Source organism: Hyperoodon ampullatus (genome assembly GCF_949752795.1).
Source record: "Hyperoodon ampullatus genome assembly, chromosome: 19".
Taxonomy (NCBI): domain Eukaryota; kingdom Metazoa; phylum Chordata; class Mammalia; order Artiodactyla; family Ziphiidae; genus Hyperoodon; species Hyperoodon ampullatus.
Window position 1 is genome coordinate 58,508,070 of NC_136932.1, and position 144,179 is coordinate 58,652,248.

General features: G+C 39.3%; 2 protein-coding genes across 2 annotated transcripts; one reads left to right on the forward strand and one right to left on the reverse strand.

Annotated features, from left to right (window-relative positions):
* Window positions 1-210: 210 nt before the first annotated feature.
* COX11 (cytochrome c oxidase copper chaperone COX11) lies at window positions 211-8,463 on the forward strand (the record flags this gene model as incomplete). Its single annotated transcript, XM_079725407.1, has 4 exons — window positions 211-561; window positions 3,990-4,145; window positions 7,248-7,373; window positions 7,763-8,463. 4 exons carry the CDS (start codon window positions 211-213, stop codon window positions 7,943-7,945), a joined length of 816 nt encoding a protein of 271 aa, XP_079581533.1. The 3' UTR covers window positions 7,946-8,463.
* A 16,676-nt stretch (window positions 8,464-25,139) lies between these two features.
* On the reverse strand, window positions 25,140-64,070 carry TOM1L1 (target of myb1 like 1 membrane trafficking protein; the record flags this gene model as incomplete). Its single annotated transcript, XM_079725406.1, has 10 exons — window positions 63,817-64,070; window positions 61,290-61,374; window positions 59,333-59,411; window positions 52,440-52,589; window positions 50,846-50,971; window positions 49,850-49,951; window positions 48,767-48,883; window positions 30,276-30,409; window positions 25,870-25,930; window positions 25,140-25,265 (listed from the first exon to the last, which is right to left on the reverse strand). Exons 1-10 carry the CDS (start codon window positions 63,872-63,874, stop codon window positions 25,140-25,142), a joined length of 1,038 nt encoding a protein of 345 aa, XP_079581532.1. The 5' UTR covers window positions 63,875-64,070.
* Between the last annotated feature and the right edge of the window lie 80,109 nt (window positions 64,071-144,179).

Below are 144,179 nucleotides of genomic sequence, written 5' to 3' on the forward strand. Positions count from 1 at the left end.
CTGGAGGGAAGCAAAGTGGGAGAAACAGTCTAGAAGCAAAACGCGAACTTACCCGGCAACCCGGCCTCCGTAGCCCCGCTACAGACGCCGCCACCTGAGGAGCCCCGTAGCCAAGGCAGCGGCAGGCTCAACCCAGAGATCGCGAGACAGAGCAGGCATCGCGAGAACTCGCCTCTGGCCTCTCACAGGCGGGCGTTCTTTCCGGGTGCCATGGGAGGGCTCTGGGGTACGGGATGGGCGCGTGTGGCTTTCTGCGGGTGGCCCTGGAACCACCCTGGAAACTCGACCAGGGCTGCGGAGAGGGTAGAGTCTTGTCTCAGGTCGGGGAGGAGCGGGACAGGGGGTGCTGAGAGGGAGCTGAGAAGGCTCGGCACATGGAGGCGCCCGAGCTTGGCGGTGCAGCCGCCGCGGCGGCCGAAGAGCACGAACCCCTTCACGCGCGCACAGCAGGAGGATTGGCGGCGGCGGAACAAGACCGTCCTCACGTATGTGGCCGCGGCGGCCGTGGGCATGCTGGGGGCGTCCTACGCCGCCGTGCCCCTTTACCGGCTCTACTGCCAGGTAGGGCTGGCGCTGCCCTTTGGGCGGCCCGTCTGGAGGGGCGGGGGTGCGGGCAGTTCCCTAGACAGCGATGCTCCACGGTGCCGTGTCGGAGGGATGTCCGAGATTATCTACCAAAGAAAATCACTTTCTAAGGAAACAGGCCCTAGAAAGTGACTTACTTGCCCAAGGTCACCAAGAAAGTGACAAGGCTACCGGTAGAACCCGAGTTCTTACAGTGATTGTGCCTATACTCCACTGCCTAGTGAAATTCCCCTATCTCAGCTACACCACAGGAAAGGTCTGCAACCTGTACTACGGTATCCAGCGATCTGCCTTACCCTCCTGCTGTTCACACACGAGCCCGCTTTTAAAATGTAATTTATGTTCATACATTAATTCTGTGAACCACAGAAACCATGGTTTCTGTGCAAAGGTTAACCCTGGAAATGGGAGTGTGCTTGCTACTTGTAGTTAAACTGGGAGTAGCTTTTTATGTATACAAACTAGCATGAATTAGGACTTCGAGGCTTTTCCCCCTTGTTAATATGTAACTGTAATGTCCTTACCCAGGGCTCCCTTTTAGATCAGAAACTCTAGTGCAATGGTTCGCAAAGTGCAGACCCCAGGACTAGCAGCAGCATCATTACCTGGGAGGGGAACTTGAGCACAGATTGTTGAGTCCGACTGCAGAACTGATGAATCAGAAACTCTGGGGGCAGGACCCAGCAGTCTGTATTTAATACGTTCCCTAGCAGATTTTGATGCAGGCTGACGTTTGAGAACAGCGGGCAAAGGCAGAGTTCACCTGTTTCATATATATTCTCCTAAGTTCTTAGGCAGTAGTTTGCTGCTTTGTCTGGGCATTAGGATCACCCATGGGGCTTCTTAAACAAACATGTCAGGGCTCCTGTACCCCAGAGATCCTGATTAGGAGACGTGGGTAGGGGTCAGGAATTTATGTTTTAAAAACATGCCATAAATGAGAGCTATACATTGGGTTCATTCAGTGAGTGAGTGATAGTGGTTCCCAAACTTTGTTGTACATCGGAATCACCTGGAGAGCTTTTCAAAATCCTGACACCCAGGTCACATCCCTAACCAATTAAATCAGCAGGTCTTGGAGTGGGAGTCAGGAAGTAGTAATTTTTTAAAGATTCCAATGCTCAGAAGAGTTTGGGAATCACTGGTTAACTGCTCTTTCCTGCCACTATTGTTAATGCCTGGCTTACTTCTCCTGTCCTTATGAAGATTCACTTCTGCCTTTATTTTCGATAATGACTGAAACAGCAGAAATCTGAAGGACTTTTCAGTCTCTTAATAGCAGCATCTATGTAGGAAAGTGCAGTAGCTTGATTTCTGGAGGATGAGTGTAGAATGTGAATTAATTTTTATCAGAGGCCAGCCTGGACCAAGCATGAATCCCAGAACTACCAGTTGATTAAGTCGTAAGCAGACCTGAATCTAAAACAGCAAGTGTAAATCACCCCAAACCACCGGTGAGTAGGCAGGGGAAGGTGGGTGGTTGATTTTATTCTTCAGGCAATATTTAACAATGTCTGAAGACATTTTAGGTTTTCACAAGCTGGGAAGTGAGGGGGGAGGGTGCTACTGGTATCTAGTGGGTAGAGGCTAAGGGATGCTGCTAAACATCCAACACTGCAGAGGGCAGATCCATTCCCCCACCCCCACCAAAAAAACGGAAAAAAAAATCAAAGAATTCTCCTCTCCAAAATGTCCTTAGTTCCAAGATTGAGAAACCCTGCTCCAAACTGAAGTGAATGACAATATTTCATGCACCTGGGTGAAAGTGCAGGGCAGGAAAGTAAAAACAATTGTAATTTGTAATCCTAAACTTAAATCACAGTTGGATGTTTACTAGTGACGTTTCCAAAAGAGCATCTCTTTTATTTTTGGAATCACGGAACTTTAGAGCCAAAAAATTAGGGATCGGGCTTCCCTGGTGGCGCAGTGGTTGAGAGTTCGCCGGCCGATGCAGGGGACACGGGTTCGTGCCCCGGTCCGGGAAGATCCCACATGCCACGGAGCAGCTGGGTCCGTGAGCCATGGCCGCTGAGCCCGCGCGTCGGGAGCCTGTGCTCCGCAACGGGAGAGGCCACAACAGTGCGAGGCCCAAGTACTGCAAAAAAAAAAAAAAAAAATTAGGGATCATATAAACCACTTCATACACTGAGCTCATTTTATGAGTATGGAAAGTGTAGCCCAAAGAAGTAAGACTTAGTGAGTTTTTAGAGCTAGTGACAGAAGTAAACTGGAGCACAGGACATTTTCTTTTCAGTGCCTTTTTCTATTATTTAATTTCTCAAAGCATCACATTTACTAATTTGAAGAATCTGTATTCAAAGACTGCCTGTCAGAAAGAAGACGTTCAGGAATCTTTATTTAAGTGACTCAAGTTCTTCAGGAAAACATCTTAAAACTTAGCCCTCTTGAGCAGAAGTATATATTAAGCAAGAGTAAATAAAGGCTTGCCCTCTGATGTATCTTGTAGGGTTATAATGTAACTTCATATTGCATGGCAGCTGAGTGAAGCTGGTTGACTTGTGTAACAAGCTAAGATGGTAATACTATATTTTGCTGGGAGTCTTCTCTAGCCTCAAATTTGGTATTTTTTCCCTAGTATAGTAACAGATTAATTATCCGGAGACCAGAATTCTGGCAACCTCAAGCATCGGAAGAATGATTTTTTTTAAGCTTCTCTGATAAGGAAATAATTAATGGCAATGAAGATAGACAAGAAGTATCACAGATTATCCTGATGCCTTATGATTAGTTGATTCAGTGGCCAAAGAGATCAGGTTCTCTGATTAACTGGTAATATATATATATAAAAGCTGTACTATACAAAAAAATACAGAAAAAAATTTACAAAAATATTTACCAACATGGAAAAATACTTATGATGCTTGAGGAAAGCAGACTACAGAAGTGAAGCTGCAAACTAATCTGTGCTCTATAAGTTATGATATGAAAAAGGACCAGACAGGGATGTGGAAAATGGAATTATTTAAATAGTTTATTGAAATGACAGCATTGTAGGTAAATTTTATTTCTAATAATAATAGTTGATAGAAATATTAACAATAAGGGGATATATGTAAAATGAAAAGTTCAGCTAAAAATTCTGAGCTCTATTATCAGTGGAGAGTCTGCTCTTTCAAATGATTCATTTTTGACCATGCCATATAACCAAGTGATTACTGAATAATATGACTTTAACCAATATAGGCCCTTGACATCCAAAAAGTGGTAAAACCATTGGCACATTCATAGGAAACGGCCATTGATAGTATATAAACCTTGCTGCTACTGGATTATTAAAGTTAAATAGTTTTTAAAATTTTGTTTCATCTAGTAACTAGGTCATCAGCACCTAAAACTACTGTATTATTGTTTAGCATATTATATTGTACCTTGTCTTTTCCTAGGCTACTGGACTTGGAGGATCGGCAGTAGCAGGTCATGCATCAGACCAGATTGAAAACATGGTACCTGTTAAGGATCGCATCATTAAAGTTACCTTTAATGCAGATGTGCATGCAAGTCTCCAGTGGAACTTTAGACCTCAGCAAACAGAAATATATGTAAGTGATTAAAGCAGTTTTTAAAAGATTGCTTTTTTCAATGTAAAAATCCTTTCTTTCATCACTTACTGTTTCACAGTTTAGGAAACATTCATCTAAACTTAATTTCAAAATACTGACAGATTCCATTACTGTAATCCTTTTATTCCTGCAGACTACTTTTTGACAGTGCCCTATATTCTGACCTAATGTACAGGATATACTTTTAACTTTTAAGTTACATGGCATTATAATAAAAGTCAGTTTGGAACTATGGAAAATGTCATGGTTTTATTAGAATCATATTAAGAATTCACTAAGAAGTTCTCTGGTCACTAATCTTGAGAGTAGGAGCAGCTGTCATGCTTTATAGTTGACTTTACCTTAGGTATAGATGATACAAGAAAAATGTTGAAAATCATTGGTTACAATGGAAAGTAGTTTACTGATTTACATCAGAAGTATCCCTGTCCCTTAAAAAAAAAATTTAAGGATCTTTGAAGTAATCATGCTAAATAGTCCTGTTCTATTTCAGAAAGATTATACACCTTAAAAGTTTCCTAAAATTGTGATTAGAGGATTTAACTGAAATTATCTCATGAACTGAATAGCCAGAAAAGCTTAATTGTAACTCTTATTGGAAAACCCTATTACTATTAGTGCTTCCCCAGGTTAGTAAGCTTCATTGAATCTCTTAAGTGATTTGAGGGTGTTATAGGTTATGGTTCTTTCTGTTTTGTTTTGTTTTTTTAATTTATTTATTTATTTTTGGCTGCGTTGGGTCTTCATTGCTGCATGCGGGCTTTCTCTAGTTGTGGCGAGCGGGGGCTACTCTTCACTGCAGTGCGCGGGCTTCTCATCGTGGTGGCTTCTCTCGTTGCGGAGCACGGGCTCTAGGCACGCGGGCTTCAGTAGTTGTGGCATGCTGGCTTAGTTGCTCCGCAGCATGTGGGATCTTCCCGAACCAGAGCTTGAACCCGTGTCCCCTGCATCGGCAGGCGGATTCTTAACCACTGCGCCACCAGGGAAGCCCTAGATTATGGTTCTGAATATTAGTTGCAATCACACAGTAGTATACGGTGGTGTTAGTTGCTAAATTGGTACATGCGACAGAGCGTCCTTTGGACGTTGACTTTTTTTAAAATTATGTCTCATTTTACGTTGACTTCTTTAAAGCCTTGCAATTTATTTTATCCGTTATTTTCTCTCAAAAAAAAAAAAGTATTAGTGCTTTTTGGTTAAATAAAAGTTCTACTCAGTTAGTTTTACTCTGGTTTACGTTTAATTTACTCTGGTTGTAAACTAAGTTTAAGGTTGGTAACCTTTTTTAAAAAGAATCTTTAGTCAATTGTATAATATTCAGGGATAAGTGTTAAGAAGTTAGGCTTGGCTTGTTCTTGGACACATTTTATTTTCTTACATCTTTATTGAAGTATAATTGCTTTACAATGTTCTGTTAGTTTCTGCTGTACAACAAAGTGAATCAGCTATATGTATATACATATCCCCTCCGTTTTGAGCCTCCCTCCCACCCTCCGTATCCCACCCCTCTAGGTCATCACAAAGCATGGAGCTGATCTCCCTGTGCTATGCAGCAGCTTCCCACTAGCTATCTGTTTTACATTTGGTAGTGTATATATGTCAGTGCTGCTCTCTCATTTCATCCCAGCTTACCCTTCCCCCTCCCCGTGTCCCTAAGTCCATTCTCTATGTCTGCGTCTTTATTCCTGTCCTGCCCCTAGGTTCTTCAGAACCTTTTTTTTTTCTACATTCTATATATGTTAGCATACGGTATTTGTTTTTCTCTTTCTGACTTACTTCACTCTGTATGACAGACTCTAGGTCCATCCACCTCACTACAAATAACTCAATTTTGTTTCTTTTTATGGCGGAGCAATATTCCATTGTATATATGTGCCACATCTTCTTTATCCATTCATCTGATGATGGACACTTAGGTTGCTTCCATGTCCTGGCTATTGTAAATAGTGTTGCAGTGAACATTGTGGTTCATGACTCTTTTTGAATTATGGTTTTCTCAGGGTATATGCCCAGTAGTGGGATTGCTGGGTCATATGATAGTTCTATTTTTAGTTTTTTAAGGAACCTCCATACTGTTCTCCATAGTGGCTGTATCAATTTACATTCCCACCAACAGTGCAGGAGGGTTCCCTTTTCTCCACATCCTCTCCAGCATTTATTGTTTCTATATTTTTTGATGATGGCCATTCTGACTGGTGTGATGTGATACCTCACTGTGGTTTTGATTTGCATTTCTCTAATGATTAGTGATATTGAGCGTTCTTTCATGTGTTTGTTGGCAACCTGTATGTCTTCTTTGGAGCAATGTCTATTTAGGTCTTCCACCCATTTTTGGATTGGGTTGTTTGTTTTTTTTCATATTGAGCTGCATGAGCTGCTTGTGTATTTTTGGAGCTTAATCCTTTGTCAGTTGCTTCATTTGCAAATATTTTCTCCCATTCTGAGGGTTGTCTTTTCATCTTGTTTATGTTTTCCTTTGCTGTGCAAAAGCTTTTAAGTTTCATTACGTCCCATTTGTTTATTTTTGTTTTTATTTCCATTTCTCTAGGAGGTGGGTCAAAAAGGATCTTGCTGTGATTTACATCATAGAGTGTTCTCCCTATGTTTCCCTTTAAGAGTTTTCTAGTGTCTGGCCTTACATTTAGGTCTTTAATCCATTTTGAGTTTATTTTTGTGTATGGTGTTAGGGAGTGTTCTAATTTCATTCTTTTACATGTAGCTGTCCTGTTTTCCCAGAACCACTTATTGAAGAGGCTGTCCTTTCTCCATTGCATTTTCTTGCCTCCTTTGTTGGATACATTTTAAATAACTTCATCTGCAGATTATTGCTTGAAGACTTCAGACATACAAGAGGACAATCCATAACTAAGTATGCATAAGAGAACATTGGTTCTCCACTGACATATGCAAGTAACATTTGAAAATCAAATGTTCTTGGGTAGTATTCACAATTTATTTTGCTGACCCTTAACATTAGTTTAAATGAGGTATTATGGTCTGAAATGATAATAATGACTAATTTAGGAGGGAAAGAAGGAGCCATGTGAGATTTAAGGATAATGTATATTTTCCTTAAAACAGGTAGTGCCAGGGGAGACTGCACTGGCGTTTTATAAAGCTAAGAATCCTACTGACAAACCAGTAATTGGAATTTCTACATACAATGTTGTACCATTTGAAGCTGGACAGTATTTCAATAAAATACAGGTATAACTAAATGCAGACATTACAGAATGTGATAAGGTACATGAAATTGTTTGATACTAAATCTATTTCAGTGTTTTTTTAGTAGGTACTAATTTTTTAAAGTTCATTTCTTCTAAACTTCAAACTTTTTTTCATTGCTTATAACAGCTATGCAGAGGTTGAGAGTCAAACCATATAGATATCTGCTTTTTTAAGATTAGAAGAATTTGCTGATTCTCAATCCTTAAAGCAAGACTCAATCTGAGATAAAAGATGCTGTTATTCTGTCACAGAATTTAAAGATTATAATTAACAGTATGCTTATTAAAGCCAATAAATGAAGCATTAGTTTCTATTATAGGTAATAGAATAGAAATATTAATTAATGAATACCTTTCTATAACTTCTAGTGCTTCTGTTTTGAAGAACAAAGGCTTAATCCACAAGAGGAAGTAGATATGCCGGTATTTTTCTACATTGATCCTGAATTTGCTGAAGATCCAAGAATGGGGAATGTTGATCTCATCACTCTTTCTTATACTTTTTTTGAAGCAAAGGAGGGGCATAAGTTGCCAGTCCCAGGCTATAATTGAAGTCAGAACTAAGTCCTCCTTCAAATTTGTGATTTTTGAAAAATCATGTATCTTCTCAGAGGAGAAATATTTACAATAATGTGAAGCCTTCTATTTTAAATTTTATATACTTATGGTTCTTTTTTCCCAACTAATTTACCCTACTTAGAATGTGTAACTGTTCAAAACCATACTTAGAGTTTAAGTAGTATTAGAAGAAACTGCTTTGTTTCTTAAATATGTTGGCATGGACTTGATGGTTCAGCTTAATTCACTGGTCCCCTTTCAAATTATGAGCACTTCATACTTGTAGCAATGAATTTTTATTATTATTTCTAGAATAGTTGGTTACTGCTTTCATTATGAACAGTCACTATTTTAAAAGCTCAAAATGGAAGAGGAATCACTAAGCCCTAACAGCTTGCCTAAAGATTACATTCTGATTTCAAATTTGACTATTTTTCCTTTAAGATCTAGGGCTATTTTACATTCAGAGTACTAAACAAGTACTTTGAAATTTCAGTACCATGAAATTTAAATAAAATGCATAAGTATATCTAGTAGGTTTCTAGCATTTCTTGTGATAGTTCCAAGTCTCCAAATTTTAAAATGTAAGTGGGATTGTGAAGATTTACTGACAGCAGAGTTCTTCTGAAAAAAGATGTATTGAACTGTTTTAATAGTAATTTATTTGTCATTGAAATTTATGACAAACCAATGTACAATTTATTCTGAATGTTTTCCAGTAGTCTTTTTTTCCAAAAAGAAAAAAAAAGAGCATTTAGTTTTATAAAGAATTATATTTAAAGGCAAACAGTGTAGAATCCAGTAACCTCTTGAGGGTACCTGAAATATTAAACTACAATCATCAAGGCTTTTACAATTCATAATCCTAAACAAGAGTATTATTTATAAAGAAGTGCAAATTGACTTTTACATTCAACTTTAGTTAAATGAAGGCACTCAGTATTCTTCCAGAATAATAATAGTTCTTCACATTTCATGGTTTCATCTGTTAACAATTATTTTGTAATGAAACAGTCTTCATCTACTCTTATCCCAGCTCTTGTGATGATTTCTAAATGTAGGAAGGTCTGAAACATAAGGTGCTACACTTAATCTGGTTGGCCTTAGTACCATGAATTTTTCTTCTGCTGAAGTTTTAAGTGAATATATGTTACAACCAAGTTCTTTTGAGATAAAGCTTGAGCTGCTGTCAGGAACCATAAATGTTACTCTGGAACTCTTACTCTTCTGTTTAAACCTCATTACTGCAGAGGAGAAATGTTCCACTGTGGCTTTGATGTTCTGGAAGGTCTTAACTTCTGGGTCTCAAAGCTGGACAGGGTCTACCTTGAGGAGAATTGGCACCCATATGCTGCTAGTGAGCTGGTTATCCACTTCCACCTGGAATAAAAAGAAGAGTCAACCATCTCCATCTTTTCCTCTTTCCCCATTCCTTGTAACTAGAGAGGCACAGTCTAGTAGAGGAAAGGTGGGAATGTACTACTTCCATGGGGGAGGGTGTGGAGGGAATAAATAAGGTTAACAGGTTACTGGGGGCTGTGTGCATTTATTAGTAAATAAATGGAATGATTAGTAAAGCAATAGAATCCAGACCAATCTAGACTAACAATGAATGGCTTCTACCAGTCCCAGCTAACAGGTATTAACTGCACATAAAAGACACATCTGATTCTAGTGCTAAGAAGTTTTTATTGATCATCTGTTTTTGTTAGCATTAACATTTCTATACCATAAGCCTACTTCTGCATTCCCAAGATTTATAATTTTTAGCTAACATGGTCACAAAGAATGTATTTCATTAGTGAACAATAGTTCATTACAATTTGAGTGACTCAGAGCAACTTGTGTAATAATATCTCACTCATCAGAATGTCAGACTGTGATGGCCCTTACAAAATGTAAATAATAAATGTAGAAAGTGACAGTTACACTGAAATCATGTGGAATGTAAGTTGTGGAAGTTGAAGCCTTTACCTCAAGAGTCACTGTGACTTTGAGCTCCTTTGTGGTGGTGAACATCAATGTCTTCATAAATAGCTCTGAAACAAACAAGCCATAATGGCAAAAGGGTTATATATCAATTTCAATGTACTATTTTGGCTTTTAGCTGCCAACAACTTAACTAAAAATCTGGTGCTATTTTAGGTGTTCAGGAAGTCAGGCTATATCAGTAAATAAAAACATAGGTCTCTGTCCTGAAGCTTACATTATAACTTTCTTAGATCCTAATGCTGCTATCCCTGTATATCTTATAAATATGTATCTTATGTAACCATTTTACTTGTAATTTAATGAGAAATATGGCTCAAAATTTGGACAGTTTGCTTCCTGATTTAAAAAAAAGCAAAAATTGTTCAGCTTTCCCTGGCTTTATAAAAAAACATTAAAAATTAATATTCTAGCTTATTTAACATATGTTATTACAGTCCAAACTCCTGAGCTACCTTTAGCATATAACTGTCACCTTTGTGCTTTGTATATAGTCATTTTTCTATGACAGCCTTTGTTCAATTCTTTATATTTGTCTTACATATGTCTGTAGATAGAATATATCTATACCTAGAAATATGACATTAATATATACAGTATAACAACACATGGCTAAGGAAAAAAAATCTCATAAAAATCACAGCACATTGAAGGCATGATCCCTAACCTCAAGAAGCCCCAGGGTGGTCCAGAAATTTTAATGTTTTTCTAATAGGTTTTGTCTCTTGTTTTCCACAAAAGTATTTCAACCTCCTTCACTCTGTTCAAATCTCTGATGCCCCTCCTCTCAGTCAGAAACCTCACATTTTAGTCAATTAAATGTCTGGATATGGAAACGACCTCATGCTTCCATCACCAAATCTTCAAGTCTGTTTTTATCTGCACCATCATCTACTTCTATGACCCTATCTGTCTACCCCTAGCTTCTCAAACACCTCACTCATTTAGGTATCTCCCTTCCTAGATCTTCAGCCTCTCATTCTCTACTAAATCCTAACCCTTAGGATTCACAGATATTCCAGCATCTCCCATTTTATAAAATAATACAGTCCTTTATCCCATGTCTACATAATCACCTCAGTAATCCTCTAGCTCCCGGGCCACTTTCCACAATCCCTTCATGTTTAAGTTTCTATGTAAGTTACCTGGGCACTCTTGTCTACTTCATCTCTTACTTTTTTTTTGTTTGTTTGTTATTTTTATTTTTTTATTAGTTTCTGCTTTATAACAAAGTGAATCAGTCATACATATACATCTGTTCCCACATCCCTTCCCTCATGCATCTCCCTCCCTCCCACCCTCCCTATCCCACCCCTCCAGGAGGTCACAAAGCATCTCTTACTTTTTAATGCACTGAAATTTGGTTCTGTCCCCATCAGTTTACCAAAATGCTTCTACTAAAATCACCAATGATTTCCTGTTACTTAGTCCATTATTGAGTGTTTGTCTTCAGCAATGTTTACCACAGTTGTGTACTCCCTCCTTTTTGTTTCCAAACTGCAATTTCCACATCTGCTAATAGGTTGTTCCCCGTTGCTCTCTGCTCTTGGCTTTTCCATTTTCTTGAATGTGCCCAAGCTCTCTCCCCACAGGGTCTTTGTATAAGTTGTTACCTGGGCCTGCAACACTGATTCCCAAACTTGTCACACTAAAAACTGCAGGTCTTAACCTTAACGTCACTTCTCAGGCTTTCTCTACCCTCATTTAAATCAGTTCTTTCTGTTATACACTGTCAAGTCGATATCTTTCATACCATTAACACAAACTGTAAATACATGTTTGCCTGCTGATTTAATTTCTGCATCCATACTAGATTTACCCTCCGTGAGTTTTAACATGAAAAATTAGGCAGCAATCAGTTTCCCTTGCACATAGACAGTGCTCAGTCGTTTGTCAAATGAATGAATCATGTGTATGTGTATGTATATGTATATTCATAAGTACTATACTCTATGTTCTGCTGGAGTAGAAATTCTTAACCTGGGGTTCATGGACAACTAGTGATGTGAATATCCCAGAATTTTTCTGGAAGATTTTGTGCTTTTCCTTAGGCAGAAGTTTCCTGGATTTCATGGAATGTTCAAAGAAATTGAGACACCCTACCCTCCTGAAAGTAAGAACTGTAGTGGTAGGGAATTCCAGCGTCTTACTATCTCTGTTACCTTTAATATCTATTGCACCAGCACGTCTACTTACAACAATCTCATAATTAACTAAAATATAATAATATACTTTTCTGCTTCCTATTTGTCTGGAGAAACTGATAAAAACATCCGGTTTCCAGACAGCATACCTAGTTTAACCAGTTTCTAATTCCTTAAACCACTAATATATTCAGTGATACTTTATCAAGCAGAATGACCTAGGAAAGTTTCACAATCTTGTTAGGAAAAAATATTTAATTAATTCCTAAGCCTATTAAAATTCATTCATAAATCATTCCAAAATAGATCACTACATTGAGGGTTTAAACCAGGGTCAAAACCTCAAATGCCTACACATGCCAGGCAGGTCAGATGAAGGTATGCAGTGGGCCAGGTGGGGCCTGGTGGACTGCAGAAGCTGTCTCATCTTAAAGAGGCAGCTACTATGCAGCCCCAAGCTATAGCTAATGCGTAAAAATGCTGTTGTACTGAAAAGAATCCGGAGGTCCAGATATTTTTGGAAATATCCTACTTTTTAACTGTTGGCAGTTAGTGTTGAAATGCATATTTAAAATTCACACAGGTCAAACAAAACACAGCTGCAGGCAAGATAACAGCCTGCAGGCTGCTAGTTTCTAAACAGTGATTTCCATAAACCTGCTTTAATCATTTTAAACAATTTTGGGGATAACCTTTAGTCAAAGTATATTAAAGCTCTAATGAGCCTACCATTCCATAAATATTTTTATATACTGACCAATATGAAATACAAAATAATGCTGCTTTAAGGATTCCAAGTTAAAAATTAATTTTTACACTAATAATCCATTTTAAGCACACTGTTGTCATAGGTAGTGAAGATTAAAAACAAGTTCTTATATAAGTCTTTTTTGGCATTAGTCAAAGAACAACTAAAATATCCCATCCATGTGGTATTTATGTCACCAATCAGTGAATAGTGCCCTTCTCAAGCTGGAGAGAACCTGACTTTCCTCCAAGGCATCTACAAGGAATATACTAATGCACACGATGGTTCTGGTCATTTCTTAATGTGCAACCCCAGCATTTTTATTTTTTAGTCACAAGGCTGAGAATAACAAGACCATTAAGAGCAACAACCTCCAAGAAAATCTCATAAGTCATTTTTAAATAAGGTCATTGATTTCTGCTAAGGCCTAAACAAAGTTAAATGTATGACCAAGCCCTGTTAGCTCTGCTACCAAAGGAAACCAAGACAAAAAAGAATCATTTTGTAAATGACTTACTCTGTGGTGACAGCAGGAGCTAAGGGATCAAACTCCATTACCTCGTAGTAATTGGGTGGCTGGAAATCATTCTTTGTCATCGCTGTAAGCAACAAAAAGAAATACATTGTGCTCTTCGAGGAGATACACACAATTAATACTCTCTTTATGACTTAGACTTCTGACAGAAGATCCTAACAAACACTGACAACCAGAAACAAGCACACTGGTGTTCCAATGCTACTCCCAAGTACAACAAATTATATATAACAAAAAGATTTCCAAACTTCGATTACAGGATCATTTACCTCAGCACTCAAAATACAATATTCAGTGCAACACAAGCATTTTTACAATCTCCTAATAATGTCAGTCATAATGGTATCTGCCCTGAATTTATCTCATGTAGCTTAAAAATGCAAATGAACTCTAATCTTTCCTCTCTGTATATCTTTTCAGTTACCAATAAATCTCTAGCAGATTCATATATTCTCACAAGTTTCCTTACTGGATGCAAATAATAAGGTGTCAAGTACCTGGATGATTGCTGGGCAGGGATGGCGGTCTCTGGTTTGATGGTGTTGCTGGAATGGTCTTTAGAGTAACTGGCTGTAGTAATACTGAATTTGAATATTCCGGAAGCTGAAGAGAGCAGGGTGCATGTTCAAATAAACATTCTACATTAAGCTTTACTTTATAATTTAGATTCCTAGGCTTCCAAGGGGCAGTATTCCAAGAACCATATATTCTGAACTGGATAAGAATTAGTAATTATTAACTTATTTTAGTTTTTAAGGTAATAACCCCTTACAGAATTTACTGCTTTTCTGTCTGGTTTCATGCCCTTTGCACCTCATTTCCCATATAAAATGTAAACTTTAAAAAAATGTTGCTTTTTAAAAAAAGAAGCAGGAATGTATGGCTCAGACCACAGTCTGTTGTTCCACACTGAATAAAAACTCGGCCTCAAAGGACAAAAAAAATATTAACCACAAAAAAAGCATAAGGTGAAGATATTAAATCGGGACTTAAAGACAAAGATTTAAGTTTTAATTAGAAATACCTCTTTCTTCTTGTAATTTTCTTCATTCATTTCACAAATATGTCCTGGGCACCTACTGTATGCCAGGCTCTATAAATAAAGCAGGCCAAATCCCTGCCCTCAAGAAGCAGACAATCAACAAATGTAAACAGGTGTCAGACAGCAAGTGCTCTCAGGAAAAAGTAGGGTAATGGGAGAAGAGAGGCTGGGGTGGGATATTGCTCTGACAGTCATAGTCAAAGGAATGCCTCACCACTGGGGACACTGAACAGAGCCCTTATTCTGGTGCGGGTCCTGCGATTAGCTAAGGTCATAGGCTCATATGGTCCTATGCTCTGAAGCAGGGGGGTGGCCAGTGCAGTTGGAGAGGCAAGAGGTGCAGCTAGAGAGGTAGTGGGAGGGGTCAGAGCAGCATTTCAGGCTTCTACTGAGTAAAACGGAGTCAGGAAGAAAATCACAGGTGGTTTCAGAGCAGATGGGTAACATAATACAAACTTTACTTTTAAAAAAGATTGCCATGGGGACTTCCCTGGTGGTCCAGTGGTTAAGAATTGGTCTTGCAATCCAGGGGACACTGGTTTGAACACTGGTCAGGGAACATGCCGCAGGGCAACTAAGCCCGTGTGCCACAGCTGCTGAACCCACGTGCCACAACTAGAGAACCCGCACACCGCAACTAATGAGCCCACGAGCTCTGGAGCCTGTGTGCCACAACTAGAGAGCAGCCCACACACTGCAACGAAAGATCCTGTGTGCTGCAACTAAGACCTGACAGCCAAAAAAAAAAAAAGAAAAAAGAAAAAAATAAAAAAGATTGCTCTGGTTTCTGTTTTAAGAATAGATTGTGTGATGGGGATGGGGGTGGAGAGGAAGGTGAAGGCTGAATCAAGGCAACACTCAGGGAGGCCACTGCAATATCCATCTGATGGTAGCTTGAACTGGGATGTGGTAGTGGAGGTGGTGAGAAGTGGCTGGATAATGGATCTATTTTGAAGGTAGAGGTAAAATGGTAGAGGTCAAGCATGATTTCTCAAGGTTTTTGACCTCAGCAACTGAAATAGTGGTCATTTACTGAGTGGGGAAGACAGCAGGAAGAGCAAATCGGGAGACAGGGCTAAAAGCAAGAGGAGATGTGAAGTAGAAGGTGGAAATGTGAGCTCTGAGTGTAGGGAAGGCATAAGGTCTGGAGACAGCAACTTGTAAGTCGTCGGTCTGAATGGAATTTCAAGATACGAGACCAAAAGACCATGGAGGAATGAATGCCAGACTCCTGGGGTCTCCAATACTGAAAGGCCAGTAGAGGTGGAGGGACCAGCAAAGGGGATGGAGAAGAACTGAGGCAAGAGAAGAACCCACAGTGAGTGGTGTCTGAAAGCCACATGTGCAGAAAGTAGGATGTGACTGACTGTCAGTTGCTGTTGATGAGGTAAGATGAAGACAGAATTGCAGGACTACATTTAGTAAATCTGGAGGTCTCTGGTGACCTTGACAAGAGCTCTGCCAGTAAAGTGGCTGGAATGAGAACTTGTCTGAAGTCTGTCAGAGGATGGGAGGAAAGAAAGTGGAGACAGCAAATATAAACAGCTCTAAGGGAATTCTGATCCTCAACCATCTTTCTAACGGAAGTGAGACTACACCTGTCTATCTTAAATGGTTAAAAAGACAGCAAGGAGAAGTCCTAACAAGGGCTGCATCAACACATTATAAAGAAACTTTGAGCAGAACATGAGAATTAAGGACCAGGAGTTCTTTTTTAGCATGATAATTGCTCATCAGGTGCACTGCCAGGGAAGGCCTTCATTACTTACACTCTCATATGTAGGACTTGAGGCGAGGTTTTGGCTGGTCCTTTGGACAAACCTAGGATAGTGTGATAACACAGCATAATTACCCTACAGTGAGATCAAAGATGCAAAAAGATGACTTTACTGGTCTAAAAACAAAACCCAAAATGTACCTTCAGTCTACAGAAACGTATTAATTTTATATATCAATAAAAATTACCATTGGTTTTAGTGCCCAGCAGATCATGATGCCCAAATACCAAAGACAGTAAAGATAAAACCCTGTCCCCAGGCAGTGGCAGCCTTGAGACCCTGGAGTGTGCACACTATACCAGTGACAGCAGAGCCTTCAGTCTTTGCATGAGCGTAGCTACCACCCCATCGTTTCCTAAAGGATATGGGGCAATGCAGAGTAGAGGTCAGGAAGGGAGGACAGTTTGGAGTAAAGTTGGAATAAACACACTTCACCCTGTCTCTCCCACCAAATGCAACTATAAAACCTGGACAGAATGCGTGGGGCAAGTATTTGAGAACTGAAAAGTAAACACTGGTTACAGGGTGATTGGGAAAGAAGACTAGAATTTGAGTATCAGTGAAATGTTGGTGAACTTACCATGTTCTGCCCCTCTGGTATTCCCTAACTGAATGCAGTGCAGCCTAAAACCCAAGTGGGCAGTGAAGACAGAGCTCCAGGAGAAGCCTCTCATTCTCACTCAAGGAGCAGGAAAGGGAAATCCTAATGCTCAGAGAGAGTGTGGAAATCCCCCATCCCCTTTTTCCTCTTTGTTCTTTTACACCCTAAACCCTAGGCAATCCCAAGGTGGCTGCGGTGACAGCAGACGCAACAGCGACCTACAGGGGCTTAAAACTCTGAGTGAGGGGAACCTTCCTCTCTAAGAGATAGAACTGTAATCCCAAGAGGATATGGCAAACCTCTATTGTTTCTTTTATCCCTTCTGTCCTGCCATTTGGTGCCCAACACAAGCAAGCATAGTCAAGGAAATGCATGGCATAGTAAACCTTCAGCTTTTTGACTGGAGAGCCAAAAGGAGTCCCAGGAAAGCAAAGAACCAGAGAAATCACAAAGAGGGAGGAATTCAGGGAAACAACCTCAAAGTTGTTTATGAAATCCTGGGCTCACACCCTGATCTATGCATCCATGGCTGATCCCAATAAATGCCAAAGATGTTGAGAACTGAACACACAGCCTGCTATCCAGACCTTACATGAATACTGGGTGGCACACATGTGGGACAGATCTTAATAGCACTGCTAAGGCTTTGAAAATTTAACTGACATCAAACCGAAGCACACAGAAGGCAGGCTGAAACTGTGGCGTAAACCTCATGAGGTTGTCTGCCTACTAATCAAAACATCAACATTCTCAACAGGATTTAGATAAGATGAAGTGTCTGATATCATTAAAAATGTCCAAGATACAATCCAAAATTACTATGCATATGAAGAACTGAGAAAATTTAAACTTGCAAGAGAAAAGACAATCAACAGTGGTTGATATCTAGAGGACACAGATGCTGAAATTATCTTACAATTTTAAAGCAGCTATTTATACAAATGCTTCAGCAAGGAACTGTGAACACTCTTGAAAAAAAACAGAAAAATAGAGTCTCAGCAAAGAAACACAAGATTATAAAGAAGAGCCAAATGGGAATTTTAGAATTGAAAATTTCAGTAACAAATTTTTTAAAAATTACAGAATGAGCTAAACAGCAAAGTGGGGATGACAGAGGAAATAGAGTGAGAAAAGCAATGAACAGAACCCTATGGATCTATGAAACAATGAAACAGATCTAATGTGTGTCATCAAAAGTCCCAGAAGGACGGCAGAAAGTGTGTAGTGCTGAAAAAAAATTTGAAGAAATAAAGGCTTAAAACTTCACAAATTTGGTCAAAGACAAACCCACAGATTCAAGAAGTTCAGTGTAATAGGTTGAGTGGTGGCTCCCAAAGAGTTATGTCCTTGTCCTAATTCCTGGAACCTATGAGTGTCACCTTATTTGGAAAAAGGGTCTTTGTAGATATAATTAAGGACACTGAGATGATGTTCGAGTGGGCACTAAATTCAATGAAAAGTGACCTTAAAACAGAAAAACGGGAGTGGGGGGAAGGAGGGGCTGAGACACACAGGGGAGAAGGTAATATGAAGGTGGAGAAAGAAAGTGAAGTGATGTGGCCACAAGCCAAAATAACAAAGGAGTGCCAACACTCACCAGAATCTGGAAGAGGCAAAGAATGGCTTCTCCTCTGAGAGTCCTGGAGGGAGACTGCCTTGCTTTCTCTCAGACTTCTAGCCTCCAGAACTCTATGAAGATAAGTTCCTGTGGTTTTAAACCCACCAGTTTGTGGTAATATTTTTATGGTAGCCACAGGAAATGAATACACTCAGTAAAACCAAAAGACAGCCATGCTCAGACACATCATAATCAAACTGTTCAAAATTAGAAGAAAAGAAAAGTTCTTAAAGCACAGACAGAAAAAAACAACATAGAATCAACAGGGGAAAAAGAAAATTTGAATGAATGTTATCTTTCTCATTAGAAGCCATTTAGGCCAGAGAAGACTGGAGCAATGTTTAAAAACTGCTAGAAGAAAAGAACCATCTACCCAGAATCCAATGAGAATATCCTTCAGGAACAAAAATGAAAAAGACATACTCACATGGAATAATCTAAGAGACTTTCACTGCCAACAGACCTTCTCTAAAATAATGCTAAAAGAAATTCTTCAGAGAGAAGAAAAATTGTACCAGAATAGAAGGAAAGCAACAGAAATGGTAAATATTGGGTAAACATAATAGACTATTCTTCTCTTCCTGAGTCTTTAAAATTTATTTGAGGGTTGGAAGCAAAAACTATATTATGGAAAAATAATTGTAATAATGTGGAAAAATAATTGTGTAATAATTATACATTGGTCATGGTTTTTTAACATACATAATACATACAATAACTATATTATTAAAGGGGAGCACTGTATGATAAGGTTTCTACATTTCACTTCAAGTGGAAAATACTGGTTTTAAGTACACTAAAACAACTAATTCCTAGAGCAACCATTCCTCCCCTCCCCATATATACACTACACAAAGATACAAAATCACAATAAAATGGAATATTGAAAACATTTAAATAACCTAAAGTATGAAGGAAAGAGCAAACAGAAAAAAAACCCACATACACCAAAGGGGACGAATAGAAAGCAAATTACACAATGCTAGACCTAAATCCAAACATATTAAATGTAAATGGTCTAAACATACCAATTAAAGACAGAAATTATTAAAATACATAAAAATGTACGACCCAACCATATGTTATCAATTAGAAACTCACTTCAAATAATTAAAAGTAAAAAGGCAGGGCTTCCCTGGTGGCGCAGTGGATAAGAATCTGCCTGCCGATGCAGGAGACACAGGTTCGATCCCTGGTCCAGGAAGATCCCACATGCCGCAGAGCAACTAAGCCCATGCACCACAACTACTAAGCCTGCACTCTAGAGCCCGCGAGCCACAACTACTGAAGCACACGTGCCTAGAGCCCATGGTCCACGATGAAGAATAGCCCCCGCTCGCCACAACTAGAGAAAAGCCCACGCTCAGCAACGAAGACCCAACGCAGCCAAAACAACAACAACAAAAAAGTAAAAAGGCAGAAGATATACCATGTGAACACTAATCAAAAGAAAGCTAGAGTGGCTATATTAATATCAAAGTAAACATGAGGGCAAAGACAATTACAAGGTATAAAGAGGGGACGTTACATAATGATAAAAGGGTCAATTCACCAAGAAGACAACAATCCTGAATGCAAATGCACTTAAAGACAGAGCTTCAAATACATGAAGCAAATAATTTTACATAAACTTTTCTAGAAATATCACATACTGTATGACTCTATTCAGATGCTATTGTCACAAACTATAATGATAGAGAACAGACTGGTGGCTGCTGGGGGTTGGGGATGGGGGTGTGTGACTATAAAGGAATAATAGCATAAGGGAGCTTTTTGGGATAATGAACTATTCTACATTCGGACTGTGGGGGTGGTTACATGAATCTATGTATATATGTTAAAATACATAAAACTGTACACAAAACAAAAAAAGGGTCAATTATACCATACGGAATTTTTTTAAATAAAATTAAAGTGCAGAAAGAAAAAAAGAGAGCAGGTATGGAAATCAGATCCACTTGAATTTGAATACTCTTTCTGCACTAGTTGGCAGCCTTGGTTTCTTCACTTGTACAGTGAATATTGGGGGTACCTATCTCATAGACCTATAGGGAGCACCTGTAAGTAATTAGTAAGCATTTCTTATTCTTCTTGGCCTATTGATTGATACTAAGTGGGCTATAAATATGACCTGTGGCTTTATCCCATCATCATCGCTTTTCAGGGATCCTTTCTGTTATGAATAATTCCATCACTCATTTGTTCTGTGATGATAAATTAAACTGCAAACACAGAGAGGTGGAAAAATCTCAAGACCGTAAGATATTTTGATGGCTGATTTTGCCACTCATATGTAATCTCTGGCATATGATTTAACCCAGATTCAGGCCTTAGGTAACATTAGTGCTTCAATTTCCATCACTAAAAAACTGACTAGTGATACTTTCACTCATGTATCAATATAAGCTTTTTTTGAAAATCAGAAAAAAATAGATACAAAAGGCATAGTCTAGAAAACAAAATATAGATAGTCTAGAAAACAAAATATAGATGTCACACATTATCTTTCATTCCAGTGAATTCTAAGAACCATTATAATTATTTTGATATCTGGAACTTGGGCAGACAATCATAACAGGGTTCCTAATGATCAGCCGATCACTGCCTTATGGTTCCCCAGAGACATTTTTTAAAACTAAAGATTCTTGCTACTGAATCAGAGTTTCTGGGAGCCAGCAATTTTACTGTTTAATAATCACTCAAGTGATTTTTATGCACCTTAGAGTATGAGATCCACAAAACTAAGCAGCTATTAGCTAGGATTTGATCTTTGTGTGAGTTTTATACAGACATTTTTTGTAATGGGATTTCATCTTTATGGTCAATCTTTCCCAACAAGATATGCAGAATAAAGGAAAACAGAATCAGCTACTTCAGACCACATTATTTACTAAGCAACTTCACTGGAGTTCTGCCTACAACATTTCAACATTTAATTGCATCACAGCAGTCAAGACCAGAGGGAGTCAAGCTAAGGTAATGACCCAACCTGGTGGTTCAAGGGATAGCCATGTTCCAGCACATGAATCTTTCCTTTCTCTCTTCTTCCATTACACCTTTTTTTTTTTTATTTTTTGCTTTTTTCCCCAGTTTGATTCTCCTTTCTCTTCTCCCCAGTCTGCCCCTCTCCTTTTTAATATAGAAAAGTAACTAAAGAATATCTAAGTCCATTGACATAAAAACACAGCCAAGACATGCTGTTGAGTGAAAAACAAAAGCAAGGTTCAAAACAGTATGCACAGTATGCTGCCCTTTATTTAATAAAGGAGAAAAAATAATTCATATTCCTATTTACCTAAAGACACTTTGGAAGGATAAATAAGAAACTAACAAAGAGGTTCCCCGGATGGGAGCAGGTATGACCCAAGGGAGGGCAAGAGGCAGGATGGGGGTGGGATGAGATCAAGTATTGTCCTTGTACATCTTTTTATATTGATTTGATATCTGCATCATGGAAATGTACTGCCTATTACCTAAAATACATATATTTAAAAGGAAAAAAAAGAATATAATAGGCTTTGATGGAAGGCGAATCTATCTTCTGTTTATTTTTTTGCTGTTTATCTGCTCCATCCTGCCTCTTCTTGACTTAGGTAACCATGCTTTTTTTAGGTTCTTCTGCATCTTTCTTATGTTTCTCTATGCAAAGAGTGGCAAATATTAGCATATATTATTTCTCACTTTCTTGCACAAATTTGAGATAGTATACACACACTACTTTGCACCTTTTCTCTTTAATAATAAATACATTGGTGATTGTCCCTCACATAGAGGGCCTACTTTTTTCTCCAGAAATATAATAATATATTGTGTAGATGTTTATTTAACCATTCCCCAAACTGAAGGGTACTTGAGTTGTTTCTAATTATTAGCTATTGCACAAGTGCTGTCAAGAATACTCTTGTAGGGCTTCCCTGGTGGTGCAGTGGTTGAGAATCTGCCTGCCAATGCAGGGGACATGGGTTCGAGCCCTGGTCTGGGAAGATCCCACATGTGGCGGAGCAGCTAGCCCCGTGAGCCACAATTACTGAGCCTGCGCGTCTGGAGCCTGTGCTCCGCAACAAGAGAGGCCACGATAATGAGAGGCCCGCGCACTGCGATGAGGAGTGGCCCCCACTTGCCGCAACTAGAGAAAGCCCTCGCACAGAAATGAAGACCCAACACAGCCATAAATAAATAAATAAAATTTAAAAAAAAAAAGCAAAAGAAATCTGAATGAAGTATGGTCTTAAAAAAAAAAAAATAAATAGCCTTTAAAAAAAAAAAAGAATACTCTTGTAAAGAACTTATTTTGCATAAATGAGCATAAATTCCTAGACTGCAAGTTCAAAGGTAAATGCATTTATAATTTTAATAGATATTGCCACTTGCCCCTCATAAAAACTGCACAGTTTTGTGATAGTATCTGTCTCTCCACAGTTAACAAAGCATGTTAACAAACATGTAGACTATTGCCAATCTGTGAGGTTAAAAATAAGTCTTATTGCAGTTTAATTTATATTTCTGTAACTGTACGTAAGGCTGAGCATCACTGAGAAAAAGTATGTTTCTAAGTCATTTGTATTTCTTTTTTGGTGAACTATCAGTTCAGCAGACCTGCTACTTAATCGCTACATGAACTTCTATTCCCTAGGTCTCAGCCTTCTTTCCTATAAAATTGGAATAATGATAATAGCACTGATCCAAGAACGTCTGCAAAGCTTAAATGCAGTAAATGAAAACAGGTCAGCAAAGTGCCTGCCACGTAGCAGGTGCTCTGCAAGCTGTGCGGCCAGTTCTGTTCCCCCACTTTGTTATTGTAGTTTTCCTACCGCCTGTTACCACGAAAAAAACAAGAGAAACAGAGAATTTATGGAAGGCTTGCTACGTACTGAGTGCTATACTAGGAGGTACATACAGCATTGCACAGAATCTTCTTGTATTCTTAGAAGAGAAATGAAGGCTCACACTGGTTAAGTTTCTCATCCAAGGTCACACAGCTAATCGGAAGCAGTATTGAAATTCTAAATCAGTTATGTATGATTCCTAAGTCTCTACCTTTTCTATTATGTCATGTTTTCTTAAATATGAGGAATCAGAATGAGATGTAATTAGTTCGGGAGTATTACTGACATACTTACAGGGGTGTTTCGGTGTTTTCCGAGGCTAGCAAATCCACCTGTGGATGAAGACTGGGTTTCAAGTTGTTTGTTACAACAGGACTTGGAGAGCTGAAATCTAGAACACAAAACGTACTTATTGCTTGGCTCTAAAACATTTTGTCCATCAGTTCTGTTGAATTTTCCACTGTTTAAAAAATAAATAAAAACACCAAATTAAGGAGATTGAGATAGTTCTGTCACCGTAAAATCGTGGGATTTCCTCAAACAGAAATTCAAAAACATCATTTATGGCAATTGGAAAGAGAGAAATTCCCTGCCGTAAAAAGAGGATGTTGTAGGGCTTCCCTGGTGGTGCAGTGGTTGAGAGTCCGCCTGCCGATGAGGGGGACGCGGGTTCGTGCCCCTGTCCAGGAGGATTCCACATGCCGCGGAGCGGCTGGGCCCGTGAGCTGTGGACGCTCTGCGCATCCGGAGCCTGTGCTCCGCAGCGGGAGAGGCCACAGCAATGAGAGGCCTGCGTACCGCAAAAAAAAAAAAAAAAAAAAAAAGAGGATGTTATAAAGGTAGCAAATGTTATTGTGTTGGGTTTTCTAAAATCCCAAGCTGACTCAGAATGGAAGGGATTTTATGTCTTATCCTGTCAAGCACAAAAGTAAAAAGCTATGGCGTATATAGAGCTCTACCCTCACCTCTCCAAACTCTCAAGTTCCCATAATCATGAGACACCCCAAAGAGAATAATTATTTCCCCCCGGCTCTGAAAATGCCTGATAAAAACTCAAGAAAACTCTTCAATATAATGGACTCCAAACATCCCACTGGTCTAAGCAAGCAGCCAACATTTTAGAAATGGGGTAAGTAATAAGAAAACCACAAATTGAGTGATACTGACTATTCTGATTCTAGAAAATCCTGCTAACATAAAAGGAAAACAAACCGATTTTAATTTGGCAGAAAATTCTGGATTTCAGCATTTTTCATCATCTTTACTTTGTAATTTACCAAAACTCTTTGGGAAGGGTAATAGGAGACAACAAATAAGATAAGTTAGGTAACCCTAAGCCTACAGTGCAACATCATTCATTTACCTTCACAGAAAACCATTAAAGCAACAATTGCTCCCACTTTATAAAGTAGGAAAGTCTCTAAGGTGGGTGGCTAAGAGGTGGCAGAACTGGGATTTCAACTTGGACTTCTCTGACTCAAAAGCTTGTGATTTGCCCTCCGCATTTCGCCATCATGAGGCCTCATAATTCCTGATCTTCTCTATATGCATCAAATATTCCCTTTCCTGATGCTGTAGTATGGCAGAGAAAAACCACAGACAATAGCGAGTAGGTTCAGAGTAGGTTTAAGTATTGGCCATGGAGCTGAACAAGCTCTATAAGCAGGCCAGGCAAATTCCTCGAGATACTAAGCCAGTGGGATGAGTTTCAAGGACCTCCTCCCCCAGATACATCCCATTCCTGTACTGGGTGTGACCTAACCATTTGTCAAGAAGTACTTAAATCTCCTGATAGAGTTCTCTGATATTCAAACTGACTTCAGTTCTTCTCAGGTTCCATTTAATCAAGAAACCAAGAGAACTGTTTCACATCAAGCTCTTCTGCTGGTCTGAAAAGGCCCATGTGCTTATTTACTTAAGTCTGAAAGCTGAGCATTCAGGGTGTTGAGTTCTCCCAAGGTGGCCCTATGCATCAGAGGGCTGCGACTCAGGTCAAGGAGATCAGAGGATGGGGCAGAAGGTTCCCTGGTGGTCTGAAAACAAAGCAAACAAAACACAAGTTAGAAAAGACGATGTCAGGCGGTTTGTCACAGCTTTCTCCCCAGACTTTCCTTTGGAGAAAGGAAGATCCTATTTGGAAGTATCCCGAGAGAGAACTCTCCATTCAATACACAATGCTAGCACTAATCACATCTCACCACTGACATGGGTCCCTGCTTAATTAGAGAATCTTCTTATGACCTCTTATCAATAACTCAATGAGTTATTAAGGCAGATACTCTACAGTACTAAAACCACTCCAAATCATTAATGCATGTCTCCTCTTTTTTTTTTTTTTTTTTTTTTGTGGTACGCGGGCCTCTCACTGTTGTGGCCTCTCCCCGTTGCGGAGCACAGGCTCCGGACGCACAGGCTCAGCGGCCATGGCTCATGGGCCCAGCCGCTCCGCAGCATGTGGGATCTTCCCGGACCGGGGCACGAACCCGTGTCCCCTGCATCGGCAGGCGGACTCTCAACCACTGCGCCACCAGGGAAGCCCTCCTCTCTTTTAAGACTTGTTTTATATAAGCTTTGCTCCTTGCTGTAGAATTCATAAAATTTTCAATTGTTTTTTTTATAACAGTTCTATTTACTTACATTGGCATCTTCCCTCTGGTTCTTATTTTGCTCCAAAATCCTTCGTTGGTTTCGAATGAACCTGTTTGAATTAACAAAATGCAAGTATTTAAAAGAAAACAGATATGAAAATGCTATAATATTTAACAGAATTATTAATGTGAAAATATTTAGGAATAATCAGCCTCATCCCCAATTCCCAATAAAGTACTTTAATAACTTTTCCCCAGTTTATAAAAGTAATAATGCCTTTAAAGAAAACTATGAGAAAATGGACAAATATTACAAATATGAATAATTCCATCATCAAGATATGGTTCCTATTAATATTATGATGTACTCCCTTCTAGTATTTTTTTCTGTAAGTTAATCTATTTTAAACTTAGTTGAAATTATACTTTACATAATTCTGTATTCTAATTCCATGATGTTCAGATCATTTTTCTAGTTATTCAGAAATACAACTTTTAGTGGTTGCATACTTAACCTAATGAATCACATATATAAATATTCTCCTCATTCTCAAATATTTGAGTTGTTTCTAATTTTGCCAAAATTATCAAAAATGATCATTTTCCATAAAATTCACATACAATTAACATATTTTCACTGTTTAATCTTCATTTTTATAAGACACTTGACACCTAACAATATTACCTTTTACAACTTTGTTTTAATTTTACATTGTTCGTACACTGAGGGTAAAGGAGGAGCAGTTAAATAAATAAATAAGAGAATAGGTTTCAAAGAATAGTGAAGCTGAAGGCAGAAATCCAAGGCACAAGTGTCAGTATTATTACTGAGTAGTTATAAGACCATACATATGATCCTCAGTTCTCCATCTACTCAAAGAGAATAGCAATGTTTGAACCATTTCCTCAAAGTTATTCTCAAGGGCAAGATACGGACAGATAATACAGGTGGATGAATGTGGAAATGCTTTGTAAACTATAAGTTGCTTTAGAAATACATACTATTATGACACATCAATTCCATGAACCTAAACACTTTCAAGTCTAAAAGCTTACACTGAATTAAAACATGGCTTAGGTTTAAGGATTTTCCCCTTTCTAACACACGTGCTTCTTCTTCCATCTACTCATGGTATTGGCTTCCTGCATGTTAGCTAGTTATGTGCAAGGTATGAACAACCTTCACAAATCAAGCCTTGAGTAACAATTTCTGTTTCCTTATTTGCACAGCTATTCCCTGGATGTAATGAGTGGAGACTTCTGGGGATTTTGGAATAGGGTGAATGTATTTTGCCTGTGGGACGGATGTGAATCTTTAGGGAACAGAGGGAAGACTGTGGTGAGCATGGTAAGCAGGATGATTCCCCTGCCAAGATATTCACATCCTAATCAATGGAACAGTGAATATGTTAGGTTAGATGGCATATGGAGTGAAGATTGCTAATGAGTGGACTTTAATAGGGAGATTATCCTGGACCACACAGATGAGCCCAGGGTTATCACAAAGGTCATTAAATGTGGACGAGGGAGGCAGAAGAAGGAAGCAAGAGGGATACAATGTGAGAAGGACCCGACCAGACAACGTTGGCTTTGAAGATGGAGGAAAGGGGTCAGGAGCCTAGGAAAGTGGCATAAGGTGCACAAGTTAAGGAAAAGATTTTCCTCCAAAAAGCAACGCAGCCCTGGTTAAAAGCGGAATCAGAAAATAGCTGTTCACAGAAATAATCCAGTCTCCTGATATCGAGACCAGATAAACACACATTCCCCCTTGGAGGAAGCTTTTAGTAAGTGGTCTTATGGTTTGTAATAGAATTCTCCAAAATGAAAACCATGAGTCAGTACTCTACTGAAAACCATATGGTTTTCCTTAGATATCTTCCCATTTACAAAGATTTATACCAACCCCCCCCCCCAAAAAAAACAAACAACAACCAAAAAAAATGAAGGGTAAGGTTTGCTCAATGGTAAGGGAACCTGATCACAGGGCTCACATCTCTCCCTTGGTGCCCCGTCGCCTCTTCACAGAACGGCCGCTCTCCCTGAGGGAAAGAACTTATTTCTCAGCTGTGGGTTTTTACTTCCCTGATTCTCTTGGTTCATTCACGATGAGTGGGGAAAAAAGTCTAGACAATAAATTAAAAGGCTCACTGGGACAAGAAGTGGAGGAGGACAAGAAATTAATACTTAATGTGCTAGCACCCAGCTAGGTGCTTTAATATACATTATCGCATTTAATTCTTAGAAGCAAACAAATAAAATAAGCCAACCCTCTCCAAATAGGTAGTATTATCCTCTTTAATAAATAGGGAAAAACCCAAATCTTAAAAAAAGTTAAGCAATTTGTCCAAAATCATCAGCAAGATTTGAATCCGGACCTGTTCACCTCCTTCCCTTATGTCACACTGGTCCCATTCTTCATCTGTTGGTGGGAAATATGGCCACTAATTCCAGGGAATTCTCGACAGAAATCGTTCCCCTAAGGGTGTCTTGAAATGTCACTGTAACTAGGAGGAAAACCTCTGATATTTAGCAGGTAGGGGCCACATAAGGAAAAACTGCCCTACCCAAAATGCCAATACAACTCTTATTTGAAACAAGGATCTTTGACTTGAAAGTCAAAGTTGAAAAAGTTTGGGGATCTCAGAGACTCCAGAATTTCTATGCTAGGAAGGCCTAGGTATAGGTTTGGAAAGAGACCAGGAGACTTGCCTGAAGCTATGTTTGTATATGACACTTCTCATTAAGACTGAGGAGAAAGCCACCTGTCAATCGAAGCATGCTGCCGCTCTTTGGGGCCGGGTTCTAGGTGCCGGCTCTCTCCCCAGGCCTGTTGTACCTTCCCATAGCTTCACAACCATATGTGCTCTTACCTGCTCCTGGTTTAGTCAACTCCTCCTCATCCCATAGTTTTCAGCTTAAATGGTACTTCCTCATAGAAGCCTTCCTGTCCTTTTTCTGACCTGGATTAGGTCTGGCTGTTATTCTTCCCAAATAGACCTCCTATTCACTGCATTTATTTCACTTTCCAAGTGTGTATATTTATATATATGATTGAAGGTGTTTTCCTGACTATAGGCTTGACTATAGATTACAATAGGTTATAAGACTATTACTTTGATGAATGAATAAATGACTTGGAAACAACTTAAATGCCTATTAAGTGAACTGTGAGAGAAACATGGACCATTATGCAGCTATTAAAAATAATGGTTTAGGGCTTCCCTGGTGGCGCAGTGGTTGAGAGTCCGCCTGCCGATGCAGGGGACACGGGTTCGTGCCCCGGTCCGGGAGGATCCCACATGCCGCAGAGCAGCTGGGCCTGTGAGCCATGGCCGCTGAGCCTGCACGTCCGGAGCCTGTGCTCCGCAACGGGAGAGGCCACAGCAGTGGGAGGCCCGCGTACCGCAAAAAAAAAAAAAAAAAATGTTTAGCCAAAGCATTTAAGAACATAGGATACACAAATACTGGTTTTACAGCAAAGAAAATCAAGGGAGAAACAAAAGTGTATGTTCTTTATATGATCACGACTATAAAAAAGTTTAGAAAAAAACTAAAATGTTAGAAACAAAATTATGAGTACAGTTGACCCCTGTATCCACAGGTTCTGTATCTGTGGGTTCTGCATCTGAGGATTCAACCAACCTCAGATTGAAACTATCCGAAAAAGAAAAATTCCAGAAAGTTCTAAAAAGGAAACTTGAATTTGCCATGAGCCAGCATCTATTTACATAGCATTTACATTTACTAGGTATTATAAGTAATCTAGAGATGATTTAAAGTGTACAGGAGGATGTGCATAGCTTATATGCAAATACTACACTATTTTACATAAAGGGCTTGAACATCTGTGGATCTTGGTATCCTTGGTGGGGTTCCTGGAAACAATCCCCTACAGATATCAAGGGATGACTGTGTTTAAAATTTCTGCCTTCATACTTTTCTGAACGGAATTTAGAAAAAAATCTGTGTTCGTATACAGACTATCCTCACTGGCTACTCTGGTTTTGTGTAGACTGTTTTCTCCATATAAATATCCTCCTCTCTTCTCTTTACCATTTCCATGTTGTTCTCCACCTCAAACTCAGGGTAAACCTCACTTTCACTACGACACTTTGTTTATAGCATTGGTCTGTTTGAGAGCTTACGATGTGCTCAGTGCAGACAACATTCCGTGATTAAGGTCCAGGCCCTGCTCACAGGGCAGTATGTGAGCATTGCTTACACTGCCCATGAATGCCCCTCACACTGCTCAGGCACGCGCTCATTCCTGCAAGCCATATCACACACTCCCAGAAGAGCAGGACCAGGATTCCCTATCTTGGGAGGAAGGCAGCCATGTCCAGAACTTGTTCCTGATCTTTCTGAGTGCTCACCTGCAGGCACTCTAAGAACACTGAGTACCTGGAGGTTAAACTGGCACTGGAGGAGGGAGGGAGAGGGCGTGCCACTGCTCACCTCTCATATCCAAGGATGGCGCTATTCAAATCCTCATTCACCTGAATTAGCTCAACAGTGACATCTTCATTCTCCACCACCACGAGCAGGTCCATGATCCTCTCCTGCATCTCCCGACCTGTCTTATAAAGTTTCTGTCAAAGAAGGAGAGAGAGTTCTTCTTCAATGCTAAAAAAACAACTGATTTGCCAATCTGTATACTACTGTGACCACCTCCACACTGAGTCACCTATGGGAGATTACCAAAGTATTTAACTATGGGTAGCTCATCCTTTCTCTATGAGGGATATCAGAACAATATTTTCCTCTAAAAATCAAAATGGGCATCATAAGGATAATAATGTACATTGCATGTAATGCTGGACTAGAAATCAGAAGTGGTGTACAGGAATTCTAGGTTTACTACTTATTAGCTGTGCTATGTTAGGGGGAAAAAAATCACTTGTTTTCTAAATCTGTTTACTCACTTGACAAGTGAAAAATATACTACTTGCCACATCTACCTCAAGGGGTGACAGAAAATCAAATGAGATGTATATAATGAGGAACTATATAACTATAAAGAATTACATAAAACATAAAATGCTATTGTTGTTATTTGTGGTAATAGAAGAAAGAAGTAGTTAAAATACAGTTATAGCAGTATAATTTTCTTGTTATGTTTTACTTAAACATGTAACGTTTATAGTTACAATATCACATTCCAAGGTAAACTGAAGCAGGATTAAAAAACTAGTCATCTGGGCTTCCCTGGTGGCGCAGTGGTTGAGAGTCCACCTGTCGATGCAGGGGACACGGGTTCGTGCCCCAGTCCGGGAGGATCCCACATGCCGCAGAGAGGCTGGGCCCGTGAGCCATGGCTACTGGGCCTGTGCGTCTGGAGCCTGTGCTCCGCAACGGGAGAGGCCACAGCAGTGAGAGGCCCGCGTACCTCAAAAAAAACCAACAACAACAACAACTAGTCATCAATGCCATTTTTATTTGGACTGCCTGGAATCACTGTATTACACAAGACTCCACTCCCCGAACCAGCTTTTTCTCATAAGCATCAGAGGCACCTACAGCAGACTTACTGACTCAGAATTGCCTAGGCTGAGAGTCTGGGAATTTACATTTTTTAACAAGCATCTCAAAGTGTTTCTTATGTACACTGATACTTGAGAACTGCTATTTTAACAACTTACTTTCTCTTAGGCAAACCTCCAGTAAGCCTGAGGAGCATAAAACTGGTATTAATATTCCTTCAAACCCACCCTGGCTAGAATTTGTCCATATAATAATACATTAACATCAGGCAAGAACACAGGGAAGCTCCCCTTTCAAAATGAAAGCAGCAGAACTTGCTAAATCATAGCACTATTACATTATCTGATCTTTTCCCTCAAGAAAGACAGACTTTAAAAAAAAAAGACAGACCTGCTGAAAAACTTACACTTCATAAAACTGTTTAGAATCTCAAACAATCTATCACAAGATTTCCAACAGGAAATCTCTAAATAAATAAACTAAACCACTACTAGCTGGCATTTAGACTCAGAGGTAAAGGCTACCATACCTCCACAAAATCTTAACAGAAATATTTAGAAGACAGAAGAAAAGGGTAAGGAAAAAAAAAAGTGAGACAGATGACAGACTCTAGGTTTTCATACTCGCATTGTGCAACCAGAAAAACTGTCCCCGTTGCTAATGATGTGGTCACTGTCTGCAGCAGTTGACAAACTTTTTCTTAAAGGTCCAGATATGAAATATTTTCTGCTTTGTAGGCCACAAAGCCTGTGTTGCAACTACCCAACTCTGCCAAGGTGAGAGTAACCACAGACAATATGTAAACAAATGGGTGTGGCCATATCCTAGTAAAATGAAGTCAGGTGGTTGCTAAATTTGAGTTATTTATGGTCCCCTGGTAGAGCACAAAGAGAGACTTTAGACTCAGTGGACCAAAGGTCTCTCCCATCTACATACCTGATACAGGATATGGTTAAAACTCAGCCTCAGTTTACTTTTTTATCTAAAAAACAAGGATAACAACCATCTTATAGGGTTGTTAGAATAGAAAATGATGCAGTTGAAACCCACGTATGGCAAACAGGGTAGTCAATGAAAGTATTATGGTTGCCTAAGGAGGTGTCACTAGCAGCTTAACTAGCAAACTAATATTATACATTCCTGGGACTTCCCTGGTGGTCCAAGTGGATAAGACCCTGCGCTCCCAATGCAGGGGGCCTGGGTTCAATCCCTGGTCAGGGAACTAGATCCGGCATGCATGCCACAACTAAGAAGTCTGCATGCCACAACTAAGACCTGGTGCAGCCAAAATAAATAAATATTTTTTTTTAAAAAAAGGAAAAAAACTAAGAAGCATTTGGTTATAACCCCATGATGAATGAGAACTTTACCTCTGTTCTGCGTTAGTGTACAGAACAGTTCTCCTTCTTGCTCACTGGCAGCCTTGCTAGAACAATGTCAAGATCAAGGAAATACAATGGCTGTTAGATGCCTGTGACAAAAGTAGAAAGTAATTTGAAATGAATTTGCAGCCAACATCAACAGCCCCCGGTCACATGAAGACTGTCCCTTTGCCCTCTCAAGAGACAGATGGAATAGAAACATGAAAGGAGCACCACATTTCTCACAGGTTTGCAAAGCAGAATTTGAAAAACCTCTTCAAAAGCCAGCCCACTCTGATCTTTGCAATTGATGTCTGTCTCAGAGGAGGGCCAAGCCACCTGGAAACAGCACAGACCAAGTACCATGGACCAAAAGGATGGGTCAGAAGTTCCCCACAGCAGGCACCTGCAGGGCTGTGGATGTGGGGAGCAAGGGGGCACGAGTTAAAATACGGAGGAACAGCTGCTGGTGCATATGCCCATCACAGAGGCCCCGGAATCGCCTCCCTTTACACCATATCAAAGCCCAGGCAGGCTTCTGAGCTAAAGGGATTCTAACAATCAATTCAAACGTCTTTGGAGCAAAACAAAAGGGAGCTCATTAAGAGCTTCCTCTTCTGACATCCAGATGGCTCCCACTCTTTCGCAGAGCATTCAGGAATTAAGGAAGAAGATTCTTCCACACTTTCAACTTCAACTGCAATTGTCCCACATTCACCAACACAGGGCAACTCAATAAAAAGAAAAACAAAAGTATCTGAACATATCCCTTGAAAAAGTAATAAAAGGAAGAAATGTGTTTGCTTAACAGCCTTCTCTGGAAATAATAACGTCTGGAACTACTGCTATTACACATCCCTCTCCCAGGACCTCCTATCAAGACAGCAAGAGACCCCGAGAACGTCCCTATATACTCAACACCAAAACTGCCCCCGCTCACCATGAAACCAAACATTCCTCAGCATAACTTGCTCGTACAGTTTCTTCTTTCTTTTACAGGCCTCTGTTGAATGAATAGCAAGTTAACTGTTAACATAATCCTCCAGAAAATCATTAACTTCCAACTCTTTTTCCCAACTAAATATTGTAAAACATCTTCAGTAACTCCTGAGCCCTTCTTTTGCCCTAAATCATTAATTCTTCAACAGAGAATCAATCTATTCAACTTAACAGACATTTGATAAGCTCACTCAGTACACAAAACATACATTCTAAATGTGCATAGCTGTATGGATTTATAGGTAGAGGTCTTGGTTACTGCCTTCAAGTTGCTTCCACTCTAGCTCAGGAGCTAATATATACCCACATGAACAGACAATAGGTTAGCCACCTATGCTAGAAAGTCAGTCCTGGGTTCAAAATGAGAAACAAGTGCTATACTGGAACACAGCCTCAGGAGGACAAGGTTCCCACTCCAGCTCCATCACTCGCTTGCCACGGTGTGGACAAATCATTCCCTTTCTGAATATGTAGCCTCATCTGTAAAGGGAGATGGTCTTAATGGCATTGAAAGTCCCTTCCGCTCTTAACACCTTACAGGTCTCTGAATGGGAAAGATAGTAAGAGCAGTCAGGGCAGATGACTTTTTATTTTACTCTCAGGTTTTTTTTCTCAACTCATTACCAATTATTCTCACAGGACCAAATTTTAGATTCACAAGATTTGAAACTTCTCTAATAAGTTAGAGTAAGGCTTTTTTCTAGGCTTTCAAAATTGGAGCTCACTTTCTTCTACAGAAGCCCAAAACATTCTCTTCTTTCATTGTCCTACTGCGTCTAGGTAAAAACAAGACTAAAATGGGAGGTGAGCCACTCAAGGTTAAGAGTAAGGTGATTCAGAGACAAGTACACAACGCCTAGAAAACAAATGCAAGAACGTGCAGCAACATTTCATTACTGTGACCAGAACAGATACTTTTAACTCATCGCAATACTCATAGACTAGATGTGGCCTCAGAATCTTCGCACACCACTCTGGCAAGCTCAAAGAAATCCTGTCTCTGCCCCTAATGAAGTTCAAAGTCCAGGAGCAACATAGTGGTTGGGAAAGGTGTCTTTCACCAAAATAGTTGTATTGCCTAAGAATCTAACAAAGAGAAAGGAGCTCTGAGAATAAGCAGGGCTTCGGGATCTAACCGCTCGGAGGACCAGATAGGGGATTCCAAATAAGTATGCCAGATTTCAGACAGAAGGAAACAGACAACGCATTTCAAATAAACAGAACAGCTGCCAGAAGGTATGCGCCAACAGACAAAACAGGAAATGCCTTTAATGTTAACAAACTGCATATAAGACTGTGATCACTGGTAAAGTATATGTACAAGAAGAGCCGAGAAATTTTTGAGCGGAGACTTTTCCTACCGGCTGCACACCTTTCTTTTGCCTTCCAGATCCACCATCCATACTCTGCCCTGCTGTGTGCCCTGGGGGTTGGCCTGTAGCGGGCATACCACCAGGTCCCCTGCCCTCTAGCTTTTGACTGGGTTCATCCCACAGGATGCACAGGGAGGAAATGGGAGGGCGAAGGAGAGTGAGGTCTGGATATTTATTATCTTCATTCCTTCCACCAAAGGCACCACTACTCTCAAGGCTGCCTTCCTCATATTCTGCCCACTGGGTTCTGGCAAAAGCTTCTTCTTGCCTATCAATGCCTAGGGGTATTAGCTAATAGCCCAGGGTAACAAACTTGCTCCTGTGGTTTCTCTGAGCCCTGTGGTATCTCACTAAATAAACAATACCTTGGTTAAATTCTTTTCAAATTACCCAAATGGAGCATGCCATCTGTTTCACTGATAAGCCCTAAAAGGCATGAAAACAGAGCAATTTAAATAGTATGATACCAACACAGGGATAGACAAAACAGATCAAACCAAGAGAACAGCCTCTGGAAAGACATCCTTGCATTAGAATACAGAATATGATAAAGAGGTATTTGAAATCAGTGGAGAAGGTATAAATTGTTACTAAATGTTATTTGGACAAGCAGCCATACAACTGAAAAAGATAAATGAAGGGAAAATCTCTAACTGATACCAAGGGTAAAGATTTTAATTTTATTTTTTAAATTAATTAATTAATTAATTTTGGCTGCGTTGGGTCTTCGTTGCTGTGCACAGGCTTTCTCTAGTTGCAGAGAGTGGGGGCTACTCTTCGTTGCGGTGTGCAGGCTTCTCATTGAAGTGGCTTCTCTTGTTGCAGAGCATGGGCTCTAGGCGCCCAGGCTTCAGTAGCTGTGGCACGTGGGCTCAGTAGTTGTAGCTTGCATGCTCTAGAGCACAGGATCAGTAGTTGTGGCACACAGGCTTAGTTGCTCCGCAGCATGTGGGAACTTCCCGGACCAGGGATCAAACCCGTGTCCCCTGCATTGGCAAGCAGGTTCTCAACTGCTGTGCCATCAGGGAAGTCCTAAGATTTTAATTTTAAACCACATAAAATCAAGGGAAAATCCATTAATTTATTAAAGATATTTTTGTTGAATGATTACATTGTGCAGCACTGCTCTGGGAGTGGAACCTGAGCAGTAAACAGGACAAGCCTGTGAAGCATCCATTCTAGAAGGCAAAGACAGCTGCACAAACATGCAGGAAAAGCATCAGTGTGCTGGGGAGAGAATGAAAAGGGGGTGAAAAAGAAAGTGCTGACTTTAGACCGGGGAGCCAGTGAAGACCCCTCCGAGGAGGTAACATACTAAGTTGGAATGATGAGAAAAAGCTGGTCATTAGAAGACAGGGGAAGCATGAGAGTCAAGGGTGAAACAGCTCCCCGGCAAGAACGAACTCAGTGTGTCCAGGGAATAGGAAGGTGGTCGCTGTGGCTGGACCGAGGACACATGAGCTATGGAAGGAAAGGTGGGCAGGAGCAGACTGGGAGAGGTTTTGTGGCCAGAGTAAGAAAGGTGGGTTTTATTCCAAGTGTAACGGGAAGTCACTGAAGGGTTTCCAGCAAGGAACAACATGATCTGGTCTACCTTTTAGAAAGCTATAGAGATGCTCAGTATCATTAGTTATTAGGGAAACGCAAATCAAAACTATGGTGAGATACCACTTCACACCTACTACGTAGCTAAAAAACTCCAGAAAACCACAAGTGTTGGCAAGGAAGTGGAGAAACTGAAACCCTGTGTGTTGCTGGTGGGAATGTAAAATGGTGCGGACACTGTGGAAAAAAGTTTGGCAGTTCCTCAAAAAGTTAAACATAGAGTTTTTATATGACCTAGTGATGCTACTCTGAGGTATATACTCAAAAGAACATAGGTATTCAAACAAAAACGTATACATGAATGTTCACAGCAGCTATTCACAATAGCCAAAAGGTAGAAACAACTCAAATGTCCATCAACTAATAAATAAATAAATAAATAAATAAATAAATAAAATATAGTGTACCCATACAATGGAGTATTGGGCCATAAAATGTGCTACAGCATGGTTGAACCTTGAAAACATTACAGTAAGTGAAAGAATCATATTTTATGATTCCATTTATATGAAATATTCAGAATAGGTAAATAAATACACAGAAAGAGAAAGCAGATAACTGGTTGCCTGGGACTGGGCAAAGACAGGAAGGGAGAGAGATTGCTTAATGGGTATAGGGTTTCCTTTGGGGATGATGAAAATGTTTTGGAACTAAATAGAGGAAATGGTTACACTGTGAACATGAATTCCACTAAATTGTACACTTTAAACTGTAAACTTTAAAATGATTAATTTTATGTTTTAACATAAAATTTAATGTTTATGTTTTAAAATGTTTTAACATTTTTATTAATGTTATGTGAATTTTACCTCAATTAAAGAAAAAAAAAGCTATATAGTTCTTGATTTTCAACACAGTACTGTACTCAATATCCTGAAAATATTTTTGACAACAAAATACCTAAAAATATTAGATACAATATTAAAATGTTTTAATGTGCATGCCTAAACTTTCAAGAAAGCATGAGAAGTCATCAAAGGCTAAATCCAAATAGGATCCGAAGATATGAGAGGCAATAAAGGCACAAGAGCCCGAAAGGCACCCATCTGTCAATCTCTAATAACCCTGAGAGGCAGGAGACAAAGCCTGGGGCCCGAACAAGGTACTGAGATGCAGCTGGGACATCTGAATGGCTACGACCTATATACGAAATAAGAAATATACATATTGATCTTTAGCGCCCAGTGCTGACAGAGTTCCTAAATCCCTTGGAACTTCCCGGGTGATAGGAGCATCTTTTGTTCTGATGAGGCAACTCTTGATGGGCTCCTGGTTGGGGGCTGGTCAACAGAAAGACTAAAACATGATTAGAAGCTTGGAACTTTTAGCACTATCCTCCATCCTCTGGGTATGGAAGGGAGGCTAGAGATGAGAGTTAACTGATCATGCCTACTTGATGAAGCCTCCATAAAAATCCATAAACTTTGGGGTTCGGAGGGCTTCCAGTTGGTGAACCTACCCATGTGCTGGGACAGGGGTGCACCTCAACTCCATAGGGACAGAAGCTTCAGTGTTTGGGACCCTTCTAGACCTCACCCTTTGTACCTCTTCACCTGGCTTTTCATCTGCATCCTTTGTAACAGCCTTTATAATAAACCAGTAAATATAAGTAATTGTCTCCTTGAGTTCTGTGAGCCATTCACGCAAATTATCAAACCTGAGGAGAGGGGTGTGGGAACCCCCGGTTTATAGCCTGTTGGTCAGAAGTATGGGAGACTTAAACTTGCAAAGGGCATCTGAAGTGGGGCAGCCTTGTGGGACCGAGCCCTTAACCTGTGGGATCTGATGCTAACTCTGAGTACTTAATGTCGGAAGTGAATTTAATTTTAAGACACCCAGCTGGCATCAGAAAATCAGTCAGTGTGGGCAAAACACCCATACATTTGGTGTCAGAAGTGCTGGTTGTGAGTAGTACTGAAAACAAAGCTTTCCTTTTGTTATATAAGTTAAAAAGTTAGAAAAAGCAGCTCAGCCCCACAAAGGAAAATGGGAAGGAGAAGGAGAAGGTTACCTTTGGAGGGAGAGAAGGAAACTACGTATTCTTCCTGAGAATTCTGACAGCCTTTCTGCATTATCATCTCTAGGGATGAGACTCCCTGCCTTCAAAGTTTAAAAACCCTAGTGAGTGTTTTTCTTTTTTCTTCTGACTGCTGAGGTCCCATGTTCTCTTGGAAACCACAAGTTATTTGAAGTCCTTTTTCTCTGGTCTTATTAGTGACACTGGAAGTTCCCTGCTCCTGGAGTTATAGTGTTGGGACAGCAGAAGACAGACTCATGTCCATGTGAGTGCCTCAGGCCCATCCAATCTTACTCTGATTCTGAGGTTACTATAGGCTTCTTCTGAGGAAAGTCACACAGTAAGGGTCTTTTTCTCCTGGGGCTGTGTGTGCCTCAGTTGGCTGATCCCACCTACATTACTGGACTCTGAATATTCTCACTCTTCTGGTCCCCTGATGGTCTGTCTAGGCTCTCCTGTAATCCTTGGAATTTATTCTTATTTTCATATTTTGTCTGTCATTTCAAAGGGGTTTGGGGAAGAGGAGGTAAATTATTCTAACAAGCTAAAAGAAAAGAAGCGGTTATTAGCTAGTTCGGGGAAAAAACAGTGTCTGTTTCACAACTATCACAGTGGATTTCAGATACTTTTAGTACTTCTTTACAGATAAACTCTGTATGCCCTGTAATGCTCCTGGGCCCTCAATGCCTCCCACCTTGCCCACTACCCCAACTCTGATGACCCCCCACCAGGCTCATGCTGAAGCCTCCAAAAGCCCCTCCGGTTACATGGGGAAGCTAGGCAGGAAGCCAGTGTTATCTGGGGGCCCTAGCTCCACTCATCTGTAGATTTTACACCAGGGGTCCCCAACCCCCAGGCCACAGACTGGAACCGGTCTGTGGCCTGTTAGGAACCGGGCCGCAGAGCCGAGGTGAGCAGCGGGCGAATGAGCGAAGCTTCATCTGTATTTACAGCCGCTCCCCATCACTCGCAACCCGTCGCTCGTGTTACTGCCTGAGCTCCGCCTCCTGTCAGATCAGTGGCGGCATTAGATTCTCATAGGAGGACGAACCCTACTGTGAACTGCGTACGCGAGGGATCTAGGTTGCCTGCTCTGTATGAGAATCTAATGCCTGATGATCTGAGGCGGAGCTGAGGCAGTGATGCTAGCGCAGGTGAGTGGCTGCAAATACAGATTATCATTAGCAGAGAGGTTTGACTGCACAGAGACCATAATAAATCAACTGCTTGCAGAATCATATCAAAACCCTATCAGTGGGCTTCCCTGGTGGCGCAATGGTTGAGAGTCCGCCTGCTGATGCAGGGCACACGGGTTCGTGCCCCGGTCCGGGAAGATCCCACATGCCGCAGAGCGGCTGGGCCCGTGAGCCATGGCCGCTGAGCCTGTGCGGCCGGAGCCTGTGCTCCGCAACGGGAGAGGCCACAACAGTAAGAGGCCCGCGTACCGCAAAAAAAAAAAAAAAAAAAAAAAAAAGCCCTATCAGTGAGTGGCAAGTGAAAACAAGCTCAGGGCTCCCACTGATGCTGCATTATGGTGAGTTGTATAATTATTTCATTATATATTACAATGTAATAATAATAGAAATAAAGTGCACAATAAGTGTAATGTGCTTGAATCATCCCCAAACCATCCCCCCACCAGCCCCAGTCCCTGGAAAAATTGCCTTCCACGAAACCGGTCCCTGGTGCCAAAAACGTTGGGGACCGCTGGTTTACACAGTTGTGAGAAAACCTCTGAAAAAGTACAAACTAAAGAATTACTTTATTTCTCCATAGTCTATCTTTGCTGGTTTCATTTTTAGATTCCATCACATTATTTTAGATTGACCATAGTGGGACAGGATATTGTGATAGAAGAAGTATATATTTGGTCTTCATCCCCAGTTCCTAGCCCAGAGCTTCTAAAACCCTGGGAATTTCCAGAGCAGTAGGATGAGAGAAGCATCTTTCGTTATTGATAAGAAGCCCCTTTCAACCAAGCCTGAGTTTATGCTAATGAGGTGATTCTTGGAGGATGGGGGCTGGCTGCCAGAGGAACCAACCCTGTGATTAGAAGGTTGAAACTTGCAACCTCCAGGAAGGGGAGAGGGACTGGGGGTTGAGTTAATCACCAGTGGCCAATGATTAAATAAATCATGCCTCTGTAATGGAATCTCTATAAAACCCTAAACTACTGGGTCCAGAGAGCTTCTAGGTGGTGAACACATTCAGATGCTGGGAAGGTGGTGAACTCCAACTCCACAGGGACAGAAGCTCCTGTGCTCGGGACCCTTCCACACCTTGCTGTATGTATTCTTTGTCAACAACGGGAAAATGTCACCTGCCATATCAGTAAACAAAGGATGTTGCAGCCATCAAGCCATCACATTACAGCCTCCCCGATGGTGAGCCCTGAAGGAACTCAAGATAGAAACAGGATGCCCACCATCTAGCAGTCAGCCTCTGCAGCCACCCCCCAAGAGTGTACCCTGAGGAAAGTGAGGATGAGAAAGCATAGGATGCTGGCCCCAGATAGCTGAGGTGTATATCAAAGGAATGACTTCAGTGGGCCCAGACTCCTGTATCTGTGCAAACATAGAAAAGCACTAAATTCTTTAACTTGAGATATCTGGTTTTCTTTCATTAACAGTAATCTTTTGATGTTCCAACTACCTGGTCTTTGTTAAAAAAAACTCCTATATATCCTGGCTCCTCCCTTGCTTCTTCAGAGTAGTACCTTAGAGCTATCTGAGAGGCTGTGTCTTGGGCTTAAGTCTTCAGTTTTGTCCACCAAATAAAACATAATTCAAAACTTTTAGGGACTTCCCTGGTAGTCCAGTGGTTAAGAATCTACCTTCCAATGCAGGGGACGCGGGTTCGATCTCTGATCGGGGAACTCAGATCCCACATGCTGTGGGGCAATTAAATGCACACACCACAACTAAAGAGCCCACACACCACAACTACTGAGCCCACGCACTCTGGAGCATGCATGCCACAACTAGAGAAGCCCAAATATGAAAACCCAGCCCAGCAAAAAAAAAAAAACAAAAACTTTCAGGTTGTACATTTTTTCACTTGACATCTTCATCTGGCTATCATCTGTATCAATGGTAAGTAAAGTGTTTCCCTGGATTCTGTGAGCCATCCTAGCAAATTACTGAACCTGAGGAGGGAATCACAGGGACCCCTGATTTGACTTGTAGCCAAAATGGGACAGAAATGTGGGTAACCTGGGGACCCACTACTTGTGATTGGTGTCTGAAGTGGGGGCAGTCTTGTGGGACTAAGCCTCTTACCATATGGGGTCTGTGCTATCTCTGGGTAGCTAGTGCCTGAATGATTTAATGTGAGGGAAGAAACTTCAGACCTGGTGTCTGAAGTGTTGTGAGTAGAGAAATAGTTTTCTTTTATGAGTTTATTTAGATTACAAGAAAAAGTTCAAATACCTGTCAAAAGAATTTAAAAACAGTGCTCCCCACACCAGCTCTCTATCAGTTACTAACAAAAAGCGTTAAGAGAGAAAATTAAAGTTACACATTCAATAGGCTCCATAAACAAACTGACATGGGGCCAGAACCATTCAACTTGAATTGGCCATGAGTAGCATTCTAATGTTGATTTACAGCCCAAGTCTCTTTACTATTCAAGGCAACACACAACCCTAAGCTCTGGCATCAAAACAGCAACCAGCAAATCAGCATTATCCTTGCAAAATTCAACCAAACATCTGTACCCAAAGACTTGGACACAAAAAGGCATTTCAGTGCACTCCAGGATGGCATCAAATAAAACTGGATGCACATATTTGAATGGGATGTTTCAGTGTACATTTTACTGAAGGATTGATTGTTTGCCACAGATGGATAAAAACATGAGAGAAAAATCCTGTCACTTCATTTGAGAGCTCTGAAAGGCCGGGAAGACTGTGTGGAACTAGGAATATTGCCATGTCCATTTTTGAAAAATATTATCTGCCACATACCCTTTTACTTTGATATTTACTTTTTAAATTTTAGTTTAACATGCTTGTTAACATCATGAGTCACAAAATTTATATCTGTGAATGCCTTCGATTGTGGATTTTTAAAAAGGGATTACTACATAGGAACTCTATGATTAATTTTCTTTTTAATCTCCTCATAACCTGGATGTATAAATGAAGAGCTAAGCTCTTATCTTAGCTCTTCATTTTATATATATAGAAACTAAGTCCAATGATAGTAAATGACTTGCCCAAGGCCAGGAACCATAAGAATCATTAGCAAAATGATATAACGTTCCTAAGTAAAATATCTTAAAAATAATACACTTAAAACCACTGATCCAAAATACTGATTTATTTCTCAATGCATATTACTCGGATGTTCTATAGGATATTAACAGATACTTAGCAAATAGAGATTCTTTAGTCAAAAAGTCTGTAAATTTTGGGTTAAAGACTCTTTGTACAGATGTAAAAAATCCTCAACAAAATATTAGCAAACCAAATCCAACAACACATGAATAGGATTATATACCATGATCAATTTGGATTCATCCCAGGCTCACAAGGATGGTTCAACATATGCAAATCAGTCAATGTGATACACCACATCAACAAAAGACAAGACAAAAACCACATGATCATCTCAACAGATGCAGAAAAAGCACTTGATAAAATTCAACATCCATTCATGATAAAAACTCTTGCCAAAGCGTGTAGAGAGGGAACATATCTCAACATTATAAAAGCCATTTTATGACAAACCCACAGCCAACATAATACTAAATGGTGAAAAGCTGAAAGCCTTCCCAATAAATTCTGGAACAAGACTAGGATGCCCACTCTCACCACTTCTATTCAACACAGTATTAGAAGTCACAGCCAGAGCAATCAGACAAAAAAAAGAAATAAAATGTATCCAAATTGCAAGAGAAAAGGTAAAACTGTCATTATATGTGGACAAGAGGATATCTATATAGAAAACCCTAAAGACTCCACACGAAAACTATTAAAACTGATAAATGAATTCAGCAAGGTAGCAGTAAACAAGATTAATACACAGAAATCTGTTGCATTTCTTTCACTAACAATGAAATGTCAGAAAGGGAAAGTAAAAAAAAATACTGTTTAAAATTGCAGCAAAAAAAAATACCTAGGAATAAGCCTAACCAAGGAGATGAAAGACTTATATGCTGAGAACTATAAAACACTGATAAAAGAAATCGAAGATGATTCAAGGAAATGGAAAGATATCACATGTTCTTGGATTGGAAGAATTAATATAGTTAAAATGGCCATACTACGCAAAGCAATCCACAGATTTAATGTGATCCCTATCAAGTTACCCATAACATTTTTCACAAAATTAGAATAACCCTAAAATTTATACAGAACCACAAGAGACACAGAATTGCCAAAGTTATCCTGAGGAAAAAGAACAAAGCTGGAGGCATAACCATTGGAGACTTCAGACAATACTGCAGAGTGACAGTAACTGAAACAGTGTGGTATCGGCACAAAAACAGACATATAGATAAATGGAACTGAAAAGAGAGCCCAGAAATAAACCCACGGTCACACCTACATAGGTCACACCACACCTACAGTCACGTAATCTTTGACAAAGGAGGCAAGAATATACAATGGAGAAAAGACAGTCCCTTCAGCAAGCGGTGCTGGGAAAGTTGGACAGTCACATGTAAATCAATGAAGTTAGAACAATCCCTCACACCATAAACAAAAATAAGCTCAAAACGGCTTAAAGACTTAAACATAAGACATGACACCATAAAACTCCTAGAAGAGAACATAAGCAAAACAGTCTCTGATGTAAATTGTAGCAATGTTTTCTTAGGTCAGTCTCCCAAGGCAATAGAAATAAACAAATGAGACCTAATCGAACTTACAAGCTTTTGCACAGAAAAGTAAACCATAAACAAAACAAAAAGACAACCTACAGACAGGGAGAAAATCTTTGCAAACAATGTGACCGACAAGGGCTTAATTTCCAAAATATACAAAACAGCTCATGCAACTCAATAACAAAAAAACAAACAACCCAATCAAAAGACATACATTTGGCCAATAGGCACATGAAAAGATACTCAACATTGATAATTATTAGAGAAATGCAAATCAAAGCTACAATGAAGTATCATCTCACACTGGTCAGAATTGCCACCACCAAAAAATCTACAAATAATAAATACTGGAAAGGGTATGGAGAAAATAGAACCCTCCTACACTGTTGGTGGGAATATAAACTGATACAGCTACTATGGAAAAACAGTATGGAGGTTCCTTCCAAAACTAAAAATAGAGTAACCATGTGACCCAGCAATCCCACTCCTGGGCATATATCCAGAAAAGACGAAAGCTCTAATTCAAAAAGATACACACCCCAATGTTCATAGCGGCACTATTCATAACACCCATGACATGGAAGCAACCTAAGTGTCCATCAACAAGTGAATGGATAAAGAAGATGTGGTATATACATATATACACAATGGAATACTAATCAGCCAAAAAAAAAGAATGAAACAATGCCATTTGCAGTAACCTAGAGGTGATCATACCAAGTGAAGTAAGTCAGACAGAGAAAGACAAATATTATATGATATCACTCATATGTGGAATCTAAAAAATAGTCCAAATGAACTTATTTACAAAACAGAAACAGACTCACAGATGTAGAAAACAAACTTATGGTTACCAAAGGGGAAGGGGTTGGGAGAGGGAAAAATTAGGATGATATATAAAATATATCTACCATATATAAAATAGATAATAAGGATTTACTGTATAGCACAGGGAACTATATTCAATATCTTGTAATAACCTATAATGGAAAAGAATCAAATAAAAGAATATAGATACATACATATATATGTATTGATATAACCGAATCACTTTGGTCTACACCTGAAACTAACACAACATTGTAAATCAACTATACTTCAATAAAAAAAGACTCTTAGAGCCTTTACTATACTAATGAACTTTTTGACCCTCCAAGAGGAGAAATACAGTAAACAGTTGGTTTTGAACTTATTTGACCACAGATGTCATATTCCCCACAGAGTATACAACATAAGACCAGTGGGAAATGCTGTCTTAAATTGTTTCCAAGAGTTGTGTCTTGCTTCCCCAAGAATCTGTCATCTCAGTGTTCACCAGAGGAATCTTTCTGAAGTTTTATCTGGTTATGCAGTCCTTCAGCTTATATCCCTTTAATGGCTTCCTTCTGCCACCTGGGTTAAGCCCACTCAGGCATGGCATATCAAGCCCGCAATAACCTGTGCAGACCAGATCTTGCCACCCTTCTCCTGGAACCTGATGCTCCCAAGCTGTGGTTTAAAACCCTCTGTGCACCTGAGGGATACCACAAACTCAAATCCATTGATAGTGAGTGGGGGGTGGCAAGGGGTTCCTTGAGGGGTGTGTCTGACCCCCTCGTGGTCTCTGGAGGTAGGCTTGCATAGATATAGCTTGAGAAATGACCTGTTTTTCCTTTTTTTTTTTTAAATCGTTTAAAAATGTAAAACCCATTCTGAGTTCACAGACAACCGAAGCCTGCATATAACCCACTGGCCACAGCATGCTGACCCCTGGATTAGAGGAAAGCACAATCCAGGACACTCAAGACTGCCCACAACGAGCACTGCCACAGGACATGGAAGGAAATGAAGGATGCTCCAGGACCAGAGACTGTGGAAGCCAGAAGAAGACAGTATGAGGGGCAGCTAGCAAACAGCTGAGGTGCAGTAGTGAGACAACTGGACAAGACAACCTGTGCTCACGCCTCTCTCCCCACGTGAGACCAGACAGCTGAGGCAGAAGCATCTGTGCCTAGGTGGGAGCAATGCTTGGGACAGAGACATAGGGCACTGTTTCCAGTCGTTGGTAGCAACCAGGAAAAATAGGAAGCATATAACTCAGAAGACCAGCTACCAACATAACCCACCCAGCATCATCCCGTGCCAATGCTACATACTCTGAAAACAGCAGCAAACACAGAAATACTCAGAAATAGTACTAAGAACAAGCTGCAGTAACAGTGTTTTCCACTTGGCATGGGCAAGCTGGGTCACAGAAATGCAGACCAGCTGTCAGGGATCTCACACAAAAATGAGCTCACTATCACCAGTCTATCCAGATACTTGAGAAATGAAATGAAAGAGGTGATGAACAAAAGAACTTGTACCCAAGGAAAGAGAATCCACAGAGCAAATGGAAAAGCACCTTTAAAAATAATTACTATCCTTAGAAAGACAAAAGGGGAAAGCATATCCATGAAAGAACTATTATAAAAATTGAAATAAATTTTTAAAATAAAAAATTGTTGAAATAAAACATTCATTAGGAGGGCCGAATAGACAATCTGATGTTCATATCTTAGAGAAATAATACATAAAATGGAGAAGCTTTGCTAGAACTACAGCATAAAAGAAGAAACAAAATGTGTATAAAAGTTGAGATAAGAAAACTGTAACTGAAAGTTTCATCATCTAAATAATGTCCCATACAAAGATAGAAAGAATACTAGAAAAGAAATATCTGAAATAAGAGCTGAGAATTTCCCAGAACTAAAATACACTTAAGCTGCCAGGGCAAAAGGCCTATCAAGTATTGATACTAAGCAGGTTAAGTAAGGTAAATACACATATGCACATACATGCACACATATCCCTAGACACAGTATAGTGAAATTTCAGAAGCATTAAAGTAAAGAGAAATCGCAAATACAACCAGAAAAACAGATTATAAAACAAAGGTGCAAGAATACATAATATGATACTTCTCAATAGCACTACTGGGTGCAAGAGCAATGGAGCAGTATCTCTGAAGGACTTAAGGAAAATAATTCTGTACCTAGAGGCCAAACTGCGAGCCTTTAACACGGCGGCCAAAAGACATCTTTGGACACGTAAACACTCAAAGTTTACCACTAGTAACAATTTAAGGAGATAGCAGTTAAATACAGGTGGTAATGTTGAAAAAGGGCATTTTTACACCATTTATTGTTTCCCAAACAAGCAATAATCAAGAAAAATGTTATTTACTAACAGTCGAAGGACTTAAAGGAAAGATAACAACAACATGAGAAGTGGGGAGTGGGAATCAGAGAAAAGTAAAAATAGAAGTTTCTTAACTTTGGGGGGAAGAAAAAGATTTAGAAACTGATTTTTTTCCTCTAACTGCTTCTAAAATTATGTGTTAAAAGTGTGTGTTAAAACGTAAAATTGATGGGCTTCCCTGGTGGCACAGTGGTTGAGAGACCGCCTGCCGATGCAGGGGACACGGGTTCGTGCTCTGGTCCGGGAAGATCCCACATGCCGCGGAGTGGCTGGGACCGTGAGCCATGGCCGCTGAGCCTGCGCATCCGGAGCCTGTGCTCCGCAACAGGAGAGGCCACAACAGTGAGAGGCCCACGTACCAGAAAAAATAAAGAGAAAGCTTAAAATTGAAAATTAGAACAAACCATTAGAGGGAACAAGTGCCCTGGATGTAGAGACTCAGAAGAGGGTCTGGGAGGCCCCCACTCCGGTCATACTGAGATGCTCGTGCCCTTCACATGCCCACACACGTCCAGATGAACCGTCCACTTGCTCCTCCACAGCGTCGGCACGGCCTCCACCTAAACCTTTCCAAAAACCCTCACCTTTCTCCTTGCCCCCACCCCTGAACCCACAGTATGATAAATACATTTCTATTATAGCATCAATACTTTATTAAACTTGTTGTTTACAACACACTCTTGCTCACTAGACCTAAGTTCCTCAAGAACTAGTAGAGCCTCCTCATTTCTATATCCTTTACCACATTATAGTTACTCATATGTTTGCTGAATAGATAGGTAACTTTTACACATTTAAAACAGTTGGAGATTAGTAGAGGTTGTATATGGCTAGGCTATGAATGACTAAATGATGTTAACTTATTTATTGCAAGAGGGTAAGTACCACGTCTGAGTTACCACTGCATTTCTGATAAAGTCATCCTTGCAGTTTCACGTTAAGTTTAACAATCAAGTAAACATGCTGGAGCATGGACTAGTCAATGTTATGGTGCCTTCCATCTCCAAGGCTCTAAGTTTAGAGAATAACTTTCAGGGACTGCTTGTCCCTGAAATTATACTACACCTGCAGAAGGTCTATGTCTTCACGATTTTCAGACCCAGGAATATTCTCCATCAGTATGACAGACATCACTCTCACATTCATTTTCACCATATCCAATTCACTGTGCAGTTTTCCAATCTGTTGAGAGCAACACAATCAATCACCAGTAAGTGTGACACAAAGAATGGCTACCTTGTTTCTTGCTTGTAGAGAAAACACTTTTGTAAAATGTATTATTTTCAAATTTATACAAATGTACATGTAATTATTTTACAAATATACAATCTTCCACCTTCTAAAAGGTCTTGAGAGCTCTTGTAATAAATTTAAAAATATGCTCTAGGAAAGTTAATGAAGGGAAAAAGTCAGATTGGAACCAATATGGAGAAGGGAGAAGGTAACCATATCAGCAACCTGAAGAAAATGGCAAATGTTAGTCTGGGTTTCTTAGAAACCAATGGGAGAGAAAAAAATGAATGTTTTATAGTCCCACGGTATTAGAGAAGGAAGAATCAAGAGAGAAACACTTTTTTTTCTTCCTGGATTAAATTCTAAGAGGAATTAATCACATGGATTGTTATATAATACCAAATAATAATAATGTAAAGTCTTAAATGATAGTTCCCTTATAGCAGGACAGAAATGAGCTTCATTTAATAATTGCTTGTCTAAACAGTAGATAAACAGATATAGACAAACAAGTAAATGTAATTCAATGGGCACAGTTAATAATAGTAATAAGATGACCACTTACTGAGCTCTCTGGAATGGCATACAGACAGTCCTATCAGGAGCAACAGGAATCAACTTACACGAGATCCATCCCACAGCCAAGCCTCCACAAAGCCACAAAAGCCACTAGACGAGCATAACTGTTAAAAGCTCAGGCTTTTAGAATCAGGCAGAATCCATGGGATTAATTCCACGTAGAGTTGAACCATCATAACTTATACAGTATCACTAAGCTTCAGTCCCCTCCTCTGTAAAATGAGGTTAAAATGTACCTCTACCTTATGATAATATTGTTAAGAATAAACAAACTATATATAAAGTACTTAGAACTTAGAAAAAGTCATAAATAAATACAGTCATGGCTGTTGTTACCTGTTCTGGGACCAATATAATAGTGGAGCTCTTGGGAACTACAGAAGAAAGAGCTGGTGCAGTAGGAACAGATGGCGGTGGATTCGGTGAGATCTGAGCAGTCTATCAACATGAAATATAGAAATATTATCATTTAAATTAACTCAGCCACCCCAAGTCCAGTTTTTCCATTCAGGTGACTCAATCACTAGGGAGAGTTAGCCCTCAGGACAAAGCCTTCGCAAAGATCAGACTTTTGGTATACACCTGAATTGCTTTTTCTACCAAGGCAGGACTCACCAATATGCAGGAGGGAAGAATTACTGTTTTTACATTATGGAAATTATAGGAAGTTAGGAGCTGAATTATAATCAGTCACTACAAGTGTTCTAAGTTCAAAACCTTGAAAGTTGCTTGCATACTTGAGAATGAATACATGTGAACATTGAGAAACTCTTCTATGGGCACAGTATTAATAAACAAATCTATTATATGACTACCTATAATAGAGACCCCTGCCTGTCTAGCACCAATCTTTTCTTTTGAAAACTTCCCCTCTTCTGCTCTACCTAAATAATTTCTATATGGAGCAACCCCGTTCTTATATGACCTTAGTTAATTTGTGCAGAAATGGAAAAGTGACCTAGGTTGGTTCAATGAGGCCCTTCTCTGAAATTTTGGACTTGGAATGTGAAAAAGCTAAGGCTATAATATGAAAATTTGGGAGCTATGTTGTTTACCATGTGGAAAAAGCTAGTCTGCAATGAGAGAAGAACGAAGCTGATGATCAAAGGTAAGTAGACAAGTAACAAGGCATTTGAATGCTTGGTTCTCTGTTCAAAGATCCAGCTAACACCACCCTTCTTGCGGCTTGTATTCTATGAGGTATTACAGTATCCTTCTAACAGACTAATCTTTTAGGTGAAGCTAGGTGGAGCTAGGGTGGTCCCTTTCATTGAGAAAATACCCATGCACTACACTGTCTTACTCTACACAGGTCAAAGAACGGCCTCCTACCTTTTGTCTGGCTGTTTCAGCCACTGCATCTGATGGAGGAAACTGAACACCTTTCTTAAGAAGGTCCAGGTACACTTCTTTCACTTCACTTACATCCACAGCTCCTGGGAAACCCTGTGACCATGTCTGAATTCAAGAGATGGAAAGTTCCAGAGATGAATAAGCAGCAAAACAAAACACAACTCCTAAGCTGGTGACAGAAAATGAGAGACTGACAATTATGTACCTTACTCAGAAAAAGAAAGCTACTTTTGGATGTACATTTTTAGAGACTAGAATAATTAATTATATATATATATATATTATATATATATATATATAAAACATCTTTATTGGAGTATAATTACTTTACAATGGTGTGTTAGTTTCTGCTGTATAACAAAGTGAATCAGCTATACATGTACATATATCCCCATATCTCCTCCCTCTTGCATCTCCCTCCCACCCTCCCTATCCCACCCCTCTAGGTGGTCACAAAGCACTGAGCTGATCTCCCTGTGCTATGCAGCTGCTTCCCACTAGCTATTTTACATTTGGTAGTATATATTAGTCCATGCCACTCTCTCACTTTGTCCCAGTTTAACCTTCCCCCTCCCCATGTGCTCAAGTCCATTCTCTACGTCTGCGTCCTTATTTCTGTCCTGCCCCTAGGTTCTTCATAACCACTTTTTTTAAAATTTAGATCCCATATATATGTGTTAGCATACAGTATTTGTTTTTCTCTTTTTGACATACTTCACTCTGTATGACAGACTCTAGGTCCATCCACCTCACTACAAATAACTCAATTTTGTTTCTTTTTATGGCTGAGTAATATTCTATTGTATACATGTGCCACATCTTCTTTATCCAGTCATCTGTCGATGGACACTTAGGTTCCTTCCATGTCCTGGCTATTGTAAATAGAGCTGCAGTGAACATTGTGGTACATGACTCTTTTTGAATTATGGTTTTCTCAGGGTATACGCCCAGTAGTGGGATTGCTGGGTCATATGGCAGTTCTATTTTTAGTTTTTTAAGGAACCTCCATACTGTTCTCCATAGCGGCTGTATGAATTTACATTCCCACCAACAGTGCAGGAGGGTTCCCTTTTCTCCACACCCTTTCCAGCATTTATTGTTTGTATATTTTTTGATGATGGCCATTACAATAATATATTTTTAATCATCAAACTGCCATGCCTCAACAATGAAGCTCTGGAATAGATACTATTGTTTGTTTTTTGCTATACTAAATCTAGAATTAACAGATTCTAAAACAGCATCAGTAGCTCTTTTGCCAAATAACTCTGAAAGCAGAGAACCCCAGAACATAGTTTCCACACCTGCAAAATGAATGTACACGTCACTCTCTCTCCTATCTGACGTAGATAAGACAGAAACTGAGAGACACGTATGGAAAAGATTACAAATTCTTCGGGAAAAGGCCACTATCCAATGCCAAGAAATTATTATTACATGGAAAACCGAATAGTAAAAACTCTTTTGGGCTCAATCCCAGGCTTGTAAAGGGTCACTGAACCAACTGGGAGTTAGGTAATTAAATCTCTAATCTTAGACATTCACCATCCCATAAGATATATAATAGACTTACCTTAATGAAATTCAAAATTCTATTCTGAATGTCTGTTGGCAAGGTGTATCTGGGACTCAGCAGCTTAACTAGACTATCTTTAACAAATTCCTTCTTCACAATCAGAGACTGGAAACTCGGACCACAGTTCTGCATACACATGTCAATAAGCTAAAGAGAAAAATTAAACGTTTTATCTCTTTGGCAAAACCACCTCCTAAATATAAGGTAAAAATTGCTAAGTAATGATTTCCACCAGCATTCCAATTAATAAACATAATTTAGTGTCTACTAAAATACACGGCAAAATGTTAGGTTCTGGGAATGTGAGGAAATATAAGGCATAATGTAACTGCTTAGCGGATGGTCCTTTTGGGGAGCCAGGACACAATTATAAGAGAACTAATAACTATGCAAGGTAGTAAATGCCAAGGGCCAATGGGAGGTGCAAACGAAGCATGTGGGCTATAGACAAGGTGACATTTGTCCTAGTTTTGCCAGGAAAGTCCTGGTGAACTCCTGTTGTCCTGGTTTTATTAACGATGATACCTCCTTTCACTCTCAAAAATGTCCTTGCCTAGATGAAAAATTACATGGTTACCCCAGCTACAGACCTTTATAGGCAGATGTGACAATTTAGGGCCAGGTGGTCTTAAGACTTTTGGAAAAGGGTGGTTCTATGCTGGGCTTTGAAAAATGGTCCAGAAAAGTACAAGTGAGTATAAAGCAATAGTCTAGACAGGTAAATGGTATTAAAAAATATAAGTACAGGTGACAAAGCATATGAGCTGTGAGGAGGAAAATAAGTACTCCAGTTTGTAGAGGCTTCTTGACATCAGCAAACTGGGGACATTGGGGAGGTGGGTGGATTAAGTCTGGAGGGGCTTCAACCAGACTGTAGAGAAATTTTGTGTGGCAATGTAAAGAATTGGAACATTATCTTGAAGGCAGTAAGAAGCCACTGAAGGGTTCTTATTAGTTTTGTCACCATCACACCACTATCCTGAACTTGAGAGAAAGGTAGTGCATGCAAAGTACTCTGACAAGGTTTTTAAGCAGCACCCTACAGAGGGAATTGGAGGGCAAAGACCCTGGAATGATAGAGAGATCCAGCAGTTACCCACTAGGTACAGCCTGATGCAGAAAGGCCTAAACTAGGATGATGTGGGTACAAGGAAGGGAAAGCCATGAGTATTATGAAGCAAGAACTTTCAGCAACCAGGGTTTGTCAACAAGGAAAGGCTGAAAGTTAAGTGACTGTTACTCTGCATGAGATTGGTGGAAAATCTGGAAGGGGATGGGATACTACGACTAGTCGAAGGTCAAAATGATGGGTTGGGGCTTCCCTGGTGGCGCAGTGGTTGAGAGTCCGCCTGCCAATGCAGGGGACACGGGTTCGTGCCCCGGTCCAGGAAGATCCCACATGCTGCGGAGCGGCTGGGGCTGTGAGCCATGGCTGCTGAGCCTGCGCGTCCAGAGCCTGTGCTCCGCAACGGGAGAGGCCACAACAGTGAGAGGCCCGCATACCGGAAAAAAAAAAAGATGGGTTGAAATTTAGATATTTTGAGTTTATAAGTGCTGTGGACTGAATGTTTGTGTCCCTCCCAAATTCCCATGTTGAACCTCCTAATCCCTAAAGTGATGGTATTTGGAGGTGGGACTTTTGGGAGGGAGTTAGGTTATGAGGGTGGGGTCCTCATGAATGAGATTAGTGCTCTTATCAGAAAGGGATAAGAGAGATCATCTCTCTCTTGGCCATGTGAGGATACAGCAAGAAGATGGCCATCTACAAGCCAGAGGGTGGGCCCTCATCATACAATAGATCTGCCGGCACCTTGATCTTGGACTTCACAGCCTCCAGGACTGTGAGAAATAGATGTCTGTTGTTTAAGCCATGCAATCTATGGTATTTTGTTAGAGCAGCTCAAGATGACTAAGACAAAAAGGACAATGAGACATTCAAGTAGAGATTTTTTGTTGAGAGCTGTACATGCACAGCTATAGTTTAGGGGAGAGTGAAGCCAAAAGTGAGTAATCAAGGCTGCCTCGGATGAGCAGAGGGGACGGGACAAAGGGGTTCCCCCGTGAGGCCAAATGTGAGTAATCAAGGCTGCCTCGGATGAGCAGAGAGGACGGGACAAAGGGGTTCCCGCGTGAGGCCAGAAGGACGCTCAGGAAAGGCAATCAAAGAGCAACCAACAGAAACTGATGCATAAGATAAACAGAACATAATGTTGGTAAAATCAAAAGAGGGCAGAGTTTCTAGGAGGATGGAGTGTCAAACGGTTAAGAATATGGACTGAAAAACTCAGCTAGGTTTGTTGATTAGTGGGGTCATCAGTCACCTTGAAGAAAAGATTTTCAGTAAAGCAACATAAGCAGAAGTCAGGCTAAGAAAGAATGAGCTGGTATTGAAGAACTGCATGCAGAAAGTGGATTTCTAAAAGTGATCTAAAAACAAAATTAAATCTCTAGTTCCCATGCTACCACCTTCTCGGAGGTCACAAAAACCATAACGTGACCAGGATACGTATAATCATCTTTGCAGAAAAGAAGCCCTGAAAACTGACTTTACACCATGCTCTGTATTTGTGTCACTTTAATGGCAATACAAAAAGAAGAAGGTATGAAAGGTGCAGTTTTAAGGGCAATGTGGCTAAACATGCAACCGTAAAATACAGAAGCTGAGCACGTGCAGCTTTGTGAAATATACAGGGAGAACCTTTAAGGCAAAGGAAAGTAAAATCAGAATCCAAAACATATTAAGATGAATCTATTGTATTTCAATGCAAGTTGTTTAGAAAAAGACAAGCTGAAAAGTTGAATAACAAATGACTTTTTGCTTGATATACTATTATGATGAGTTTTTATCTGATGAAATGCTGAGAGGAAAAGTACCTCTAGTTCAATGGGAATTTATAAAAATACTTCATGTAACCAGATATGCAGTCTTAGGCAAGATACTTTGCCTCCAAGTCTCATTTTCCCTAACAGTAAAATGAATGCTAAATATTCCACAAACACTTTTTATGTTTTAGAGCACCAAGATTTTATGATAATGGGTAACATTCCTAAAAGGTTACCTGTACAAAATCAAAGAGTCAACATGAAATGCTGAGAATGTTAACATCTGGAGATCACAAAATCATGCCCTTTGTTTTCCCATTGGAATCTAGAATGTCAGGACCAATTCCTTCATGCTCTTACAATATGTCACCAGTACCTCTTTCACACCCCAGCCCACTTAGCTAAGCAATCAAACTTATAGTGGTGAACAAGAAAAATTAAATACCTTGCTTCTACACATTTTGGAATTGGGCTTTGGTGCAATTTATGTGTTCACATAACCTATTTTTGCAAACAGGACAACCAAGAAACCATAATCTGAGGTGGAATAGAGAACCTAGGAGCCAAGGAGCTGAGAGACTGGAGAGGATGCTGACTTGAGGCTTCACAGATCTCCTTTTGCACTTGGGTGGGCAAATCACTTACCCTGACTAAGCCTCAGGATTCTCATCTGCAAAATGAGCATGCCTTCCTCCAGAAACCTGCTGTAAGGCTTAAGTGAAATATAATGTATATGAAGAGCCTGACACCTAGCAGGACCTTAATAAATGGTAAGTACTGTGATCGTCTGCTTCCATGGATAATTTCCCATCAAGAGAGAATATGCTGATGAGCTGATATAAGTATTCTTTTCAGAAATGCTGGAAAATAAAAAAGAGTGCCATGGTAGTTTTATTTCTAATAGCAAATTTCTAAACCAAGCACAGTAAACAAGGCTTTGGGGCCATCCAGAACTGAAAACCACGCCAAGGTATGGCCACCTTAGGGGATGAGCTTACTTTCTAAGTTTCTGAAGGGATAAACATATTTTACACTTATTCTGAAGCCCTCATAGCTCACCACCTAGGGGGTGCTCCAATTAATAAACTGATTCCTAGGAACTGTTCAATCACTTTCCTCTTGACAATAACAGCATCTTACTGAGACTTATCATAATTGACTCATTCAAGAAAACACTAGCCTCTGGCTACGAGTTATAAAGCCTGGTAACAAAATGCTTTTAAAAATAAGACAAAACTACTGGCTTCTTGACAAAACTGCCCCACCAACTGATGGTAGGAAATCAAAGGCTAGTCAGATCCCGTCAAAGATCTAATCAAGGCTAACAAGTCCATGGAGAACCCAAATGACAGATAATATAAAGGACATTTATAACTGACTTTGACAGGCTCTCATCACTTCACAGTAATAAAATGAAAATGTAATATATGAGGATTCATTTTTAAATAGTTTATTGGTAAACATATAATTGCCTTTGACAGACACTGGATAATTCTTTTTTTTTTTTTTTTTTACAGAAGATGTTGGGGGTAGGAGTTTATTAATTAATTAATTTATTTTTGCTGTGTTGGGTCTTCGTTTCTGTGCGAGGGCTTTCTCTAGTTGTGGCAAGCGGGGGCCACTCTTCATCACGGTGCGCGGGCCTCTCACTATCGCGGCCTCTCTTGTTGCGGAGCACAGGCTCCAGACGCGCAGGCTCAGTAGTTGTGACTCACGGGCCTAGTTGCTCCGCAGCATGTGGGATCCTCCCAGACCAGGGCTCGAACGCGTGTCCCCTGCATTAGCAGGCAGATTCTCAACCACTGCCCCACCAGGGAAGCCCCTGGATGATTCTTTCTGTGACTAATCTGTCTCATAATTAAGTCTGGCTTAAGTTAATATTAAAGTCTGTTCTGAAGCCTTAAAGATACCACTATAATGCAGTGAGTAGTGTGCGGTGAGGTGACTGGGCCACTGACTATACAACTTGGGGAAATCTGCATGAAGCTATCAAGAGTCAAAGACCACTTCAAAGAAAATCCAAGAAGTAGGTACCTTAATGAACTCTGCCCCTAACAATGACCCCCAGCCTGACTCTCACCCTTACTCTGGCACAGGTTTTAGATTCGCTTGTTCTCACGTACTGGTGTGGAAATTAGGAGGTGGAGGATGTACAGTTACCTGAGGTGGAACAGGGAACAGGCAGCTAGCTGGGAGTAAGGCCTGAGAGATCAGACTACTGGAAGGACAGAAAGAGTGGGAACTCAGAGATGGAGGGCTAAAAGAGACAACACTCTGGAGTAAGTCAAATTCCCCAGGGAAGAGTCCTGGTTCATCCCCAGAAGGAAGGAACCACGATGGAGGAGAATATGGAGCTAAGGATAAGAAGCAACCATGGAAATGTCACGTAGGCTGGCTACAACACAGAAAGAGACAAACGCATTATATAGAATAAACAACTGTAAGAAGGTGAAATACCGCATGCTGAAATACAAAAGTGGCATAAATTCATCTTCTGCCCTTAGGTTACTCAGTCAATTCTCCTAACGTTCAGCAGCCCTGAGATATCCTAGATCCACTTCATTTTAGGGCACAGCTACGTATCTTTCTACCCCAATTCTACAGTACATTCCTTGAGTCCTTCCTGGATGCTAGGAGAGTGGGATGGAGGCTGAAGGACACTCAGTCATTAACCACTCAACACCTGGTACATTGATGCACTAGGTCTTCTACCACGTAGAAAGGAGTTGAAAACACAAATGAAACACAGCAGCCTCTTCTTTCAAGGGGCTTGACTTGTTCTGAGAAGCCAGGTGGTATGGGGCAAGGACATGGAATTTAGAATCTGAGAACCGGACTGAAATCTTGCCTATGCTACTTAAATCTTGGAGGGGAAGAAAAAAAAAATCACTTAACCTCACTAAGTCCCAGTTTCTTCATTTCTGAAGTGGAGTCAATAATACAACTTCTTCAAAGGGTTGTTGAGAGCATCAACCAGGTACCAGGCAAAGGTTTATTTCCACCACCAACCCATTGTTCTGACATTTCTACTGAAGTGCCTTACTCCTCTCTCTCCAGTTGCCTGCATTCCGTGACCTCCCTGAGGAGGCTGCTATGGTAAAGGACAGGGGAGAGGTCAAAAAAGGGGAAAGAGGAAAATCCCTCTAAAACTATATTCAGATCCCAACTTGAAGGGTTTCTTCAGTGATAGTATCATTAAGACTTCATTTTTTTCTCATTCAGTTACTCTCCAAGTAAGTAAGATGTGATAAATTCTTTTCCCCCTGAAGCTAGAAAAGGGGGGCTGTGCTCACCTCTATTCCACAGCCCTCTAGATAAACACATCCAAGTCCCCTAAGAGCAGTGTGATGCTGGCAGAGTAGTGCCATAACCACATGTGGCTTGGGGCTGGGCTGAGGTCAGCAAAGGCACACAGAAGAAACTAGAAAGCCACACAGCTCACTCTCAGGCAGCAGGCAGGGTTTGCAAAACATACTGAAGTAAAATGAGCAACTCACCAAGCAACTGAAGAGGTCACACGGCCAAGGTTGGGGGAAAATGGGAACATGTCAAATAAATGTCCACACCCAAATCAAGCGATAAGGTGCACAGGAGAATTGTTTAAATCAACAAAGAACACTCTCCAAATTATACCAAACAGCAGAACTTGGCTGAACCCTAAAGAGCCTCCAGCATCTCAGAATTCCACAGAGGTGTTCAAATGAGGTAGAAAGATGCCGGGGAGGCATTTCTCAAGCTTCTATTCTCCTCATGTGTAACACATACACAAACTTCTTGAGCAACTCAGTACCTACAGGTTTTTCATCACCAGTTCCCATCTCCTAACCAGGAAAATACGCTTTTCCAGAATCACTCACTTTCCACCAAATTAAATGCTATTACAATCAACAAAACTCCCTTGATTCTGCAATTCTCAATAAATGAATAGTTTTAATTCATACTGTAAATAACTTTTTGCTAACCTATTAATTATCTCAGAATATTTGTATCATTTATACCCAAAATTAGAAATGTGACTATTGCTTGGAAAATCCTAGTCTTAATTTATCATTAAAGTAAATACTTACTGACAATGTAAGTTGTATTTCTTTATGATTGTAGTTTTTGGAAATCCTTTTCTTCAAAGCTTTTACTGCATCTTTTGGCCTGTGGCAATAAACACAGTAAAATCATCAACGTAGCCATTGCTGAAAGCAAGTAGTCTCTGAAAAGCAGCATGCAGTGTGGAAAGACGAACGGCTAAGGAGATAACCAAGGTATTGGTTCTGCTGTGTGACTCTGGGCAGATGACTTAACTTTTTTACACCCGTTTCCTCTTACATCTAGGCAGACAATACTACCTACCTCCTTGTCAGAATCAAATAAAATATGCAGATGATGATCATTACCTAGAAAGCACTACATGTGAAATGTACTCACACCCACAGCCCATATCAACGCACAGAACCAGTTTACAGGAAATGTAATTTCCAAAAATGTTACCTATTTTTATTAGTATTTCCTAAGCATCCTATAGGCAATGGGATGTAGGAGGAATTAGGACTAACCAGGTCAGGTTCTGATATGCTACAATTTTATGTTACAAAAGGAGGAACTATGTGTAAGTAGATAGTCCAAATTTACTTTGAGATGGTCAGTTATAGATAAGTAATGGGGATGTAACGTACAACATGATGACTGTAGTTAATACTGCTGTATGGTATATTTGACAGTTGTTAAGAGAGTAGATCTTGAAAGTTCTCATCACAAGGAAAAAACATTTTTTTTAACTGTATGAGGTGATGGATGTTAAGGAAACTTATTGTGGAAATTGTTTTGCAGTATATGTAACTCAAGTCATTATGCTGTACACTTTAAACTTATACAGTGCTATATGCCAATTATACCTCAAAACTTAAAAGATACAATCTTTTTTGCATATTACCTTCCAATTTTGTTTGTTATGCTTGCATGGGTAGAATTTCTATTATATGATAATATAATTACATAATATTACATATACTTAGAATTGTAACTATTATAAAATATAATATTATATATATTTCTAAAAAATCATATATAAAATCTAAGATGAAACCCTTACAAAAGTTGAAAAGAATAAAGACACTGTTTTAAAAGAAAAAAAATTTACACTGCATTTCCCTTTTTGCATTATCAGTGAAGAAATTAGTATTATCAGTGAAGAAAACGTTTAGAGGAAACAAATATGGTAAACAAGATTACAGGGAAAACACCATAAATATTTTAAAGTACTAACCATAAGCACTTTCCATTGATATAGTCAATAATTAAGGGTAATGTTTTCTTCATCAACAAAAACTAAGACAGTCTCCTTTGCCGTTCATTATTAGTTTAAATGCACAGGAAAATCAAGAGAATTGTATCCCTTATAACAACTTGTTGTTCAGACTAAATCACAAAATAGTTGGCCTTCTTAATTATTTTATTTTTTAAACTTCAATTCTCTAAAGTTTAAGAAGTGTAACAAAAGATACCACATTGTTTAAGAACTCAGCATAAACATGGGTGAGTTGGCATTCGGAAGAAAAAAAGAATTGTCTTGTGACAGGCAGAGGAAAACAACTGCTAGATTATTTCCTGGTTGATAATGACAACTGCCCAGAGACAGCTCACCATCAGGAGTCCACTAGCTTCTTGATAATATTTTTCAGTTACAGTAACATAAAATATTGCCAATCAGAGCAAGAAGAATTCCTAACAAAGGAAACAATATCTCCCTCTCTCCTTAAAGAACAAGGAATTTGGGCCACACCAAGACAAAATTTGAAACTATTAAGGAAAAGGCAAAGAGGAGAAAAATTATAATGGATTCTCAGATATTCCACATGCTGAAACAAGCAGCTGTCCTAATATTTCAACCTGACATGTCTTCAAAAGGCAGTGGGTGCTTAAAAGGTGATGGAAACACTATTTCAACAAGAAAACCAGTTTGCAAGAGAAAATGTGCTGTAGTTCTGATACTTCTTATGAGAGGCAAAGACATGAACCACACACTGAACTCACCCATCGTGGGCAGTGTTAATTACGTCACAGATGTGCATGAACTGGCCCCAGTCTTCAGTCTGAACTCCAGCAAATGTAGCCTTTTCTGCAAAAAAAAAGCTGTTGTGTTGAATCTGAGCTACAACAGAATAAAACATGTCTGGTCCTCCTGAAACAATCTGCCTGGAGTTCACCAGCAAGTACCATTAAGTTTATATCACCAAAGAGCAGAGAGATTTTTTTTTCTGAGCAATTCCCCGTTATTCAAGAATCAGTCAAAACCCAGGTGCTTCTGTTGCAACAGTAATGAGTGACCTATTAATAAAGGCTGCAGGGCCAGGACAACCCAGCTAAATCTCCATCTGCCTGCCTGTCTTTCAGAGAGGGACAGTCGCCTACAAGATGAAGTGCACAGTGCTAAACGAAGTATCTTATCGTACACAATTTCATTTAACCCACTGTTTGAGGTGATGAAACAGAAGTTCAAGGTTAAGGAAGTTACCCAAGGCTACACAGTCAGTACACGGTAGAACTACCATTCAAATCTAGGTTGTTTGATGTTTGATGCCAGTTTTTGTTTGCTTTTTAAAAGTCACTCCTTTGGGCGGGAGGGGGTTGAGAAAAAGAGAGATCTACTGAAACTGTCTATGTACTTCCTAGCACCTGTACTAACCAGAGCTGCACCAGGCAGACTTGAAGGCTCCTGTACCCGTAACCCCATCATTAAACAGTCAGATAGCTTTTCCCTCTTCTGACATCCTCCTTAAGAATACAAAATGTCACCTGGGAAGGATAATAGAACACTCAACCTAAATGAGCTTAACATCTCCACTACAAGAAAGGAGAATATCCCTCAGCATGAAAACATGAGGCTCTAGGGGAATACAGCAAAAATTAGCAAAAATTAAAAGGATAATGAAGAAGATAAAGGTTTGGTTAGGGGAACCCCCAAGCTTAGACTGCTCCTCATCTAGGAGAAGCACTACTTGAATTTGGCATTCAAATGGACAAGGCTTACCGAACTTGTGCTCAGTTACAGGGTTCTTTCTGCCAGATTTCTTGCTCCCCATTCTGTCCTCCTTCTTCCCACCTTCCCATCTTCCTAGAAAACTCCTATTCACCCGTCAAAAGCCATGGCAGAGTTAAGTTCCCCCTTTTCATAAGTTTTGGGTGTTTTACACTTCTCTTCTATTGCAAAGGTACTGCACTATTGTCAGTACGAAATTGTGTGCACCTTCCCTACAAGATTATGCGTTCCGTGATGGCTGAGACCACGTCTTACCTTTGCCTGGTCCAGGTCCAGGGATATAGCTGGCAGTCAGTAAATGTTCACAGCATTAAAGAATAAATCAGCATATGAAGATGCAGCCTGAATCCACTTCTGTTCAGGGTTCATTTTAATACCCAACAGAGATACGGCCATGTGTTGTTTAGAAAGTTTAGAAAGCACCTCGTCCTCAATGATAGTTACACTCACCATCTTATAAAGGTATGGGAACTAAGCTTCACGTTGAGTAGTGTTTTGGTTTTTGTTCTTTAATTTATTCATTTTTTATTTATTTTTGGCCGCGCAGCATGTGGGGTCTTAGTTCCCCGACCAGGGATAGAACCAGTGCCCCCTGCATTGGAAGGGCGACGTCTTAACCGCTGGACCACCAGGGAAGTCCCGGGGTAATGTGTTCTTGTCATACAGCAGTTAACTGAGCTGCAGGCAAAACTGTTCAAATCTGAGCCTCCTTATTATAACTACCAGGTTTTCATGATTTCCTCATCCCGCTAAGCTCCCCGAAGTGATCACGCTTTGCTTGAAATCTATATGCACCGGTGCCACACCCGGTTCCCAAGGGAGGTATCAGAGACCAGGGAGAAGGGAGCCGCTGTTGTTAAACAGTCCAGGCACTGGCTCCGGCTTCCGCGTACGTGGATCAGAGCACGGCCACGGGAGAGGGAAGGAGTCAGGCAAGACACCTGTGTAGCCCCGAGTGGCCTGGAGAGGCCTCTCGTGTCCCCAGAGCGCGCCTGGCTCCTCCTTCCTTCGCTCCAGTGCTAGGCATGTTTGTTCTCTTTGTTCACCCCGAAAAAGTACCTCACGTTTTAAGGGCCTGGAGTCAGAACTAGTTTGGAGACCTGCCTGTCACATCGAGGTCACTGCACTTAACCTCCTGGAACCTTTTTCTCTTTGCAAAACGGGCAGGACAACACTTGGCCCTCGGGTGGACTCACTTTCTGAAGAGCTCCCCCTGGCCCAGAAGTTGACACGCCCCCGTAGAGGCCCAGCCACGCCACACCTGGATCCCCTCGGTCCACCTGTCCGCTTCCAACCCACCCCCACCCCGGAAGGCACTGGAAGACGGGAGGTGAGGAGGTGGGGTTCGAGAGAGGTCGGCGGGGACAGGTGCCGCTCGGGACCAGCGGAGCGCGGGGCCTGGGAAAGTTGCGGGGGAGGGGGGAGGAGTTCCTCGAACTCGGACCCACGCGATCCTCTGCGGCCGGGAACACAGTCAACGCGTAGCGTCCCGGCCCCAAGCCGGAGGGGTCCCCCTTTTACCTATGAGCTGGCCCACGGAGGTCGCGTATGGGTCCCGGTGACTCTTCCCGAACGCCATGGTAGCGCAGGGAGCCGGCCCGAGCCTCCGCCGCCGCGGCTCACGACTCCACCCGCACGGCCCTGGCTCCGCCCCCCGGGCCGCACTTCCCCCGGCTGCTGCGGGGCGCCGGGCTCCGGGCTGGGTCCTGGGGGAGGACGGAGGCGGGAGCGCCAGAGGGGGCGGGCACACGCGCACCTGCCACGAGCTGCGGGACCGGCCGGGCGGCCCTGGGGACACCGCTGGGGACGAGTGACCCGGGGGCGGATCCTGCCACTCACGGGGCGAGGTGCTGTTCTTCTCTGCGCTTCCTGCTCCCCTTTGTAGAGAAGGAAATATGGAGTTAACACACGCCTCGGGTTACTGTGAGCATTAACCGCATAACCCGCTTAGGTCAGCGTTTGGCACCCACAAAATAAATGTTTAACCACTGAGTGAATCTCGTAACTAGAAATATTTACCCCACCCCGACTTATTTACCCGCCCCAGAGATCCGGGAGGGAAGGTGTGTCCCTGGCTCTTTAAGGCTGCAGGTGATGGACAGGAGGAGGGACTGGCTTCAATCGAGAGGCCTCACAGGACCCGGCGTCCTTTGTCTCGCCCCAATTTCCTGAGGGACCACGTGGCGCCGCCCAGCGAGTTCTCGGCTCCTACGGGGAACTATTTTCCAGCGAAGGTGAGAAGACAAGAGGGGCTTTCCTTCTGCTGCGGCAGGGAGTGTTTGGCCTTAGGACTGCTTTGGAATGTAAATCCGAGCTGTAGCATTTCAACCTCTTTCCAGCTGCCCTTTCAGAAGCGGAATTTATTTCCTTTTCTGTGCATTCGATTAACATCTGATTAGCGATGGTAACAATCTTCCACGATGCCGGAGCCTGCTGGGGAGTGGTGTGTCTCCAAGGTGATGGCAGTTAGCATAAGATGGGTTGCCTGTGCCTCCAGATCTTGCTTCCTGTGGTCAAGTGGGGCCCAGTTCGATAAGCCCTTCCTGGGCCCTGGAAATGGTGACAAGAGATCAAAGGGGGATCGGTCTGGCTTATGTCCTTAGTCATATATTTAAAAATAGAAATCAAAACCAATTCTAGTGTGCGCCAAGGGGTTAACTTTTTTTTGCTCTAATTCTGTTATTTCTAATTTTTCTTGACCCATGTGAACTAATACCTGGGATTCTAAAATCTAGAATGAATCATTTTTGTTGTAAATGCCTCCTGCCTGTAACTAATATTCTCCACCTGCTTATCCAGGGTGAGTAACTACTTCCTATGGTGCTACTTATCAACTACCTTAGTCATCGCTACAGCTTCTGCCCACACTGTTGAAAACCTCTTGTGACATCACCAACCTAATCTCTTTCATGTTATAGACTCTACAAAATATCCCACTCTCTGAACCCTAAAAGCTTAAAGAGAAAATTTCAGCTTAGGCTGCTCTTGGTGTCAGTGGCCTTCCATCAGGGAATGAGAACTGGGAAGGAATCAACATACAAATTTTTAACATAATTCTGCTACTTCTTATGGGAGAAGTTTTGGTTTTTATTTCCTTGTGCTACGGGATTGAGGCACTGAGAACATGGTACCAGGGAGCGTGTTCAGGACATTATGTCTGGGTAAACAGAACCAGGTTGATGGGTACTCCCTGAAGCTCTTTTCTCCCCGTTTGCCTACGGGGGTGTTGTGGTGGTTGCAGCCTTCTTTCTGTGTTCTGCCACTTTCTCCATGATCCTCCAAGTCCCCAGGGGGGGAAATCAACCCAGTCCGTGTTAGTATGGTCTGAGAGTAGGATAGAATTCACAGCTAAGTTAAGGTCAGAGGAGAGGCAGAATCCCAGAAAGAAACAAGGGTAAAATGTCTGGATACCAGGAGCAAAATCTCACTAAGAGTTCAATTCTAAAAACACTTACTAAGCGTTTATTTACACATAAGTCATAATGCTAGGTAGAAGCAAAGAAAATAACCTTTATTTATTTATTTGGCCATGCTGCGTGGCCTGTGGGATCTTAGTTCCCCAACCAGGGATTGAACCCGGGCCACTGCAGTGAAAGTGCCAAGTCCTAACCATTGGACCACCAGGGAATTCCTGCAAATAACCTTTACAGTACTTTAAATACACTTAAGTGCCTGGAAGTGGAAATCCATCTGAATGCAGTCTTCCTAAGCCTGGAGACAGGTAGCATACACTTCATTTTTACAAATATGTAATCTGAGATTTAAAAATATAAAGCTAATAAATAGCTTGACTAGAGTTTGAATCATGGCTGCCTGATTCTAGAGCCTGTATTTTTGCCACTAGATGAATCTGCTCATTGAGCATGTTTCTCCTCATTTTTCTTTTAAAGATCTGTGTGGTTCAAAGTATATCAGGACCCCTATTCCTATCTTGAAGAAGATATACATATACTTTGCTGGCACAGGGTCCTGCTGTTCTTTCTGTACCTGTTCAAGAATGCTAATGTTTTCTTTACTAGAACTATATGCTAGGTGTGCTGTAAATACATTACATGCATTCTCTCATTTAATCCCATAATAACTCTTAAACCAGTACTCTTATTACTCTGTTTTACAGATTAGAAAAACCAAAGTAAGTCATTTTTCATGCAGTCATAGTGAAGGACTGTATGATTCCAGAAGCTGTGACTTTAACCTATGTACTCCCATGGGTAGAGCCTAGATGGTAGGTGGTACCCTTTACTTTTTAAAAAGTGGGTTCTAGGGGATGGTACCCGGAGAATGAGGTGACTGAACGTGGCAAACACACATATCTGGAAACAAAGTTGACCCATCATCAGGCTTTATGCAGTTAAGAGTCTTTTTCACCCTCTCATTTGATTCTCTTCTTTCCACTAAATTTTTTAGATTGTCAGATATGGACATACCCTTATAAATCTCATGTCTACTGCATCATCTTACAGATGAAAAAATGGACAGCCAGCTAAGCGAAGTGACCGCCCCAAGGCCATTCAGCTCCAGCTAAGAGAATGCAACACAATAGCTTATCCCTGAGTCCCAAACTTTTCCCATTACAGGCACCTTTTCTCTATTTTAATATTTAAATGTTCTCCCCCATTCCTCCCCATAGTATTGGGTTGACCGAAAAGTTTTTTCGTACAGGTTTTTCCAAAAGATGTTATGGAATGAACTCTTTGGGCAACCCAGTATTTTCTCTAGCCCTCTCTTTATCCGTCTCTTTTTCTAATGGGTCCAGTTCCAGACACCTCCCACTCTCTCTTCCCTAGCTGTTCCACTGTGGAAACTAATTTCCGTAGCCACTTGATCATCAAGTCCAAGCCATTTCTCAGCCTCATCCTCTGCCCTCTCTGTGCTGTGTGATGCCGGCCCATTAACCATCCTTTCCCTCCTCACCTTTCAGGGCTCTTCCCTATCCTATGCAGTACTCCCTTCTCTGGCTGCTACTTCTCATGATCTTCCTCTGGCTCCATCTTCCTCCTTGCCTGCTAAAACTGTTAGCCTCCCAAGAGTTCTGTAGTCTCTCTTTTCCTCTTTCTCCATTTCCCTCAGGGTGCCTTCTCCTTGTCCCTTCTCGATGAAACAGTTTCTGACCACTCCCAAGAGAACTGAGTCCTCCTGTCCTGTCCTACATACAGATTTCTGTCTTAGAGCTCACAACACTTTGTACTGCTTGTTTGTTTAGAAATATGTTCCCCCCGTGGGATGAATTGGGAGACTGGGATTAACATGTATACACTAATATATATAAAATAGATAGAACTAATAAGAACTTGCTGTATAAAAAATAAATAAAATGAAATTTTTTTAAAAAAATGGTATTTAACAAGAGCCTAACATAAATAAATAAATAAATAAATAAATAAATAAATAAATAAATAAAATAAAAATAAAAGAGACCCCAGAGAGCTCCCTGCTCCTTTCACCATGTGAGGACACAGCAAAGAGATGGCAATTTATGAACCAGGCAGTGGGCTCTCACCAGACACTGAATTTGTCCGTGCCTTAATCTTGGACTTCTCATCCTTTAGAACTGTGAGAAATAAAATTTTCTTGATTATAAGCCAAAAAAAGAAATATGTTGTCCCCTCCTAGATATAAGCTCCTCAAGGGAATAGAATCCTATTTGTTGGGCTTGGTATCCAGGCACTTAACAGGCCTTAGGAAAGTTTATTGAACGCATGAATGGCTCTTCAAAATCTTGAGCTCTATCTTTCCTGAGATCCAGTCCTTAATTCCTCTCTGGATGCCTTCTTGGAACTCTCACCTTGACAGAACTAGAATTATACTCATCCCCTTCCTCCACTGTCTCAGTATGCTACCTGACTTCTTTGTTTTGATGAAGGCAGTAATTGATGTGTTGGAATCACCTGAGCTACTGTAAAGAGTACTAATGCCTGGGTGCCAACCACCCTCAGAGATTCCGATTTAACGAACCTGGAATGTATCAAGGGCATCAAGATTTTTAAAAGTCCCCAGATTGGCTAATGGTATCATACTTTCCCAAATAAAGAATCTTGAAATTATCCTCAATTCTTCTATTTCAATTAGTTTCAGATTCCTTTGTGTTCTTTATCTGTCTCCTTGCCTTTTTTTCCTCTATGAATACTGCTCAATCCAGCAGTTCTTAAATGTCATAAGACTTAATACTCTTTAAGGATGAAATTGGACTGAAGCTTGGGTTCTCTCAAACATAGCAAGACCCTGTGCATCTAAAGATGTATTAGTATTAATTATCTTTAAAAGTAATCTTTTACACAATAATTCTTGCCCATTGTTTTTGAAAACTATATGTACAAAGATGTATGTTGACTTTATTTCCACAGTTATTTTTTAGTATCTAAATCTTGGCAACTTCTTATTCTGGAAATTAACTTCAAAGCTCAGTCTTTTCTCTCTTCCTGCTCTTGGGCTTTTGGCTGAACTTAGAGACCCAAGATGAGAGAGGCACAAGGAGAGTGATGGGAGCTAACACTGGTTGACTTCCTACTGTGCCAGCCACTCTAAAAAGTGCTTTGGTATCTCCGATAATAATAATAATAATTTTAGAATTTTAGAATAGTTATTCCCATTTTACTAAATGACTTGCCTAAAGTCACTCTGAATTGGGAGATGAATTTGGGTTTGTCTCATTCCAAAGCTTAGGAATGAGACAAACTGTACCCAGAGCCAAGTTCCTGTCATTGATCTTGGGGAGTACCTGTGAAACCAAGCAAGACCCTGCAGGGCCTTCCCAGACACAAAAACCCTTTCATGTCCCCCATTCTTGTTTTTAGAAAAGGTTTTAGTCTCCTAGGCCTTCCCCATGTTCCAAAGAGCAGGGACAAGAAGTTAACAATTAGAGAAGTGAGGGGATGCAGAATCAAAGGAAAAACAAGTCACTCAAGACAGGTAATGATAGCTGAAACAATAGTTCAGCAGTAAAACAGAGTCCTGGGCTTCCCTGGTGGCGCAGTGGTTGAGAGTCCGCCTGCCGATGCAGGGGACACGGGTTTGTGCCCCGGTCCGGGAAGATCCCACATGCTGTGGAGCAGCTGGGTCCGTGAGCCATGGCCGCTGAGCCTGCGTGTCAGGAGCCTGTGCTCCGCAACGGGAGAGGCCACAACAGTGAGAGGCCCGCATACCGCAAAAAAAAATAAATAAATAAAAATAAAATAAAATAGAACAGAGTCCTAGTTCCTCCTCAAGGAATATACGTAACAATTTGACCTGTATCTTTGAGTTGTTCCACAGAAATGCAGACCCCTACCCAGATGGAAGATGGTGATTACATGCTGACCACAAACATGTAGACCCCAGGCTGGTTGGAACCAGAAGGAGGATGATTACAATTCCTGAAACATCACCCTGTTACCTCACCACCAACCAATCAGAAGAAAGTTCACGAGCTAATCATGCACCCTGCAATGCTCACCTCAAAAGTTGTCTTTAAAAGACCTTTCCTGAAAGCCACTGAGGAGTTTGGGTCTTTTGAGTACTAGCTGCCCTTTCTTCTTGTTTGGTGCCCTGCAATAAACACTGTACTTTGCTTCTCTGCAACCCGGTGTCAGTAGATGGGTTTTGCTTGTGCATCCAGTGAGTGGACCCAAGTTTGGCTTAGTAACACCTGCAGCATCTAGTCAAGCACTCGTCCTCTGGCAGTGCTAAGTAAAAGTTTGTTGGTTGATGTTAAACATTCACCCTTCCACCAATATTGAACTTTAAACCACACAAATGCTTTCATTAGCTTCTCTCATCATACTTATAATTAAGGAGTGCCACTGAGATCTGGGACTAAAGGGCACTTTTTGGCTAAATTTGTCATCTCAAAGGATTCCAACGAAGTTTTAAACCAAAATTTTATCTGAAAAACAAACCAAGGGAACTAATATTTTCATAACCCAAGGCAACTTGCTTTTGGTGGGTTTCATGACCTCACCAGTTCACACTTAACTTATTTGAGGCTTGTAATTTAATTCCTATGTGTTCCTTTGGAAATCTTGCTCCGATATGCAAGTCAGATCACCTGGTTTCACGTCCCAGATCTCAGATGATAAAAATAACTTCATAAGGTTATTTTGAAAAATGAGATGATGTATATATGTATAGCACATAGAATGATGCTCAGACTATAATAAAACTCAGTAAATATTAACTAGTTTATTAACCTACTAGGTGTCCTAAAATGTCCACTATTAGAAAACAGCTTCTGAGGTTTGGCGAGGTCTCCCTAAACGCCACTATTTAAATATGCAAGAGTCACCTATTTGGGAAAAGAATGTCCTACTAGAATTATACCAGTCACATGTTTAGTTTCTATTAGCATGTTGTGAATCATGTATGATTTGTTGATCAGTTTACTTGAAAAAATGTCTTGTGGGAATGGGACTCAAAAAACCCAAGAGATTCAGCACTGGAATTTCAGGCTGGAGTGGGGGAAGGGCAGGTCTAGAGGGATGCTCCTAGGATGTTTGTTCTCCAGGAGAGCCTTGAAAGAAGAGGTGGACAGCAAAGGAAACAGGGTCATTAATTTAGATGTTAAGCTTGGTTCAAATGGCTTGGCTCACAGCCATTCACTGACTGTGACCTTTGACAGGCAAATCATTCTTTCAGAACCTGTTTCCTTATCTATAAAAGTGGAGCCAATTCACATTTCTCAGTGTGTCTCAAGATTAAATGACACAACATTTGAACACTTTTAACAAATACCTTGGCATATCACTGGTGCTCAAAATTGTTAAAGCCCAAAGCCTAAAGTAGGCTCCTATTTCCTACTTTCTACCACGTCATTTTGGTTATGCCCTTTATAATGCTGATTAGAATCTGAAATTGTTTTGTATGATTATTTTTCACTTGTTGCTTGTTTGCAAAAGTTAACATTGCCCCCCTCAAACTGCAAAACATACCCTCTTGTTATTCTACCTTGCGCTGCAGGGAAGGCCCACCATGTAGTTTCCCATAGTCTCTGAAAGCACACCTACCCAAGGAGATGCATTTTTGCTCCCCCCATGTTATCAACTCGGGCTTGGCTGCTCTCTGCTGGAAAGGCAATACTCAAGAGACAAGTGCTGGTAGGAACAGAAAGATTGCTTTATTCAAGAGGCTGGCAACCTGGGGAGATGGTGGGCTCGTGTCCAAAAACCCAACTCCTAAGGTTCTGCTTGACTGTGAAAGTTTTTAAAGGGAGAATTATTTGGGGAGGGCATCAGAGTCTTTGTTATCTTCCACTGTGTGCAGAGTTTCTTCTTATTGGTCGGTGGTGAGGTAATAGGGTGGTGGTGCTCCAGGAATCTGGTGCTCAGCCTGAAGTTACCCTCCCCCACCTGGGTGGGGACCTTAATTCCTGTAGAAGAACTCAAAGGTATTGTTATGTGTATTCCTTGAGGGGGAACCAGGACCCTGCTCTGAGGCTGCACTGTTGTTTCTTGACTGACCCTCCTTTGTTTCTGCTTTCTCTCCCTTCCCTTATAAACAACTGTTTGAATCTGCCCTTTGGAACTCAGGGAAGGTCAAGGAGGCTGTGTGACGCCAAATTCCTACAAACAAGAAACACGGGAGGTTCCCACAGGGTCCTGCTCTAGTTCACCCACATCCTTGCCTCTCATTTGTCCTTCAACACACTTCAATCCAGCTGTAAGGTCCCTTTTAAAAGATATGGTCTTGGGACTTCCCTGGTGGTCCAGTGGTTAAGAATCCACCTTACAATGCAGGGGACGCAGGTTAGATCCCTGGTCGGGGAACTAAGATCCCACATGTTATGGGGCAACTAAGCCCACTCACTCTAGAGCCTGCACCACAACTAGAGAGAAGCCTGTGCACCACAATGAAAGATCCCATGTGCCGCACGAAAGATCCGTGTGTCACAACGAAGATCCAATGCAGCTAAATGAATAAATAAGTATTAAAAAAAATAATAAATAAATAAAGATATGGTCTTGCCAATACTAAGGACAGTCCTCTCAACTCATCTTACTTTTCCTCCTAATGCCAGTGTCACAGTTGACCTCTGCCTGCTTATTGAACACATTTCTTCCTTCACCTGTTGTGCTGGGATGGTATACTCTCCCTTGCTCCTGCATTTCCCTACAGTGCTAATCTAAGCCTCTCTCTGCCCTGGCCTCTCTTTATCCTATTATTTTGTTTTATTGTCTTCATAGCACTTACCACTATTTGAAATGGTCTCATGCCTTTATTGTTTGCATGTTTATAGTTATCTCCCCCTCATGTGGCTCATGAGGGCAGAGAAAGCTCTGTTTGTTCATCGCCACATTACTCAGTGACAGTGACATTGCTAGTACATTCCATGGTTCATTGAATCTAAGACTCTGTTGTAAAATGCATTATTATTTTAGGGACTATTAATTAGATGAAAGGTTTCCAATTAAACTATGTGCTTCCTAATTACTTAGAATTTTTATTTTATATTTGTTTAAATAACCCTTTGAGATACAATAGTCCTAGATTGCTTTGCATATCTGACTCCTGTTTATATATGAGCAGAAAAATGAAAGCAAAAAAAAAAAAATTAACAAAATTTTTTCCCATATATAATCCAACTTTCCTGACTCACTCTTGACTCAGACGTATCCGTGTGTCCATGTGTCCATGTGTCCGTGTGTCCGTGTGTCCGTGTGTTTTTCCACACCGTGTCCTCCTTCCTGCCGTCAAGAGCGTTGGTGTTTCAACATTCCTTAAACTGCTCCCCTATTTCCTCCCAATATTTTGTCCTAAACTGTTGACACCCATTTTGCAAGTTTTGGTGGTGGTACTTTCTTAGTCCTACCAGAAAGTATCAGTGAAAGGTTTATCAGGCAACAAGCAGGATTGGTTTTCCCTCCCCAGATGGTCCTTAAATAGACTTGGGGAGGGATGACTGAATCATGAAGTAGTTGCTGTTGTCTTATGAGCCAACAGCAGCAACAAGCAGACTGTACATGCCCAGGCAGTGACAACCCTATCCACGTCTCTAACTGCCACCTGGTGACAAGTTATAACACACCACAGTTTGTCAAATGCATCAGAAATGATAAAATATGGGGGGGGGGGGGGAAGTATTTTAGAATTGTTGAAATTCCCTAGTAAGTACTTTATAGATATTTACTCAATGAATGAGTATATGAATGGAACCCATGTTGCTGCTGTGTAAAGCAACTAAAGTCTAAAATAAATCTCCTATTAAAGAAATCCCATGTTTTTCAGGATTACTTCATCAGCCTTTAAATTCTGAAACCAGTTATGAATTCTTGATGATGATTATAATTCAATCTAGAGCAGGCTTTTCAATGGACAATGTACTTTTTCGCTTACAATTTTACTTATTTATCTTATCTTAGAAGCTGACTTGTGTGCTTTAAATTATCTGCTTTTAAAAAGACATAAGAATTACTCACAGTTTCAATAGGGTGCCCTGGATTTCTGTGTTTGGAGAATAGAAAAATTTTATTTTATATAGCTGTTTTTTTTTTAACCATGAGAGGGCAGCCTTGTTTAACTTATCAAGTTCTCCCAAAGGCCTCGCTGGGTAGCCGTATTCTGGCCGAATGATTCCTGGGAGCAGCGGGAGTGTTCTGGGAAGAGCAGGCAGCTGTGTTTTCCAGGGTGCTTTGCTGCTAAAGGCTCGCTGCTCTGCAGGGAGTTACATGGATGCTGCTCGCTGCTTTTCACATAAGCAGTAAAACCTGATATTCTTTAGTTAGCAGACAGGTGGGGGGCTTAAGGGAGGTGGTTGTTTGGGGATTGACATGTATCAGGAATTTGGTGGCTGCAGAAAGGGATGGTTTAATAAAAGCCATGTCTGGGATTTGAACCTCTGGATGGCAAATATATACCTACAGTTGTGCAAACTTTGAAATACAGTAGAGGTTACCTGGAGAGGTTACACTATTAAGAAAGATGTGAGGTTGAAGGTAGGTCTAGCAAATGAAGTATGTCATGATCAATTGGCATAGATGGTCAGGGAGAGGAAAGGATAAAGCCTTATATTTTACATCCTTTAGATCATTTATTCATTCATTATTGAATTTTATCATACGGAGGTACAATGTGAACTTCCAAGCTATTGAGAGAGACTGTCTGGTAAAAGATTGTGATTCAGTCTAAGTGGTGAGCACAGAGTGGAACTAACTTTGCATGGAGGGTTGGCTGCTGGAATAGATTAAAGGTCTGGGCAACATAGGGTTAGAGCCAGGTCTGTTAGTATAGGCTTGAGCACAAGTACTGCAATGACCAGGAGGGGAAGAAAGCACTAGTTAAATCTGGATTTCACAAACTCTGCACCTGATTCCCTTACAGGGAGAAATTTTAAGTGTTTTTTCATCTCTGTAGGGAGGATAGCACTTACAAAGTTGTGCCCAGATTCCTTTCCAGTTAAAGGTCTTTCTCCGTCAGCTTTGCTAACTGAGCCATGAGAACATATGGCAACGTTCACTTGTTTATTCTACAAACACATACTAGGGTCCCCAAATGTGCCAGTCACTGTGTTAGGAATCAGTGGTATATGAAGGAGATAAAATCCAACCTCTACATGCCAAGTGCTCACAATCAAATAAGGAAGAACTCATAGCTTAGTGGGCAGAGTTAATTTTGTTGTACAAATGGACAGAAAATTCACTTTTCATTAAGTTCTTGAGTCTAGTGAGCACGTTTTTTCCTCATTGGCTTCTTAACATAAAAGAACCAGATGAGCTCCAAAATGGTAGAAATTATAGTATTTCATATTAGCCTTAACCCCATGTTATAAGGTGAATGTCCTACCACGCTCCTTACAAAAACATAACAAAACGACATCAAATTGCATTCCAGTGTTAAACAGAAGTGCTTTTCAGATCATGTACTAGTTTGATATTTCTATATCAGGGGTTCTCAACATGATTGAAAATCCATTCCAATTCACAGAGAAAAAAGAGTCATTGAAGAGATAGTATGGGATCAATATCACTTTCAAGTGAATTAGTTTATATTTTACCCACAGCAAAATCATCTATATAATTTGAATGTATGCATATTTATTCGGTCTGTAATGTGCATACAGATCCAAGTACTTCTCAAGACAACTCTGCAGCTTTCTACTGAGGCTTTTAGCCTCAGAATACCTGCTCCACTACTGAGCCTTTCCTAAGAAACCCCACTTATAGCTCCTTTTCAGAGTACTTCCTTGCTTGGCTGTGTTCTAAATCAGGGATCAGCAGACACTTTCCTAAAAGGCCAGATAGTAAATATTTCAGGCTTTGTGGACAACTACTCAACTGCCTGCCCTTGTAGTGAACAGCAGCCGCAGACAATACCTAAGTGAATCAAAGTACAAAAACAGCTGGCAGGCCAGATTTGGGCTGTGGGCCATACAATGAGTATCCTTGTTCTAAACCATTTGACTCCCCCATTTTAGCTGACTGGCCAGGAGAGCGACCTGAAGTAAGAATAGCAAATCTATGAGCCAGTCTCTACGTGGTTGGCATCCTTAGAAGTGACCTGGTATGAGTCTTTGTATCAATTAGTGTCTCTTGTTAGATGAATAGTTCAAGAGATAGGTAAGTAGATAGATAGATAGGGCAATCATTAGTAGGATCAGATACAGCAGGAACCAAGAGTAGTCAGAAGCTATCAGTAAACTAAGGCCAAAAGAAAAATGATATCCAAATAGAGAGTGGGGTAGTGGGTTAATAATATCAACAGTAGAGAACCTGAGAGGATTACCATTGATGAGGGTCGTCAGACTTTTGATGCTGATGAGTCTTGCGAATTGTATGTCCTGAAAAAAAGCTCACAGTGTTTAAACTATATTCCAGCTTCAGTCCAGCCATTCCTGGGTTCCTGGGAGATTTCTATTGCTCTTAATTCCACATGTAACCTCACAGCTGATTTCCCATTGCTAGAGGTAACTGTAAAGAATCTCTATTTCTGATAGTTCTGTAGAACCTAGCACTCTCCTCTGCCTGTAGGTTGGGAACCAGAGTTGTACATGAAATATTCATCACTGAATATTGGCTATGACTGGAGATTTTCTTAATCATTCGTCTTAGATTTTGTGTCTAGTCTTTGAATGGATTGCGTGTGCCTAAATAAAGCTTCCCTTGAAAAGGCACAGACATTTTCTCTGGGGCATTTGACAAGGAGCAAGCATGATTGTGTATCCCCTCAGACCCTTCAGGGCTGCTCAGTGAGGCATTCAGGCTCCATATGGTGAAAATTGTTCTATGACAAGTCTAGTTTATTCCAGTTGTTGCTTCTATTGAGGATCTCGGGGAAACCTCTTCATATTTCTCACCTGAGTGCAGCGAAGGATTTTGGGCTACTTGGGAACAGGTTTAAAAGAAGGTTACATTATTAATCAATATACTTTTTTTTTTTTTTTTTCGGTACACGGGCCTCTCACTGTTGTGGCCTCTCCTGCTGTGGAGCACAGGCTCCGGACGCGCAGGCTCAGCGGCTGTGGCTCACGGGCCCAGCCGCTCCGCGGCATGTGGGATCTTCCTGGACCGGGGCACGAACCCGTGTCCCCTGCATTGGCAGGCGGACTCCCAACCACTGCGCCACCAGGGAAGCCGTAATCAATATGCTTTTATATCCAGTTATTCCTGGCCAGAGATGAGTCCTTCACATCACTCTTAACAGTCCCTGGAATTTAATTCAACCTTTGTCATTTCTGACAGTGTTTTATGCTCCCCTTCTCTGACTGCCAATCTTAAAATAACAGATTTTGGAAGAAATTTTTGTCCTTTCCTTCCACAACATGGGAAAGCGGTTGCAATTTTGCAGCTATTCAGGGTAGAAAGGTATTTTATTTTTGAAGGGCTGAATTCTTGGATTTGTTAGTATATCTCTCTTCACAGCTATGTTGAAGGATATTTTATTTCTCTGATTCATTCTTACTATTAAAAAATATTTAGCCAATCGCCAAACATTGTATAAAACATGGCACCCTGCTTTTGGGAACTATTCCTTACAGATCTAGGAGTACACTGAAATTATTAATATGAACCTTTTAGCATTCCCTCTTGAGAGCAGGTGAAAACAGACATCATTACTATCATCATTCTGTTAGGGACTAACCTGAATTAATAACATACCTAAGATTTGAAAACTGGCCATGTGCTAGACACCAAGGCACAGAGTATTGGTAACTTGCCCAAGGGCTCACAGTAAGTAGCAGATACATTTTGATTCCAGTGTATGTAACCACTGTACTGTCCTGCTTCCACAGCCTTATGCCCATGTGTGCAGACTCCAGAAAACTTAGAAGAACTCTCCATGCACAGGATGTTGGAGACCTGAAGAAGAAAACCCAGGTGTGAGCAACAAGATATTTGATCCCTCTAAATTTCTGTTTTTTTCTGTAAGCAGGAGAAATAGACTTTTCCGGATTACATTTTAAGTAGCAAGGCAGACAGTCAATGCAATGTATTGATGCTGCCATGTGGAGTCTTCCATTAGGCACCTTCACAATGAGGTTACAGGTCAGAAAAAGGCAGTTCAGTGACCAGAGATGGACAGAGGCCTGGGGAGATGGACAGAGGCCTGCAGGTCACCCTTGCTTTATATGAAGCTTGTCTTTTCTTTATAGAAAGCTGTGTTCCATTCTGCTCACATAGCTGTTTCCTGTCCTAATTAATTTTTGAGCTCTCTGTTGGATTTTAATTACAGACCTAATAATTCATGGGAAGAGTTGACAGACGTTTTAGGTTGGTCATCGCATTTGAATAGGCAGGTGATGAGTAGAAAGTCCTGAAAACTCTTCAGTATTTGACTCACAGACAAGTTGCTACTTGGAAGTAGGAAGCACAGCCAGGAAGATCTTTAGTTACCTGGAGCAGCATTTTTAGAAGGAAAGAAACTGAGGTTGAAAACACAGATCCCAGTTTGGACTTGTGCTTTCCACTGGAGTGGGGAGGGTGAGTTGGGGGTGCTATAAAGAGAAGGAATGGGTTTGATATTGGGCTGGGGCACCCAGAAAGACTTTAGCAGAGTCCCTTGGGAAGATATAAACACAATGGAGGCAAAAGAGAATAAACAGACACCTTAATTTTAGCAGGGTTTGCTCTCCAACCTTAATACAAAACTCTACAAAGTGCTCAACTATAGAAAGTTCCCTTTTTGCCTCTAGTTAAGAGCCTAGAATCAAAGCTTGGAAAATGGCCAAATTGTTTTCCTCTAAGTCCACTTCCAATTTCAGAACTTTGTCCCATTGTCGAGAGAAAAAGCCACGCCAAGAGAGCCAGACTGCAAAAAAGCCCCTTTGCCCCACTGCAAAAGTATCCCTGCTCGTGGCTTTGCCCTGGCCCAGCCCTAGCAAAAGGGGACATCAGAAGTGACAAGCTGGTCAGCCTCTTTCCATTAGGAAGCAGCCCTTGCTGTTCCTGGTGCCTGAGGGAGATCTACAGAGAGTGGAGAAAGACCACATTAATAAGGTGACCTTTTAACACTTTTAAAAAAACTCTACCCATAAAAGCACAGCCCTCAGTCTAAGGATGTCATCCTGATCAGCGCTCCTGCCCCCTGAAGACTGAAGTGTCTTCCCCCTCACCGGCCTCATCCTTGGAAAGGTGTAAAATGAGGGTGGGGACAAGCAAGGGGCCTTGAGTTGTCTGTAGAGGTCAATACCTGTCTCTGTAGGGAAGTCAAACCATCCAATTGCCATGTTCTTAAGGCAGGATTTCTGTCAACCAAAGCATCCTCTTAGGAATGAATTGGAATTATATAGAAAGGGATTCAGAGCATTCCAGAAGAACTTTCTAGTTAGTAGAGTGGTGAGATTGTGGAATAAACAAAGATAACTAAAAATCTCTTTAACTCCTAAAAAGTAAAGGTAAACAAATGCATTAAGTAGTTTTTTTAACATGCCCCCTACCTTTCCAACATAATTCTTACGAATCTTTTAAGACCCCACCCCCCCACCCCCAATGTATTTCTAGCATATATTTGCATATTCATTATTATACCTATTCATGGGCAGAGAATGTAGTTGATTCTGCTATTAATTATTAGTTGCATTACTTAAATGTGGTGTTGTTTAAAAAACTGTTAACCAAAATGACTGTTTCAATGGTATCAAACATTATTTTTCCTGAAAATTTTCAATAATGAGGCTGTTTCTATAGGCAAAGTATGTAATTATAAACCCAAATATCACTGAGAAGATCCACATTTAATTGTCTCAAGTGAAATGGTTTCTTTCCCTTTAACCACCAGTATCCTCATTAGCAGAGCATTTCTTATACCCTCTCTTTATGACTTGTTATATCCATTGTTATTGCAAAATAAATCTCAGAGTCTCTCATACAAAGTAGCTGTAATAGGTCAGCAAAAGCAGTTTTATCATATCAGGTGGATGACAGATTTTTTTCCTTCCTACTGGCATTGTGAGTTCATGGTCAACCCTTTATAACTGATACTTGTCCTTGCAATGCAAATAGTGTTCCCCAAGATTTCAATCTAATAGCCAAGTCATGTTATGAAAGCACAAATTAAAAGACAATTCCTGTATCAGTTGTGCTTTCCACAACTGGCTGCACATTAAAATCACCTGGGCATCTTTTACACAGTGCAGCTTCTTACCTGCATATCAGATCAACAGAATCAGAATCTCTGGGGAATGGGGTCTTGGAATCTACATTTTCTAAAAGCTTCCCCCAGGATTCAGAGGTACAGCTGGATTTGGAAACCACTGTATGTGAATACTTAATTTTTATAGCCTCTCAAAGTTTAGAAATCCTTCAAATGAAAAAATATTCATTTTTTTGCCCAGTTAAAATTATTGCAGGTAATAGCTGCCTAATTAATAACTATGGAAGGAACATAATCTAATAATTCATATTCATAAAATGATCATACAAGGTTTAAATATTTCCCAATTAGCACTGAAATAAAGATGGCCAAGGAAGGTTGGTCAAAGATTTGATGACATGATGGACGTGAAAGTATCACAACAAAGGTTGGCATATAATAGCTTAATAGATGCTCAATAATATATTTCTTCCTTTTAGATTTCCAACCCTCCTATTTTCCATAAATGCAGAGAACAAAAATATAAAGATATTTAAAAAGTCAAACATTACATAAAATTAGTTGTAATTCTCTGGAATGTAATTGGAACTAAATATAATATTTCTACTTTTACTGCTTCACTGACCATTTCCTTAGTCTCTAACAAACTAGCCTCTCTATATTAGAAGTTAGTTCTTTTCTTTTTTTGTGTGTGTGGCTGCAGGTCATGCTGGATGCAGGATCATAGTCCCTGCCGACCAGGCTTTGAACCCATGCCCCCTGCAGTGGAAGCTCTGAATCTTAATCACTGGACCACCAGGGAAGTTCAAGAAATTAGTTATTTTCTACCCTTCAATAAGACAGTCCCAATCCTCTGTTTTTCTTGATGATGAGCCACAGTTCAGACAAAAATCAATCCCTTTTTTCTCTTTGATCCCAAAGCACTTTGTACCTCTGCTGTAGAGTTGTCACACACTGGCTTTTATTTTAATTACCTAACTGTGCATTCATTTTTCTATTTTGATTACTCTTCGTAAATGAATGGGTATCAGATTTTAGGTATAAATAACAATAGCAGCGAAACTGGTTCTTGTTCTCAAATGCTTATTTTTAGAATAGTTTGTGATGAGAAATGGGAGAAAGAAGCATTGGCTAGGGATTGAAGAGAACTTGGTCCTAATACCGACTCTGTCACCAATCGATGTATTATTTGAGACAAGCCACTGGACTTCCCTGGACCTTGATATTCCCACCATAAAATGAAGGGTTTGGCCTAAACTTTTCTCTAAAATACCTTATGGCTCAATAAGTCAATAATCCTAATTGAGGAGACAGGGTATGCACACATAAACAGACATAAGAATGCTTACAAAGTAATTTAGCAATAAGTACACACAACTGCAGGCAGTGTATATTAAACATTTAGGTGGGTCAGCTGAGAGAGTGACCCCACTTGGGTAGGCCTACTCAAGAGAGATATTGACATCTTGACTGAAGAGTCCTATGCCACTAAACTGTTTACAATAAAACACTTAAAAGGAAACGTTCATCACACGAGGCTGGAACTACATGCATTGAAGTCTCCACATCAGATAAACAGATCAAGCAAAATTCTGCTTGGTGTCTGCTAGTGCCAGGCACTTTCATACTCATTATTTCACTGAATTTCAGATTAGTTCAGTAACTTGCTAGAGGTCACCCTGCTAGCAAATGGCAGAACGGAGATCCAAATGTAAATCTTCTGATTCCAAGTCCAGTGTTGTGCTGCTGTATCACTATTGCCTACCTTCCACTTGACCTCATCCATTGCATGCAAAAACCAGGTTTGACTCTAGACCTCAGAGAAGCCAGTCAACTGGCCAATATCTGTCTCCCCTAACCTTTGGCTTGCATAATGCTTTTACATTTTTTAAAATTAAGTAACACTTCTTGTAATTGCCTTGCCATTGTTTTTTTCTGTTGATGACATTCCAGGAGCTGGCAGCTGCTGTTTCTACTGATTCCTGTGTATCAAATGGGACAAATAACCTCAATGCATATCTGACTTGCTTGAGCCTGTCCTTCAATTCCCACTATATCCAGCTGATTCTTCCAACAGCGATTCCTTTACTGTGAAGCATTCTTTTCTATTTTGTGGTGGGGGAGAAAACATTATCATTAAGTTTCTTTGTAATGCTTTCCTCCTGTCCATCTTGTTAGTCTTTACCATACACCTGATCTGGCTTGGGCCACTGGAGTATTTCCTTGAGTTGCTACTAATAGATTAATGCATGGTGCTTTATGAAGATGTATGGATGTGTCACCCTAGTGCCATGCTAAGCATCAGCTGCTCTGGAGGGCAGCTGCAGTTCTTCCCTTGAGCTCTCTGCAAAACAATTAAATAATCAGGCCATTCCACCAATGCCTGGAGCAGCTTCCTGCATTTCTTCCTCCTGAATCCTCTATGGAAAATATTCCATACAATGAGATGAAAATAAACTAAGAGAGAAGTATATCTATCACGTGCAAGGCCAAATACCCTGTTTCAGAAAGCTCAGAAACAATAATGTGAAGTTACACTCTTTCTCAGTCAGAGGCAATTGCTGGTTTCAGATTGCACACGGTGAGCTGGAATCACCTCGCGGATGGCAGCCTTCATGAGCCTGCGTTTGCAGCAGGTATTCACCAAGTTCACCCTTGAAAGCGTGATTCTTCTTTCAATACTGCTCATTAGAGAGTGTGCTACAGACCAGAGGGAACATATCATGCACTCAGGTTGAAATAATCCTTACAAATTACATAAAGGGTGCTCCTACTAATTACTATATTTTGTTCATTGTGAGAAAGCAGAAATGTAACCAGTGGAATCCATTTGGTTCAGATATCTATATTTTATAATCCTTAGGAGAAGTATATAACTTGGGGATTTTTGAAGCTGACAAAACATTAGCTAAGAATGATTAACTCCTAAGTGTGTAATAGAAAATCCTACATTCAGTTTAATATACATTCTTTTACAGACGAGGAATTTTTGAGGTTCAGTAGCTCATGGTTGATTACTTTTTAAAATAGAAAAACATTTATTAGTAAATTCAGGTAGTGATTTTGTTTTTACTGTTGAATAAATGATAGTTTATGATTTCCTACATGTGACAATTCTATTTGGGATCCAGATTGTGTAAAATACTTTTCTACTACTAAACTTTAAAGGCAAATGTAATAAGTATTCATACATATTCTTTTATTAAAGTCAGGTTTAGGTATAACTTATATACAATAAAATTTATCCTGTTTTGGTATACAGTTCTATGAATTTTGACAGATACATTATATATATATATATATATATATATATATATATATATATATATATATATATATAGTTATGTAACCACCATCACAATCAAGATATACAATATTTTCATCACCCCCAAAACGTCCTTCTAGCTGCTTTGTAGTCAATATCCCCACATGAAGCCTCGGTAACTACTCATGTGTTTCTTTCACTATGGTTTTGCCTTTTCCAAAATGCCATATACATGGAATCCTCAGCTTGTACCTTTTAATCTGGTGTCTTTCACTCAACATAAAGCTTTTGAGCTTCCTCCTTGTTGTTGCATGTATCAATAGTTGTTCCTTTTTATTGCTAAATAATGTTCCATTGTATGGATATACCACATATTGTTGACTCATTCACAAGGTAATGGACATTCCCTCAATTCCCCCCACCCCCAGTTTTTGGCTATTACAAATAAAGCTGCTATGAACATTCATGAGCAAGCCTTTGTGTGAACATATATTTTTATTTCTCTCAGGTAATTACCTAGTAGTGGAATGGGTAGGTTATGTGGTAAGTGTATATTTAGCTTTTTAAGAAATCACCAAACTGTTTTCCATGGTGGTGGACCATTTTACATTCTCATTAACAGTATGTGAGAGTTGCATTTGCTCCACATCCTCACCAACAAGTGCTATGCTCAGATTTTTTAATTTAGTCGTTCTAACAGGTGTGAAGTAATATCTCATTGTGGTTTTAATTTGGATTTTCCTAACAACTAATGGAGTTATTAGTTATTAGTAGGTACTCAACAAATCAAGATATTGAACATCTTTCTATGTACTTATTTGCCATCTGTATATCTTCTTTGATGAAGTGTCTATTCAAATCTTTTCCATTTTTAATTGTGTTGTTTTTTATTATTGAGTTGTAAGGGTTCTTTTTTTTAATAAATACTTATTTTTTAAAATTAATTAATTTATTTATTTTTGGCTGCACTGGGTTTTGGCTGCACTGTGGGCTTTCTCTAGTTGCGATGAGCGGGGGCTACTCTTTGTTGCGGTGCGCGGGCTTCTCATGGTGGTGGCTTCTCTTGTTGTGGAGCAGAGGCTCTAGGTGCTTCAGTAGCCGTGGCTCATGGGCTTCAGTAGTTGTGGCTCGTGGGCTCTAGAGAGCAGGCTCAGTAGTTGTGGCACACGGGCTTAGTTGCTCCACGGCATGTGGGATCTTCCCGGACCAGGGCTCGAACCATGTCCCCTGCATTGGCAGGCGGATTCTTAACCACTGCACTACAAGGGAAGTCCCAAGTGTTCTTCATATATTCTGGATATCAGTCTATTATCTGATATGTGTTTTACAAATATTTTCTCCCATTTTGTAGGTTTTCTTTTCATTTTCTTAGCAGTGTTCTCAAAGAGAAGTTTTTAATTTTGATGAAATCAGATTTTCTAAATCAATTTTTAAAAATACTTTATGCTTTTTGTGCCTACCTAAGAAATCTTTACCTCATCTCCTTTGATAAGGACAACAATTCTCTACAAAACCTGGAGATAAAATCTCCATGGCTTCAAAACTTTCCTAAAATTTATGTTTGTGTAAATCAAAATAACTCTTTTACACAGAATAAATCTTTCTAGCTGCATTATTTTAGTTCACAGCGCTCTTTTCCTAGTGAGAATTTCTCCATGTTGGTAGAGTCACCTTTAGGTTTTTTTCTTTTTTTTTTTTCATCTTTTTTGACCACGCTGCTCGGCATGTGTGAGGGATCGACCTACCCCCACCTCCACCCCCACCCCCCACATTAGAAGTGCAAAGTCTTAACCACTGGATTGCCAAGGAAGTCCCACACCTTTAGGTATTTTTATGCATGTGATTCATCATTAGGTACTAAGGTATCTCATAGTTCTTTTGTTTGCCTAATACCATGAGCATATTATCGGTTGCAAGAAGTTATTTGATATTCTTTGACCTATATTTCTTTTTTATGACTCAACTATAAGTACGTTAGCTTGTAGTTTAATGACATGATGAAAAATCACAGGCATTTTCTTTATAAATTTTGAATAAAGGCAGAATCAGCTCACAATGGAGAATGCTATGTGTATGTCCTCAAGTGCTGATTTAGTTAAGTAAAAGGGTGAAATTTCACTGTTAGTAATAATTGTGTCATTGAATATATTCTGGCTTTTCTGCTTCAGTTTTGCAAGGAGGCTTTTCCTACAGCTTCACTTTTCACAAGGTATATTTCATAAAATATTTCATAATTATATAGAGCTCTGAACAGAAACAAAGCACAAATAACAGAATTAGAAACTTATCTCATTGGGTATAACACATTATGCTCACCTCAGTCCTTAATCTTATTGTTGATTATGCCAGTTAAGAAGATCCATAGTTTTTTGACAAAAAAAATATTTATTTTGACTTCTTCTCTACACAGGCAGTTACCTCCTCAGTTGTATCACTGTACAGGGCTTGGACTTCTATGTTATACTTCATTGTGCCTGTGTCTATTTCTTATGCTAGATAGAAGTTCCTTGAGGACAAGAACTATGCTTTATTCACTTTCATATCCCCAGAACCTAGCAGAGGACCTTCACTACAGGCACATCAATATTAAATTCATGTCTGAATTAGTGTAAACTAACAAAATTCTAATTTTCTATATTCATTTTTCTGGAAACAGAATGAAGTGGCTCTTGGAGATCAAAAGCTAGGTTTTGGAGTCAAATGGACTTGTGTTCAACTCTGTCACATCCTGACTATGCCACCCTGGAAAGATACTTCACCTCCTGTACATCGATTTTCTCATTTATAAAATGGAGATAATATTCAGCTTCAGGCTGTTTTAAGTGTTAAATGAAATGAGGTGATACAAAGTGCATAGCATAGGTTATTCAATACCTGACAGCTGCTAATAGTGGTAGCATCAAAATGTATTTCTATGTCTGTGTTCACATGATCACAGTATTCTGTCTCATAGAAGTTTAAGATATTGAGTTTTACAGGCTACCATCAAATTGTAAATTGTTTTTGGAGTAAATTTGGCTTTTTGTAGTCTCTGAACCATTCAGAATTTCCCCCTCTTGTCTGAAATTCCGCTTTGAGTGTCTCAGACCCTATGGCATCTATTGATGTTTGCTTAGCTTGAATTTTCTTAATGATGTGTTATAGCTGAGTCTCATGTCAACTAAGGATTGTGACTTCCCAAGTGAAAAACTCACACAGTGTGTACCTAACTTTTCTTTATTCTACTCACAAATATAAGGCTCTCATCTGGTTTCTGCTTTACTCAGAGAGGGTAGACTCACTACCAAGTACTGAAAAGAGGTCATAATCATCTAAAATGTTTGTAAAAATGTTCTTATAATTTAAAAATATTTTAAAGTTATCTGCCTACACCTGTATGCATCTAGGATGCTCTAACTGAATGCATATGATACCTTTCATTCATTCACTCACTCATCTATATTTCTGTTTAAACATTTCTTAAGTGCTTACTACATACTAGGTACTGAACCCAGTCTTGGAATTCTTAGTGGTATACAAAAGTGCTTCTTACAAGTGTCTTATATCATAAAATTCTAGATTAAGTTCACCTAGAAAATCTGTATTTTCTGAAAAATAATAACATCTGATAGCATTTTTACATGTAAATAACTTAAAGGGCATAGTGTATATTTCAAAAGTTTAAAAAATTAATCTCTGGAGAGGGATTTAAACTGTCTTCACAGACACACAGTAGTTAACTTCAGCCAGCCTTCAAGATTACCCCCGACCCCTTCCAATTTCACATCCCCTAACCCCCCATGGATATTAAGACATTGTGTCTGGGCCATCAATTTTCAGATTTCATGTGAACTGAAGAATTCAAAATGGCAGAGACAGTCTTCCCTAGAACAGTCTGTTTTTATAATTTCTCTAGTGGGTGTTCATGCCGATTCTTAGTTTGGCTCAATAGAGCTAAATATATACCTTGTTGCATCTGATAATTTAACACAAAAAAACCATGATTCCTGGAATCACTTGTGTTTTGTTTGCCAGGAGCCTTTGTTGTTACCATCAGCTGTCCTCTACACAGAACAGTCAGGTTATCTTGGCCTCAAGTGATACAATTTTGCCCCTATTTCTCCTCCTTTTTACTCTGTGACCCTTTTCTCTGCCTCCCACCTCCTTGAAAACTCCCACACACACTTACAAAACACAAACATCTGGGTCTTCAAATCTCCAATTTTTCTGAAGTCTTAGGCTAATGTTTCCATTAGTTTGGCTTTGCTTTCTTGAAGCAGGATCATTGATTTGCCTGTATCCAGATCTATACATTACGTATTAGTAGACGTGAGAAATCACACACACATGGCAGGACTTGGCAGGAGGCATCAACACAGATTAGCTCTAGCTGATCAAATAATAACCACAAGCCAACTCTGCTTTCTGCTCAATGAGTCTCAAGAGGGAAATCACAAATCTTTTCTATTTTTCAGAATGGTTTTCCCTTTCTTGTACTTTTAATAAAAACATTTATTCCCTGGGCATCCTAGGGTAAAGTTTAGTCCTAATCAGTAACAGTCATCATAACATTAAACATTAAAGAGGAGAAATGCGATGGGGCTGTCAGAGTTCAGGGAATTATGGAGGGAGAACTAAGCTGGTATTAAAGCACCAGTTAAGCACTTCCTGAGCAAAATGTGGAGTTCAGGGAAAGCCAGAAAGAGCTAGATGGCTGGCAGGTTGGTCCTGAGAAGAAAAGTATTGGTGCACCCACTGAATAAACCAACAGAGCCTGAGAGGGAGGAGTCGTGAGTATTTTCTGGCAGAGAGAAAATGTTTTCTCAGTGATGGCCTGGAGGCCAGCAGTGGAAATTTCCACTCAAACCTGAATATATGAAAAGGGTCCTTGCTCTTTTTCTCTGCCACTTAACACATGGAATCTGCATGGGTGTTCAACAAGGCTGATTTGTGGCCTCTTTTGGAACCAAAGAAAAAGTGATGAAGGTTTTTGAACTCACCATCATTAGAATGTCTCCTTAGAACTGGAATGTTTACTTAGCCCACAGCTTTACTGCTCTTTCAGGACACTGTGACCTCCTGCTTGGGTGTTAACCCCACCCCAGTAGTGGGGTGGGAAGGATGGAGCTGAGGGCGAACAGGTGAAAGGAAATCAGAGGAGTCAGAGGCTGATTGGTATGCTAAAGTTTCCTAACTAAGGTTGGAGGAGTGGATATGTTTTATAGCAACTGCTAGGTACACTGAAACTAAGAAAATTTACGGGGTGGAGATTAACATTCTAGATAAGGGAATTTAGAAAGGTCCCTGGACCAATCAAGGGAGACAGGGTGTAGGGATCAACTTAAAGGGAGTATGAAGCAGCATGGGAAAGCAAATGAACTGGCAATCCAGAGCAAATTGTCAGATATTATCTTTCTAACTTTCTGCCCTTGCACGGAATATTTAAAGGCCAACTGGCAGATACATTACTTCTACTCTTGACTTTGGCCTCACTGACCCCTCTTATGTCTTTAATTCCCGAGTGTCTGACCTCGTGGGGGTCTGGGCTATGTGGTAGTAAGTACTTAGGCTTAAGCACTGTGCATACGGAGTTCAAATCCCACCTCTGACACTTAACAAGCTGTGTTACCTCAGTCAAGTTCACTCACTCCTTGAAGCCTCAACCTTTTTGTCTATGAAGTAGAGAAAATAATTCCTATCTTGCGAAGTGTTGTGAGAATTAAATGGTATGAGGCATGTAAAACCCCTATTATGAGGTCTGACACAGTGAGTAATATGTTATAATTATTAATATGGCTTCTTACCAAGAATCTGACAGCTTCTGACCTAGGTTTGTATCTTGCAAGAGCCCATTAATTTCTTGGCTTCTTTTTAGGAAGGGTCATCCCTGGCCGGTACCAGTTCCCTGGATATTCCTAGACTAGCATCTTGGCATTCTTCAAGCTGGGAATTATTTGCCATTTCATGGGTTCCACCATGGAGTGCCCTTTAGTTGTCTTAGTCATCCCAACTTTTGGTCTGTCCCTGTGATATTGTGATTTATGATAAGAAATACATATTTGGTTTTCATTCCTGTTTCTGGCACAGAGCTTCTAAAAATCTTGAAATTTCATTAAGTGATGAGAGCCATAAAGGTGTCTTCTGTTATGTCAGTCTCCCTCACCTCCACACACCTCTGGGGTAGGGGACAGGAGCTGGAGGTCAAATCAATTGCCAATGACCAGTGATTTAATCAATTGTGCCTTGTAATAAAGCCTCCATAAAAACCCAAAAGGACTGAGTTCAGAAAGCTTCCAGGTTGGTGAACACGTGGAGGTGCAGGGAAAGTGGCAGGGCTAGAGAGGGCATGGGAGCTCGGTGCCCTTTCCCCATACTTGCCCTATGCATCTCTTCCATCTGGCTGTTCTTGAGTTATATTCTTTTATAGTAGACTAGTGATCTAGTAAGTAAAATGCTTCTATGAGTCCTGTAAGCCTTTCTAGCAAGTTAATCAAATTCAAGGAAAGGGTTTTGGAACCTCTATCTGTAGCTGCTTGATCAGAAACACAGGTGTAAACCTGAAGTTGGCGGGGGAAGCAGTCTTGTAGGACTGAGCCCTTAACCTGTGGGATCTGACGCTTTCTCCAGGTAGATGGTATCCGAATTGAGTTGAATTGTAGGACACCAAGGTGGTGTCAGAACATTGCTTTGTTGGTGCAGAGAAACCCCCCTACCCCCTCCATAGTGGAACTGGGTACAGAATTCTTAGTCCCTTAGCCTTTTGTTAATCTTAGTAAAAGATCGAAACTTCCTTCAGGATACCACCTAAGCAGATTACTAATATTTCTTCTCCACTATTCAATGATTCCTCTACAGTTCAGGAAGATGTTAGGCCTTACAGTTGGTCTTCTCTATCCCTGGGTTCCATATTCATTAATTCAACCATACATGGATCAAAAATATTTGGGAAAAAAGTTCCAGAAAGTTCCAAAAAGTAAAACTTGAATTTTCTGCACACCAGCAACTATTTATATAGCATTTACATTTATTAGATGTTAAAAGTAATCTAGAGATGACTTAAGGTGTACGGGAGGATGTGCATAGGTTATGTGCAAATACTGCGCCATTTCATATAAGGGACTTGAGAATTCACAGAATTTGGTATCCTCGATGGGTCCTGGAACCAATCCCCTATGGATATCAGGGGTTGACTGTGTTCATATGGTGCTGGATGACCAAGAGTTAACTTAAGAGCTAGTGAAAACATTCTGACATTACCTATTTTTAAACCTCAGCTGTTAAATCCCAATACACACACACACACACACACACACACACACACACACACACACACACATATATATATATATATATATATATATATATATATATATATATATACATATTTTCTGGACATTAAGCATTTGGCTAAGTGTTTCAACATCAACTAAGATATAGGATAATGCACTTTGAATTCAGTATAAACAGCATATTTAAATAGCCAAGCACCATTTAATATTCCCAGGCATAGGTCATAGGAAATTATGTTTCTGCTTTTTTTTTTTCCTTTAGTAGTCTCCCTACATGAGGGAAACCAGGATCCGTAAACACAAATACTAAGGAACTCACTTTAAAACAAATAGTTGGTTGCAACAACTCTGATCTGGGAGGAATACCTGACCTTTACTGGCATACAGTTTGCTTTGCCTGAGAAGCTGATCATCTTCTTGGGTACATCTCCTTTTTTGAAAGCATATTCTTTACCTGCGGGGCTGTCAACTCCTTCCTTGTTCCTCCTGCCCTTGTTTTTCTTTCATGGCAAACTGAAAATATCCTACTTTAAGCACATGATTTCTAGTGTCATTCCAGCTCAGTCTGGTGGAGGCCAGATACGCCCTGAGAATGATGACCACGGGACAAGCTTGAGCCTACCCTTTGACAAGGCATGCCACTCCTTGGGCTTCTAGATTTTTTGGCCATGGTAGAGAGATCAGTGGCAACATTGCTACATTGTCCTCACCATTATAACTCTAATTTTTCCATTTTGTAAAATGTGAGGAGCTACACTTGTTCCAATATTATCATCCCTTTGAAAAGAGTTGTGTAAAAGTGAGAGAGAATTAAGATGAGATAAAAAATATCAAAGATTTGGTAATATAACAATGTAAGGACAGCCATATATGGTATACGCCTTTTAAATTGTTTCTTTAAATAATTTCTTTTTGCTTACAGACCAAGGCAGTATTGCCATGATTATAGGTATAGTCAGCACATTGAAGGGATATGAGCTAGAGAGAAAGATCTTTTGGAAAAGCAGTTTTTAGGGCCTGGAACACAGAACTAGATAATGGCCAATTATTCTATTAGATTGAGTCCATGTGTAGACACCCATGGCTATCAGGTGACAGACAGTGGTAATGGTACCAGATGTCTTCTACTCTATCACTCTTTGATTCTATTTTTGTTTAACTTGAGAGGTTAGTTATAGGTGTTTGGGTTTAAACACTTTCCTCTTAAGAAAACAGACCAGATCCTTTATGAAAAATATTTAGGTAGGAGCAAATATGGAAGTTGTATAGACAAAGTCATTCTTTATAGAATGGGTGGGATGAAGGAGCAAACTGGTGTGTGTTGATCACCCATGCCAGGCGCTTTCCATTCAGTATCTCATTTGCTACCCAAGCAAACTTGGAAACATTTAAGCATTTTATCAATAATAAAACAGACTCTCAGAGAGGTTAACTGACTTTGCTTAAGATGCCCTTGTGAGTAATTGGCAGAGATAAGATTTGAACCATGTCTGTCTACAGAGATCACAAACTCTCTCTGTTGAAATCTACTGTATGTGGTAGATGCTGCAACAGAGGAGGAAATAAATGGAAATGGATGGCAAGACCTAGAGATGTAAATGCCAACATGGGCATCTGGGAAAACTTCCTGGAAGAAAGAGATTTATAGTAAAGGCTTGAAGGATGGGTGGGACTTTGAGTGAAAGAGATGAGGGCCAGGGAGAAGTGGGAGAGAGGTAGGTCATCGGCTTCAAAATGAGTGAATAAATGATGTGGAGGAAAATGGGTTGCTCAAAAATGACAGAAAATTCAGTGTGACTCAAATATAGGGTGTGGGGGATCAAAAAGAGTGTGCAATGAATGATAAGACTAAGAATGTGGGTGGAGGCTTTAATAACCCAGCCCGGTGTGTGATTACCTTCCAAATGGCTTACACTATAAGTGATGTAAGCTCAGAGGAGGAAAAGGCAATGTGAGCATTTTCTCCTTGAGTCATTTTTGTAGTGGAAATTCTATGCTGACATGGCCTCTCCCTGGCTCTGTCTTCCTGAGTGATCTTTGAAAACACAGACCCTGTATCTATGTGTAGCAGAGAGCTTAGCAAGTCATCTAGTGGATCAAGGAAAGTTCTGTCATTCCTCAAACCCAGGGTTATCTGTTCCCTCAGCCAGCATAGCTGCCAGAGACCCTGGAGAAGTCTGAAAGGGCTTACCCATTCATGGGCTTATCAGGCAGAGCAGCTCAGAGGCTGTTTGTGAGAAAGATAAGATAGCAGGTCTCCAAAGAGAAGGAGGAAAATGACAGAACAAAGAAAAAATATGTGTATATATGTGAGTGTGTATATGTATACATGTGTACATGTACTTATGTGTATATGTATGTGCATACATATATGTATATATGTATCTGTCTGCCTATTATCTATCTATCTCTATCTATCTATCCATCATCTATCTATCTATCGCTCTAATCTCGTCTTCTTGGCTGGGCCTTCTCATTTAGCTATGTATCTCTTTTAAGGAAAGGGATTCTTCACTAAAAGAAATTTGAGATTGGATTCAGGTGGGGAATTTCCTGACTCAACCAGGGCTATTTTCAAAAAAACAGTATATGTAGTCTCAAATGAATTTTCAGGGTAAAGTCTGAGCACATAAGCAGATATCTGTGTCAGGGGGTTTCAAGAAAAGTCAAGTAAGCAGGCAGCCAGTTTGGTGGACAGGTATGGTAGACAGAAGAAGTGAAGGGGTCACAGCACATGACACACACAGGTTATTATTTTATTATCTGGTGAGAATTTTGTAGGTTCTAATTCAAGATATCCATGTGCCTGTGTGGCAGTGGGATAGAGTAGAAAGTAGATGGACTTAGTAGTCAGACTTAGGTTAAAATTAATTCATTTATTTAGCACATATTTATTAAGCATTTATTATGTGCTAAGCCCTGTGTTAGAAGCTGAGGATAGATTAGAACACAAGAGAAAAGATGTATCTCCTGCATGGAGCTTGTGTTACCAAGTCCAATCTTGCACTGCTCACTGCACGACAGGCCGATTAATCAAGAGATGAGTTGTTGGGACAGGAATAGTGACTTTATTTGGAAAGCCAGCAGACTGAGAAGGTGGTGGACTACTGTCCCAAAGAACCACCTTACCCAAGTCAGAAAAAAGAGGAGAGGGTGTGGTTGTTTGGTGCAGACTTCTTGGTGTTGGAATCCTTTGTTCTTGCAGCAGCTGTCCACATAGGTCAGGTCAAAATGTTCCTATAAACTTCCAACAAGACAAATGCCACTCTCTGTTCTGCAACTTTTTTTCTCTGTATGAATGGAAAAGTATTAGACCCTTAAAGGTCAGAGCCTTGAGAATGGGCTATCCGGTATATTTCAGGCTATAGGCAACATTCACAACTCAAAGCAAAAGCAGTAGAATACAAAGGTTAAAGTAAAAGAAGCATCCAATATGGAGTCAGATTTGTTCTTCCCTATTATGCTGGCATTCCCTTCTGATCTATAGGTTCCCTGTTATCTACTCAACACCATTCACAGAAAACCTTCTCCCAAGAGTAGTTTATTATAAGAGTTGGCATAGTATGGCCTGCCAAATCTGGCCTGACAACCATTTTTGTATCGCTCAGGAGCTAAGAATTTCCTATTTGTAAATGGTTGGGGAAAAATCAAAAGAAGAAAAGTATTTTGTGATGTGAAAACTATATGAAATTCAATTTTCATTGTCTATGTTTTATTGGAATACAGCCTTGCCCATTTGCTTATATCTGTGGCTAATGTCACCCTCCAATGGCAGAGTTGAGTAGCTGTGTCAGAGAGCATAAGGCCCACAAAGTCTGAAATACTGACCATTTGGCCTTTTGCAGATCCCTGGTCTAAAGTCTCTGCACTTCCTCATAACACATTCTCCTCCCAGTTCACTCTCCTCAGGCTCCTGTATCCATCCATCCCATGTGACTGCTCTTGTCAAGGAAAACAATATTTTCCATGTTGCCAGGTCCAGAGATTTCCTGTTACTTATCTTTCAACAGCATTGTACACAGGTGGCAGCTCTCTTCTTGTAATACCTTTTCCTCCTGACTTCCATGACCTGTATTCTCATTTCTTTTTACCTACTGCCCACTGTGCCAACCCCCCGTTCTCAGTAAAGCTGAAGGTCTAGAAATGGCCATTGTACTTATATAGCCTGTACTTGCCTCCCATGAGACATTCTAATGTTATAAACCCCCTCATGGAATTATGCCTACATCTGCCCACAGCCACCTTCGGGCTTGTTCCCCACAAGCTCTGGCATCACCTTGCTGTCAGTTACATGGAAAGAGAAACTGCGGTGCATTTTAGGATCACTGGGTCCTGTGGTTGGTGACCACACCCAGATCTCCGTTCCCTGTTCCTCTCAGGGCTATATGGTCTAGAGGAGAGATGTAGAGCAGAAAGTCCACTAGTCATCCTGCTACAACACAATTTTCCATAATGTGAATTATCCAATATGTGATTGGTGAAGGAATGTCATCACAGGAGGAGGACACTATATGTTACGTCACATGTGATTTTTCCTAGGCAAACTGAACAAGGATAGTAGAAGAATTATAACCCTCAGCAGGAAAGAAAAAGACATCCAGTTGTCTGAGGCAAAGACAGAAGCTTTTTCACCCCATGTCAAGAAAATGAAACATGAGCATTTGTACAGGGGCATCCGTCCCCAGAGCGGGGCTTGCTCAGCCTTGAGCAGATTGCACTTCCCTCTGTTTAGTTCCACCTGCATTGTCTCAGGCCTACAAGTAACATTTTTACTTTTGGGGTGGAAGATATTTTAGTATCCCCCAGAGCATTCTCTATCCCTGCTGACCTGGGTGTTTGGGTTCTCCAAGTTATCTCCTGAGGTTCCAATTATTGTTATCAATAGCACTCAGGTTACAGTTACATAAGTCTTGAATAGTTCACTCTAAAACCACAGGCAAATGCCATATTGATTAATGAATCTACCTCTCAAAATGGTTAGGGAGTTCTAGAATCTCTGAACCTGATGACCTTGGGTTGATGAATAGGAGTGCTTTTACTGCAGAGCTGAGAAGACCCCAGATCCCTGTGTCCCACCACTGCCCTATGAGGTCCAGGCCAAAGAGCGGACTTCTAACACCAGGTGCCCCTTGGATTCTTTCAGGTGAGCAGCAGCCTCCTCTGCTTGCCTGCAGATTGTTCCTGATTATGTTCTCAAGCCAGAGCCCTCAGGATTAGCCAGAGGCTTTGTCCTTTATTCGGTTGCCTTCTCTGGGAACAACCAGGTCACTTTGAGCTTTATTGTTTTCTTGTTTGGTTTGGTTATTTCATTTAGGAGGATTTCCTGGAGTTAATACCTCCTTCATATCCTTCTGTCATTTTTGGGAGTGGGTCTCCTTTCTCCCTGAACTGCACCTGTGAGAGACAGATGCTGTCACAGCATCACCAAATACGGTTGCACCAGGTCTTAGCTGCGGCACGCAGGATCTTTAGTTTTGGCACGCAAACTCTTAGTTGTGGCGTGTGGGATCTAGTACCCTGACCAGGGATTAAACCTGGGCCCCCTGCATTGGAAGCGCAGAGTCTTAGCCACTGGGCCACCAGGGAAGTCCCTTCACTTCCTTTTCTATTATGTAGGGAACTGAAGCTTCTCTGTGAAATCATGTTACTCTGAAAACATGTCCAGTGGACTTCGGTCACTCACAGCACATGTGGTAACAAAGTGGTGCAGTGTGGGGAGGACTAATAATCGGGGCTTGAGGGAGAAAGGCAAGAAGACAGTGGCATCATCTCAAAGCCCAGAGACTTATTTCAAGTTATGATTTCAAGTGAGCTGCTTATTCTGGAAGAATCCTTAAAGGATCATGTAAAATTTTTAATGTGTTTAAAAGCATATGTTGAGTTCTCCCCAAAGAGCAATTTCATTAATTGCTGGGATTACTACAAGGTAGAATCATAATCCTTTTCTTATATTACAGAGCATGCTTCAACCAAAGTATGTTCCTTATATACTCTCATATTCAGGAATATTGTTTTTAAAAACAATAAACCAGAAATATTTTCAAGGATGCTTTTGACATAATTCTTTTCAAATATCATGGGGTTTCCAAATGAGACCAGTTTATGATAATACTATCATTCACAGTTACTCAAAACTCTCACTTATACTTTTTTGAAATAGTCAGATATTAATTAGTAATTCCTCATATTGGAGAGACACTATTATTCCAAATGGGGCTACCTGGAATGCTTAAATGACAATCGTACTGATACGGTATCAACAAACGGAGATGATAGGGATTTGTCGCAATTAAGAAGAAACACAGACACCATGCTGTGTCATTATCATGCTGTGTTCTTAAGTCGGGAGTATGTGGTTCCTGGGTCCTGTCTTTCCCTTCCTCCTGATAACTTCCTCAACACTTTCAAGACCCCCAAGATCCATCTCTGGCTCCCATTACCTCAAGAACAGTTAAAACGTTTGAATACGGCCTCAAGATACCAGGCCTTCCATGACCTGCCCCCGCCCCCCACATCCTCTTCTCCAGCTCCCACAGCAGCCTCCCGTACATTTTATGCACAAGCCACACAGGACTCTTGTGATTCAGTAAACAAGCTGTGCTATTTTTACGTCTGTGCTTTGGGGCATGTCTCTTGCTTTTTCCTGAATGCCCTTTAACTCCTTGCCTGTCTGGAGAATTCCTTCTCAGTGCTTAAACTTCAGTTCACTTGTCACCTTCTCAGTGAAGCCTTTTCCAACAATCCCTGTCCGTTCTCTGCCTCCTGCCATGAAGGTATTATTTCCTTCTTTGCATCACCCCAAGACCTTGTAAACGTGACATAGCAATTAGCGAGTATTTATATGCTTACCTTTCCTCTTTACTCGACTGTGTTTCTTGAGAGCAGCGGTTGTATTTTACTAAGTTTGGTCTTCTTAGTGCCTAGAATAATATCCAACATACAGTTGGCGCTCCAAAAATAGAAACTATTATTAAGGAATTAGAATAATTTTATCAAACGATACATATTTACTGAAATGCTCTCTTTTCTGCACTGTGCTGGTGTTATTAGGGATATAAAAGAGGCAACTATTTCTCTACTCTTGGGGACTTTATGATTTAACCTGAAAGACAAGGCTGGCAGACTTGAAACAATTAGGCATTTTTTGCCAGAGTGTGCTGCAGAATACTAATTGTGGGAGAGCTGCATCAGAAAGGGTTCTGTGGTCAATGAAATTTGAAATGTTGCAGATTATATCATCCTTCAGAGATTTCAAAGTACTTATGTACCCTAAAGGCTCTGAGAAATCTGATAAAGAAGCCTGTGTAATGTCAAATCTCATGTGATCAGGAGCCTTTTCTGTGTGGGTGACACCTATTAACATCCTGTGCTTCCTAGCAATACACTGATTTAAAGAATAGAAGTAAGTGTTAAACTGCATTAATCTACAATTATGTGCAAAGTAGTGCAAAGAAAGGGACCTCATTGTGGGTTTGAATAGGTAGGGAAAGATCCTAGTATGAGTCTAACTTTGGGGAATTGAATTAAGGAATATTTTGTAATCTAGGTCCTTTATGTTGCTTTTATTTTTCTGTTCCACTTGGTGAAAATAGTTACCCTCACCATTACCTGGGCAAAGTTAGATGGCTTCTCCTGCTGGTAGTTGTGGAGACCCATCACACAGTGTACCAGGTGCTGTGTCTCCATCATTTCATTGCAACTCTGGGAGTTGATCATTATAATCTATATTTCACAAATCAGAAACCTTTGGGTAGAAAGTGAATGTGACCTTCCTGTAGTCACAAAGCTAGTAAGTAGAAGAGCCAGGACTCAAAATCAGGTTTGATACCAAAACTCATAGAGTTAACCATTAGTTATGTATCGTGCTGCATCCCCCCAAAGATTGGGACCTTCCCAGGGAAGGAGCAATGTGAAAACGTTTAGAGGCTACCGATTTTCCATCTTTTCCCTAAGTGAGTTTGATGGTTAGTTTTATGTGTCAACTTGGCTGGGCTACGGTGCCTAGGTATTTGGTCTTGCTTCTGTGAGGGTGTTTTCAGATGAGATTAACATTTAAATTGGTGAACTTTGAGTAAAGCAGATTGCCCTCTATAATGTGTGTGGATCTCATCTAATCAGTTGAAGGCCTGAATAGAACAGAAAACTGAGCTCCCCCAAGCAATAAGAAATTCTGCCAGCAGATGGCCTTTGGTCTTAAACCACAACATCAGTTCTTCCTGGGGCTCCAGTTTGCCAATCCACCTTGTGGAGTTTGGACTTGCTGCTTCCATAACTGCATGAACAAATTCCTTAAAATAAATCACACACACATATACACATTCACGAACACACACACTCACACACACAACTTATTGGTCCTGTTTCTCTGCAGAAACATAATACAGTAAGTCCCCTACATAAGAAACTTCAAGTTGTGAACTTTCAAAGATTCGAACATGCATGCCAGCCCGTGTATGCCAGCTGTTGTACTGTACTACTGTACTGTACTGTACGATTTATTTTTGTATTCATTTTTTATATATGTATTATTTGTGTGAAAAGTATTTTAAACCTATTACAGTATAGTACTATATAGCCGATTGTGTTAGTTGGGTACCTAGGCTAACTTTGTTGGACTTATGAACAAATTGGACTTAAAAATGTGCTCTCAGAACGGAACTCGTTCGTATGTAGGGGACTTATTATACAGAGAGGAAAGGAAGCTATATAAATGTCCTTTTGAATTGCAGGTTCCACCCATGGAAATACTAACCCAAAGGAGAGGATAGGCACTGTTTCCGTAAATGGATAAGTCTGCAGCAAATGTAGCTCCAGAGGCCATGATTCACTGTCCTATGCACTGGGCCATCCTGTGGACAATACAACATTCAGAGCATACCTATTGCTCTGCACAGAGCTCTCCAGGTCTTGAACTTCAAATGGAGTCATCTGCCTTCCTCGAAATTCTACTTTCTTTTGAAAGGCACATTTCCACAGAATCTCTTGATTCACTTGTGGTGAAATGTCAAGCATGTTAGGAACATCATTCACCGTCTGTTCTGAGCCAAGGCTTGAGAGCTGGTGTGGGGTCTAATGTTGGCTCTGCCACGTCTAACCATGTGACTCTGCGCAAGTTTGGATACCCCCCCCTTTTTTTTTTTTTTTTTTTTTTTTGCGGTACGCAGGCCTCTCACTGTTGTGGCCTCTCCCGTTGCGGAGCACAGGCTCAGGACGTGCAGGCTCAGCGGCCATGGCTCATGGGCCTAGCCGCTCTGCGGCATGTGGGATCTTCCCGGACTGGGACACGAACCCATGTCCCCTGCATCGGCAGGCAGACTCTCAACCACTGCGCCACCAGGGAAGCCCCTGGATACCCTTTGTTCTTGTTTCAGGATCTACTCCATAGGGTTCTGTGAAGATTAGTTGAAACAATACATATAAGGTACCCTAAAATTAATACAAGGTAATCATCCAAATGCTAGTGATTATAATATTAGTTATTAGATCTTAACAAGAATTGGTTTTCCAGCCATGCTAGGTAGTCTATTCAAAGCTCTTTGGTTTACTGACCCCACACTCTCATTAATATAATTTTCTATTCAAGCATGACTCTGTAGTAATCCATACATCTGCAACTACACTCAGTACACTTTAGTTGCTGGACATACCCAAGTATGTATATTCTGCTCCTGCTCTCAGGAAGCTTGGAGTCTTTACTAAACCAGTAAGGACCAACTCCTAAGACTCCTTAGTTTCTAAGGAGTTTGGTGCTGCATTTCTAAGGTTACTAAAGCCTCTTACTTTCCTAAAGATCTACATTACTGCTCAAGGCCAGAGTTGAGGCATTTACCTCAATTCCTCCCATTTCTTTACCCCTTATAGCTAATCCAGTAGCAAAATCTCATCACTCTCATCTCATTGCTTGTATATGTGTTCTGAATCTCTCTCCTCACATCACCACTGCTCAAACTTGTGGAATTCAACCTGAGATAAAAATTGTATGTTTCCTTTTGCCCAACTTGACTGAAAAGGGAACATCTAAAACAAAGAATCATTCACTGAAAGATAATGCTGTGGAAATTTTGTTTATACAGATGCGGTGCTGTTTATGAAAGACTTTACTTTGATCTGATAAGAAACTGAAACTAAACAGAAGTTTTGACTATCCAATTATTCAAGCTGAAGGTGGTTTCCAATAAGACTAAATTTAACTGTTTTTCTCCCTGTCCCAAATGTTAGATTTCCTCTTTTGAGATTTTCTTTCATCTCCTATAAATCAAGTTTTTTTGTCAAATTCTTTTTATCTGAGTTTGCCTTTAAGTACTTGCATTGTAACTTTTGTTCTCTTCTTGAAAAAAATGGGTAGAATCATGAAACCCTGAAAAGGTGTTGATTCCTAAAATGTATGGTGCTTTTGTTTATGTTGCAAATGACATGATCGATATACTTTCCCTCCACTTTCTGCTTCCTTTATTTTTCTCCCAAACATATATATTATGTCCAAAATTTTCTGAGTGGGGAGAAAGTAGTTCAACCTCTGTTTTTTCCAGCATCCATCAGTTTTAGAATAAAGAATTGACTATGATGTTTGTGATTCAAAACCAATGTGGTTTATTTTTCCCATACACCCTAGTCTATGTCCCTGCCATTAGTCACCTGGATTACACTATTGCCTCAGTTGGGTTCCACCATTACCCAGTTTTCACCCAATTTGATATAAAAATATCAGAGTGGTATTTTTTTTTTTTTGGCCGTACCTCTCAGCTTGTGAGATCTTAGTACCCTGACCAAGGATTGAACTCAGGCCACGGCAGTAAAACCACCAAGTCCTAACCACTGGACCACCAGGGAATTCCCAGAGTGGTATTTTTAAAACTTAGATAATGCCAACTCCAGCTGAAAACTCTTGAGTCTTCCTACCAGGTCCAGTGGGTTATGGCTCCTCCTATCCCTCTGACTCACTCATGAGACTCTAGACACACTGACCTCTCAATTCTTGGACTATCCCAAGCTGATATGTACCTTGGGATTTTGAACCCTAGTTTGTTTATACCTATTTCCTTCCCATCATTCATGTCTCATCTCATATGTCACCTCTTCAGAGAGGCCTTCCCTGACCCTACCTACCCAAAGTGTGTCCACCCCAGTGCTCCCTATTACCTCACCCTGTTTTGTTTCCATCATGACATTTACCTCAATCTGAAATCAGTGAGTTTATTTAATTGATTTTATGGTATGTTCTTTCTGGTTTCTCAGTATGATTATAAACTTCTGAGGGCAATGATCTTGTTTGTCTGGTTTGCCACTGTATCCTGAACACCTAGAATAGTCCCTGGAACACAGTAGTTGTTCAATAAATATTTGTTCAGTGAATAACTAGTTACTCGCCATGTTTTCTAATTATATTTGGGTCATGGACACATGTGTGCCTCTTGATTGGTGGTTTGATACTAATTATAGGTTCATCTGAATATATCAAAACAAATAATAACAAATATTGATTGGGTACTCTTATTTTCATGTAGTAAGTTGAATTAAGCTTAAATCTGGACAGTCATAATATATTAGATGTGTATTGATGAATAAGTCTAGCAGCATCATTTCTTGGACATCAGGGGAAATGCAGGAATGATAGCAGGGAACAGCAGGGAGGCCATTGACTAAAGCCTATAAATGTGTGGGCATCTGAAACTCAGGAAAGAGTACTTACTACCCCCGCAGGCCTCACCCCTTTCACCACTCACATCTAAAATATCCCTTAAAGATTCTTCAGGACAATCTATCCTTCAGGGTATGGACCTTTCCAGCCTAGGAGAACAAAGGAAATAAGTGACAGATTTTGTCTAGTGGCTCTCCCCAATGTAGCTGGAATTTAATTTCAATAAAGCAGATGATTTCTTAGGGAGGGTGAGCTGAGCTATTAATTCATGGGAAGGAAGAGAGGAGGTTAAATGTGGGGCTGTCAATCTGAGCAATGCCCTTGCAAGACAGATGATACCATCTTTCCTTTTCAATGGCCTTCCTGGCATCTAATTTGCATGAGTTGTGAGATAACACTCAGCTCTGTCTCATTTGCAGATCTGGAAACATAGGGGACAGACACTGAGGCCTCCAACAGTAAATCCAGAAAGTGTAGCAAGGTTAACTCTTCTCATTTATAGACAGAAATGTTGTGCTGGTCACTTCCTGGATGAAAAAGAAGGACCTGCAAAATTTACCTACTTAAGTAAATACTATTACGGCCCCTGAAACAAAAGAGTCAGATGAAGAAATTTACTGTCTCCAAATTGAGAGTGTCTGCAGAATATCACCCCCTAATGAATGAATAAAATTCTTATCAAGAAAAAGAGCAGTCAGCAGGGTGGACAGTCATGGCTTCAAGATAGTTTTGGAATAGTTACTAAAAAGGTTTTTGGATTTTTGTTTTGCATTTTCTGTTCCTGATTTGAACTGCTAGATCTATGGCCTTCATTGCCTCAAGTTATAGAGAATGAAAAAGAAAGCCAAGAAAAACTGGAATTTTTTACAAAAGAACAGTAAAGTTGGAAGTATATAAGATGAGTCAGAGCCAGGAATCAGGCCCCAAGACCAGATGGGGACTTGATAGGTTGGGAGCTGGAAACAAGTTTGAGGAGGAGCATGCAACATGGGCTTAGATATTATAGTTCTCTTAAAAAGCACCTTGACTTACCCCCTCAAGATAATTTAGGCTGGGGAGAGCACTAAAAAGTAGCAGGTGTGTCTGAAGACTCTGCATGCTGTTTCCAGAATAGAATCTTGGAGAGAGATGGCAAGATCATCCTTAAGGGAAAAAGCCGGAAGCCTGTTCAGATACTTATACCCACGTATTGCAAGGGTGAAACATATCTCTAAAATGTTTTAGCCAATCCACACGTCTTAAGTACTTTAGATTTTCCCAAAGAGAGTTCCATATCTAGCATTCATTATGTTATTTAACATGCTACACATTTCTGCTACTTCCTGTGCCAATTAGCCAAACTTCAAGTGTTGATTAAAATATGAATATAGAAGTTCTTGTGGTTATTTCCTGTGGACTGAGGCTCTTCTAATATAATGCCAGCCAACCACCCTCATTGATATACAGGTTTTTCTATGCTTTCTTTTTATCAAGGCAGGGATGTATTAGCAGAGAGCATAGGGGAAAAATGTGCCTCTTCATGGCTTTTGAGTTTCTTAAGTTTAGGTTCTATGAGTCATATTCAGATTGTTAGGGAAAAAGCATGACAAGTATCATCCTTTTCCTCAGTATAGAAAAAATTCTCCAGTTCTGGGGGAGGAGGACAAAGGGAGAGAGGGGAAGTGATGAGAGGAAACGCATGTTAGGGCTGAAGTCAAGGGAGCCCCCTGAAGGGATTGTTGGGGAGTCAGTGTCCTCATACTTCACAGATTGTACTTGAGCAAGTAGTGTTTGCCCCCAGTGACCAGAGCCCATCAGTGGCGTGGATGATCATCCAGTCTCCCTGCTAGTGACCAGGGTGCATCTCCTGTGTCTAGGGTCTCTGTTAGATTTACTGCATGTCTGGCGAGATCTCCTTACTTCATTAGCACAAGGTCTACTGACCACCCAGCAGAAAGATGCTTTTTGTGCTTGGAGACTGCTCTGTCCCGGTCCAACGTACCTGATGTGAACAGCCTACCACCTTCCTCCATCTTGTAAGGTCCCAGATCATTTGTAAGCCCCAGAGGAAAGCAGGATATGGCCCCAGAGGATGAAGGCAGAGCCCTATATCCATCATGGCAGTAATGGTGAGAAAGGGAGTGTTCCCACCTGAGCTTGTGTGGGATGAATTGGAAACAGCTAGAGATCTTCTACGAAGCAAGAAAGTGATAAACTATCCCCACCCTGACCTAGACTGGCATGTTTAATTCTCTGAATTGGACAAATAAGAATTTAACTACCTGCTAGAAATGCACCTCAAATAGCTCAGGCTGTGGCCTGTGGAAAATATGCTGTGGACCACATAGCTACTTTTGTTTGACTAAGCTTCTCTTTGCAGGGTCATATGATCAGTCTTGAGTTGATCTTGCCTCACTTTTCCTTCACTGTTGGTCCCTACATTTTGGCCTGATCCTTGCTGGCAATTTGTGTGAACTAATTAATTATGACATACACAAGGCTCTAACTTTTCAAGAAGTTTCACCTTTTTTCCTCAGATAAAATTTACTTTAGTCTTTACATTTAGTGAAAATAAATATCCCAGCCTTAACTGCATATAAGGAGAAAGCCTATCTTAGGAAAATATAGTTTTCTTAAGCCTTCATCTCTGGAGAGAAGAAGTAGTTTGGAATAGAATCCAAGGGAAAAGGATGAAGAAAGAGCTAATTGCTCAGGTTTGGGCATTAAAAGACCATGTAGGTAACTCAACAACAGCAAAAAACAAAGAACTTGATAAAAATATGTGCAAAGGACTTGAATAGATATTTCTCTAAAGAAGATGTACAAGTGACCAGTAAGCACATGAAAAGATGCTCAACATTGCTAATCATCAGGGAAATGTGAATCAATGAGATACCACCTCACACCCATTAGGATGGCTACTCTCAAAACACCAGAAAAAAACAAGTGTTGGTGAGGATGTGGAGAAATTGGAACACTTATACGCTGTTGGTAAGAATGTAAAATGGTACAGCCACTGTGGAAACAGTATGGCAGTTCCTTAAAAAAATTCAAAATAAAATTACCATATGATCCAGCAGCTCCACTTCTGGGGGTTTACCCAAAATAATTAAAAGCAGAGTCTTGAAGACACATTTGTACACCTATGTTCATAGCAGCATTTTTCACAACAGCCAAAGGGTGGAAGAAACCCAAGTGTTCATTGATGGGTGAATGGAGAAAAAGAATGTGGTATATACATACAATGAATATTATTCGGGCTTAAAAAGGAAGGACATTCTGACACATGCTGCAACATGAATGAACTTTGAGGATGCTATGCTAAGTAAAATAAGTCAATCATAAAAAGACAAATGCTATATGATCCACTTACATGAGGTACCTAGACTAGTCGAATTCATAGAGACAGCATGTAGAATGGTGGTTGCCAGGAGGTGGAGGTAGGGGGCATGGAGAGTTATTATTTAATGAATATAGCCTTTTAGTTTTGCAAGATAAAAAGAGTTCTAGAGAGGGATGGTGGTGATAGTTGCACAACAATGTGAATGTACTTAACACTACTGAACTGTATACTTAAAAATGGTGAAGGTGAGAAATTTTATGTTAGGTATATTTTACCACAATTAAAAAAACAAGACCATGTGAAGAGTAAGCCATAAAATTTTGCATGTTTTCTAGTCCAGCTCATTGGGATAATAGAGCAGAAATGTATTTGAGGCTGCAATCCGAGTCAAGAATAAAAGGTGAGAATTTTTATGAAGGGTTCTTGAATCACATATTTCCCAGGAACTAGTAAGGAGAGAAGAGGCTATGTGATAACAAAATTACCTTTGAAATCTCAGTCACTTATTCAGAGAAAAAGTTTATCAATTAATTTATTTACCAAGTGATTTACCGATTAGTTAATTTACCAATTAATTACCAATTACCCATTGAACCTATTAGTTATCAATTACCAATAGGTACCAATTATTTATCAATTTGTAACAATTAATTTTGCAATTACAATTAATTACAAAAATGACCAATTAATGAATTTACCAATGAATTTATTAATTATGCTAGATGTTCAACATGGGAGCATAGAGGGTCTCTACTCCATCCACATAGTCATTCAGTGACCCAGGCTGATGGAGGCTGCATCCTCTTATGATGTTCCTTTCTCATCATGCCTTCCAGGGTTGCTGAAGCAGGGGAAGAGAGTGCAAGGAGATAGCATGGAATGGTTTTAAGTGTCACGCTCAGAGTGATATACATTTGTTCTTCTAAATTTCATTGGCCAGAATCCACAGATATAGTACCACCTTAACTGCAGGTTGGGCAAGAAGTGAATTCTTCCTGCATGTCCAGGAAGAGGAAAATGAAATGGAGATTGGTAAATGTATAGCATTGTTTCTGCCACAGGGAACTTTCCTAAATATCAGAAATTAATAAATGGATCTAACCATGAGTTGCACACTCATAAAAAAACAAACCAATAGTGAAGCTCTAATTATCATTCCACTTTTATTATTTTTATATTTACTTCCAGTATCTATTAATCCTATACTTCCTCTTTCCAAAACTGACTTGAGAGGGCCTCCAATAAGACAGGAGGAGAGGAATACAGAATCAATAATGGAGAAGGTACAAAAATATTAGTTTTGAACTTCCTGGATGTCTTGGTAGAAAACCTCAATGACATCATTTTCTAAAAAAAGTTTCTGTTTATTAGGGAATCTAATACTTTCCTTGCACTGATTTTTCTTTTGATATGTTTTATATAGAAAGCATTACACAATGTACTATTTTCAATAGCAATTTTGCAAAAGATGACAATTTTTTGGTCCTTTCAATAAGAAGACATAATATAAAACTGGGTTGTAAAGGCATTTTTATAGGGAACTAATAGCATAATCCTTGCACATAGCTCTTCTGGCTACTTGATTTGATTCAGAGATAAAGCTTAGAAGATTGAGGGAAATGAATATTTAACAAGTCTCTTAGCCTCTCTCTGTAGAATATCAGTTGTCTCAGGGAGAGTTTGTAGATTAGATGGATAGAATATATTATGAAGATCAGTGTCTCCTTTCTTAAGTACAAATATTCTGTGTTATTGATTGAAAGAGATCCATATACTTTAGAAGATAATGCACAAGGGGAAGAGTTAATATTTTGATAGGAAAACTAAGGAACCTGACTTGAATTTTCACTCTGAGCATAAATTTTAAAGTAGAGGGTTTAGAACTCAGCTTTTTAAAAATTTTAAAACACTGGTTAAGTTCTGAATTGACAGTGACTGGAGCCCATTCCTGTGTGATCTATTTTTCACAGGGGTGATTTAACAAAGGCTTGGAAGAATCATTTGGAGTCCCTGACCTATTTTGAGACGACTGACCCATACACTGTTTCCATCTGTGTGATCAAAGTCTTCTGCAGCCTACTTCTGATGTGTTAAGCCACCTGGTTATGTCTTCCTAGCTGCCCAAATGTAAAAGCACACCACAGACCCTTGAATGGTCTTTTTAGTTAGGACTTTGGATCTTCCTTGCTTGTTCTTGATGTAATCTTTGTCTGATCTAATCCCCTTCTGACCTTACACTTTTGACTCCTTTCCTCAAATCTTCCATTTCTGGCATTGTGGATTCCTCCCCTCATTTTTTTAATTGCTTCTTTGGCATCTTACTTTCAGCTATCATCAATATATTTTGACTTGTGTGTATGTTCCTGCTTCTTTTCATACTGCCGTAGACTGGTTGCTACCCTCTATTTTAAGGGGTTTGGAAACTCCTAGCACTGAGTCTTTGCTTATCATGTGGATCAGCCTTACCTCCTAAGGAGAGTGTTTGAACAAAGTTGTAGATAAATCAATTCTTACTTCGAAAAAGTTTTTAATTCTTATCAACATTCTCCATCAGGTAAAATTCGAGGGTACAAATACTCAGTGGTGTACCAGTTGAATTTATAACCTGACAATCCTTTATGAAGGCAATGAGTAGAGAGCTGCTCTTGTAAAAAGTATGGTTTACTGTACATCCATTCCCTAGGGACATATACCTGAGCCATTAATTAGATAAATTTTTTTGCAAGGATTTGAAAATACTTTCTTTAGGAATATTCTTTAATTTAAAGTGGCTGATCAGATACTCAATAATGAGTGGACTTAACATTTCACAATTAGGTAGAGGCTGAATTCTACATACATGCCTTATACAGATTGTAAATTTAGGGCATTTAGAGTTAAAAATATTTGTGATTTTTTTTGAACCAGAAAATCACTAAGAGTTCTATGCTTCTGTGTTTATAGGCAGATTCTACAATATCTGGTATTTTGATCTATGTAGATAAGATTATATTAATGTACCCCTTAATTTGGATCATAAAATTAACCAGATAACTTCTATGCATCTACATTGTTTTGATATCTCTCTGAGTAGCTTTCACCATCTGCGACTGGCTGAAATAGCTCTGGGTGGCTGGAAGGAAAGAATCATCCTATCTACTACTGGGCTGATCCTTCTGCTTCAATAGCCATGTCTTCTCCTTTTCTATTAGGTATTATGGGCACAGCTCTAGGGTTATTACTTACCTGGAGGCAAAAGAGATTGGGAAGAAATGAAGAATCAGCCCTTGTTCTTCAGAACAGGGCCCCACTCACAGAATGCTCATGTGTGGCCAGTGCCAAATGATTCAGATTAGTCCTGTGGGACCCTTGAGTGTAAGCCCTGCTGGCCACCAGAGCCAGGTAATCTAGAGGTGGCCCCTAGTGGCAGCCACAAAAATCAGGGTATCAGAGGAGGGTACAAGCTCCTTTCTGGAGCCATATTGAGTTGGATGAGGCAGAGGGAGAGTGGGAAGATGGTGCTGCCAGTCCCCTGCCAGGAAAGTATTTCAGCAAATAAGCCTCCTTTCACAGGAATTCTGGACACTTTTCAACCAGGTGCCTCTGCACAGGGCCCTGGGATGGGTGAGTCTGAGTACAGGAGCTTTCGGAGCTGTTTCTCAGTTGACTAGAATCTTGTGGGTCTCATGGACACCAGCCTTGTTGACTTTCAAAGCTAGATGTTTTGAAGTCTTACCTTTCAGGTGCGAATCTTAAAAGGTGGGGTGTCCATTGTGAGGTTCAAATCCTTTGCTTCTCAGACAGAGGGTTCCCTCCACTTGTGAGTCATCTGCTAGGCATATGGTTTATGACAACATTGTGTCTTGGCCTCTCCTACCCGCTTGATTATGGGTTTTTCTTCATTTGCCTGATGTGTAGTCATCGGTCAGCTAGTTTGGGGTGTTTTTCAGAGGAAATCGTTCCACACGTAACTGTAGATTCTGTGTGTCCATGGGGGGAGGTAAGTTCAGGAACTTCCTACATCACCATCTTGAACGGGATGTAGTTCTTTAACTGAGGTGAGAAACGTGTCCTGAATACTCTATGTTCCCAGATAAGCAATGGAAAGCTGACATTAACACAGTCCCACAAAGTTCACAAAGATTAATATGCTGCTGAATTATTTAAAAGGATTGACAGTTCTTTATCTTATCCATATGTATTGCTTGGTGATCCAGCAAACTTGGTACAGTTATGATGAGAAGATATTTTAAAGATAAGGTTAATCAGAATGTCCTTCTTAGTTAAAAGCCAGCTCAGTGCTAGGTAAAAATGTGTACTCTGTGGGACAAGAATTGACCTCATGAATATATTCCACTCCTCTTCAATAATCTCTCAAAATAACTTTGTTTGAACTGCACCCCCTTCAGGAAGTGCTACTGCTTGTCAATGGATTAGTCACCAGGGATGGAAAGGTAGGAGTCAAAAGAACCAGACGTGGTCAGAAATACTCAAGATAGGTCTTCTGCCCATTTTTGGATTGAGTTGTTTGTTTTTATGTTATTGAGCTGCATGAGCTGCTTATAAATTTTGGAGATTAATCCTTTGTCAGTTGCTTCATTTGCAAATATTTTCTCCCATTCTGAGGGTTGTCTTTTGGTCTGGTTTATGGTTTCCTTTGCTGTGCAAAAGGTTTGAGGTTTCATTCGGTCCCATTTGTTTATTTTTGTTTTTATTTCCATTTCTCTAGGAGGTGGGTCCAAAAGGATCTTGCTGTGATTTATGTCATAGAGTGTTCTGCCTATGTTTTCCTCTAAGAGTTTGATAGTTTCTGGCCTTACATTTAGGTCTTTAATCCATTTTGAGCTTATTTTTCTGTATGGTGTTAGGGAGAGTTCTAATCTCATACTATTAAATGTACCTGTCCAGTTTTCCCAGCACCACTTATTGAAGAGGCTGTCCTTTCTCCACTGTACATTCCTGCCTCCTTTATCAAAGATAAGGTGACCATATGTGCATGGGTTTATCTCTGGAATTTCTATCCTGTTCCATTGATCTACCTTTCTGTTTTTGTGCCAGTACCATACTGTCTTGATTACTGTAGCTTTGTAGTATAGTCTAAAGTCAGGGAGCCTGATTCCTCTAGCTCCATTTTTCGTTCTCAAGATTGCTTTGGCTATTCGGGGTCTTTTGTGTTTCCATACAAATTGTGAAGTTTTTTGTTCTAGTTCTGTGAAAAATGCCAGTGGTAGTTTGATAGGGATTGCATTGAATCTCTAGATTGCTTTAGGTAGTGTAGTCATTTTCACAATGTTGATTCTTCGAATCCAAGAACATGGTATATCTCTCCATCTATTTGTATCATCTTTAATTTCTTTCATCAGTGTCATAATTTTCTGCATACAGGACTTTTGTCTCCTTAGGTAGGTTTATTCCTAGATATTTTATTCTTTTTATTGCAATGGTGAATGGTAGTGTTTTCTTGATTTCACTTTCAGATTTTTCATCATTAGGGTATAGGAATTCCAGAGATTTCTGTGCATTAATTTTGTATCCTGGTACTTTACCAAATTCATTGATTAGTTCTAGTAGTTTTCTGGTAGCATCTTTAGGATTCTCTATGTATAGTATCATGTCATCTGCAAACAGTGACAGCTTTACTTCTTCTTTTCCAATTTGGATTCCTTTTATTTCCTTTTCTTCTCTGATTGCTGTGGCTAAAACTTCCAAACCTATGTTGAATAAGAGTGGTGAGAGTGGGCAACCTTGTCCTGTTCCTGATCTTAGTGGAAATGCTTTCAGTTTTTCACCATTGAGGATGATGTTGGCTGTGGGTTTGTCATATATGGCCTTTATTATGTTGAGGAAAGTTCCCTCTATGCCTACTTTCTGGAGGGTTTTTATCATAAATGGGTGTTGAATTTTGTCAAACTCTTTCTCTGCATCTATTGAGATGATCATATGGTTTTTCTCCTTCAATTTGTTAATATGGTGTGTCACGTTGATTGGTTTGCATATATTGAAGAATCCTTGCATTCCTGGGGTAAACCCCATTTGATCGTGGTGTATGATCATTTTCATGTGCTGTTGGATTTATTTTGTTGAGGATTTTTGCATCTATGTTCATCAGTGATATTGGCCTGTAGTTTTCTTTCTTTGTGACATCTTTGTCTGGTTTTGGTATCAGGGTGATGGTGGCCTCGTAGAATGAGTTTGGGAGTGTTCTTCATTCTGCTATATTTTGGAAGAGTTTGAGAAGGATAGGTGTAAGCTCTTCTCTAAATGTTTGATAGAATTCGCCTGTGAAGCCATCTGGTCCTGGGCTTTTGATTGTTCGAAGATTTTTAATCACAGTTTCAATTTCAGTGCTTGTGATTTGTCTGTTCATATTTTCTATTTCTTCCTGATTCAGTCTTGGTAAGTTGTGCATTTCTAAGAATTTGTCCATTTCTTCCAGGTTGTCCATTTTATTGGCATACAGTTGCTTGTAGTAATCTCTCATGATCCTTTGTATTTCTGCAGTGTCAGTTGTTACTTCTCCTTTTTCATTTCTAATTCTATTGATTTGAGTCTTCTCCCTTTTTTTCCTGATGAGTCTGGCTAATGGTTTATCAATTTTTTTTATCTTCTCAAAGAACCAGCTTTTAGTTTTATTGATCTTTGCTATCATTTCCTTTATTTCTTTTTCATTTATTTCTGATCTGATCTTTATGATTTCTTTCCTTCTGCTAACTTTGGTTTTTTTTGTTTTTCTTTCTCTAATTACTTTAGGTGCAAGGTTAGGTTGTTTGTTCGAGATGTCTCCTGTTTCTTAAGGTAGGATTGTATTGCTATAAACTTCTGTCTTAGAACTGCTTTTGCTGTATCCCATAGGTTTTGGGTCGTCGTGTCTCCATTGTCATTTGTTTCTAGGTATTTTTTGATTTCCTCTTTGATTTCTTCAGTGATCACTTCGTTATTAAGTAGTGTATTGTTTAGCCTCCATGTGTTTGTATTTTTTACAGCTCTTTTCCTGTAATTGATATCTAGTCTCATAGCATTTTGGTCGGAAAAGATACTTGATACAATTTCAATTTTCTTAAATTTACCAAGGCTTGATTTGTGACCCAAGATATGATCTATCCTGGAGAATGTTCCATGAGCACTTGAGAAAAATGTGTATTCTGTTGTTTTTGGATGGAATGTCCTATAAATATCAATTAAGTCCATCTTGTTTAATGTATCATTTAAAGCTTGTGTTTCCTTATTTATTTTCATTTTGGATGATCTGTCCATTGGTGAAAGTGGGGTGTTAAAGTCCCCTACTATGATTGTGTTACTGTCGATTTCCCCTTTTATGGCTGTTAGTATTTGCCTTATATACTGAGGTGCTCCTATGTTGGGTGCATAATATTTACAATTGTTATATCTTCTTCTTGGATCGATCCCTTGATCATTATGTAGTGTCTTTCTTTGTCTGTTCTAATAGTCTTTATTTTTATGTTTATTTTGTCTGATATGAGAATTGCTGCTCCAGCTTTCTTTTGGTTTCCTTTTGCATGGAATATCTTTTTCCATCCCCTCACTTTCAGTCTGTATGTGTCCCTAGGTCTGAAGTGGGTCTGTTGTAGACACCTATATATGAGTCTTGTTTTTGTATCCATTCAACCAGTCTGTGTCTTTTGGTTGGAACATTTAATCCATTTACATTTAAGATAATTATCGATATGTATGTTCCTATTCCCATTTTCTTAATTGTTTTGGGTTAGTTATTATAGGCCTTTTCCTTCTCTTGTGTTTCTTGCCTAGAGAAAATCCTTTAGCATTTGTTGTAAAGCTGGTTTGGTGGTGTTGAACTCTCTCAACTTTTACTTGTCTGTAAATTTTTTAATTTCTCCATCAAATTTGAATGAGATCCTTGCCGGGTAGAGTAATCTTGTTTGTAGGTTTTTCTCCTTCATCACTTTAAATATGTCCTGCCACTCCCTTCTGGCTTGCAGATTTTCTGCTGAAAAATCAGCTGTTAACCTTATGGGGATTCCCTTGTGTGTTATTTTTCCCTTGCTGCTTTAGTACTTTTTCTTTGTTTTTAATTTTTGACAGTGTGATTAATATGTGTCTTGGCGTGTTTCTCCTTGGATTTATTCTGTATGGGACTCTCTGTGCTCCCTGGATTGGATTAACTATTTCCTTTCCCATATTAGGGAAGTTTTCCACTATAATCTCTTCAAATATTTTCTCAGTCCCTTTCTTTTTATCTTCTTCTGGAACCCCTATAATTCGAATGTTGGTGCATTTAATGTTGTCCCAGAGGTCTCTGAGACTGCCCTCAGTTCTTTTCATTTTTTTTTTCTTTATTCTGCTCTACAGTAGTTATTTCCACTATTTTATCTTCCAGGTCACTTATCTGTTCTTCTGCCTCAGTTATTCTGCTATTGATCCCTTCTAGAGTATTTTTAATTTCAATTATTGTGTTGTTCATCATTGCTTGTTTCATCTTTAGTTCTTTTAGGTCCTTGTTAAATGTTTCTTGCATTTTCTCTATTCTATTTCCAAGATTTTGGATCATCTTTACTATCATTATTCTGAATTCTTTTTCAGGTAGACTGCCTATTTCCTCTTCATTTGTTAGGTCTGGTGGGTTTTTCTCTTGCTCCTTCATCTGCTGTGTATTTTTCTGTCTTCTCATGTTTCTTAACTTACTGTGTTTTGGGTCTCCTTTTTTCAGGCTGCGGGTTCGTAGTTCCCATTGTTTTTGGTGTCTGTCCCCAGTGGCTAAAGTTGTTTTAGTGGGTTGTGTAGGCTTCCTGGTGGAGGGGACTAGTGCCTGTGTTCTGGTGGATGAGGCTGGATCTTGTCTCTCTGGTGGGCAGGTCCACGTCTGGTGTTGTGTTTTGGGGTGTCTGTGGACTTATTATGATTTTAGGCAGCCTCTCTGCTAGTGGGTGGGGTTGTGTTCCTGTCTTGCTATTTGTTTGGCATAGGGTGTCCAGCACTGTTGTTTGCTGGTCGTTGAGTGAAGCGGGGTGTTGGTGTTGAGATGGAGATCTCTGGGAGATTCTCGCCATTTGAAATTTTGTGGAGCTGTGAGGTCTCTTGTGGACCAGTGTCCTGAAGTTGGCTCTCCCACCTCAGAGGCACAGCACTGACTCCTGGCTGGAGCACCAAGAGCCTTTCATCCACATGGTGTCACCTGAGCAGGCAGCAAGTCCACATCCATTCTTTCCTTCTTAGTTTCCCTGAAAGAAATTTGTTCTTTTGCTTATCTCATATAATGAGAACTCCAGAAATGAGCAGCACAGGGTCAATATGGCAGCTGCATAATGTCATCAGAGCCCAGCCTCTTTCTGTTTTTGCTGCTAGAGTTGGAAGGTCTCCTGCAGAGGCGGGAGGTGGCTGTGGCGCACCGTGGGGACAAAGACACTGGCAGCAGAAGTTCTGGGAAATACTACTTGGTGTGAGCCCTCCCAGAGTCTTGGCATGTTTCCTTTTAACACTTGTTAGAGGTCAAGTGTCAATTTTTCACTTTCTTATGTGTTCAAGCATATGTAAGGTTTTTTTTTTTTTTTTTTTAAATTACATGCAAAATTTACTATTCAGTGTATCTAGTTCTGTGCCCTTATGAAATGTGAATAAAGTTGTGTATCCAACACAATGGTCATGATACTGAACATTTCCATTACGCAAAAATTCTCTTGTACTTCTTTGTAGTCAACTCTTTCCCCCAACTCTACCATCTGGAAATCATGAATCTGTTTTCTGTGCCTATAGTTTTTCCTGATCAAACTGTCATATGATAAAATACAATGTGTAGTCTTTTGAGACTTTGTCTTTGGCCCAAGAAAATGCATTTGAGATTCATTCATGTCTGTGTCAATCAGTAGGTCACTTTCTTTCGTTGCTGAGTAGTGTTCCACTGTGTGACTGCATTGCAGTTTGTTTATCCATTTGCAAGTTGAAAGATACTTTATTTCTTACTGATTTTTGGCAATTATGAATAAAGCTGCTCTAAACATTTGCATACATTTTGTGTGCGTGGACATAAGTTTTCATATTTCTTGAGTAAATACCTAGGAGTGAGATTGCAGAGTAGTATGGTAAGCATATGTTTAATTATAATAAACCATCAAACTATTTTCCAAATTGGTTGCACCATTTGCATTTCTACCAGTAATGTATGAGAATACTTGACACTCCACATCCTCACCAGCATTTTGTTTTGTCAGCTTTTTATATTTTAGCCATTCTAATAGATGTATAATTGTCTTTCATTATATTTTTAATGATGCTGATCATCTTTTTACATGCTTATTTGCCGTCCATACATTTTCTTTGTTGAAGTTTCTGTTCAGATCTTATGCACAACAATGTACATTGTTTGCTTGTTATTGAATTTTGAGAGTTCTTCATGGATTCTGTTTACAAGTTCTTTGTCAGATATGTGACTTATAAATATTTTCTCCTAATCTGTGGCAGATATTTTTAGTTAACAGTGTCCTTCCTAAGGCAAATTTCTTACATTTTGATGAAGTCCAATTTATCATGATTTTCCACTTATGGATTACACTTTTGGTGTCATATCTAAGAATTCTTTACACAACCTAAGGCCACAAAGATCTCCTATGTTTTCTTCTAAACTTTTTATAGTTTTACATTTTACATATAGATCTATTTTCTGTTAATTTTTCAATAAAAAGTAAAATATAGGTTGTGATTCATTTTTATTTCTGCATGTAGATATCCAATTGTTCCAGCATCATTACTGAAAAAACTCTCCTTTCTCCATTAAATTGCCTTTTCAATTTTGTCAAAAATTAGTTGTTCATATATAAGTAGGCCATTTATGAACTCCCTATTCTGTCCTATTGATCTAAGTGGCTATCCATTCACTATACTCTTAATTAATGTAGCTTTATATTGTCTTGAAATTAGGTAATTTGTGCCTTCTTCATTTTTTTTAAATTTATTTGGTTATTTTAGTACCTTTGCCTTCCCATAAATTTTAGAATATTCTTGTCAAAAGTGTTGTGGAGTCTAGAGTGGTATTGTGTTGGCTCTACAGATCATACTGGAGAGAACTGACAGCAATATTGACTCTTCCAATTCATTGATATAGCATATTTCTTCATTTCTTCAGATCTTTTTTGCTTTTCCTTTCATCAGTGTTTTGTACTTTTTATCATATTGTCTTGCATGCATTTTGTTAGGTTGATACTTATGTACTTAATTTTTTTGGTGTTATTGTAAATGGTACTATTTCAAGTTTTGAATTCTAATTATTCATTGCTAATGTATAGAAATACTATTGATTTTTGTATATTGAGCTTGAATTCTGACACCTTGTTAAACTCACTTAATATTTCTAGAAGCTCATTTAAAGATTCATTTAGCTTTTTTATGTAGACAATCATGTCATCTGGGAACAGAGGAAATTTGATTTCTTTTTTCAAATCTGTATGCCTTTTTAAAATTCCTCTCCCAAAGCACTGGTTGGGTGTTTCAGAATACTATTGAATAGGAATGGTGAAAGCATGCCTTATTCTCAATTTTAGGATGAAAGCATGTAGTCTTTCACCATTAAGTATGATATTATCTGTGGTGTTTTTATTTATTTATTTATTTATTTTATTTCTTTTGCTTTATAACAAATTTAATCAGTTATACATATACATATGTTCCCATATCCCCTCCCTTTTGTGTCTACCTCCCACCCTCCCTATCCCACCCCTCCAGGTGGTCACAAAGCACCAAGCTGATCTCCCTGTGCTATGCGGCTGCTTCCCACTAGCTATCTACCTTACGTTTGGTAGTGTATATATGTCCATGCCACTCTTTCACTTTGTCACAGCTTACCCTTCCCCCTCCCCATATCCTCAAGTCCATTCTCTAGTAGGTCTGTGTCTTTATTCCTGTCTTACCCCTATGTTCTTCATGACATTTTTTTTCTTAAATTCCATATATATGTGTCAGCATACAGTATTTGTCTTTCTCTTTCTGACTTACTTCACTCTGTATGACAGACTCTAGGTCCATCCACCTCATTACAAATAGCTCAATTTCATTTCTTTTTATGGCTGAGTAATATTCCATTGTATATATGTGCCACATCTTCTTTACCCATTCATCTGATGATGGACACTTAGGTTGTTTCCATCTCCGGGCTATTGTAAATAGGGCTGCTATGAATATTTTGGTACATGTCTCTTTTTGAATTATGGTTTTCTCAGGGTATATACCCAGTAGTGGGATTGCTGGGTCATATGGTAGTTCTATTTTTAGTTTTTTAAGGAACCGCCATACCGTTCTCCATAGTGGCTGTACCAATTCACATTCCCACCAGCAGTGCAAGAGTGTTCCCTTTTTTTCACACCCTCTCCAGCATTTATTGTTTCTAGATTTTTTGATGATGGCCATTCTGACTGGTGTGAGATGATATCTCATTGTAGTTTTGATTTGCATTTCTCTAATGAGTAAAGATGTTGAGCATCCTTTCATGTGTTTGTTGGCAGTCTGTATATCTTCTATGGAGAAATGTCTATTTAGGTCTTCTGCCCATTTTTGGATTGAGTTGTTTGTTTTTTTGTTATTGAACTGCATGAACTGCTTATAAATTTTGGAGATTAATCCTTTGTCAGTTGCTTCATTTGCAAATATTTTCTCCCATTCTGAGGGTTGTCTTTTGGTCTTGTTTATGGTTTCCTTTGCTGTGCAAAAGCTTTTAAGTTTCATTAGGTCCCATGTGTTTATTTTTGTTTTTATTTCCATTTCTCTAGGAGGTGGGTCAAAAAGGATCTCGCTGTGATTTATGTCATAGAGTGTTCTGCCTATGTTTTCCTCTAAGAGTTTGATAGTTTCTGGCCTTACATTTAGGTCTTTAATCCATTTTGAGCTTATTTTTGTGTATGGTGTTAGGGAGTGATCTAATCTCATACTTTTACATGTCCCTGTCCAGTTTTCCCAGCACCACTTATTGAAGAGACTGTCCTTTCTCCACTGTACATTCCTGCCTCCTTTATCAAAGATAAGGTGACCATATGTCCGTGGGTTTATCTCTGGGCTTTCTATCCTGTTCCATTGATCTATCTTTCTGTTTTTGTGCCAGTACCACACTGTCTTGATTACTGTAGCTTTGTAGTATAGTCTGAAGTCAGGGAGCCTGATTCCTCTAGCTCCATTTTTCGTTCTCAAGATTGCTTTGGCTATTCGGGGTCTTTTGTGTTTCCATACAAATTGTGAAATTTTTTGTTCTAGTTCTGTGAAAAATGCCAGTGGTAGTTTGATAGGGATTGCATTGAATCTGTAGATTGCTTTGGGTAGTAGAGTCATTTTCACAATGTTGATTCTTCCAATCCAAGAACATGGTATATCTCTCCATCTATTTGTATCATCTTTAATTTCTTTCATCAGTGTCTTATAATTTTCTGCATACAGTTCTTTTGTCTCCTTAGGTAGGTTTATTCCTAGATATTTTATTCTTTTTGTTGCAATGGTAAATGGGAGTGTTTCCTTGATTTCACTTTCAGATTTTTCATCATTAGTATATAGGAATGCCAGAGATTTGTGTGCATTAATTTTTTATCCTGCAACTTTACTAAATTCAATGATTAGCTCTAGTAGTTTTCTGGTAGCATCTTTAGGATTCTCTATGTATAGTATCATGTCATCTGCAAACAGTGACAGCTTTACTTCTTCTTTTCTGATTTGGATTCCTTTTATTTCCTTTTCTTCTCTGATTGCTGTGGCTAAAACTTCCAAAACTATGTTGAATAAGAGTGGTGAGAGTGGGCAACCTTGTCTTGTTCCTGATCTTAGTGGAAATGCTTTCAGTTTTTCACCATTGAGGACGATGCTGGCTGTGGGTTTGTCATATATGGCCTTTATTATGTTGAGGAAAGTTCCCTCTATGCCTATTTTCTGCAGGGTTTTTATCATAAATGGGTGTTGAATTTTGTCGAAAGCTTTCTCTGCATCTATTGAGATGATCATATGGTTTTTCTCCTTCGATTTGTTAACATGGTGTATCACGTTGATTGATTTGCGTATATTGAAGAATCCTTGCATTCCTGGAATAAACCCCACTTGATCATGGTGTATGATCCTTTTAATGTGCTGTTCGCTTCTGTTTGCTAGTATTTTGTTGAGGATTTTTGCATCTATGTTCATCAGTGATATTGGCCTGTAGTTTGCTTTCTTTGTGACATCCCTGTCTGGTTTTGGTATCAAGGTGATGGTGGCCTCGTAGAATGAGTTTGGGAGTGTTCCTCCCTCTGCTATATTTTGCAAGAATTTGAGAAGGATAGGTGTTAGCTCTTCTCTAAATGCTTGATAGAATTCGCCTGTGAAGCCATCTGGTCCTGGGCTTTGGTTTGTTGGAAGATTTTTTATCACAGTTTCAATTTCAGTGCTTGTGATTGGTCTGTTCATATTTTCTATTTCTTCCTGATTCAGTCTTGGCAGGTTGTGCATTTCTAAGAATTTGTCCATTTCTTCCAGGTTGTCCATTTTATTGGCATAGAGTTGTTTATAGTAATCTCTCATGATCTTTTGTATTTCTGCAGTGTCAGTTGTTACTTCTCCTTTTTCATTTCTAATTCTATTGATTTGAGTCTTCTCCCTTTTTTCTTGATGAGTCTGGCTAATGGTTTATCAATTTTCTTTATCTTCTCAAAGAACCAGCTTTTAGTTTTATTGATCTTTGCTATCGTTTCCTTCATTTCTTTTTCATTTATTTCTGATCTGATTTTTATGATTTCTTTCCTTCTGCTAACTTTGGGATGTTTTTGTTCTTCTTTCTCTAATTGCTTTAGGTGCAAGGTTAGGTTGTTTATTCGAGATGTTTCCTTTTTCTTAAGGTGGGATTGTATTGCTATAAACTTCCCTCTTAGAACTGCTTTTGCTGCATCCCATAGGTTTTGGGTTGTCGTGTCTCCATTGTCATTTGTTTCTAGGTATTTTTTAATTTCCTCTTTGATTTCTTCAGTGATCACTTCGTTATTAAGTAGTGTATTGTTTAGCCTCCATGTGTTTGTATTTTTTACAGCTCTTTTCCTGTAATTGATATCTAGTCTCATAGCATTTTGGTCGGAAAAGATACTTGATACAATTTCAATTTTCTTAAATTTACCAAGGCTTGATTTGTGACCCAAGATATGATCTATCCTGGAGAATGTTCCATGAGCACTTGAGAAAAATGTGTATTCTGTTGTTTTTGGATGGAATGTCCTATAAATATCAATTAAGTCCATCTTGTTTAATGTATCATTTAAAGCTTGTGTTTCCTTATTTATTTTCATTTTGGATGATCTGTCCATTGGTGAAAGTGGGGTGTTAAAGTCCCCTACTATGATTGTGTTACTGTTGATTTCTCCTTTTATGGCCGTTAGTATTTGCCTTATGTATTGATGTGCTCCTATTTTGTGTGGATAAATATTTACAATTGTTATATCTTCTTCTTGGATCGATCCCTTGATCATTATGTAGTGTCCTTCTTTGTCTGTTCTAATAGTCTTTATTTTAAAGTGTATTTTGTCTGATATGAGAATTGCTACTCCAGCTTTCTTTTGGTTTCCATTTGCATGGAATATCTTTTTCCATCCCCTTACTTTCAGTCTGTATGTGTCTCTAGGTCTGAAGTGGGTCTCTTGTAGACAGCATATATATGGGTCTTGTTTTTGTATCTATTCAGCCAATCTGTGTCTTTTGGTGGGAGCATTTAGTCCATTTACATTTAAGGTAATTATCGATATGTATGTTCCTTTTTCCCATTTTCTTAATTGTTTTGGGTTCGTTATTGTAGGTCTTTTCCTTCTGTTGTGTTTCTTGCCTAGAGAAGATCCTTTAGCATTTGTTGTAAAGCTGGTTTGGTGGTGCTGAACTCTCTCAGCTTTTGCTTGTCTGTAAAGGTTTTAATTTCTCCATCAAATCTGAATGAGATCCTTGCTGGGTAGAGTAATCTTGGTTGCAGGTTTTTCTCCTTCATCACTTTAATTATGTCCTGCCACTCCCTTCTGGCTTGTAGAGTTTCTGCTGAGAGGTCAGCTGTTATCCTGATGGGGATTCCCTTGTGTGTTATTTGTTGTTTTTGCCTTGCTGCTTTTAGTATGATTTCTTTGTGTTTAATTTTTGACAGTTTGATTAATACGTGTCTTGGCATATTTCTCTTTGGATTTATTCTGTATGGGACTCTCTGTGCCTCCTGGACTTGATTAACTATTTCCTTTCCCATATTAGGGAAGTTTTCAACTATAATCTCTTCAAATATTTTCTCAGTCCCTTTCTTTTTCTCTTCTTCTTCTGGAACCCCTATAATTCGAATGTTGGTGCGTTCAATGTTGTCCCGGAGGTCTCTGAGACTGTCCTCTGTTCTTTTCATTCTTTTTTCTTTATTTTGCTCTGCAGCAGTTATTTCCACTATTTTATCTTCCACCTCACTTTTCCGTTCTTCTGCCTCAGTTATTCTGCTATTGATCCCATGTAGAGTATTTTTTATTTCATTTATTGTGTTTTTAATTGATACTTGATTCATCTTTAGTTCTTCTAGGTCCTTGTTAACTGTTTCTTGCATTTTATCTACTCTATCTCCAAGATTTTGGATCTTGGAAATAGAATCTTGGATCATCTTTACCATCATTATTCTGAATTCTTTTTCAGGTAGACTGCCTATTACTTCTTCATTTGTTAGGTCTGGTGGGTTTTTATCTTGCTCCTTCTCCTGCTGTGTGTTTTTCTGTCTTCTCATTTTGCTTATGTTACTGTGTTTGGGGTCTCCTTTTTGCAGGCTGCACATTCGTAGTTCCCGTTGTTTTTGGTGTCTGTCCCCAGTGGCTAAGTTTGGTTTAGTGGGTTGTGTAGGCTTCCTGGTGGAGGGGACTAGTGCCTGTGTTCTGGTGGATGAGGCTGGATCTTGTCTTTCTGGTGGGCAGGTCCACGTCTGGTTGTTTGTTTTGGGGTGTCTGCGGACTTTTTATGATTTTAGGCCACCTCTCTGCTAATGGGTGTCGTTGTGTTCCTGTCTTGCTAGTTGTTTGGCATAGGGTGTCCAGCACTGTAGCTTGCTGGTCGTTGAGTGAAGCTGGGTGCTGGTGTTGAGATGGAGATCTCTGGAAGATTTTCGCCGTTTGATATTATGTGGAGCTGGGAGGTCTCTTGTGGACCAGTGTCTTGAAGTTTGCTCTCCCACCTCAGAGGCACAGCACTGACTCCTGGCTCCTCAATTTGGGATGATTTGTTGTCTATTCATGTATTCCACAGATGCAGGGTATATCAAGTTGATTGTGGAGCTTTAATCCGCTGCTTCTGAGGCTGCTGGGAGAGATTTCCCTTTGTCTTCTTTGTTCTCACAGCTCCTGGGTCTCAGCTTTGGATTTGGCCCCGCCTCTGCGTGTAGGTCGCCGGAGGGCGTCTGTTCTTCGCTCAGACAGGATAGGGTTAAAGGAGCAGCCTCTTCGGGGACTCTGGCTCACTCAGGCGGGGCGGGAGGGAGGGGCACGGAGTGCGGGGCGAGCCTGCAGCGGCAGAGGTCGGCGTGACGTTGCACCAGTCCGAGGCGCGCCGTGCGTTCTCCCAGGGAAGCCGCCCCTGGATCCCAGGACCCCGGCAGTGGCGGGCTGCACAGGCTCCCGGAAGGGGGGCCTGGACAGTGACCTGCGCTCGCACACAGGCTTCTTGGCGGCGGCAGCAGCAGCAGCCCCAGCGTCCCACGCCCGTCACTGGGCTCCGCGCTTTCAGCCGCGACTCGCGCCCGTCTGTGGAGCCCCTTTAAGCAGCGCTCTGAATCCCCTCTCCTCACGCACCAGGAAACCAAGAGGGAAGAAAAAGTCTCTTGCCTCTTCGGCAGCTCCAGAGTTTTCCCGGACTCCCTCCCGGCTAGCTGTGGCACATTAGCCCCCTTCAGGCTGAGTTCTCGCCGCCAGCCCCAGTCCTCTCCCTGCGCTCTGACCGAAGCCCGAGCCTCAGCTTCCAGCGCCGCCCGCCCCGGCGGGCGAGCAGACAAGCCTCTCGGGCTGGTGAGTGCCGCTCGGCACCGATCCTCCGTGCGGGAATCTCTCCGCTTTGCCCTCCCCAGGTACGTGGGGAGTTTCTTGCCTTTTGGGAGGTCTGGGGTCTTCTGTCAGCGTTCAGTAGGTGTTCTGTAGGGGTTGTTCCACGTGTAGCTTGTATTTCTGGTGTATCCGTGGGGAGGAAGGTGATCTCCGCGTCTTACTCTTCCGCCATCTTGTGGTGTTTTTTTGTAAATGACTTTTATCAGGTTAAGGAAGTTCCTGTACATTCATAGTTGCTGAGAGGTTTTTTCTTTTTAAAATTATTTATGGATATGACTTTTCTCAATTGCCTTTATGCATCTATTGAAGTGATTGTGTGTTTCTTTCTTCTTTAGTCGGCTAAGATGATTAATTATATTGATTAACTTTTGAATGTTGAAACAACATTACATTTCTGGGATAAACACAAATTGGTCATGATCCATTTCATATATTCTTTAAGTTGCTTTGCTAATATTTCAACTCTATTTTCATGGATTTTTGAATTTATATTTATGCACTGTATTTTTTATTTTGGTAATGTCTTTGTGTTTGGTATCAAGGTAATGCTGGTCACAGAAAATGATTTTGGACATATTCTCTCTTCTTTTATTTTATGGAAGTAATTGTGTAGAATTCATATACTCTCTTCCTTAAATCTCTTGTGGAATTGGCCAGTGAAATCACCTAGGACTGGAGTACTTTTTTTTTTTTTTTGCGGTACGCAGGCCTTTCACTGCTGTGGGCTCTCCCTGTGCTCCGGATGCTCAGGCCCAACGGCCATGGCTCACGGGCCCAGCCACTCCACGGCATGTGGCATCCTCCCGGACCGGAGCACAAACCCGTGTCTCCTGCATCGGCAGGTGGACTCTCAACCCCTGCGCCACCAGGGAAGCCCCAGGACTGGAGTATTTTTGTTAGAAGATTTTAAACCAGAAGTTCAATTTGTAGGACCATTCCAGTTATCTAATTTTCTCGAATGAGTTTTGGTAGTTTGTTTGGTAGTTTGGAATGAGTTTTCCAAGGAATTTGGACCATTTCATTTATGTTGTTGAGGTTATGGGTTTACTGCTGTTTGTAGCACATCCTTATTATTATGTTAATATCTGTGCTGTCTGTAGTGATGTTCTGCTTTCATTCCTGGTACTGGAAAATTGCATCTTCACCCTTTTTTTCTTGGTCAGTCTTTCTTTAATGATTATACGTTTTACTAATCTCTCAAAGAACCAGCTTTTGGTTTCATTGAATTTTCTCCATTATTTTTTATATTTTAGTTTCATTTATTTGTGCTTTTAGGGAAACTTAAGAGGAGAAAGAGTCTATTGTGTTTATCCAGATACATGCCATTACTGTTGTTTTTCCTTTACTCTTGAAGTTCCAAGTTTCCCTCTGGTTTCATTTCCCTTCCACCTGAAGAACTTCTTATTGCATTTACTTTAAAACTGATTTGCTGGTGAAAAATGTCTCTTCACCTGAAACTTCATACATTTTCCTCCATTTGAAAATGGCTTTATTTTGTATTCATTTTTGAAGGGTATTTTTACTCGATATAGAATTCTCAGTTGACAGTTCTTTTTTTCAACACTCTAAAGATGTTCTTCCACTTTCTTGTGGCTTTAGAAATTTCTGAGGAGAAATTCGTAATTCATTTGAATCACTTTTCTCCTTTTATGCAAGATGTCAGTTTTCTCTAATTATATTCAAGATTTTTTATTAAGTGTGAGATACCCAGGGTTTAGAATTTTAGGAGCTGCTCATTCTGTTGTGGTGAATGTACTGAGCTGGCACTTGCACAACCCTGAGAACTAGTGCCCTCCTCAATTTTACTCCCTAGATGCCTACATTGCCTCACCCTCATCACAGCCCTGTTTTACTCCCCAGCTCCTCAGGGTCTCCTCTCTTAGTTTCCTTGGCCAGAACGATGTGTGCTAGCCTCTTGCACTGTCTTATAGCTCCACACAACTAGGGCTGCCTGTGGTGTGATGAGGCAAGAGGATGGAGAGGAAAACTTAACAGGGACATCCCTGTATACTCTTTGACCACAAACATCCTTTTTCCCATTTTCTCTGGCCAGAGAGATGGGTTTTCCTCTCAGGGGTGCTGGTGCCCACACAACCATCCATGCTGTGATGACAATGCAGCTCTGTGACTTGGACTGCCCTCCAGGCATGTCCAGGAGAGAAAAATGAGAGCAATAGAGATAGATAGATAGATAGATAGATAGATAGAGAGAGAGAGAGAGAGAGAGAGAGAGAGAGAGCCCTCTACTTTGCAGGAGTGCCTTTTCTCAGTCTTCTAGCCAGAAAAAAAGACGTTTCTTTCAGAGGTTTTGTTGTGCATTTCCACACCTCACTGCCCTGGGGTCAAAGAAGGGGAAAAAAAGGAACAAAACAAGGAACTCAACACACCTTGGTTTCTCATTAAGTTTTCTAATAGTATTTATTTTTCAAAATTCTCAGGTTCTTGCTTTTTGTATTCTGTGCAGTGTTCAGTTGTAAGCAGTGGGAGAGAAGCTGTGTGGTAAGTTTATTCCATCTTGGCACACATTTGTACTCCTAAGGTAATTTTAAATGTGGAAAACATATATAAAGATGAGTAAATTCCTGACAGACTAAGGAAGTGATGGCCATATTTTTTGAATCATTTATCAGTGTACATAGGTTGACACTTTAAAATATATCTATGGAGGCAAATTACTCAAAACTGGGTTTGTTCTGGAAAATGTAGGAGGTGTGTTTAGCAGGTCTTTTTGATCTTAAGACTGGGATGGGTGTCTCGTCTTTACATTGTCAAAATACTGTGACATTGCTTTCTTAGTTTTTTTCTACACCGAATTGTAATAATCCATTTCCTTATCTCTCTCTCACATTAAACCATTCAGTTCTTGAGAAAAGGAGGTATGTCTTATTCTCCTGAACATTCTCAGCATCTAGTAATAATGCCTGGTAATTGATAGTCGTTGAATAAATATTTGCTGAATAAACTGATAAACCGAGCTATGGAAGGCTCATTCACAGCTTTTCCACATATAGATACTTACATATAAAGGATTCTTCACCCAGACATGTATTATTTACCCAGATGTTGTGAACTCAACCTGTCCTTTGAGGTAACTCTGATACTTTCCCACACATTTTTTTTTTTTCAGATTCTCAGGGACTTATGTTCTTATGCTCAATTTTTACTTTGATATTTCAATCCACTTACAACTTACCTCCTTTGACACTGCTTTGTTTGCATGGTGAATCAAACATGGGATTTAGCTTTTTTCTTTGTTTATTCCCCACATCCTTTATGCAAGGTGTGTGTGTGCGTGCTTGCAAGCACGATCTTCAAGAATGTACATGATGATGAAGATTATCACCTTGTAGACAAAAAAACTGAAGAGTAGATGCTTTTAAGAGTCTGTCCACCACATTGCTACACAATTTCCTTTCCCTTCTCTAGTTTCAGTTTCTCTCACATCATTATACAGAATGATTTATCTTTTCATCCTTCTACAGAGTTTGGGTCTACTTTTGCATATCCAAAGACCCATTACTGGGCTCTGCTAAAATAAAGAGTAATTGAAACTCTTTAGTCCAACAGAAGGACTGGCAGAGGCTTTAAAGCTTCAGTTTTCTTTTACCTTTCTCTTAAGGAGCATATAGACATTTATTTTTCAAGTGGTATGATTTAAGCCATACTCTCTACCCTGCTTCCTTACTTCCTCAACAAACACAGAAGAAGTTAAAGTCAGCTTTGAGTTTCAAATGACAATTTAACTATACTGCTACACATCCTGATACACATACATGTTCATTTCCCAAGGACCAAAAAAAAAAGGCATACCTCACTAAGAAGAGTAACCCTACCTGTTTACAAAAGAGCATGAGATTTGGAATTGGAAGACCTGTGCTTGAATCCTGGCAATACAGCTTCCCACCTTATTTGAGATAGTCTTTGTTGCAAACTGTGGTGGGCTGATTTATATCTTTTCTATATAAAGATACTTATACATAAATCTGCATATTTTGGTCATCTATTTATTATCTCTTTGAGCTTCAGTTTTATCACCTGTAAAATGAGAATAATTATATCTTTGGATGCAAAATTGCTGTAGGAATTAAATGAAATAATATATATACCAAGGCATTTTGTAAAATATTATTTGTCCTATAAATCTTAGTTATTATTGTCGTTATTATGTATCTGAATTTTAACGGTGATTATCTCAAGAGGAGTTGTTATTTACTTTTCAATATTGAAGCCAAAGGCTGTCACTCCCAATCGATTCTGAAGCAACTACTTTATGATGGAAGTACCTGGAGGTCAAGTGGTGCCTGAGGGGACTTCTCCATACACAGAGGTGCCCTGTAATGTGAGGGCACTTCTTTCTATCGTATCACCATACCTCACTTTCTCTCCTTACTGTACTCCAACATAGGGGAAGATTTCCATGTGGTAATGGAGAGGATTAGAGGTGGGGAGGAGAAGACAAAAAAATAAGTGTACAGGACCCTGTAAGTTACTGGCCTCTAGTTATATCCAGGAAATTTGATCTGGGCTGGTAAAGATTCTGTCATCCTTGTAGAACAAATAAGTCTAATGCAAATATGTTTAGTAGCTTCCCTCGTGTCTGTTTGCTCATTAGCTCAATGACCAAATCACCTTTGATGACAATTCTTGGTTGTTTTCAACTGTAGCTAAATTTGATCAAGTAATCTAGATATTACAGTTCAAAATTTATCTCTAGGGCTTCCCTGGTGGCGCAGTGGTTGAGAGTCCGCCTGCCGATGCAGGGGACACGGGTTCGTGACCCTGTCCGGGAAGATCCCATATGCCGCGGAGCGGCTGGGCCCGTGAGCCATGGCTGGTGAGCCTGCGCATCCGGAGCCTGTGCTCCGCAGCGGGAGAGGCCACACAGTGAGAGGCCCGCGTACAACAATAACAACAACAACAACAACAACAAAATTATCTCCAGGAATGTTTGGACTGCAGGCAAATTGCAAAATAGCCTCTTGTTGGGGAACTATAGCTATACCCTATGAACCATAGAACTTATATTAGCCACATCAAATCTCCTATGAGAACAGCACTGGGCCTTTTGGAATTTCTTGGTTTGTACATGAATTTGATTAAATGAAAAGGAAAAATGTTCTGGAAAATTACTTGTAGTGATGAGCTACTAAGAAGCATATAACTGTGGCCAGATGCCTTGACATTATCATTAAATAAGTCCATTGGTCTTAAATACTAAAAACTTAAATACTAAGTTTAATGGTCATCTTTCAAGTCCACTTACTGTGATAAATGTTCACACTAAAGTCATTGGATTTGAAAGGTTAGCTTGCATCACTCCTCACTTATTAAACCAATTTTTTGAAAAATTGGAAGGCAATTTTACAACAAAAGGAAGCTTAAACAATGAAATATAAGTCATTTACTGTATATTATCCTAACCCAGTAATTGATTTCCTAGTTTTCAAATGCTCTTTCAATTCCATATGCATTTGTTATTTTGTAGTTGCTGTCTTGGTAGTCAGATTTATAATCTGTTTTTACTTAGCATTATGATATCATTAATACTTTCTATGATGCTCAGTAGTGTTCACATTGTCTATTTTAATAGCTGCTTGATAAGAGTATAATATTATATTATTTCATTAACTTAATGTGCCATCATTTACATGGACATTTAAATAGTTTTCAAGTATCTGCTGCTATAGATATTAGGGCACTATCTTCATGGATTTAGCTTTTCATTGTTATTTTGTTCTATTATTTCTTTAGGATCCATTTTCTAGTAGATTGAAATAATTATTGTACTATCTTACAATGCCACAAGCACATAGGAGTATACCAAGGTCAATACAATATTGCCATCTTTCAGAGTGAATATTTTAAACTTTTGAATAGTTCAAATAATTTAATAGGTAAAAATTGTTATCTCAAGATTCACTTTACATTTTTATTAATAGTGAAGTTGAATATTTTCCATATATTTATTCATTAGAGTTTCCTTTTGTGTGACTGAATTGTTGCTATTCCTTGTCCATTTTCTCTATTGGTGTCTTGAGCTATTTTCTTGTAATATATATTAACAACTTGCTGCAAATATTTTCATAACTTTGGTTTTCCTCTTTAACTTATTTTTATGCAAATGCCTTTTAATTTTAGATGGTCAAGCAAGTCTGCAATTCTCTTTATGATTTCTTGTATTGCTTTAAATAGAGGAAATAATCATTTCTCCAAAGATCTGGTAAATAATATTTTGATTTTTTTTCTATTTTCCTACACTAAAAAATTGTTATTTAACTCTTAATCCTTGAGTTTATTTTGAAGAGTTGGTACTCATTTATGTACATCAAATTGACAGCTTTAATAAAATAATATGCTATCATATTTCTATGTGCAAACATAGAGCAAGAGATAAAGTTGCTAAGCAAAATGAAGAAGAATAAAAAAAAATTTCCAAGGGCAGAGAGTTATTACAAACTGACAAATGTATAACTATTTCTTTTTTTCTTTTTAGAAATTTTAAAAGAATTTTTATGGGAGTATAGTTGCTTTACAATGTTGTGTTAGTTTCTGCTGTACAGCAAAGTGAATCAGTTGCACGTATACATATATCCCCCTTTTTAAGATTTCCTTCCCATTTAGGTCACCACAGAGCACTAAATAAGAGTTCCCTGTGCTATACAGTAGGTTCTCATTAGTTATCTATTTTATAAATAGTAGTATATATATGTCAATCCCAATCTTCCAATCCATCCTACCCTCCCCTTCCCCCCTTGGTATTCAAAAGTTTGTTCTCTACAACTGTGTCTCTATTTCTGCTCTGCATGGATAAAGAAGATGTTGTACATATATACAATGGAAAATTACTCAGCCATAAAAAGGAACGAAATAGTGCCATTTACAGAGATATGGATAGACCTAGAGAGTGTCATACAGAGTGAAGTAAGTCAGAAAGAGAAAAATAAATATCATACAGTATCGCTTATTTGTGGAATCTAGAAAAATGGTACAGATGAACTTATTTGTAACTATTTCTTATTTCTTTACATGACCATATTGAGAAACTGATGAACACTTGAAAAAATTATATCCTATAAAATATTTCTCATTTTTCTATTTTCTGGAAGATTTTATGTTATGTTGAAATTATATGTATCTTGGAAGTTTGGTGGAAATATTCTGCAGTATTACCTGAGTGTGGATTTTTGTGTGAAAATTTCAAAATAGTTGTGAAACTCCCTACTTCTTCCTGACTGTTTTGATGTTATTATTATTTTTTGCTAGTGCATTTTCATTTCATCTAAGTTTTCAAAATGTTTGGCATACTGTTATTCATAGTGCTTTCTTAGCATTTAAAATATCTCTTATGTAACTATTGTTATTCCTCTTTTTGATCACATTTTAATTTCTTTCTTCCCTCTGTCTCTTTTTCTGAATTAATTTTCCAGAGAATTATTAAGCTTATCTCTTTAAAGAGTTGAATTTGTCTTTGGTGATGGTCTCTAATGACTTTGTTTTCTATTTCATTTATTTTCTGCTTTTAACTTGATTACTTTTTTCCAATTTTATTATGCTTCACTCGTTAATTTTAGCTTTTTAATTTTCTAATATAAGCTTATTTTAAAGCTAAAATTCCCCTGTAAAAACAACTTTAGCTATATTCCACAGATTTTGATACACAATATTTTCTTCTAAGTATTTTAACATTTCTATTATGATTTCCTTTTCAACTTTTCAGTTATTTAAAAGATATATTTACAAATTTACAAATGTATGGAAATTCTTAATTTTTCTTTTATTATTGATTTTGAACTAATTACATTGGGGTAGAAGAACATAATCTGTATGATATCAGTTCTTTGAAGTCCTTTGAGACTTGACTTATGATCTGTATTTATAAATGTTAATTTTTGTAAATGTCCCTTGTATGCATGGAAAGAATATACATTTTAAAATTGACAGGTGCTGATTTATATATGTTCATTAATCAGTCATGTTATTTATGTTGTTCAAATCTTCAGTATCTGTTTTTATGTGCTTGGCATATTGGTAGTATGGGCGGTGGGTTGAAATATTCCACGATAAGGGTGGTTTTTAATTTTTTGTAATCTTTTGTTTTTGTTGGTATATTTCTTATTAGGATGATACATCTTTAGAAATGTTATATTTTCTAGGTGAGTCGACATTTTATCAATATTAATGGTAATCAGTATAGAGGTTTTCTCTTAAAGTTTATTTTGTGTTATATTAATATCTCTATGCAAACTTATTTTTAAAGTGTTTTCCTTTTTCTCTCCTATTTTATTTTATGCCCTTCTTTGAATTAAAACAATTCAATCTAACAATCTGTCTTATAACTGACAAATTTAGTCCATTTAATCCATTGTAATTATTGATATATTAAGACTTCTTTATATCTTATTTGTGCTTATTATTTTTCCCATTTTCCTATGCTTTTTTTTTTTTCTGATGAACAGAACACATGATTTCAATATCCTTTCTAGCTCTAACATTCTATGATATTGTAAAGTGATAAAACTAAGTGAAAACCAGTGTGGTTCAAGCTGTATATTTAGTAGCCACCAGTGTGAGGGAGAGAAGTCAGGAATTATTGCACTTGAAATCTTTCTTGAAGGATAGACTCTATCTGAATAAGCAGAAAGACAAAGATTAACAGTAGGAAACAAGATGAAAGATATACATTGCAAAAGAAGTTTACAACTTTGGGAATAGATAATAAACTGGAGGTCAGGGAAGAGAGATGTTAGGTCATGTCTACCAGAAGAAAAAGACTTCTAACAGGAAAGAAAGGTGAAAGGGGAGAGGAAGATTGGGTGGAAAGCTGATTATAACAAGAAGCACAAGAAATATTACAAACATATCTTGTAGATGTTTACTCCAGAGATTGGAGAAGCAGCTTCACATCTTGCAGTGGGCTGTCCATAGTCTCAGAGTGGTCATGCGAAAGAATCTTTCCTGTCTTTTTGATACAGGAGAAGCAGGTTGGAAGTTAATTGTTTCTGGTAGCCTTGGGTGCAGGGAAACCACAGGTGTCATTTTTGACCATTGAAATCCTGTTTCCGTAAGAATGGTGACACATATCATTGGAAGTGACATCCAAGTTGTCACAACACTCCAAGGTCCCCAAATGCTGTCAATCTGTGGACTTCTCCTTTGGGAGAGATGACCTTTTCTGAAATGTTTATTAGAAAGCTCAGAAAGTAAACTTGACTTCCTAGCACCATTTATAGTTTTTGTAAGTATAAGGGCAAAGGCTATCTTACACAGTGTTGTAGAAAATGTTTGTAATTTTGGAAGAAGGTAATAGAAAATACTAGTAAATAAATCTCATTGTAAGAGAGCAAGATTTGTGTGCCCTCATTTACATTCCAGCCTAGGAAATTGTCTTTCATTGGATGATAAGAAAAAGGCAGAAGCTTGTTAATGACCCTTCTATTGAAACCAAATTTATGAGTAAAAAAGAAATAATGATTGAAATTTTTCAGGAATTATGAGGGAAGAATTGAGGCGTGTGTTCTGCAGCTTTCACTCTTGCTATCTCTACAAAATCTGCACTGCCCAATTGCTACTCTTATCCCAGGGAGCTGAATGATGATGATAAGATATTTCTCTCACATGAGCAATCTGAGCAGTGTAACAAAATGTCACTTTGCTGAAGATTAGATGTCAGCAGGGGGTCAAAAAAGCAAATGCACGAGTCAGTTCCACAAAAACTCCCCTACTTCTTGTACCAGCTAAAGGAAACTTGCTATTAGGGCTGAAATTTGTGTAACCTTCTTCAGACTGTGTTTGGTGTTTTGTCATTAGTTTTTTTTTAAAAGGTCACAGTAAGGGAAGCTGAACCATTTTGTGATGCTCAGCTGTCAAAACTCTTTTCCATAAAGTCCCAATTATTAAGAGCATGCTACTGGCACAGAGGTAGACAGAATGATCAATGAACAGGCTAGATGACCCAGACCCTCAAATATGTAAACACTTAATATACAGTTAAATCCTCATTTCACATCATATATCTAAAAAAGTGTTAGATTTTAATATAATGAACTACACATGCATTATAAGAAACTGTCAGTGATTACTTCCCTGATCTCTGAATTGGAATAAATTTTGTAGGGTGAATGCAGGCAGTATAGAATACTTTGATTAAGAGCATGGCTGTGGAGTCAGCAACCTGTGATTTAATTCTAGCTAGCAATTTACTCGCTTTTTCAGTTAGGCAAATTGCCTAATCTTTCCAAATTCACAGTTCTGCAATCTGTAAAATGGGAGTGACAGTAGAAACTATCTTGGGCAAATTACATTTCCTCATCTCAAAGAGTAGTAAAACAGTAAAGATTGTCACAGTATATAGTAACTGGAATAATAATAAAATCTAGTTTGTTTTTGCCAAGACAAAATGGAATAGTCAGTAAAGCTATAGCGTAATAATTGTCATAATCACATCCTTTGTCATCTAGTATCATTGTTAATTTATACATTGGAACAAAGAAGGGAAAGATATGGCTATGTAAAATAGCAACAATTTTATAAAAGAAACGTAAAGGGAAACAGCAAGCAAGAATATTTTTAAAAATCTGTCTAATATGTAAACTTCCTTTGGATCCATTTTTTTGGGTATAATTTCTAGTGGGTCTATTGGCAATAAATTTTCTTGGCTTCCTTTTTTTTTTTCTGAAAGCATCTTTATTTTTTTCATTTCTGAGGGTTATTTTTGCTGGATATAGAACTCCAGGTTGACAATTCTATTCTTTCAGATATTATGTATATCATTCTATTATTTTCTGGCCTAAATTGTTTTTGATATGAAGTCAACTGTCATTTTTTCATTATTCCCCTCCATCTAATGACTTTTTTCTCCTAGTATTATTTTTAAGATCTTTATTTTTGTTTTCTAGCAGTTAAACTCTGATGAACATACGTGTAATTTTCTTTGTATTTATCCTGATTGGAGTTCAATGATACTTTTGGATTTGCTAATATATTTTTGATCAATTTTAGAAAAAAGTTGGCGAAATTTTTTTCTACCCCATTCCCTTTCCTTCCAAGACTTCAATTACATGAATATTAGAGTACTTGATATTGATTCAGATGTAACTGAAGTTTTGTTAGCTTTTTTCCCCCCAGTTTTTTTTTTCTCTTTATGCTTCAGTTAGATGATTTTCATTGACTTGCCTTCCAGTTCACTGGTCTTTTTTTGTTGTTGTGTGTAATTTGCTATCAATCTCATCCAATGATTTTTTTCAAAAAAAATAAAATTTGATTTCAGATATTGTATTATTTAGCTCTTAGATTTACAGTTGCCCCTTGAACAACATGGATTTGAACTGCGCAGGTCCACTTATATACAGATTTTTTTCAATAAATACGTATTAAAGTACTACATGACCCACAGTTGGTTGAATCCAGGGATGTAGAACTGTGGATATGGTGGGCCAACTGTAAAGCTATATGAGGATTTTCAACTGTGGGGGGGTCGGTGCCCCAACCACTGTGTTGTTCAAGGGTCAATTGTATTTTTTTAATTATAATGTTGAAATCTCTTATTAAATTCTCAATATATGAACTTATATCTATATCTTTTTATATAACTGTGTATTATTTTTATCAATATCTTAGTTATTTTAAAATCCTATCTGAAAATAGCAAATCTGGATTGTTCTGAGTATGTGTTTCTTGAATAACTGTTTCTCTTGACTGTTAGTTACATGTTGCTGTCTTTCCCCTGTGGTCCCCCTTTCCCCCACAGGCTAGTAAATTTTCACTGACTACTGGATATTTTGAACGACACTTTATAGAGACTGGGTTCTGTTATTTTCCACTAGAGGATGTTTAGTTTTGTTTTAGAAGGCAGTTAAATTACTTACTGCTCAGCCTGAACCTGTGAAGGCTTAGTTCTATAATCTGCAAGACCAGGTCCCCTTGCTTGCCATAACTCCTAGGGCAAATTCTTTAGTTGTGAAATGTTTCCTTTACTCCTTAAGTGGTTTTTCTGTGTTTCCATGAAAAGCTTGAGGCGTTTTCCAAGTTCCTCCAAATTTGAGGTCTAGAATTACACATTTTCCCCTTATTCATCTCTTTTAGGTTTCCAGCTACTGTTTTCACTCTGGTATCCTTGGCTTCTCTCTCACGTATGTGCAGTTTGGAGATTAGACAAGCCTTTGAGGGAAAGCTCACATGCAAAGTTGGGTCCTTATGGATTTCTTTTTTATCTGCAATTTCCCCCGTTAATTTCTAACCACTCTTGCAGTTCCAAACTCCTTTTCCTGCTTCCTTAGGTCAAAACCAAACCAAACCAAAACAATCTGTGCCTTGCTTTGCAAGTTTTAGCCACTCCATGCTATGGAGTGCCCTCATGGAACAAATTATATAAACATATGTGATTTTCAGGAGTCAAATCCCTTCCATTTTCTGTTTGATTTTGGTTGCTTTCCTGTGCCTTCAAGCAGTGTTTTAAAGAAATTTTGTCCAGAGTTTGTAAGTGTTATTTGCAAGAGGGTTAGTCTGATATAGAAGTTCTTCCATTGTTTACTGGAATCCTGCTTATAAATCATTACATATGTCCAAAATATTCAGTGGTGGAAGCATTTAGATGCAAAAGAAAAAGTTCACTTGTAAAGAGTGCAGGAGGGTCAGACTTCAGGAGGACTGTCTCATGAAATACAGAACACAAAAAGCATTTTAGGGAATCAAAGTGCAAAATTGCATGGTTACCAAGTTTATGTTGGTCTTCTCATAGTGAAAGATGACAACACTGTCACAATTATGAAATGCAGAAAGTTTATGACATGTCCTCAGACAGCAGCATAGCAAAAATCTAAAATAATTTTGTTAGAGTACAGATTTACAAGAAATATTCAAGGTTCTATTATTTTAGAGACCAGAATCAGTCAGAGTAAATTTTGCTAGTTTTTTTGTTTGTTGTTTGCTTATTATCTTAGAGTGAAAAGTGTTGATTATTCTTATTTTCTTTTTTGAATGATATTTGGTTATTGAGACATAGAGATTTGATCTTTGAGAGAGATTTTATGAGTCTGTCTCATTTCTCATCATCATGCCATATGTAACATTCTTTTTAGGAAGTTGAAAATATGCATCAAGTTCCTTAAAGCTGCTCATATTCTTTTGTCAATAATTCTAATATACAAAAAGCTTACACAAATTGATGAGAAAAACATAAAAATTTGAATGGAAGAATAGGCGTACATGAATCAGACAATTAACAGGGGAAATATAAATGAAAAACATGGGAAAATGTTCCAAATCATCAAACATCAAACATCAAACAAATTCGAAGTAAAAAAATAACATCCAATTTTCCTGGTGTCACATTAAGGAAGAATATAATACTTAATGTTCACAAGGATACCATTAAATGGATAGTGTCATGTACTACTGGTAGAAATATAACTTGACAAAACTTTTTTGAAAACCGTTTGTTTATATGTTTGAAAGCCTTAAATATTCATAAATTTTGACCCAGTTATTCCCTTTCCAAAGTGCTATTTTAAGAAAATAATCAAAATTCAGAAAAGATATATATTTATATGGAAGTTAATTAAGAAATTTTTATTCAGTGCTAGTTACTTATATATATGCTGAAATGTTTAGAGATGAGCCTTATTGTTATCTACAGATAACTCCAAAATGCATCAAAATTTATTGATGGGTGTATAGAGGAAGAACAAATGGATGGATATATTCTAAGCTAAATATAGTTGAACATTAATTAGTTAATGTTTAATTAATAGTAAACCTAGGTGGTTGGTATATTGCTGTTCACAGAATGATTCTTTCAACTTTTCTATATATTGAAAGTTTTTAAGTTAAAATGTTGGGATAGGGCTTCCCTGGTGGCACAGTGGTTAAGAATCTGCCTGACAATGCAGGGGACACAGGTTGGAGCCCTGGTCCGGGAAGATCCCACATACCGTGGAGCAGCTAATCCTGTGCGCCACAACTACTGAGCCTGCGCTCTGGAGTTTGCAAGCCACAACTACACTACTGAGCCCACGTGCCACAACTACTGAAGCCCGCATGCCTAGAGCCCACGCTCCACAACAAGAGAAGCCACTGCAATGAGAAGCCTGCACACCACAATGAAGAGTAGCCCCCACTCGCCATAACTAGAGAAAGCCCGCGTGCAGCAACAAAGACTCAACACAGCCAAAAATAAATAAGTAAATTTATTTAAAAAAATAGTTGGGATAAAGAAAAGAATAATTAATAACCACAAATATTTGAAAAGCCTAATGTATAATTAATTATAGTCCATACAAATGATATATTAATGAAATAGTTATTCAAATAATGTTTTAAATGAGTTTTTAACAAAGCTTGTTTAATGAGTTTAATATTAGGAGGGAAGTAGAGGATTCAGTGTACCCTAAATTAAAAAAAACCTGTATGTATATATTATCATTTTAAAAAAGCTAGCTAGAGAGAAAGATATCGACATTTTAATGTTTTTAAAAAGTTCTGGATGCTAGTGTTATGGATGCCTACTTTCTTTGTGCATGTTTCCATATTCCAGATGCTCTGTAGATCACATGTATTCGTTTTTCATTGTTGGTGTAACATATTACTACAAAGGTAGTGGCCTAAAACAACATACATTTGTTATGTTTCAGTTATCTTACCATTGTAGACTGTAGACTTTGAGTCTGATGTGGGTCACTATGGGCTAAAATTACTGGGCTGTGTCCCTTTCTGGAGAATCAAGGGGAGAATTTATTTTCCTGTCTTTTCCAGCTTCTAGAGGCCACCCCCTAAAACTTGGCATGTGCCTCCTTCCTCTACCTTCAAAGTCAGCAAAGTTGCAGAAGCTGACTCTTCTGCCTTAGTCACATGCTTAGGTGTCATTATTCTGCCTACCACAGCATGTATTACTCCTGTAAGCAAAAAAAAAAAAAAAAAAAAAATAATATGTATTTAAAGTTAAAAAAACACCTTAAATTATTTCTAAAGTAGTTCACTTACAGGACTCAATCTTAAGAAATAACAAATATAATCCATGGTTTATGTAGAAGATTATTCATTGCATTTTTAATAATAATGGTGAAAAATTACAAAGAATTACAATTCCCCAAAACAGATGACAGTAAAATAGTTTCATAAAGTATTATGCCTCTAGTTGTTATCCTATGCAGTCATTAAAAATGTTTATGACTATTTCTATCTGCTTGGGAAATTCTCAGTTAAAATGTTGTACATAAAAAGCAGAATAAAAAATCTATGTACAGTTTGATTTCTACAGTGGAAATGTATATATTGGATGGATGGATGTGTAATCTTACTCTCTCTCTCATATGTATATGTATGACAGAGATGGAAGGCAGCACAATACAGCAAAATGTTAACAGTGGTGTCTTTCTTGGTGGTGGGATTGCAGGTGATCAAGACTATCTCCCTCTTAGTTGTGTACTAGAAAATGAATTATTTTAAAAACATATACTTGAGTGTGTGTGTGCGTATACATGCATGTACAGTTGATCCTTGAACATCATAGGTTTGAACTATGCAGGTCCACTTCTATGGGGACTTTTTTTCAGTAGTAAATATTACAGTACTATGCGATCCTCAGTTGGTTGAATCCAAGGATGCAAAGGGCCGACTATAAGTTATATGTGAATTTTCGACTGCATGGAGAATTAGCACCCCTAACCCTTACATTGTTCAAGGGTAAACTGTATGTATATATGTGTACACACACACACACACACATATATATATATATACCAAATAATATATGAAATAATTAAGGTGGCATTCTCACTGTTCATTTTCTAATGAGGTATTTAGCTTCCCAATAGAGATAGTACTTCTTATTTTCTACTTAAGAATGCTGTGATTTGTCTATCCATTTATTTTATATTTATAGAGCTCCCATGATGTAAATTACATTGTGAGGGTCCAATAGAGCTGTTAGATTTGTCTTTATCAATTTATGTCTTTGATTAGCAAAGAAAATTCTATGCCTGTTTCTTCTCTCTGTTCTCTTTTTTCTTTTTTTTATCTTAAAAGTAAATTTTAAAACATTGATATGTTTCTAAACAGAAAGTAACTTTCACACTTCTCAAAATAGCTTTCTACTAGCACTTGAAATTCGGGTGTTTATTGGAATTTTCATAGGATGATCCCCTTAACAACTTCGACAAGAACACTATATTTTTCAAATAGTTTCTAATTCAAACCATAATAGCAAGAGGGTATTTCAGAACTCATTCTAAAAGAGCTCTATCCCCATTAGAATGAAACACTGTATAACATTTAAAGACGATGCTTAAAAAAGATTGAATTTATTTTTTGAAGACAGTATAAAAAGAAAGAAGACAAACACAGAACCTCAGGTGCTTATAATCAAGATAATAAAACAAGCCTGATACACATAAAATACTTAGATACTATGGTAATATTTTATTAATATACATATTATTAACTATGACTGGCTCATCTCTGGGTGATGTAGCTTCATCTCACTAAGGCTGAAAGAGAAGGAGATGAGGCTGTGGGTGGGGAAGAGGAACCCTTTTAATTTATCACAGCTCAATGGATTATTTTAATCCCTTAATGAGGCGTGGGAGTCTCTGAGTTCACATTGACTTCTTTCCCATATGTCTCCTCTGCTTTTTTCCCTATGTACATTTTAAATTGTTCTAATTTTCTATTGAAAGTATAAAACTCCAAGTGGCCAGTTAACAAGATTCCAACAATTTTTAGAGGAGCAGTTGAGAAGTAGGTTTTGGCATCTGAGAGATCTTTATTCAGATCCAAGCTCTGCTGTTCTGTGCACACACTTCAAACCTAAATTTCTTCATCAGTAACAATAGGAATAAAATAACAAAATAATTTAGTATTTTCTTGTGAAATAACAAGTAATAATTATTTTTACTTGTAAAAGTAAATAAATTAATGAAAGTCTTAGAGTCCATTTACCTATTAGGTTCTGAGCTTTTTCTGAGAAATCAACCTTATGTGGTATGCAAATTTATTTCTTGGGAAGGATAGATATGGGAAGTGAAGCTGTCCATAAAAAAGGATATATATGTGTTCACAGAATTAAGGGTACTATTGATTAGCTGCAAGGATACTCAACAATTTCCAACTATCTGTCCATGTACTCTATGTTAATAGAGCAAGGGTCACACCTTGTCTGTTTTACTGTTTTCTGTATCCTTCTCCTCTCTAAGTCTATCACACCTAATTCCTTTTTGTAGATTTAGGCTTACTCCATCCAATACCAGAAGTTTGATCTGAGGCAGAAGGAATCAACCAGTTCTCACCTCACAGTCTCAGCATAATTTCTTCTAGGTATTGATACACAGGCCTGGGATTGTGTTTTTATCTTTATTTATTTTTTTTTCAAATCATTTTCCTGTAAGCCATCTATGACAAGGGGTTAATTTTTGACCTTACTCGTCTTCCTGTAAACCAAAGTCCTCCTTCTGAAACTTTATCCAATGGCTGTAGCTCTTCTATTCTTAGATGGAACATCCTAATTCTACTTACCTGTTTGGACTTGAGAGTATTGTCTGCCTTGGATCCTTTCCTGCTTTGTGCCATTCACTTGTGGGCAAGTTCGTGCATGATATTAACTTTTCACCTGAAATGATATAGTAGAACTTACTAAAGAATGTTTGTTAGCCAGACCAAACCTCCTGTGCTCTTTTATTCTGAGTTCTTTGAACAAATATTTATTGAACTTTCTCTGTATGCCAGGATCCCAGAATATGGAGTTGAGTACTACTGAGAAATTCTGATGTATAGCACTGACTACTCACAGCAAGAATAAAACAACAGCTTGTTAAAACTTGAATGGGAGAAGGGAGTCTCTAAGGGAAGGAGTGTGTTTGTGTGTGTGTGTGTGTGTGTGTGTGTGTGTGTGTGTGTGTGCAGGTACTATTTAACATGACAATGGGAGGCTCGCCGAAATATTTGGCATTGGCTGATGGCCAACATCTCATTTGCTTTCCCCATGAAACCAGAGGCCCTTCATTCCTAGGCTGCCAGAGTGACACTTTCTGAGGTCAGCTCATGAGCCCAGTGCTGGGAAATGGCATTTAGCATAGCTGGCATGTTCCTGAGACAACAGTTACCTAATGAGAGCAGTGGTGGAGGCAAATTGCTTCTCAATTTTATGCGACACTGACTCATCAACCCATTGGATGCATTTCTTTATCTGGGACTTTGCTGAGGATTAGTCTGGACCGTGTATTGAGGCAAATCTGCCTATCAAAGCAATACTACAGGGTTTTATTTATTTATTAAATCTTTTTCTCTTCTACCATAAAGAAAATTAAAAGCAGGAGAAAAAGTACAATTAAAAATATTGGGAAAAATTAGGAAAAAAAAGAGAAAATGTAAGCTGTCAGAGCAGTCCACTTTGTAGATATGTAGAACAATTGCAGAAGTCACTCCTTTGCCCTGGGAAGGGATTCATGTGTTATAGAGTGATGAGCTTCCCTATTCTCTTTCCTTCCATTTCCCTCTGGTTATGGCTGCAAAGGAAGGATATTTTTGTGATCCATTCCACCATTTTAAGATATCAGGGTTTCTGAATTCTATACCCGTTTGGCCCCATTCCCTTAAGGATTGTGTCACGTAAGCACCAGGACCTGAACCTTTACAGTACCCTCCTTAATCATTAATCCAATAATCCAAGAAAAACTGTATTCCTATCCACTCATGCACCAGAAGAGGAGGTTTTGGAAACTACTCCAAAAAGAGTTTTGATAACACTCTAAATAATAGTGGTTTTCAACTTTTTCTTAGTTCTGGAGCCCTTTGTTAAAATTAAAGTTTTCAAAAATATGGTGGAAATGGATGGAGACTTAATTCCTCCTCACTTACTACACTCTAGTCTGGGCCCTTCAAGTAGCTCCTTGAAACAGTGCCTTAAAGCCGTCTGAATATGTTAAATGTAACTCATGCTTATTATGGAAAATTTGGAACGTTCAAAAAAGGAAATCACATCACACAATAACTACCTTTAGACATATCATGTATGTGTGCCTGCCTATGTGTGTTTGCTTTAAAAGTTTTGAAAACACATCATTTTATATCCCATATTTTATTTGGAATTTAATATGAATAATATCTATTCTTCAAAAATACTTTATTTAATGGTATATCACATGGCTCTGCCCTTTCCCTACTGTTGTATATATAGGTTTTTTTCCCCAAATTTTGTCTATTATTATGACTAGTATTATGACAGATGTCTTTTTGTATATGTCCCAAGGATAGATCACAGAAGTGAAAAAATCTGTGGTCTCAGTAAAAACTTTTTATGAGAAAGAAAGAGTAAACCAAGCCTCATGTATGTCTGTATGTCCAGTGCTCTGGAGAGAGCCTCAGCCACCCCTCTGATTGGATATAGGCTTGATTGTTAAACACAAGGGGTTTAACGGACAGAGACGTGAGATGGTTGAGTAAGAAGGAAGTGCCCCTGCCTCTCTGCGTGATTCTCAGCCCTTTCCTTGCTTTTCCACAGAGAGGGTAATTAGTAAATCTGAACACTCAGAGCAGGGGTTAGCAAACTTTTTTTGTAAATGCCAAAGATAAATATTTCAGGCTTTGAAGACCAGATGATATTTTTAGCCACTATCCAACTCTGCTGTCATAGAGTCAAAGTAGACATAGATAAGATGTAGGAAAATGGTCACGTGTTCATTTAAAACTGTGTTTGCATAAAACTTTATTTACAACGACAGACAAATAGAAGGTGGGTTGGATTTGGCCTGAAGTCTATAGCTTGCTGACCCATGAATTCAAGCCTGAGGTACTGATTAGAGGTTCACTAGTGGGCAGGTTCACTGTAAATATGAGTACAGGTTACTCAGTCTGTTTACCACTTCTCCAGGCTTTGCAGCTAGTAAACTGAGAAGGGCCAGCTAACAGGGTTGGCCATCTTCCTTTTTCTTTTTCCCCCTGAACACTGGTCATTGCTCTGGGTCCTGGGGTGGTAAAAGTTGGAACCAGGCTTGCATGTGAGAAGCAGGTGACCCTGCATAGGCCTTAAAACTAAGCTGCGTGTTATAACCCACTATTATCAGTACTTTTCTTTAAGGAGTATTTGGCAAAGCTCAGCTAAAAACAAAGAGAGATTTTATAAATCATGTGCTATAATTTCTTCTGTGTTAAACTCCTTTGGAAATCTTGCTTGGTAAGAGGGTAATAGGGCATGTTTGCAAATTCTTGGGTCCTCTGGTTAGATACCACTAAAAATTCACCCCATAATTTTCATGGAAGCAATACCTTTTCTGTATGCACTGTTAACAGGACATTTCAGCACAACGGGCTATATTTTCTTCCCTGGCTAAAACTAAAAAATGTCACTCGAGTGTCCATCTGCATGTGCCTGTTGTTCAGAGAACAACATTTAGAGATGGCAGGAGGCCAGATGGACTAATCTGATTGCGTGTGGAGCAGGGGCTTCTGGCCTGTCTCATGGGATCTTCTGTGAGGAAACTCTAATGAAAAATAGATTAGATTTTTACCAAGTGGAGCGTTGGGTGTCAAATGCCTAAATTGTACCACTTCCTATCCTCATTACAATTACTGTCATAAGAATTGATTCACATTGTGCTATTTTCTTTTTTTGTCCTTATTACAATTTTACCAGAAAAAAATAGGACCCAGGAGTGCATTATCTGCATGGCCCTGGGAACCACTGGTCCTTGTAACTATGAGGTTTATTTTCTTGCTCAGGCAATCTGTACATGGAGGTGTTTTATGAAAACTCACGCTGTCAGCTGGGAAAAGCATGCCATGGGATGTGGAAGAGGGAGAACTTGTACGAAGGAGAGAAAGTAGAGTCAGCAGCAGAAACTGAGGCATAATTTTTTTTTTTTTTTCTTTTTTGCGTTATGTAGGCCTCTCACTGTTGTGGCCTCTCCCGTTGCAGAGCACAGGCTCCGGA